Source organism: Vanellus vanellus (genome assembly GCF_965231255.1).
Source record: "Vanellus vanellus genome assembly, chromosome: 18".
NCBI classification, from domain to species: domain Eukaryota; kingdom Metazoa; phylum Chordata; class Aves; order Charadriiformes; family Charadriidae; genus Vanellus; species Vanellus vanellus.
Window position 1 is genome coordinate 2,294,152 of NC_138923.1, and position 140,370 is coordinate 2,434,521.

At 48.2% G+C, this 140,370-nt stretch overlaps 6 protein-coding genes across 6 annotated transcripts; 4 read left to right on the forward strand and 2 right to left on the reverse strand.

The window, feature by feature from the left end:
* Positions 1–4,856: 4,856 nt before the first annotated feature.
* Positions 4,857–51,109, forward strand: LOC309679424 (discoidin domain-containing receptor 2-like). Its single transcript, XM_082492734.1, has 17 exons — positions 4,857–4,942; positions 16,561–16,698; positions 21,419–21,521; positions 23,742–23,970; positions 27,813–27,960; positions 28,169–28,274; positions 30,961–31,147; positions 35,328–35,574; positions 36,585–36,677; positions 37,206–37,363; positions 37,601–37,796; positions 39,015–39,259; positions 41,885–42,006; positions 42,380–42,577; positions 45,873–46,107; positions 47,288–47,437; positions 48,653–51,109. The coding sequence occupies exons 2-17, from the start codon at positions 16,635–16,637 to the stop codon at positions 48,791–48,793; spliced, it is 2,622 nt and encodes an 873-aa protein (XP_082348860.1). The 5' UTR covers positions 4,857–4,942; positions 16,561–16,634; the 3' UTR covers positions 48,794–51,109.
* Positions 51,110–52,769: 1,660 nt separating this feature from the next.
* On the forward strand, positions 52,770–68,303 carry CIMIP2A (ciliary microtubule inner protein 2A; the record flags this gene model as incomplete). The annotated part of the gene is made up of 7 exons (XM_082492546.1): positions 52,770–52,825; positions 55,195–55,263; positions 56,386–56,579; positions 61,658–61,744; positions 63,452–63,546; positions 65,691–65,808; positions 68,194–68,303. The coding sequence occupies 7 exons, from the start codon at positions 52,770–52,772 to the stop codon at positions 68,280–68,282; spliced, it is 708 nt and encodes a 235-aa protein (XP_082348672.1). The 3' UTR covers positions 68,283–68,303.
* TUBB4B (tubulin beta 4B class IVb) lies at positions 68,270–70,501 on the reverse strand. The gene is made up of 4 exons (XM_082492744.1): positions 70,397–70,501; positions 70,166–70,274; positions 69,981–70,091; positions 68,270–69,482 (listed from the first exon to the last, which is right to left on the reverse strand). The coding sequence occupies exons 1-4, from the start codon at positions 70,451–70,453 to the stop codon at positions 68,422–68,424; spliced, it is 1,338 nt and encodes a 445-aa protein (XP_082348870.1). The 5' UTR covers positions 70,454–70,501; the 3' UTR covers positions 68,270–68,421.
* Positions 70,502–79,854: 9,353 nt separating this feature from the next.
* Positions 79,855–92,264, reverse strand: LOC309679450 (ectonucleoside triphosphate diphosphohydrolase 2-like; the record flags this gene model as incomplete). Its single annotated transcript, XM_082492767.1, has 9 exons — positions 79,855–80,710; positions 81,760–81,894; positions 82,862–82,957; positions 83,823–84,095; positions 85,116–85,343; positions 87,067–87,226; positions 88,002–88,152; positions 89,848–89,965; positions 92,151–92,264. 9 exons carry the CDS (start codon positions 92,262–92,264, stop codon positions 80,480–80,482), a joined length of 1,506 nt encoding a protein of 501 aa, XP_082348893.1. The 3' UTR covers positions 79,855–80,479.
* Positions 92,265–94,878: 2,614 nt separating this feature from the next.
* NELFB (negative elongation factor complex member B) lies at positions 94,879–107,201 on the forward strand. Its single transcript, XM_082492576.1, has 13 exons — positions 94,879–95,034; positions 95,256–95,419; positions 95,612–95,711; positions 96,393–96,623; positions 98,715–98,900; positions 100,072–100,184; positions 100,870–100,972; positions 101,953–102,048; positions 103,313–103,455; positions 104,404–104,510; positions 105,461–105,602; positions 106,358–106,466; positions 106,722–107,201. The coding sequence occupies exons 1-13, from the start codon at positions 94,933–94,935 to the stop codon at positions 106,857–106,859; spliced, it is 1,734 nt and encodes a 577-aa protein (XP_082348702.1). The 5' UTR covers positions 94,879–94,932; the 3' UTR covers positions 106,860–107,201.
* Positions 107,202–131,619: 24,418 nt separating this feature from the next.
* Positions 131,620–132,642, forward strand: LOC309679270 (P2Y purinoceptor 2-like; the record flags this gene model as incomplete). The annotated part of the gene is made up of 1 exon (XM_082492549.1): positions 131,620–132,642. One exon carries the CDS (start codon positions 131,620–131,622, stop codon positions 132,640–132,642), a length of 1,023 nt encoding a protein of 340 aa, XP_082348675.1.
* Positions 132,643–140,370: the final 7,728 nt, after the last annotated feature.

The following is a 140,370-nucleotide window of genomic DNA, read 5'->3' on the forward strand; positions in this document are numbered from 1 at the left end:
ACAAGATGGGGCAAATGGGAGGCTGCTGCTGTTTGGATCTTTCCTGGTAGTATTAAAGCTGTGAGTGAGATTTTGGGGGCTGGGGAGGAGTTGTTTTTCCTCTGTTGCAATCTTGCCAGCCATTCGGGTCCCTGGGTGAGGGAGCCGTGGTGGCAAAGTGGTGTTGAGGCCTCCTCTGCTCCTGTGTCCCAGGGGGACAGGGCTTTGCTGAGCAGCTGCCTGTGCACCCAGAAACAAGCAGCTTGGCTGAGCTGCAGAACTTTATCTGTTGGTGGCACGAGGCTGTATCTATCCCATGGCTGGAGCAGAGGTTGTGCTTGTTTTAGTGATTTAGGAAGTCACTGAGGGGCAAAGGAGACACTGTGCTGCTGTGATGTTTGCTCTCTTGAGGACTCTTGTCATCTCTCTTCAGATCAGGAGAGGCTTCCTAGGCATGGGGTGGGAGGTGTGTAGTGGAGTGTGAGGGCTCCCCTTGCACCCCATTGTCTCTTACGCTGTTTGGGGAGGGTCTGTCTCACAACAGGTGCGTGACATATGTCACTGCATGCCTTACTGTATTGTCTGAGCAGTCCTCCAGTACAGCTCCAGTCAGTACCTTGTATGTAAGGGTCAGTATTTCTTGGAGGATGTCAAACGTGCATCCCAAACTTGCTCTCCCTGCCGTGCCAAGCTCTGCCCTGCTTCTCTCTTTTCTCAGGTTTATGGTTGGAAGTGGATTTCTTTGCAGTGGAAGGATGATACAAGCAGAGCTAGGCTGGGCAGATGTTTCAGCTGGGGTAGGGTGGGAGCGAACATGCTCTCACACTACGGGTAAGGACAGAAGTGGGCTGTAGGGTGTAAACAGAGCACTTTTACAGCAGGCTTCTGTGTTGTATCAAAAGTTCCTGGAAAGGTGAAGGCGGGATCTGGCTTTCACAGCCTCTCACTGAAGGAGTAAAAGACCTGGAATGTGTACAGGTCCAGCCTCCTCAGTGGGCCTGTCCCATGCGCTTCAACTCCTTTGTCTGCTTAGCTGCAGACTGCTCAGGTGAGGTCCTGGTCCTGTCTGAGGCATTGGTGCTTACTGGGGTCACTGGGCCCTGCTGTGGCCTTGTTGGATAAAGGCATGTAGAGGTCCTGCCATAGCTGGGCTAGGTGGGTGACTGGAAGGCAAGGAGGATAAGGACCATGGAGCAAAGCTGCTGTAGAAGGATGGTGGTCTGGCAGTATCGCTGGAGCAGCCTGTTGTGCTGTTTGCTGCAGGAGGAGCCTGTCAGATAAAGCTTTTAGCTGGTATTCTAATTAATGTTTTCTTTATTCTGACTTGGATATATATTCCTATGTCACTGTTCATAGCTGTGGCAGCTCTCTGGCCCCAAGTCCCAGGTCTGGTGCATGACATTCATTTCTACAATGTGATTATGTAGCTTTTCTGCAAGAAATTTGTGCTCAGGACAGAGGAGGGATCTGCTCTGATGATCAAGGCCATCAGTCTCTCTTTAGCTGTTTGTCTGGTTGTCTTCACCTCAAAATCAACATGCTCATCGGTGTTTTGTTCATTTATTTCTCCCAGTGCCACCAGATCACTCAGGGGGTCTGGGACAGCAAAAGGCAACTTCCTGACTCTAGTGAAAATGGTTCACCAGATCATCACCCACAAATTTCAAATTTCTGCTTTGCTGCTCAGCATAGCACACTATTTTTAAACACTGGAAGGAAAAAAACCCTGCTTTTAGGCCTGTTGAAACACTTTCAAGGCATTATTTTCTATTTTGTGAGACCACCATCTCTTCTTAAAATGCTTTTGAAATATTTCTGGGATTCATGGTACCATATAGATGCCTTAAAAACAGCATTGGGGTAAACAAGCTTTTTTATCTATATGGAATTTAATATCTGCTAATGGGTCTTCATCTGTTAATTGGACTGATCTTTTCCGAAGCCAAACACAATCTATTGGAGAAACTATAAAAATGCTGGCCCTGGCCTGAGCTGGTTCTGCTCCCTCACTGTTTGGAAACCTGCTCACGCTGCAGAAAGCTGTTCTATGCAAAACCAAAACAGGGTCTGTTGATGTTATTTCTAGTCCTTTGAGAAGATGACTTACTGGTCACATGTGCTGCTATGAGGTCATTAGGAAGTCTCTCAAATACACAATTTGAGAACCGATGATGCGATTGCAGAACTATGCTCCCTCTGCGATGCGAGATGCAAAACTCTCTGAAGTACTTTAGTTTGTAATAGCTCTGAGTGGGATATGTTATTGTGCATATTTGGGCTCATTCCAGTGAAAAAAGGACTGTTTTCTTCTTTGCTTTATCCCTAGATTGATTAGTGAATGTATACCACGGGATCAAGTTACATTTCAGAGGGCATCCAGCAGAGACCCTGTTTCTGTGTTGAAACGCTGAAGGCAACAGTGAGTCTAACTGCAAGATCAGCAGTTTTCTAGCAGAGCTTTGTGCCTCCACAGCACAGTCCTTCCCCAAGAAAAGGAGCTCCTCAAATATGTTTGCGAGTTGGGCTGTTGCTCTTCCCGGTGCTGCAGGGGAACGGGGAGCTTTCTCTAGACCCTTGGTGTTGCTTCTGTGATGTGCGTCTGCTTTGATGCTTTTATTGACGTCCCCTCTGGACTCCCTGTTCCTGCATGTCCAGAGGTACTTTTTGCCATAAACTGCCCTGTGTCCTCCAGAGGGAATTGTTTTGGTCCCAGCTTACCCCAGGGGCCTGTATCCAACTTGGTCCTGGTGCACCATTACGTCAGCAGGGCAGGCATCATTATTTTGGCAGGAGAGTGCCTTGAATGTGTGTTACCCGAATCGGTAACACCCTCTTGGAGCGGGGCTTCCCAAGCAGGAAGGAGTTTCATGTCCTTCCACCCCTGCTGAACTGTTGGTTATGTGTTTCTGTCTGGAACCGTGTATGAGCCTTAGGGATTGTCCCATCCCTCTGAGCTGCTGAACACACTTAGGCATGGAAAAATTACCCAAGGGGGGGGGAGGGGGGAGTAAACAGTTTTCTGTACTTGGTACAGAGGTGGGTTGTGTAGCTGAGGTGGGGTAAGGAGGCAGGGAGGAAGATGGGAGGAAGGTGGCATGTGGCTGCATATGTGACCATGTCGTATAGCTCACAGCTGTATTTTCCAGTTGGGGCTTAGAGTGGGCACAGTGTAGTTCATGTCTGCTTCCTTTTTTTCTTTTGAATACCCCAAAATACCTGCTGCTTCTGTTGATGCTTTGCTGCGATACCTGCTTGAGGCCTGGTGTAGCATATGGGAGTCTTTGAAGAATGGGCTGAGTTGCTGCCATCCCTGCTTCTCAGCCTCCTGCTGTAGAGTCCCCGTGAGTGTCACTCCTGCACAACACCAGCATCCACTTCCCACCCCAGCACTGCTGTCACAGCCCTGCACTGCTGGCCCCAGGAAGACGCTTACCTCTGCCAGGGTGTCTGAACGGGACATGGCAGCATGGCCCTTGCCGAGCAGCTTCCTTGCAGGAGTCAGGCCGGCACCTGCATTTCCCAATGGGCAAGTCAGCAAAGTACTTCTGCTTTTCAGTCTCCTTCTGCTGTTGCGTTCCTTGCTGATGGTCACCTAACTGGGGCTTTATACTGGTGACCCCAGGTGATATTCCCCTCAGATCCCAGTGGTCTTGCCACCCAGGTGAGTGTGGCCCCAGCCTGCTGCAGGCTGCCACGCTCCAGGGCGCTGCAGCAGTGGCTTTGCAGCAGAGCCTGGCTGTGGGCAGGGTGGCAGGCGGTGCTGGAGGTGGAAGGGCTTTGCAGAGCCATGCAGCCAAAGAGAAGTTTTGCAGCCCCATGGCTGTGCCCTGTGGTGGTGCCTTACCAGCACGCATGGGTGATCTCCTCAGGATGCCCACGGCCTGCTGGCCCCTGTAGCCATGTCAGTGCCTCCTGTGGCTCCATCTGCTGCGGTCCTGTGTGTCCTGCCACCATGGAGCTTTAGCAATGTCACCTGCCTGTGAGGTGCCCACTGTCACCCTTTGTAACTATCTCCCCCCAGGTGCCACATTCTGCTATTGAGTTTTGTATTTTCTCTCGATTTCTGTATTTTTAAGTGAAAAGGAAATGAATGTGATGTTGCGCAGCTGTCTGACGGCTGCATTGGTGAATCTTCACTCCTGTGGGACCCCAACATGAGGAAAGCAATAGGGGTGAGCTGCTGTGATGAACGTGCATTGAGCCCTGTGGTCACTGCTGGGCTCTTCCTCTTCCAGGAAAAGCAAAAAGCAAAAGTCCAAATGCCTGGGAAGTGCCCTCAGTCTGCTTTTTGGTTGCAATAACCCTGTGGACTGGACTTGCTTAATAAATTACTAGTTCTGTCTTTGCTTTTTACCTTTCCCCCATGGATGAGACAGGCGGGTGAAGAATGAGTGTGAGCAGCACGGCGTGGCGATGCCCTTGCTGGGATTTTTCTTGTGAGCGCAGGCAGCTGTGTTAAACAAGAAGGTGGAAGCTAGCCCTGCGGAGCCGTGCCGGGGCCTGGCTTGCCCCTGGGACTACACGGGCTCTGCTTCCTGAGCAGGAGAGCTGCTTTATGTTGTGGTTTTACTAAATGAATTCAAAGCTTGGCCTTCCTCCAGGCGAAGTCTGGGCCAAATGCCAATGGAGCAGCCCCTGGGGAGAGCACTGGAGCAAGGAGGGGCCAACAGCAGGGAAGAGAGGAGGAATCCAAGAAGGCAGACTTGCCTAGAAAACAGCTCTGTTTCCATCTGCTCGGTCAGGAGTTGCTATAGGAACTGGGATGATAGAGGCAGGGCCATCTCCTGGGCCTGTCTGTGTGTGCGGAGGGAGGGAGGAGGGAGGAGTTACTCAAGTTTGAACATATCATGTGTGCTGGTGGAAAGTTGCAAGGAATGTTGAAACTACAGCCTGGCTCAACTTATGGAGTTCACAAGAGACATGGCAGTTGTTCTCTGTGCTCAGCAGGCCCCAGACAAGGCAGGTAGGGTCCTTCCAGCTTAACTTGGCTCTCAGCTTGCTATCAGTGCTCTCCTGTGTGTGTTTCTGTCGTTGGCTAAAGCACAAATGTGTTTGGAGACTTCCTGGAAATGGAGGGGGTTTGTAGAGGTGGCAGCGCTGGGAGGTGAAGGCTTTCCTTCCTGGGCTGGCAGGGAGGCGGTGGCTCTTTGCGCCCTGTTTTTCTTCCCATGGGGTTTACAGATCACGGGTGTTCCCACAGCATTGCATGCCCGGGGCCCTCTGGGACCCATGGGGTCTTTTGTTGGGTAGAAATGTGAAGCTGGATGATGTTCTCCCAGGCAAAAGTGGTTTCAGGGGCTGTGGTTCTCTGGGGAAAACCCATGGTGTTTGAGCTCTCAGACATGCTTGCCTGAAATGTTTCAGGGCTAGGGCTGAGTCAGATACACAGAAAGGGGACTGGCAGCAAGTTGCTTGTGGGCAGCGGGTAAGTGGGGGGGACATGGTCCAGTCCTCTGAGCCCCAGCAGATCCTGCCCCGCATGAGTTTTGTGGCTGCACGTCGCCTGCATTTGCTCATCTCTTTTCCCAAGGAGATGCCGACCTCCCCGGCCCCTCCTGATGCACCTACTGCAATTTTTGTCACTGTCAAACTTTCTCAGACTCACGTTTTAGCCTAAAACACAGGAGTATGACTATGCAGGAAGCTGCTTCTGAGAATCTTTGTTGTTAGGGTTAACCATGGGGCTCTCCAGGAGCAGCCCTTCCAAATAAAATCTGATTATTTCCCCAGTAAACCCATTTTTTCAGGTGCTGAGAACTTTCCAAAATAGCCGTGTTTCCACCAAAGCCTTCCAGGGTTGCTCACTGCTCCGCAGGTATTTATTTAATAGATTTGGCTGAAATTTCATCGCCCCTTTTTGTGTCACAGAAGGATAATTGCTGCTAAAAAAAAAAAAAAAAGTAGGTAGTGTTGTTTCTTTTTTTGAGAAACTGCACAATAAGCCGCCGAAAACTGAAACGTGATCTCTATACACAGAGGCGAAGCTTGCCAAACTGGATTAGATCACAGCCCACCTACTCAAGCACCCATCTTATCTCAGACTGCGGCTGCTTGGCATGTTGCACATGAAAGCCCAAGAGCTTGAATGCAGACAAATGTGGAATAACCTGCCTCTGTAGGAGATAGCTTTCTGGTCACATTAATTACTGGTTTGCTTATGCCTGGCTGGATGAAAATTTATATCCAGTGTACTCTTTCTTTTGCACTGGTAATGGAATCGCAGATGTTCTTATTATGTAGATCCACTTCCAATATTTTATTGAATTACTCCCACATTGCTCTGTGGCAATATGTCCCAGAGGCTTAATGCGCATGGTATGCGGTGGAATTTCATTTCCTCAGTTTTAATTTGTTGTTTTTTAATTTCAGTTCATTTTCAATATGGAAAAGAGGTAAATGGGGTCCTTTTTTTGGTCCGGGGGTCATTATTTTACATATTTCTTTTTTTCCCCCCTCATCTCTGTTTCTCTCCTCTTTGCCTCAAACAATGCCAGGATTTTCCTGCAGCTACCTGCCTTCTGTGTAATTGCTACATCTTGTTACTTGTCTGTGGGCTCCTGTTTTCTGGTCTGTCTTGAGAAAATTTGATCAGGATCGGCCATTCTGGCTTTCCATAGCTGTGAAATGCTGCTAGAGCTTTTTCAGTGTTCTTGTCTTTTCCTTTGTAAGCAAAACATTTGGTTTGATTGCTTGAAATACATTGTGGTAAGCAAAGATCTTCTCTGAACTATCTGTAGTCATGCCAGGTATTCTGCTGGAACATTTAGTTAATAGAAATTTCATCTCTGTACATGAGAAGTTAAATTTTATCATCTAGAGTTGTACTAGTAAATAGTAAACCCAGCAGAACATGGCTGGACCTGCCTGGAAATCCTTACTGGAGGCTTCAGGCTTGATGCAGCAATTTCAGCTTATCAGGAAGTCTTGCCACTCACTGCTCCCATCTTTGCCAGGCACTCCATAAATTAAACTTTGTGTAGTAAACCAAGTTTGCTCAAGCAGAATGTAACAGCTGTATGTACCCAGACTTAGCTTTCTTGGTTAGGTGCACCGATGTCATTCTGTTCAGCCTCTGAAGATGTGGTACCCACTGAGGACACAACCTGCTGTATCCCCTCGGGTTCAGGCCAGTGCTGTGGGAGGGCAGCAACACTTTCTGCTTGCTGCATTTTGGTATTTGGAGTTATTTCAATCTGTGGAATGCAGTAAGTGCTGATAATTTTTGTTTCTTTCTGATATTGGAAAAGCTTCTTCAAGTTTGCTGTCTCTTTGGAGGTGTGTGGTGTGACTTTTCACATTTATAAACATTTTTTTGGTAAGACTACAGGAGAGCCAGTAGTCTGGAGCGAAGGGCAAGGTCTGTGTGCCAGTGACAGGTGTACTGAATTTTTGTTTTATGAACACGAAGAGGCATTTTACAAAACTCATGAAACATCACTTTTGGTAGTATCAGCATTTCTTTGCTGGTTTGGTGGAAACTAGATGGCCAGCTACATTAATAGATGTTCCAAAATAGAGTTTCTGGTTTGATTTTCATTGAACCATCTCTTAGAATTTGGCTTCCACCATTGCAAAAACCAGCAGCTTCTCAGCTCGGTGCTGGGTTATAGGTGACTGTTTGCTTCTCTTCTGGTTTTGCACAGTCTGCCCCAGTAATCATGTTGTATCTTTTAAAAAGAGTCCACTAGGAGCAATTTGGGGGGGGGGGGGGGGGGGGGGGGGGGAGTTGTAGATAAGTAGCTGTTATTGTAAAGTAGGTATTTTGAAACATAGGCAATTAATAAGGAAAGCTAAAGATAACTGAAATAGCATAGCAAATACATCTCAGGGCAGTGAGAAATATTTTAATATCTGCATAACAAAATAAATTTCATCAATGGTGTTTATATTGTTGGGAAAGGTTAAAAGAACCAACTGATTGCTAATAACAATACTGAGAAGTAAAACATTTCCTGTGTTTGGGGAGAAGCTGGATGATGTACTCTCCTTTAAGAGGATATCGAAATACCTTCCATTGCACTGGTAATGAGGGAGGGTGTTAAACATGAGATAACATTTTTAAGTCTTTGAAACTTGAGCAAGATTGGAACCTGTTTGTTTAAAACAAATTGGCGAAGCAGATTTCTGAATCCTGGCTGCTGATGTGTAATAAATCTGGGAAGACCGAAGGAGTTCCAGAAGTTTGGGAAAACATAAGTGTTGTAGCAGTGTTTTAAAATAAAGTAGGAGCAGGTAACTGACAGGCAGTTGAGACTAACTCCATCCAGAGCAAGATCTGGGGAAGCTGGTGCATTTGTAAATCAATGTCAAATTAAAGAAAGAACGTGTCCAGTGATCCATGTGCTCTGATGGAAAGCAGATCACGTCCGAAAAGCCTTCAGATTGTGGTTTTTAATGAGATTCCTGTACCAGTTGCCAAAAGTAACTGCATTGACATCATATACCTGGATCCTGACTAAGTTCTCTGCTGTTGACCAAACACTGCTGCTCCCGAGAGGTAGAAGAGGCTCTGCTTTGGGAGCAGGAGTGTGTTGGGTCCCCAGGGCAGCTCCTGGGCAGAGCGGTGAAGGCAGGTCCCCCTTGCCCTGGGCAGGGTCTGATCTCTGGCATATTCTTTGTGCTCTACTTGGGTGCCTCACTGGTACCTGGTGGGCTCTGAGCTGAGAAACACCTTCCTGAGCAGTTTTGGTGGTATCTGGTCTTTATTTGCTGTTAGTGTAACCAATCCCTGCTCTCTCACTGTGTGAAGGTGGCATATCTCCGTTTCCATTTTGCTGATCCGTACTGTGTTGAATAAGTTGATTTAGAAAGTGCCACCTGATACTTCTTAAAAATAGTTACCAGTGGGAATGTGATCCATGCGGTCCCTAAACAGAGGGCCATGGAGTAGTGCTCCAGCCATGCTCTGGTGTCAGTACAGGACAAACTCAGTTATTCCTTAGGTTGCCCGTGAAGAAGCCAGTGGGAGTCATAGCAAAATCCAGCTAGAGCTGTCCTACTGTCTGGATGGAGCCTCAATCTCATTAGTGCTGACTTGAGAGAAAATATTAAGTAACTGAAATTTGGCATCATTGGAGGAGGCTGATGGAGCCAGGGTGGTTTTGCTGGGACAAGAGAAGGCTTTGGGATAACTAAGAGCGGATTGTCAAGACAGAAACAGGCTCTTTACTGAGGTGTGTGGCAGGAGGGTTGATGGTGATCATTGACTGAAAATAACAGGAGGGTCTGTTTTGGCATAAGGAGGGGTGAAGTTTTCCCTGGGTGGACAGTCAAGCAGTAGAAGAGATTGCCCAAAGAGGTGGGGGAGCCTCTGTCCTTGGAGCTTTTTAAGACCCAGCTGGACAAAGTCCTGTGCAGGCCGCTCTGAAATTGGTGCTAACCCTACTTTAAGCAGGAGGTGGGATTAGATGCTCTCCTGAGGACCTCCTCCAGCCCAAATAATTCTGCGTCTCGGTAACCTGATCTCCTTCTGAATGCAAGTTTGAGTACAGTTAAGTAAAAGGTTATGGTGGAGCCCCTTGAGAATGGGGAGGGAGGAAGGTGGTTTAGATGGAGTGCTCTTAATACTCCATCTGTCATCTCTGTGGTTAACATGTCATATATATGGTTGCTATGTGAGACTCTCGCAGTGGAAGATTGTAGGTCTTCAGAGGACTATTGCTAACTTGTAGTTATGTTTTAAGGATAGTTTAAAAAAAAAAGTAAGCAACCTCCTCAAAAAAAAAAAAAAAAAGCTGGAGAGAGATACCGGTGTAAGGACTCGGGTGAAAATGTCAGTGTGCCAGATGCTCTCTGGTGCCATTCTGCATGGGAAGGAAGCTCTGGTGAAGGGACAGTGACCACTGCTGCTTTTGGGCAAGGAGAAAGGAGGTTATTGGAACTTTTCATTTGTGGCACATCTTCTATTCTCCTGCCAGTTCTGTCATACAGAAACAGTGGGACTGGAGCCTGGAGGCTGCCCCTCAGTTGAGGGAACGTGTATTTTGGAGTGCACAAGGCGCTCCCTGCCCCTGCTGCTGCATTTACAGATCCCGGGGATGGTGTTTGTTCACGTCCCCTGTGGAGTCGCAGCATGCCTGGCAGCGCTGCCTGGGCTGTGGGAAGTACCTCCAGGTTCCTCAGTTGAGATAAGCAGGGAGTGCCCTCACCCTGGGGTGGGTGGGGAAGGGTAGCTGTGTTTTTGGACTGTTGAGCTAAGAACCACCCCTTGTTAGTATAAGGAATTGCATTTCCTTATCTTTGGCTTGGCCTTTCTAATGGTTTCTAATTTTGGCCTTGTTACTTTGATGGATTAAATTACATTTGTTCGTTTATCTATAAATCTGGTTGTGTGACAAAAGTGCTCTGTTCAGTGTCACAAACCAAGGATACCCCATTCCTGTGGGACTGGCCAACAGGCAATAGGGAAAATGTTGGAGGATTTGTGGGTCTCCAACTCCTTTGCAAAAACACCTGCAGCTCTCTCTGGGCTGTAGGTAAGGCACGCATTTCTTCATGCTTGGGTCCATGGGCTGAACGTTCTCCCAGTGTTAAATGGCTGTGTCATGGGTGACTGGAATGCTGTTTTTTTCCTAAAATCGAGCAAGAGTGAGGTGGCTCATGGAAAATGAAGTTCAAACCTGCCTCAGCAGTTCTGTCACCCACCCCTCAAGAGGGTGACCACAAAGTATACCCGGACCTTGATGTTCCTATTCTGCCACTGCCTCAGACCCAGATGTGTGGTGCCGCTTCCACACATTGTGGTTCCTTTCCTAGGCCCATGTGCTGTTTTTGTCTCTTGTGGTGACAGGTCTCCTAATGACACCTCAAATATCATGCTGGAGCCTATTCCTGTCTCACTTTTCCCATTGCTGTATCTTAGTTCTCACATACATCTTGATTAACCCAATCCTTTCACCTAACATCTGGTTGCTTATTTGTCCAGCCTTGTTGCTGCTCTGGATATCACCTTGTGGGGTCACTGTTCCTGCCTCATGTCCCCAACCACATTCTTAACATTGCCATGGGGTTTTGTTCTTTCTGACCATCTCTGGTGGTGCCTCTATCCAGGATCTCCTGTTGCAACCTCACGCTTCATGCTAGGATCTTGCTGGGCCTGCCCAGCTCTCCTGTTACTGTCCAGCATGTTGATTTTTGGCGTCACTGTTTGCACTTGGTTTGTCCAGGTGCCATGCAGAGACCTCTCTGCATGCTGCCTGGTTGGTTGAATCTAGGGATGACCAGAGAGACCATGCTCTGAGTTCACCTAAAGAAAAACTTGTTGCTGCCTTCTCGCAGGGCTCCTGCACATGTGGTATGGCTGTCCCGGTACTGGCCCCTTCCATTCACCCTCCAGCACCTCTGCTGGAGTGGGTGGCCGTCTTCTCAGGCCAGCAGCCTTGCTCTGCTTTTTCCAATCTTAGGGCAGTTGGTTTCATTAGGAGAGACTGCCTTTCCTTAAGAGATGAGTTGCAAAGGGAGACTCTTTGTTAATGGTAAATAGGAATGTATAGGGAGGAATTGACTGGGTCTTAAAAGCCCTCTTAAATTATCTTAATTATCTTATTTAATTATCTTAATTGATACCAGCAGCAAGAAGTATTTGAATTGTAAAATAAGCAAAACATTTTAAGAAGTGATCACAATCCTTTCTGCTAAGCGTTTTCATCAACAAATTCTGTTTGGTCCAAACTGGAGCTGCATGCGTTATAAGTGTGTACTCCAGAGGAACACTGCTGGGTTTGGGGTATCTCAGATTAATTCTGAGGCAAAGGGAAATGTTCCACCATCATTCTGGAGCCAGAAAAAATGGAAATCACACTTTCCAGCCTCTATTTCTTCAGGATTCAGATATTGTCCCAATTAGTAGCATTGCTGTTTCCTCCTTGAATTCTTTTAGGAATGCTAGGAGATACCGTCCAGTCCTCCTGACTGTTCCTGAACCTCTTCTGAGGATACTTTGATTTAGGATAGATCCTCTTGTAATATATACAGAGTGCATCGTACACACAGCTATGAGTCTTGATCGTGGCCGTGGCGTTTCTTGGCGCAGTCCTGTGCATCTGTAATGGGATTCCTGCAGCAAACGCTAAGGTCCCGCTCCGAGGTAATGATCTGTGAAGGAACCAGTTAAAACAAATGCCCATTTCAGTTGGGATCTAGAGAGGCTTGCAAACACGCCAGACCTCCATAATGGATCTCTGGAGGGAGGACAGTACCTGGAGGAGCTCCAAGTCCCACCTTCTTAGTGCACATCACTAAAGAATAGCTCCCTCCTGTGCCCACTGTGCTTTTGCTGTAGGCGCCCCGCGCTGCGCTGGGGACAGCGCTGGGTCACAGCGAGTTGTTTCTCCGCAGAGAGATGGATTGGCTTTTTAGACGTGGTATCTGCTGGGTATATTGGGAAAAACTGCCCTTTTTTGCATTTCTTAGTGACTTTTTCAGCAAGTAATTTTTTTTTTCCACTCTCACAATGATTGTAACAGGATTTTATTCTCCTGCAGCCAGCTGTTAGCAATTAGCAACTTGATCCATTCAGTCCCGAGAACAGAGTTTAACACTTTCTTGTCTCTGTGAGGATGTTGCTAATCCTGTTTTTGCTGGTTTAGGGCTTGTGCTGTAGTTTTGGCGCTTTCTGTGTATGTGTGGGCAGGTCAGGAAGAAAGGCGTGAATACAGCAAGGGACTCTAATGTGGCTGAAAGCTGCAAAGAGAAGTATCAAGTAGACTACCCCAAACAAATCATTTCCAAGCAGCTTGTACAGAGGCCTGTATTTAGTAGTATATTTCAGTGTGTTCCAGCAGTGGGAAGTGTGCAGTTTGGGAATCCAATCTACTACTAGCTGAGATTCAGACTCAGCAGAAATCAACATTGGTAGTTCTTCAAACAGCGGTTTCCGGCAGTTCAAGCTCCTGAGTGGAGCTGAGGCTCCTCTAAATTAAGAGGCAGAGGTGAAAAACACTCTTGGTGACCTTGCTCAAGAGAACAACAGCTGCTGTGGAGCACTAGAAGATGAGGAATGACACTGTTTGCTCCCTGTGTGCAGCACCTCTCTTGGGACTCCCAAATATGTGCTTTGGTGGTCCAGGACCTGGAGCAAAGTGTGGTGGGAAGAGCAAACCCAACACAGCCTGAATGCAGCTGCTGGAGTCCCTGCGTAGGGCTGAACCGCTGGAAATAATTTGTCACTGCCACATAGGTGAGAATTTGTCTTGCCAAACTGTGGCCACCTGGGAATGATGAGGCTAGTCCAGGCCAGCCATTTAGGTTCCCTTTGTTGTCCGTGGAGATAAACACATCCCAAGAGGATTCATCCTGCTCATCTTGGATACTCTTTAGGCAAGGGCCAAATTCAAAGCCAGCGTTTGTAGGCACAGAGCTGCAGACAGGTGAGCTCTAGAGCTAGCTCTGAAGGTTTCCTTGTCTTTACCAGAGGCCAGACTGGTCTCTATGGCCACACCTTCCAGTTTTGGCTTGCAGTTCCTCCCGTGCCACACCATTTTTTGCTTGCCCTGCTGAGCTCTGTATGCCCATCAAGTCCTGAGAAGCCCTTGGTTCACAGGGTGCTGGCTGCAGCAGGGTGGGACAGAAAACTGTGTGTCCCGGCCCTTACCTGTCGTCGAGCGCTGGTTGCTGGCTCAGTGGCAGGAGCTGGTGGGGTGCTGGGGCATCTCTGGGTGACTTTCCTTGTCCCCACCCCATTCTCTCTTCCCTCCTGTTGCCTTTTACATTCTGATGGCTGTATTCAAGCGGTTCAGTGATGTGACTGGCTATGCGGCAATACAATAGGTGTGATTTAGAACATGACCTGAGCTTTGCATAAAGCAAATGGGCACTTAAGTTGTGGTGTTTGGTCTGTACCTGGTCGAATGAGATAATGTTGCTGTTTGTGTTACACATCACATTATGTTGCTGTGACACTTGTGGCCGTTGTCATGACATGCTCGCACGTTGTTTTGAGAGGATGACAAACAGCACAACTACTTTTTTTTTGTCAAAGAGCAAAATCCTTATGCTTAAGACTCAGCTCAGTACTTTTCGCTCGGGGCAGTAGCTGATCCAGGACAGGCTGTGAGCTCTGTGCTGGTGACAGAGGGTGGGTGCTCCTCCATCCCTGTGCTCTGCTGCAGGCATCTGCCTGTGTGCTCTTCATCCTCCCTTGCTGGGCTTTGGGTTCAAATGGGAAGCCAAAGCATTTGAATGCTCACAGTGATGTCGGGAGTTGCTCTCATATTTATTTTGGTTTGCTTCAACAGTGGGCTCTCGTCCTCACCTAGCAATGTACAGTTGCTGTTTCAGTGCTCTCTGGCCACCCTTTCCCTTACCCCTGGCCTAGTTAGAGGGAAATCCAAGGGTGTTTTTTGGTGGGAGCTAGCCTGTGCCTTTACAGATGCCTGATCCTCTCTGGGAGAGGTCACCTGGGAGATGTCTCCAAGCTGCAGTTCTCCTACCAGGATCTCCTCAGCAACTTGCTGCTCTGTTCAGTGGCTGGTCCAGCATGGGGACCCAGGGAAAGGATCTTCTACCCAGATAGCACAAGCAATCTGGGCAGACAACTGGGTTGTGGTCAGGGCACCCCATATACCATCAAACAGCTCTGCTGTGTTTCCCATCACCACCTTCAAGAACATGGTTAAAGTTAAAGCCTTAACGTTCATGACACTTTCCTTTCTCGTGCCCTGTGGGAGGGTGATCTCCTCTTGTGCCAAGCTCTTCATGGGTCCCTTTGTGAGTCCTGCTTTGGGAGCCTCGAGGGCACCCTAGCAAATCACTTGCATAGATTGACAGGTCTATCTTCAAACTCTGCTGCAAAAATGTCTCTACAAAATCTCTCTCTGCTCCATGGTACTTGCAGTCTGTCATGGGATGGTGGGAATTGGTGTGTTTGCATCTGAGATCGCCTCCCTCCATTTAAGGGGGGAAAGATGACCTTGGATGTGCATGCAGCTTGAGAGTGCTTGCTCAAAACCTTTTTTCTGATTGCCAGACCCTCCTGCTGAGATATGGGCTGTCTTTTCTCTCCAGTGCTTTGCTTTTGCACGCTCACCACCCACGATGCCACAAAATCACAGAACCTTGTGGTCACCCTTCTCCCAGCCCTGGTTGGGGTGCTCACGTGGAGCACAAGAGGTGGCTGAAGCAGGAGGGGGCTTGGCAATTATAAGGTCTTTTTTGGGCTTGCTTGTATTGTTGCATGGCTGGGCACAGCATCCACCAATCATTAATTTCCCCTCCTGCATGAGCATTTGGCTCTTTTCCCAAGAAGGCCCTTAGTTCTTTTTCAGGCTCAGAGCCATCTTTTCTGACGGATTCTAGCAGGGACAATGGCCAGTAGCAAATCCTTAGGAAAGAGAATAAAAACAGGGCAAGCCTCAGTGATTCTAACCCTGATTTAGCTTCTCGGTGTCTGGCAATCTGCGGCTGGGGGATTTCCTGAGCCAAAGGTTTTACACCACAGATTTTTTAAATCCGAAGGTATCTTTGTTGTGAATATATCCAATTGTTTTGGTATCCAGGGCAACTCATGGCTGTGACTTGTGTAGTTTAATTATGTTGGGTGGAAAAAACACAGCCTTTTGTTACAAAGCTCTGAGTTAATGGCATCTGACACTTGGTCGTTCTTATAAGTGTGTATGCACTGGCATAGTGATGGTCCCTTTTTTTTTGTCCTCTCTTCCTTTACTGGCAAATCCTAATATTCAATTTTGCCTTTTTACTACCACTCTGAGGATTCTTGAGCAAACACCCTCTGGTCCTGGCAACTTTTAATTTATTGATTCTGTTTTCTTTTTGCCTGACGCTTTAATATGAGACTGAGCCTCTAACCTGCCTTCAGTAAAGCTGTCTTCTAGGATGGGAACCTCCTGAGGCTCGCTGTAGGGAATGTGGGCACAGAGAATTCACATAACTGCCGATACGACCTTGTGTTCCTTTAGGTGTTATCATGGCTTTCCATTGAAATTGCCAGTGTTTAAGCCCTTTGCTATTTTCCTTGTTTCCAAACAGGAAATTAAGTGCTTGCATGTGTGAGTGCACATGTTCTTTTGGCAGCAATGTGGACATGTAGGGAGAGATTATTTTTGCCTTGTTTTAGAAGTTTATCTTAAGGTTGTGTGACAAGTTCCAGAGTGCCCACTTGGCTACTTGGAATAGGCAGCTGGTACAGATAGAGGTGTGCATTGGGTGGATAAGCCCCATTGGGGGAGCCTGGCTGGACTGTCCAGGTTCATTGTAGATGCAGCTTCGAGACTTGTTAATATAATAAGGAAAGTGAAGAATCGATGGGGGAGAGATTACTTTGCACTGGACTTGTTTAAGAGCAGTTAAGAGAGCATGTTTGCACAGTAGTCATGGCAGCTGAGCTCCTAAAGGCTGAATTGTATTAATAGCTTTAGAGATGGTATAGGTAGTCAGGCAATCATTAGTTCTTCTCTAAGCCTCTGATCAGGTGATGGGTCAGAGTAGGGCTGAGGTCAAGACACTCTCAAAGGCATGGGAGATTGTCCAACCCATCACGAGGCAATGACAACACAGCAGGTCTGCAGCACAGAGAAGTCCTGTCTTTGGAGGACTCTCATCTTCTCTCTTTGCTTTGTCTTTCAGAAATGTAGATGGCAGCCACTGTCTTTGAAGGACTCGCACCCATCTGACCCTGCGCAGCACCTCCGATTGCTACCATGATCTTCTGCATGCTACTGTTGGCCACACTGCCTGAGCCATCTGGCACCGAAGTCAACCCTGGTAGGGAGCTGCCAGGCTGGGAGAGGACTCTATTCTCCCACCTTTCATATGTTCATTCTCAGCCTTTCTTTGCCCTCTCATGGTGAATCTTCATCTCATCGGAGAACACCAGATTTTTATTAAAAGTATTCTCTTGTTTTAGCTGATGAGGTCGTGCTCATACACGTGTCAAAATTTCTCAGGCTTTCAGGCAGCTCTCCACTGTCTGACCATCAGTACCCAGTGGTACCTCCAGAGGACCCAGTGTCTCTGAAGTACATGCCTGGGCCTGGCTGCTGTCCCAGAGGAGCTGCTGGAGACCAGCGCCCCTGGCAAACTGCAGCTGGAGCCTGGGCAGAGGGTCCCAGGCACCTACACTGGCACCACACGCCTGCATCCTTGCAACTGCATCCCACCCCAATTTTGTCATCATTTGCCTTTTGCAAACAGAGGCAGCACACAAAATCCCCCAGAGATCAGTATCTGAAAACAACATATAAGCATAACAAATGCATGTAAATGTAATCACTATCAGTCCCTGAATGTCCTCCTCTGGACTGCGTTCACCAGTTGTACTTGACAGCTGTACTGGAGTGAAACAATTCTGACAGTCCCAGGAGGGCACAGGCACATAGATATACTCCTTTCTCTGCCCACCCAGAAGGTCCATGCTCTCACCAGGCCTGTTTTGAACCCTGATGATCTCTTCATCACTTGACCATGTGGCCTGCAGGACAAACCTAGCTCTAGACTGGCTAAGAGATACTGTGCTCACTGTGGAAAGTAAATTTCTGGTTAGCAAAGCATAAGCCCCAGCTCTCCAGCCGGCAGGAGGGGTTCTAGAGAGAGAAGCATGGAACGAAAGGTGGAAAATCCCTACCCAGCACAGAGCTAGGATGGAGACAGGGATATGAGCCTATGAGTCCCTGTGGAGGGCATGACCTCTTATCCTACAGGATTTGGCAAGTTATAATCATGATGGAGATAAGTAAGATAATGGTCTGCAATATGTTGCAAAAATACCTGTAATTAGGTGGTTTGAGCTGGAGGCAGTGTGAAATAAATGAGTCTAATCCTTTTCCAGGTTGGCTGAAGGTGTGGTGAGGCAGCAGTGCTACCCTGAGGCCTTGGTTTGCCCTGCTGGGTCTGTCTCTGTTTGTTTGGAGCCCTTTGACTGTGTCTGGCTCTGACCCTCCTCCGACCTGTAGACATCTGCAGAGGCTTGAGGTGGTGCTGCAACCAGCCAGAAGTGGTGAGGCCTGTGGGGGAGCTCAGTGGGCACTCCTGGGCTCCCCATTACACAGCTATGCCCTGCACTGTCCTCCCCCAGCATATGTCCAACATTGAACTGCGGTTGCCATCTGGTTCTGATGTTCTAGTGGAAGAAGAGGGAAGAGAGCAGCTAGAGGGTCAGTGACACACAGATTCTTTTTGGTGGTGGTGAGCAGAGAGGTTAGCACACCTGAAGGTTCAGGAATAGCTCCCCCACCACGAGATCCTGGGAGGTGGGGTGGGCTCTGAGCACAGGGCTGTGGTCCCACCCTCCTGCAGTAATCTCTTCCACCAAGAAATAAGCATGTAGCTTTGCTCACACTTCTCAGTTCTGCCTGCGACTTCCTCAAGCAGCTTTGTGTTCTCAGCTCCCACAGCTGCCTCTCTGCCCAAGGGGCCATGCCCTATTGTTCCCACCAAGACTCCAGCACACCCATAGCCCAGCTGATGCTCCTCAGGCATGACCCTCCACAGGCTCTGATTATCTTCACCTGATCTGCTCCAGGAGTGGTCTGAAGCCCCTGCTGTATTGCCTTCTAAACCAAAGGGGCTGCTTTGTGGATGGTTTCAGACCTATGTAGGAAGGATCCTGTGGATTTGTTTTGCCTACCATCAGTTGTTTGACCTCACTAACAGGGGTGAGCTGTGACGGTTTTCTAAGCCTCAGTGTAGTCTGTCTGCGTGGCGTGTGTATGTGTGTCCCTGAGTGTGTAGTAAAGGGTCAGGGGTGTCTAAGCAGGAGTCCTGGTGGCACCTGAACAGAACCCAAGGATGGTTTTGCTCGAGAGGATGTGCATTTTGGTGATAGCCTTGTGCTGCTTGTTTTGGTGAGAGCCACAGCCACCCATGGAGTGCATCCCTCGATTCCAGGGCCACTTTGGCTTCCATCTGCCAGCCCTGGGTTTGTGCCCTATTGAGTTTTGTTCAGGATTGCAATAAGTCCTGGTCCCCCAGAGTCCTTCCCAACTAGCCGGCTCTCTGTCTGGCATTGCTGCAGGGTGTGCACTAGACCTTTAAATGAAGTGTGACCAGACAGGACTTCCACTGCAGAAACACAAAAAAACCACTTTCTGCTTTCAGATGACAACTCAACCCTTTTGGAAAATCTTCAGATATTTACCCATAGTTCAGCAACATACTAGCTTTCCAGCAGTAGATCGGATCGTACTGGTCTGTGGTGGGGCAGGTAGGAGTGAAGACAGTCAAGGCTGGTTCAGTTTACTAAACTTACTGTTCAGTATTGGAGCAGGATTAGAGCTCTAGGTTGGCTTTCAGCAACCACAATCATCATGATTGATCCCAGCCAGACACCAGTTGCCTCCTGGTGAATTCTTCTGTAAAGAGGCCTCTTAAGAAACCTCAGACATATGCATGAATGTTCTGGGTGAGAGCAGAGGCCCATGCAGCTTGCTCTGCTGACTCCAGCAGGGTCCCATTCCTGCAGATTGTGGAAGAGTGGACAGATGGGTAACCACGCAGCAGTGCTTTACCCCCGGTACGCTCTTGCCTCACTGCAGCCTGCTGTGTAGGAGCTTTCTGAGCTAGTGCTTGTGTGTTTGCCTGTGGCAGCTGTGAGTTTGTCTAGCTGATTTTTGAACCCATGTGAACCTTTGGCATTTGGAGTGTTTAAGAGATTAAGGATGTGTACATTTTTTTTTTTTTTGAACTCTGCTACCTGGTCTTTTGATGCCTCCTGGTTCTGGCATTTTGAGAGACAGTGAGTAATTGTTCAGGATATAAATGATCTTTGTTATACTTCACTTCCGTAATCTCTTGTAATGATGAGACTGCCGGTCTCTCCTTTTGCATCATCTGTGTTGCCTTCTCTGCCTTTTGATGGGAGAACAAAGGAGTAAGAGTTCTATTTCATATCTGACTGGCATCTGACCATGAATGCAGACAGTGCTGTAATGGTGTTTTCTAGTTTGTTTTGTATGTACTCCTGTAACTTGCTTTTTTCTATGTTAAATAATCTGGTATCATTGGCAAACACTGTCACTTCACTGCCTATCTCCTTTACAAGATTATTTAGGAATATATGCAACATCACGCATTCATTGAAACTGTGCCTGACAACAGCTGCAGCCAAACCCCGCAAACATTTCTACACTGAAATCTGTCAGGTAGTTGTTTGGCCTGCAGTTGTTTATTCTGTATGGTGGTAATAACAAGGTTTTATGCCTCTGTCTTTTCTTGTAGCCTCTGAACCCGGTGAACACTTTTATGCAGGTTTGGTACAGGGGTAGAAGTTCTGAGACAGAGACGTGAGGAAGGCACCCAAGGCAGTGTGCTGGCTGAGGGAGAGGCAGGCAGAACTGCTGGTAGGGCAGCAGGCAGCCTGGCAGTGAGGATGCCAACCGCCACGCATGCCACCCTGGAGTGACTGGAGCATGTGCTGGCACTTCCCTGTGTCACTGCAGACAGGGGAGGAGCTGGGGCTGTTGTGGTGGGGCTGCTGTGAGCTCAGAGGACAAAGACCAAAAATGTATAGTGGAGTCCATTTACTTTTTTTCTGGGACTATGTTTTTGTCTTTTAATTGTTTCATGATTTATTCCCATATAACTTTCTTTTTAATCTGCTGTTGATGTCAGTCTGACAAAAATATCTTGCTTGCCTGTTTTGAATACTAAGCCTTAATTAAGAGTTTGAGTTTTCTGAAACTTCTCTAATACTCCAAGACATGTTTAAAAACTTGTATCAGGGGAGAGAGCCGGGCCAGCTTGGATTTGTAAGCTACATCTGCACGGTCTTTGGTGTATTGAGCTTGTAGAGCTCTGTGGCTTGAGCCAGTTGGGTCTGTACTCCCTGGAGGTACCACGTTTGAGAGTCTTCTCCTGCCTGGAGAGAAATGCTTGCTTCGATTTAGGCTAGAGGCAGGGAACAGACCAGGATGGGGCAGTGTGGATGGTCAGGGGCTTGGGCTCAAATGTAAGCTCTAATCTGCAGTGACTTGACAGTGCAGATGTTTCCATAAGGTAGTCTAGTCATCTGTGATAGAAGCTGCTTAACTTCTCACTTGTTACTGGACTGGTGAAGATAACAATTGTTCCTATTTGAATACAAGTCAAGCATCCAGTTTATTCCAGGAGAAGAATAAAAACCTCTAACAAATGCTTCTTTTTTTATGTCACATCACTATTGATAAATAATTTTTCATTGTAAAATAGGTCCATGCAACCGGTAACACTAGCATGGTTTTGGATTTCCTGTTCTTAAAATGTTTCTTTGTAAAGTTTTTGGCTTGCCAGGACTCTGCTGAATGATACTAACTCTGAGTGTATTTCATTAATTATAGTTTCAGTTTATGGTAATTATGAAGTATTTTATCCTTTTTATTTGCATTCTCTATTTTATCATTACCATGTTTATTCCCTAGGCATGATAGCTTTTTAATTAAACTTGTCTGGCAATTTAAAAAGAATTGGTACTGATTTTTTTTTTTATACTTGCTTGTGTTCCCGTTTTCAGCTATATGCCGTTACCCTTTGGGTATGCATGAAGGGACGATACGAGATGAAGACATCACTGCTTCCAGCCAGTGGTATGATTCCACAGGACCCCAGTATGCACGGTAGGTTAATCTCTGGCAAAAAAATGTAATCCTTTTCTTCTAGATATCCAATATTGTGATTAAGGAACAAGTTTCTTCACCCTTAAAGAAGAACCTGTTTGCTTAGCTTGTTCACGGCTTACATATTAAATCTAATTAGTACATAGTGAAAGACCATGAGTCAGTGGTCATGGTCACAAGCTGTTATACAGGAAATTCTGATTCAATATTAAGAAAAAGAAAATCCTTTACTATGAGAGTGAAGTGGTGGGACAGGTACCCAGAGAGGTGGCGATGTCTCAGTGTTTGGAGATTTTCAGGACTTGGCTGTACAAAGCCTTGAGCAACACACTGTAGCTTTGGAGTTAGCCCTGCTGTGAGCAGGAGATTGGGCTAGAGAGTTCGAGAGGTTGCTTCCAACCCTCATCTTCCGCGAATAAATCTCTAATGGATTTGTGACTTACAGGTCAGCCAGGGACAGTGCCCCTGGGATTCTTGTAGAGTGCTTTAAACCAAATCAGAGGAAATCATTTACGAGGATGAACTTTTCAACAGCATCCTATTGAGGAAATGGGCTGTGTCCACTTTGACTCAAAAACCTGGAAACTGCAGAGTTAAGGAATTGTTAAAAAGCAGCTCAAGTATTTTCTTTCAGTGTCAAGCAGTACTGCAGTCTTTCGCATAAGTTTGGCTTTTCATTTTATTGTTGTTTCATTTCTCTCATAGCTACTAACAGATGATCTGCAAAATACTTATAAATGTAAGCTTCCTTAGAATTGTTTATAATGATGATATCAAACATTCCTGCAGTTTTGGTGCAAGTCAGATATTCATATCAGGTTAAGTATGATACTTACATTTTTATGATTAATTTGGGCAGTCCAAAATCATAATTCCCCTAGTTTTTGATTGGTTTTTTTCTTAGTCTGTGGTAGACCAAAGATGCTAAGTGTTGTGTGTTTTAATGGAATTTGAACAAGCCTGTGGGTCTGAAAGCTGCGAGACTTACTTTGTTCTCCGAGGTATGGCATATCTCCAGTTCTGCAAATACTTCAGGCATCACTTACCATCTGTTACCATCATCTCTTTGTCAGGGCAGCTGGATGTCCACAGGGTGAAGACGTGAAGGCACCCTCTAGCTGACCTCATTTTGTTAGAGGTCATAGTTGTCCTATGCAGATGTCTGTCCCTGTCATTTCACAGTCACCCTTCCTGCCTTTCTTATATCTTCTTTTACTTGTCACTTCAGCAGAAGAAAGTCTTGCACAAACAGCCGACCAACCTGAGATAAAAATCCCCTCTAGCTTGTGCCTTGACCTTCAGTGTCTTGTTCTAGGTACTGCCTTCCTTGATGCAGGGGGGTCAGCACTCACCGATCCCATCAGAGCCAGGATAGCTCTCCGAAAGACAAGGGCTCTTCAGAGGCTTGCTGGTTGATAAGAAATCCCTTTTACTAAAAAGCTCACATAGTCTTTTTGCCTGGATAAATTTGTCATATTTAAAACTCACCACCTTGTGGCTAGCACAGCTGGGCCACCAGAAGCCTAGGTAAGGCAGTGTTTCCTTTAGTGGCTCCACCTGCTGATTGCTCCAGCGCTCTGCTCGGCATGCAATCTCCAGAGAGAAAAGCATTAACTTTTGCAGTTGGTGCCGCAATGTTCAGCTTTAAAGCATAGACCTTCACATTATACGCCTAGCAGTCTCCTGCAGAAGCAACTCTGCTGAATGAAGGAGAGGTGAAGGGTGTGTTGAGATGACCCAGAATAATTTGTAGATGGGCAGAGCTTTTCTTTCTAAAAGGTATTTTTGAGATAGCTCCTCTTTGTGCTTGTTAGAGCTGGAGGAGGTGGTCAGGCTTTACTATACGGGGTTTAAGAGAAGTATGTGCTTTACCAGCAAGGTGCTAAAAAGCATGCAGTGTGTGATGCAACTGAGTAGCATAGTCGTTTCCAATCAACATGGAAGTCTCTGTCTGGGAAAGAAATTACTTCTAACAGTTAATGAAAGATATCTGAAACTGAGGGAGTTGTTCTGAACAGGGCAAAACTGGCTGCAGGACTCCGAGTCTCAATTGAACATCACCCCAGAGGGGAGATGTATTTGGTAGCCAGCTGTCAGGTCTCACTTGCTGATTTGATTTATTTCTGCCAGTTCTCAAAGTTTTGAGGTGTTCCCTCAGTTACTGGGAGGGCTGGGTCCTTGCAAGTGGCATTTTTTTAATGTGTGTTGTTTTCCCCTCAGGTTGCAAAGGGAAGAGGGGGATGGAGCCTGGTGCCCAGCTGGCTTGTTGCAGCCAAAAGATGTACAATTCCTTCAAATTGACCTGCACAAGCTCTTTTTCATCACCTTGATTGGGACTCAGGGACGGCATGCCCGTGCCACAGGCAAGGAATTTGCCCGTGCTTACCGCATTGACTATAGCCGCAATGGAGAGCGCTGGATCTCTTGGAAAGATCGTCAGGGCAGGAAGGTGAGTGTAGTAGGAATGGACTCACAGAGCACACAGAGGTCAAGTCATCGAGAACTAGACTGTAGAAGGCATGTCCTCTATGTACTGCCTAGTCCATTTACTTTATCCTGACTCTTCTGTCAGGCATTTGGTGTCCTTGGCCATAGCCCTGTGTTTGCTGTGATGTTGGACTGTTATTCCCCTGACTTGAACCCCTAAATCCCAGCCATTGCCATGATTGAAAACTGTGGTTCTTCACTACTTCTGTCCGTGTTCAAAACATCGTGTGAATGTCCCTCTACCAGCCAGAAACTTGCTTCTAAATTGGAAGCTGTGAAGCAGATGCCTGCTTTGTGATTTTTAAGAATGAAAAAAGGGAAGGGGTGGCTGGGAATGGAGATGAGTTTCTGGATGTCTTATAGTGGTGTTTAATGTAGGGAGCAATGAGGAGGGAAGGAGTTTAGACAGTAGGAAATGTGCTGAGCACACATGCTCAGAAGAGGCTTCCCCACTCACCACAGTTGTCTCCTGCTGTCTCCAGATTTGAGCACACACATCAGCCCTGGCTGTGCTCTGGTCATGTGCATAAGCCTTTATTAAACTTCCCCTGGGAAGGAGTCCCCTTCTCTCATCTGCAGCTCGTCTGACCTGATCACCCTGCCTCAGGCTGGCTTGTGGAGCCTGAAGACCTAAGCCAGACTGGAAAAGGTACTGGGTGTGGTGATGTTTTCTAGCACTGGGGGTGCTTTGGAAGTCACAGTGGGGTCTGTATTGCAGTGTGAAGTAATAGCTTCTAGTTTGTTAATGAATCATTTGCTCACTTAGACCTTTGATCAGCTATTTGGCCGTTACCATTATCTTGCCCATCCCTCACGTTTTGGTGTGTGCTACAAATGCTGTTTGCAGGATGGGGCAGGAAGTTTAAACTCCATGGGGCTAACTGTTCTTCATCGATACTTTCTTAGGTGAAGTCTGTCTGCATCAGAAGTTATATCAGAATTCAATTGGTTACACATCCATGAGCACCTACAAGATTTTTTTGTCTCCCATGCCAGTTCTATGCTGAGCAGTGTCCTTGGGCACTCAGGGCTGTGTTAGTGTCAGGTGTTACGGTTTAGTGAGGGTCAACTTTTGCAAGATCTCCCTCTTCAGCCATAATAAGGTAATGAGGATGTATTCAGCTGTGTATGATGCTATAATTCGAGCCATCCTCTATTCTGTATGTGTGGAAGTTCACATATATTCTGTCAGCGTGTGCACCTGTTCCCCATCGCATGAGACCAAAAAGTTTTCCTTTCTGGTATCCTTAGAGAAGATGGTTCTCCGCTCTTGCTGTTCTGGACATGACATACGTAAATAATGGGGTGCAATTCCTGCCCTTTCAGCTTCTCTGTAAAATGACCTTCCATAAAACCTGTTTTTTAAAATGTGTCACCAGTGTCCACTAGTGAATCCCAATTTTAAAAGCACTGCTGTCTGGTCAAATAATTTGGTAAAAACGTCCTGTAAAATCATTCAAGCCTTGAAATGAGGTGCAGATGGAGATGTAAGATCCTAATCTACTTATTTGTATGTGTTAGGAAGGCCTCTTCCAGTCCTGTGGTTGATAGATTCCCAGTCACTGAGATTTGAGTGTGACTGTGTGAGCCTATCTTGGCATGTCTGTGTCCAAGGAGATCACATGAATGGTTTCAGTTTGAAAAAAAAAAAAAAAAAACCAAAAAACAAAAAACAAAAAAAAAAACAAAAAAAAAACAAAAAAAAAAAACAACAACCCCAAAAAACAATTCCTTCACTGTGCTGTTAAGTTTCAGATCTCACAAGATGTTGCATCATCAGATATGTAGCACATGCTGCTCCTCACCAGGAAAGTCACCTCCAGCTCCGATTTGCTCAGTAAAGGCAAAGCGTGGTGTTGCTGTCCCCTAGGCTCTGACACCAGGTGTGGCTGGTGCTCTCCACTGGCACTAATACTGCATGGTGCAGCACTGGCGAGTCCTGGTCTCATCAACTTCTGGGACCAGCCACCTACAGTTGTTTGCCAGCAGCACCACTTCATTCCTGATGTTGTTCAGAATATTGATTGGCATCAGTAGTTGCTGGGACCGGAAGCTGGTGCTGAGTTTGTTCCACACACAGCTGATCCCTTTGGGTTTTTTGGCCCTGAGAAACCGAGTGTGCTCAGTAGCAGCAACCCCACCTTGTGGAGGTGCTATGCAAAGTGCATTTTCTCTTTTGCTTCTCTCAGATGTCCATACAGGACAGGCAAAAATGTCAGCTCTTCCAATACAGAGCTGGTGCAAAGGTACCTTTTTTTGAGGGGGATGGCTGAAGCTTTTTTCCTCTTACTCTGTCCATGTAGGACTATTTGGCTTGACATATCTGCCACCCCCAAGGTTCCCCAACAAATGGTCAGCTCCAGAAGATCTGTTCAACACCTGTATGAAGATGTGGGGTATTCTGTCTCATGTTGTCTCCTCTTGGGTTTTATGTCCTATCAGCAAGGTCTTGTGGAGGCAGCTTAGATGGCTTCCAGGTCTCCTATCTTAAGCCATCTGACAGCTGAAAGGGTTAATTGCTGTCATTTGGTTCCTGAAGTCAAGGATTATTTATGTCCTTACTTAATTGGAAGAAGTCATGGGTCTTTCTCCTAGGAAGTGGGATCTTAAGAGGCTGCAAGTTAGATGCCAGCTGAGAAGCTGAAGAGGACAAGGGAGCGAGCTTACTTTTTGGCTTTCCTTCTGTTTTCTTTGGTCAGCTCCTGGGACTGTGCACTTTTGTAGAGCTCTAGGAAACCATTTCACAGCTATCCTGGTGCAGTCTAGAAGATGTGACTGGCTCTTCTTCAGGGAGATGCAGTCTTCTGAGTGGCTTCCTTTTGTGGTACAATAAGATCTTTTACTTCTCAACAGACTCTCCAGCCACATTTGCTCTCTGGAGATCTTCCCTGCTGCCACAAAGAGGAAACCACCTTTCTGTTCCCTCATGGACCTCCCTCATCTTTTAAGTTCCCTGTACATCAACAATTGCAATCCACGTGGTCTTTTGAGTAACCTCAGTCTGTGATTCATCCTTCTCACCAGTAACGTCTTTGAACAGGAGCCCGCACCCTTATAATTCAGACTTTTGATATCAAAAGTGTTCTTACTCTGTTTTCATAGGTCCATATCCTTTCAAAAAAATCTTAGGCACTTTTGTCCACTGCTGGGGGATTGACAGCTTCAGCTGTTTCCACACACCAATGGTCAAAATAAGTAGTGGACTGTTCCCAGAACAGTGGTGAAGCTGAGGGGAGAGGGAGGGTGGAAGTCCCTGCCATATCGGACTGTATTTCAGCAGGATGGGGGTAACCATGGCAATGGTGAACACTTCAGTTCAAGAAATCTGCCTTGCAGCTGCTTGCACCTTCATCCCCCAAACACTGCAGCACCTCTGGAATTTTGTTGGCTCATAGAAAAAGGGCATCAGGACCCTCCACCAGATAACTAGTGATGAGGGGAAGTGCTCGGTTACCTGCTGTTACAGCATATGTGGAAACTCACTAGAAGAAAGAAGGTTACATACTAATTACCGGAGCTTTCTGCAACGTATAGTCCACATGTACGGTCATCTCCCACCTGCCTTTCTCCTCTCCCTCAGAATACTGCCTGGTATGGGTCTGCAGTGGACAGGAGGTGAAATGGCAGCGCCCTTCACCCTGTAAGCCATGTACCAGGTAGGAGGAAGGGAGCAGCAGCAGCTAATCCTCTGCAGGTACTGCATGGGAAAGCTCCCTACTCTCAAATGATAGGGTACAAGTACACCACTGTACAAATGAACAGCACAATCGGGAGAAGTTGCTGCTAAGGATCTCTCTTCTCCAGGTGATCCAAGGCAACATCGATACTTATGACGTGGTCTTGAAAGATCTTCGGCCTCCCATTATTGCACGTTTTATCCGGGTGATTCCTGTGACGGAGATGCCAATGACTGTCTGTATGAGGGTGGAGCTCTATGGCTGTGTCTGGTATGGTAAGTAGCAATTTCCATGCCTGTCACTGGAAAGTAGTCCTAAACAACGCTGACTGGGACTCATCTGCGTCCCCACGTATGCAGAGGGAATCCCAGGCCCACGGAACTGCTTCTGTTGGTCCACATCATAAATAAAAGGATCATATGGACAGAGATGATGGAAGGCTGCTGCTGCTGTATTTCTGAGGTATATGGCCTTCTCTTTTAGATGGTTTGGCATCCTATAGCATCCCTGAAGGAGGGACAATAGCGGCTCCTGGCTTCCCCATCGTTTATCTGAATGACTCGACCTATGATGGCTACCAGGAGCGCAGGTGGGAGAAGTCGTCCTGTTCTCTCTCGGTCACCGTGCAAATTATCTCTTCTTTCCTACTTACCTTGTCACTAGTATCTTGTATCCTAAACACTTCTTTGAGATCTAGTTCTCCAAAGCATCATAGCTTCATTATTCCAGGCCCTTCGACATGTTGTTAGTTGCTCTTTTAAAGGAGGGCATGGGCTCAGGATGCATCAGATTCATTTCCCCCAGCTGACAAAGGCTGGCAGGGAAGAAATATTTTTTTTTTTGTTTTGTTACTGGAAGTAGTTGTTGCTTCTCTTTAAAGAGAAGAGCGTGTCCTTATGCAGCTAAGTGCTGTCTTTGTTCATAGCTTCTGTCTTTACATGATGTGATGACACAGTTCTGATGTGTCTGCCTTAAAGCCCTCATTGCTCTTAGTCTGTAATTGTGACTGTATTCATTGCACTGGATTCTTTGTTGGTTCAGGTATAGCCTTAGATTATCATTGATACTGCAGATCATAAGGTGCCACTACTCTTCTGTTGCCCCGGATTGGAGTGGGAGAGCTGGCTGGACCTTTACCTGTGCCGTCCCAGTGTCCCTGGAACAGATGAAGGTCCTTCCCCTCTTCATTGCCTTTGTTGCTTCTGCAGTTCGATATCTGAAATGCATTGCCTAGCAGACTGCATCTTAAACTGTTGCAGGAGGTCTCCAGGGTAAACTGGGCATCCGACAAAGTGCGCAACACCTGAACTCTAGGCCTGCACTTGATACCTGTGAGCTTCTGGACAGATTTGAGATATTGTTTTTGAAAACAAAGCTCTGATGGACTTGAAACAACTTGGAAAACTGCATCACTCCCTGTGAGAAGCTCCAGGTCAGCAGAGGCACCACTGCCAATGTGCTATGAGAGGAAGGTGGCTGATTACTCACTGTAAAGATTTCTTGGGTATGATGCTTTTCCAATTTGGAGTAAAAAAGCCTGAAGTAACTGGATTTTGACATCTCATTACAAGGTCTGTTAATTTTTCATATCGCTGAGATTAGTTAGGTAAGGTGGCATGTTATTGACATTTTGAGGTGTCTCTGTTTTACCCAATAGTTGACTCTCATGGAAGAAGAGCTCATTAAGAGTCTGTATCTGAAATGTTAAATAACTGGCTGAACTTTCAGACATTTAGTGTGACCGCTTTCTTTGCTATAAATACAGATTTGAGTGTGTTTCAACAGCTTGAAACCTCAGACAAACCTGAGCATGGGTACCCTCTTGAGGCAGCATATCCCTGCCTGTGCAGGAATGTGCCTAATAAGTGATCTGACAGTGTCTCTCCAGTGACCCGGTGTCATCCATTGACTTAAGGTGCTTTTATTATATGTTCTGTTTCAGTTGTCATTCATTTCCTGAAAATTTTTACTGTTGCTTAGAGGTGATTTTTGTAAACTTATTTGTGTTCCGTCATGCTGGAGTTTAAAATAACGGGGTGGAAAGTACATTCTTCATGCTTGTAGGATGTTGCAAGATACTGGGTAACAGTGTCTTTATATGTTAATATCTGATGCTTTCAAGCTGCATTGATGTAGTAGGGATTGGATATTTAAAAAAAAAAAAGCTTTTATGTGCAGAAAGACATAGGTGTTACACTTGGCTGTTCAACCCTAGCTTAGGAAGTCGGGTCTGCTGGGGGAGTGTCGGGGAGCTAAAGATGTAGACACAAAACCCAAGGTGCTAAGCAAGGACTCTTTCAAGCTACTTAACCTCTAGGTCATGTGCCTGACTGGCCTGGAAGTGGGAGTCTGCGTCTTCCAGTTGTTAATCCTGTTTTGGAGTTCAAAGGCATGCATACCTGTGCAAATCCTAGTGACAGGGGAGCTCACCTGGAATGGACTTGCAGAGCTTCTGTGTGTGTAGTAGCAGCCCAGCCCAGGCTGCAACGACTGCCTGGATGCAGCTGAATGAAGCAGGTCCAGGGAACAAATTCTGGCACTAATACACCTGAACTGTTTGCACTTTCCCTGCTATAGGACAAGGGACAAGGCAGGGGTGGCTCCCAGAAGGCAGGTGAGTCAGGAGTGTGCCACATCTGGCATCTTCTACTCTGGGACAGTGCTGGAAAACTGCATAGTGGGCTCTGTGCTCTCAGATAGGAAATGGAATGAGACAGGGTCCTGGGCGAAGAGTCTGATCAGCCTTGGAAATGGAGCCAATAACGCTCCCCTCTTGCAGAGGGAGCAATGCCAAAACAATCCCAGACAGAACTGGCTGTGGCTGGGTGAGCTGCCCATGGTCTCGTTGCTCTTTCCTGCTTTTCTGTGCCTGCCTGCAAAACTTTCCTTACTGGTTCCCCCAGGACAGGATGGAGCAGCGTTCCTCCCATGCAGCTCCATGCTGCAATTAAAGCTTTTTGGAGAGCATACAGTGTCACGTTCTGTAGTCTCAGTTTTCGTTCTCAAGAGGCTCTGCTCATAGCTTGGCTTTGCTCTCAGTGCTTGATATCAATGGAAACACTTCTGCCTTTTCCCAAGCAGGGAAAGATTTTACAAGCCCAGCATGAAGAAAATAAAGGTGATGTTGCATAAGAACAGGGAATGAGTTCTTGTCCAGGATGGGTTAAGAGTAAATAAACTAATGTTTTCCTGGTACCAGTTGAAGGACCCATGTGCTTTCACATTTGAGCTCTCCTGGCTGGTGTTCTGCCTAACTGTTGGTTCTTTCTTGCTAGGCACTTGTACGGTGGTCTGGGCCAGCTGACGGACGGTGTGCTAGGACTGGATGATTTCACACAGAGCCACCAGTACCGTGTGTGGCCAGGCTATGACTATGTTGGCTGGAAGAATGAGAGCTTCGGCACAGGCTCTGTTGAAATGGAGTTCCAGTTTGACCGACCACGGAACTTCACCTCCATGAAGGTAGTCAGTGTTGTCCTTTTCCAGCAGCCTGGGGCTGGCTTTGGGTCTGGGTGCTTCCAGATTGCCCCTTTGCATCCTCTTCCCAAAGCAGGAGGATACAAGGTGCCTGACAGCAGAGTCCACTGTAGGCACAATTTGAGCAGGAGGCGTCCCAAGTTTGCCAATATAGAAAGATGAATCAGAGGAGCACTTGCCTCTCCAGAACTCATAGAATCACAGAATGGTTTGGGTTGGAAGGGACCTCAAAGATCACCTAGTTCCAACCTCCCTGCCCTGGGCAGGGACACCTCCCACTAGGCCAGGTTGCTCCAAGCCCCGTCCAACCTGGCCTTGAACACCTCCAGGGATGGGGCAGCCACAGCTTCTCTGGGCGACCTGCGCCAGGGGCTCACCACCCTCAGAGTGAAGAATTTCTTCCTAACGTCTAGTCTAAATCTCCCCTCTTCCAGTTTGAAGCCATTCCCCCTCATACTATCACTACATGTCCTTGTAAAAAGTCCCTCCCCAGCTTTCCTCTAGCCCCTTCAGATACTGGAAGGCCACAATAAGGTCTCCCTGGAGCCTTCTCTTCTCCAGGCTGAACCACCCCAACTCTCTCAGCCTGTCCTCACAGCAGAGGGGCTCCAGCCCTCTCATCTTTGTGACCTCCTCTGGACCCACTCCAACAGGTCTACGTCCTTCTGATGTTGAGGGCTCCAGAGGTGGACACAATATTCCAGGTGAGGTCTCATGAGAGCGGAGCAGAGGGGCAGAATCCCCTCCCTCACCCTGCTGGCCACGCTGCTGGGGATGCAGCCCAGGATGCTGTTGGCTTTCTGGACTGCCAGCACACGTCACCAGTTCATGGTGAACTTCTCCTCCACCAACACACCCACATCCTCAGGGCTGCTCTCAATCCATTCTTGACCCAGCCTGGATTTGTGCTTGGGATTGCCCCAGCCCCACATGCAGGACCCTGCACTTGGCCTTGTTGAACTTTGTGAGGTTTGCACGGGCCCGCTTCTCAGCCGGTCCAGGTCCCTCTGGATGGCATCCCTTCCCTCCAGCGTGTCACTCTCCTTTCAGTATTTGGCTTAAAGGAATAAAGAGCAGACACCCGAGGCAGTGGCTAGGCAGCTGAGATGGATTTAGGATGTAGGCTACTTACTGTCTGAGGGCTGCCTGACCCTTGAGGTGATAAAAGGAATGGGATTGTGCTTCCATTTTGACCAAAAATTTCTCTGGATGCCTCAATCTTTGCTTGTGCTGTGGGAAACTACTTAAACACACAGGAAAAGGACGAACTGAACTTTGAGTCTGTAGTAAACAGCAGAAGCTTTTAAAAAGGATTGGTGGCTTTTCTTGTAGAGATTTCAAATGAAGGAGAACCCACCACATCCTTAAGTAAATTGTTTTGGTGGTTACTTACCCTAGTTTTATTTTGTCTATTTTTAACTTGCAACCATTGGCTCTTAGCCTGCTTTTGCTGGCAAAAATAAAAGTTCTGCCTTCTCAGAAACTTTGCTGCTTCTACACTGTGATTAAGCCACTCTTAATTTTTGCTTCAGTAAACTGCGGGCTGAACTTCTCAATGCCCTCCCAGTGAGATCCAGGGTTGTTTCTGTAGCTATCTTCCAATCCTTTCTTTCTTTGCCAGTACTCTTTTGGAGGCATAGAGACTGGAACTGAATGCAGACTTTCCATTGAACTGCATAAAAGAATGGTACCACTTTCCTGCTTTTGGATGATTCTTCTTTGTTTGAGTCTTGTGATCATATTAGCCCTCCTAGCCAACAGATAGGGAGCCAGTGTTCGTTAAGACTTTGGTATCATGCTGAAAGTCAGTTTGAAGTTATTGGTGTCCCAGGTAAAAGTCCAGTGTAGAAAGCATTGCTTATATTTTGTTCCTGAGTTCACTACCCTGAAATGAGTCAGTCCTGAAAACTTCAGATTATTTTAGGAAACTTTGATTATTTTTTTCCCCACACTTCATTTATTTTATTGCTAGCGATTCTGCTGTCTCTTTCAGATCATTGAAAAAGGTAGCTAATAACCTTGAGCTAGGAATGCGTTCCTGCTAGAAAAATACCTACAGAAGAATGATTTGTGCCCTAAAATTTGTAAGATTTACTAGTTGACACTTTTTAATCAAAGTAATATAATTTGTGAGTTCGTACTATGCTGATCGGAGTCAGATGTTATAATGAGTAAATCAACTGCCTTATAAAAATATTGTAAATCATGTAAACAGCCATCCTGATCAACCAAACTCATAAGCTCATAACAATAGCTACTTCATCTAGTATTTCATTATAAAGCTGTATTGATTAGCATAAATTATTCTTCATTCTTTATTGAATGTTACTTGTTTCAGCTTTGCATTTATTTTGTACAGACTAGGTGGTTTGTAAATGCTTTTTTGTATCTTCATAGGTGTTAACTTTATTCCAGTTTTCTGAGCTTGCCTGGTATCCAATGAAGTATTAAAAATAAATGTTAGCAAATATTGCAACCGCACTGCAAATTACTTAAGCTTGCATATTATAAAATTGGACATTAGTAGGCGGTGTTTGGAATAGAAAGTGTCTCTGTAGCAATTCAAGATGTGAACATATCCAACTCTGGTCCAAATGTGGCCCAAATTGTATATTGCAGACTTCAGGCTTTCCTGCCTTGTTATGGATGACTATTTGTCCTTATTGAATAATGTTGTCTAAGCTTCATCTGTTCCTAATTATATACAAATACCCTTCTTTTGTCTTTTTACTGCTCATCGGGCCTGTCGTCCTCATTACTGCTTCACTGCTATTCACTGCAAGACCTCACAGAGGCCAAGCAATTAATAGGGTTCAAAGCTGCCCTTAGTTTGGAAACTGTTGTTGTCACAGTTGCTAATATTCTACCGTCATTAGGAAATAATTTCTGGAGTCACTAGGGAGAGTGAGACCACTATGGCTATGAAAATGGAGCAGACTGAGGGATACCGAAGAGTTTAAGGGTCACCTTATTCCTACTGGTTCCTGCTCACTGGCCGCAGTGCCCAAATACTGTGGGCTGGATCTTCAGGACTGTGTGGCAGAATTTAAACTGTTGTGTTGGTTTGTTTAAAGAGGCGTAGGGCAAGATTTGCATTGAAGAAAGACAGCGGAACAGCGTAAAGGATCTTTACAAGCCTTATCCCACTCTGTGGAGCCTGCTTCCTTGGAAGTGCTGGAGGCCTGGGAGAGCGCCAGGTGTTTGGTGTTGATGGATCTGCAGTGCCAAAAGCCAGGGAGACAGAGATGTCACTTTCATGCTGGGGCTTCTTGGTTTGGGCGCAACCCAAGAGCAGGAAGGGAGAAAGCTGCTACCAGCTCTTGGGAGGGTAAAACAAACCTAAATACAGAGGCGTGAGGTCAGCCTGAAAGCAGTTTGTGAACTGCTTAGTCTGAAGTGGACCGTGTAGAGCTGTAACTTGGAGATGAGAGAGGACGCCTTTGTTTTAGTGAGATGTTAGCTTGGCAGCGTAGTGATTAGCGATTGCACTTTAAAGTCCACCATCATTAGCTACACCAGTGGCGCTGTTGGAGCGAGGCCGACCTGATGATGTACTGAGCCATCAGGAGAGGCTGATGGATGCAGGCTTACGTGATGCTGTAAAGAAAACCTAGATCCTCAGTTGTCTTCAAGGAAGCACCCACAGCAGAAAAGCTGCTATGTGTCAGGGAGATATCTTCTTCAGCTCGCACATATTGGTCTCTCTTTTTTTTTTTTTTTTTTTTTTTTTTTTTTTTTTTTAAGAAATCAGCTTAGACTGCAGATGCTGAAGGCTTTCTAGAAGACACTACAGCCCATGTGTAGTTTTCTTTCCCCTTAGGATATATATTCAAGGACAATTGGTCTGTGAGGCTTTAGATTAGTACAGGGTTTGTTTGACTCATTTTTATATTGGCCTTTTGAAGGGCCCGCCCAAATTTGACCATTAATGTAGCTTTTGCAGGTGAAGTTAAGAGCTACTTCAGAATCACTTTTTGCACAAATGTTTTCGTTGTGCACTATGGCTGGATGAAGCTATACTGGAACAAGTCACTCATTCTGGGTTAGGAGTATTCATACAGGGAGATATCAGACATAGAAGATCTTCATGAACAGAAGATCCCTGAGGCTTGATTTAGGTTTCAGTAAGCCTTCCGTACGTCTGATCGATCTGTTTTCTTCCTAGGTGCATTGTAACAACATGTTTTCCAAGGGGGTGAAGATCTTCCAGAAGGTGGAGTGTCTGTTCAAACCACGCCTGATTGCAGACTGGGAATCTGAACCTGTTGGGGTGGCAACTGTCTTAGATGACAAAAACCCCAGCGCTAGGTTTGTGACTGTCCCCCTCAATCAGCGTGTAGGTAAAGCCATACTTTGCCGCTTCTACTTTGCTGACACCTGGATGATGATGAGTGAGATTTCCTTCCAGTCAGGTGAGTATTCCTCCGAGTCAAGCAGATCTGAGGAAGCATAGAGAGCAAAAGAGATGGTGTGGAGGCGCAGGACATGGGAATAACATGAGTGTAGGGCACTGTGGGGCTACACGATAGGAAAGAGGAGGTGGCAGAAGCACTGAGAGGGCTGGAAGGGCAATGCAAGTGCAAGAAGGTCCAGTCTACAGTGGATGCTTTTCAGGCTGATACTGATGCATGTGTGCAGAAGCACAACCAGCGCAACCAAAAATTGGACTATAGAGCATGTCGTCTTTTTGAGACAGCTGCATGCTGCTTATGGGCTTTATTTTTACTCCTCTTTACCAAGTATTTTGTTATGAATAATTGAAGTAATCTACAGACGATGATCAAGTTAGCAGATTATGGAAAAAAAAGAGGCTGACTTTTTTTTTTTTCTCTCAAGTTGTAATTGTGATGCAGACAGGGTCGTGAGGTGCTTTAAGAGGCTCCAGAAGGGAATGGACAGGGTCTTGGAGAAAACTGCCAGCACTGACAGTGGAATGATCTGGCTGTAGCTCCCTAGTCGAAGGTCCCTAATGAGCTACAGCGAGAGGATGTTCCTGGGGAAGGAGTGCTGTGATTGCAGCTTGCTGCTTACCTTGCTGACAGCAGCCCCTCCTGGCTTCCCTCCTTGTCACACATGGGACTTGGATGGCCCTGGGCTGGCTGACTGTTCTTACCATGCTAAAGTGGAAAAAAGAGCTCTAGCTGCAGCTCCCTCCATCTGGCTGAGCTCAGGGAAGGGTCCTGCATGCACTGTCGGTGTGCTGTGGTCAGGTGGTACACGCAGCGCAGTGGAGGTGCTCATACCTGTGGGTGTGCTGGGAGGTGCTGAGTGTGTCTCTTGCCGATGCTGTTCATGACCTGCTGCGTGCGTCTCAGCCTGGTACTGCTGCAGGAGGCAGGAGGGGTGGTTGGGATTGCGCTGACTTCTGGCAGGAGCAGGGAGGTTGTTGAACTGACACTTTCCCTTCTCTTCTTTTCCACAGACATGGAGAGCGTGAATCCTAATTTTGTTACGGTAGCCACAAGCACAACGGATCTCCTGGAAACAGAGTACAACGTTACTGAGGGGACCTGGGGTAAGGACTTGTATCTCTTAGCCATGCCCTTGGCTCAAGTGTCAGGGGATTTCACTGTAACATCCTAGTTAACCTGGCCTCTCTTCATTTCTGGAGATCTGGTGTATGTCCTGGTTATTGCCCTCACCCACAGAGCTGCATTTTACAGTGAACCTCTGAACCTCAGCTATTTCTTCTTCCCTCAGCTGTCCGAGGTCTGCCTCAGAGCAAGTGGGCTGAAGGCTTATGTGCAGCCAGTGAAACTCTGAAAACTGTCTGATCTATCATGGATCCATTGCAGGAATCTGTTCCAATGCTAAGAACAGTCTTTGATTGCAGAAGTCCCCTGCACAATTTTTAGCTACGAGCCTCCAAATTAAGAATTTCTGAGAGCAGAATGTGAACACAGCTAATGTTAATGCTCAGAAGGCTGCCTAAGGTCTTTTCTGTACCAGGGACATGTAGGAAGGGACATGGTGGAAGTTAGCCAGCACAGATAACCTATGCTTTGTTAACTCCAGATTCTTCTTCATACCTCTGTGATTGCAGAAACCACATCTTCTGTAACCAGCACCTGGATAGGAGAGAAAGCAGATGACTCCAATACCTCCATCCTTGTGGGCTGCCTTGTGGCTATTATTCTTCTGCTCCTGATGATTATAATCATTATTCTTTGGAAGCAGTATGTTCAAAAAAGGTTGGAAAAGGTAATACAATGGGGCTATTTTGCAGACACAAGTTCAATATTAAGTATTAACCCAAATGATCTTAAAGTGGAAAGCATAGGGTTTCCCCAGCTCCGTGGAGCAGCTAAAACTCTGTTCCCACAGCAGGGGAGGATGCCAGTCCTGTCCAAGATGTTACTGGAAATTGCTGCGGTTGCAGCCAATACATTACTTAACAACTGAGCATCGCCTCAGCATTTTTTTTCCTCTCTTTTGCAGGCCCCACGTCGAATCCTGGAGGAGGATGCCACAGTTCGCCTCTCCTTCTACAGCTACACCATTGCCAACAACCAGACGCAGATCCACCAGTCAAATCCCACCTATGAACGTGCTTTCCCACTGGATTTGGAATATCACCAGCCAGCTACGCTGCTCCAAAAGCTTCCAGAGCTTTCCCAAAGTGCAGAGGATTCAGGTAATGTAATCATCAGTCTCCAGAAGTTACGCGTTTATTCCTTTTTTTTTTTTTTTTTTTTTTTCCCTCAGATTTTAAAATATGCCACTTCTCAGTGTCTAAGGAAGCTTTTCTGACTCCTGTGCATTACAATACTAACCCAGGGTTCTAAGGCAATATTCTGGAGCTCTGAAACTTTTCAGCACTAACTTTGTCAGATGGAGTACCGGGCCCACTAGAGGGTGGTGGCCTTTTATTCTTCTCCTTGAAGACGGTGTTTATACATTAGACAGGTCATCGTTTAGGAGCTGGTTTTAGCAACCACACGTTGTTTGTCTCATCAGCCCCTCGGCAGTGGAGCCTACGGCACTCCTGGCCTGTCCAGACTGGCTGGTGAAGATGACCTTTAGCACCTCTTCCTGCAGCAAGGGCTCTTTGAAATTGCCTTAGAAAAAGCAGAGGGAAATGCAGCAGAATTGTCAGTGGTGCGCTGGCTTCCAGCCCCTGGGGAGCTTTTGGATGCATGCAAAAGGGAACGTTTCCAACAGCATTTTGTACTCAGTGATGGCAGTGCTGATTAGTGAATGAAAGGGCAGTGCTGCATTCCTCAAGCACTGACAAGTTGCTAAGATCCAGCATTATACTACGCAGGAAGATTGATTTGGATTGAGTCAGGATGTGAATTTGAAGCAGAGTAAATGTTCTGTGTAATTCTGACCATACAGGGAGTCAGAGTAACCCCATGACGTTTATGTGAATACGCTGTAAGAGGTAGTGTAGCATGCTAACAGCATACATGAAAAATGGAAATCTCAATAGTTCTTGTTGCAGAAGGGACTCCACAGCAAGTTTGTTGCTGACAACATCCCTGCGTCAGGTAAGGGAAAATTATCATATTTAGGATGAATCAGAAACAGGAAATCACTTCAGACTCATGCGTCCATGTCTGGGCAAGAACTTTAGCTCTCATAACTGCATAGAGCAGGCAGCTGTTTAACATGAATTCATGGGCATCTCACAAGTATTCTGGTGTCTGTGGAAGTGCAGCTTGTTCTGGTTTAAGACCTAGTTAAAACAAAGCAGAGTCTTCCATCTGGGTGTACCTTGGTACAAGGTAGTAGGCCTGCAGCTAGGCTAAATTCCCAGAGGTCTGCAAGATCGAGAGGAATGGAAGCCAGGCCATACTGGTTTTATGGGACTGAGTGTGTCTGAGTCCACCTGTCTTTGGTTTCCCCTTAGTATGCAGTGGGGACTATGCTGAGCCGGACCTGACCAAGTCCACTCCTCACCAAGGCTTTCAGAACAATGTTCCTCACTACGCCGAAACAGATATCGTCCACCTGCAAGGTGTGACCGGCAACAACATGTATGCAGTCCCAGCCCTCACTGTGGATTCACTTACCAAGAAGGACATCTCAGTGGGTGAATTCCCACGGCAGCAGTTACGACTCAAGGAGAAGCTGGGAGAGGGACAGTTCGGAGAGGTACAGCCATTCTCTTCCATGCTTCCTCCAACAGAAAGGAGATGCATGGCACAGTGAAACTTCTGAGCTGCCTCTCTGGCAGTGCTTCATATTTGGGGGCTGAGGGACCTGCATACAAGTATTTTATTTAATATGTGTCTTTGCTGTTGGGGAAAGCTGATGTCCCTTAGGATAGGCTTCAGAGAGCTCCATTCTCCACCTGTGAGGCTGCTAATGGTACCGCATGAGTCTTTCTCAACTGATGAGCTTGCAAACTACTTCTGTTTGTTGTCTATATCCCCATTTATGACCCTATGGAAAAGGCCTAGGGGTGGGAATTCAGACTCTTTCATGGTCATCCGTTGGTATCTCAAACATGCAGTAGCTGTCACCCACCTTAAGGCATCTGAGTTTGAAAACTATAGGAGTGACTCCAGCCAAGACAGATTGATTTTAGCTGTAAAAACAGCTTTCCCATTAACAAGTGGAGGTTCTGGTGGGACTCTGCACACTGGCCTAAGCAAAGACAGATGTTTCCCAAGCACTGTGGTGCCCTCACATATTCTCTAGCATTGCTGCTTGCTCAAGCCCCAGTTAGTGTCAGAAGCCTCAGGCAGCATGATACACACGTCTGTCATCTGCCAAGCTTTCTCTTTACTTCTTGTGCTGCTTTTGAGCTGTGAGTGTTTTCACCTTGTCTTTTCTTCTCCCCCTGCTTTGTTTCCACACCATCCCTATACTGAGCCGAGTCTTCCCCTCATCTGCTCCCACTCTGCAATTGTCTCTTTCCTTCCCAGCTTTTGCTCATTGACAGCCTTAAATTCTACCTGTCTGCTACATTTTGGCAAAGGACAACCCTTCACTGACATTTTCCTCAACTGTGATGAGCCCATTTTTATAGTTCCTCCCTTCTGACAGCATTCCTTCCTTACCCCAGCCCCTTCCCTGTCCCCCTCACTTTCTGGATCACTCAGTGTATTGGAAAAGTGCTGACATATCCTCGACCTCTTCACCTGGCTGTCTGTGCAGTCCTGTCTGCTGTTGCCTGGATTCTGCCCTGTCTTGGGCTGTGCTCCAAAAATGAAACAGAGAGGCTTTTTTCTCATTGTTTTGTTTCTGGTATCTCCTTCCCTCTTTTTCCTGTCCTAATAACTGTCAAAGCTTTCTCCTCCTCCTCCTTTGTGTTGTCAAAGAGCAGCAGCCAGGCTCTCCAGCTCCATTTTCCTTGGAGATTGATTCAGAGCCTGTTCCTTTCCTCACATCACAGGCCCTTTCCCTCGCTTTTGCAAACGTGCTGTATCACATTCTCCCTTCTCACCTCCTTAGTTTTTACCAAAGTGGTCATTATCATATGCTCTGCTCCACTTCTCTGGCTTAGTTTGCAGTCTTGATTCTAGCAACATGGCTCACTGCTTTTTTTTTTTTTTTTTTTTTTTCCACCTCTCCACTCAGACCTTCCTTCTCTTTCAAGCTTTTTTTCTTCCTTGCTCCTAACCATCCACTCCCTGGACTCAGTGACACATTACCTGTGCTTGTAATACATGCGCTTAGCACCACAGCTCTCTTTCCTATTCTTAATCTCATGGCTGTACTTTCACCACAGCAGATTTCATTCTCCATGTAACTGCAGCAGCATCCTTGTACCTTTGTTTCTCTTCTGTGGGTTTGTCCCATTTCTCTATGCTGTCTCTTCTTTCACCTCACCATGCTTATCACGTAAGTTCTTGTGCTTTCTTCGTATAAAATTCATTAAGATTCCATTACATTCCCCTCACTGCTCCAAGTCTTTGACTGACACATCCAGTCTGCTCCGCTCCTCCAGTCCTTTTTCCTGTCCCACACACTCGGGTCTGTGTGCTTTCCCCACCCCAGCATCTCTTGCCCAGTTCTCCAGCTGAATGTGTTCTGATAAATTCCTAAGCCAAATGTCTTCTCGCCCCCTTTCTTACACAACAGTATTTTTATGGCAGTAATTTTATGTCTTTATACATTCATTTACCTGAAGAAGCTTGGCATTCTGTGTACTCATCTGAGTATTCATCTCTGACTATATTCACAGGTGAGGTGTTCACATCACAGACTTTTGTCCTTTTTTATTTTTTCCCCTGGAATTGGAGAACTTTGGATAGCTATCTGTAACAGCTAGCTGCTCCTCAGTTCAGTTTGAGTGATGACTGAAGCCAGGCTGCAGGACAGTTCTGTACACGTATGGCTGGTGTGATGTGCTGTACATGCCAAACCTCTGCAGCCGTGCTGTTTGCATGCACGTGTAGAGTAAAACAGACAACTCCAGGCACAGTGGCCTTCCTGAACATCTCCAGTACTTTCTGGGGAGATCGGACTGCCCCGGTAATGTACTGCACCAATCTGCATGTGTGCAGGAAATTCAGTGCATTGGGGACCTATCAGGCTGCAATCCACATCCACTGCTACGTCATGGGCAATATATAATGTATGTACACATTTTGTGCAGGATCTAGGGCCAACCTATGGGCTATTTCTGATCAGAAGAGTCACCTTCATTAGATCATTCTCTTGGTCCTTCTGCCAGTGGTGACCAAACTGATGACCTCAATGTGACATTATTTCCCTCTGGCTTTTGGCCTGTGCTTACTCTCATAGTTGCCTCTGCCTTCTGCCCTGCAGGTGCACCTTTGTGAAGCCGATGGCCTGCTGGAATTCCTGGGAGTCTCGTCTACAGAATTCACTCACCAGCCAGTTCTCGTGGCAGTGAAAATGCTCAGATCAGATGTCAACAAAACAGCCAGGTAAGTGCATCTGCGATGCTGACCATCTGAGAAGGAAAGCAAATACCCTCCAAGCAACAGTTTCACATAGGTTAACCCTGGTGACTTCTGTAAGAGGGTGTTGTGTGTCTTTGGTGTATGTGTTTGTGTAAGGACCAGAACACAAGCAGAGAGTGGAGGACAGGAATAGATGCAACGTCAAACTGAAACACTGCATTAATCCTGTTTGCTGGGGAAGGGGTTAACATTGAACACAAGCACAGAACCAGCTTTCGAATCTGCTGTGTGCAGATGTGTAAATGTCTATGAACAGAGATTTTCTTACATGCTACTTCTGCTTTCCTTAGACAAAGGAATAATTTAGGATTTGAATGTGTGTTTTCTGTTTTACAAGAAATGATTTCCTGAAGGAGATCAAGATCATGTCACGGCTGAAGAACCCAAATATCATCCGGCTTCTGGGGGTGTGTGTGCGTGATGACCCACTGTGCATGATAACAGAGTACATGGAAAATGGAGACCTCAATCAGTTCCTGTCACAGAGGGAGATCTACAGCAAATTTGCCGTTTCAAACAATATTCCCTGCGTCAGGTAAGAGGAGCTGCCCTGTTTGGGACAAATCAGCAATACAGAGCTACCGGCTTAACCTGCTGTGCCTTCCAGATGGTGACCTTCCTCAAGCCTGACCGTTGCCACGGCACATGCTGTGGACACGAGTCCTACTTTGCGTGGGAGGTTGTTCTTGAGGCCTCTGGAGGTCTGTGTTCCTCTGAAGTGTCCCTGACTGTGGGATGTTCTGGTCACAGTGACCATCTTAAATGTATTGTTTACTGGGCTTGCCTCAAATATTTCACTAATATCAGAAGCCAGTTGCGTTACAGCAAGAATTTTGGGATGACAATCAAGAATGCCTCTTAGGCTTTTAAGAAGGTTCAGATGTTCTCTGGTCGTCTGAAAAATATTACATGAGGGGAGCTGAGTGTCGGAAAGATTTCATCAGCCAACAGAAGGAGAATATTTGGCAAAGAAAACCATTTTCTGTCAGTGGTGGCAGTCATCTCCCTCCTTTGTGGAACGATTAAATCTAACATAAAAGCATCTCTGCTATTGCAGAAATTCTTTCCTCAGAGGAGAGTTGTGTATAGGACTACCGTGTATTCTGCTCGATAAAGAAACCTGCTGTGATCAGAAATCACTGCATTGCTTAGCCTTTGGCATGTACCTCCCCAAAGGATTACATTTATCTATAGTTCAAGAAGGCAGGCAGGCAGAGCAAGTTCCATTGAAGGATGGGACAGGAGATGGCTAGGGCTCACCACCAGTGGTTCTGCCAGTGCCTGGTAGTGGTCAGGGTCCTGTCGGGGAGCATTAAATGGGCAGTCATGACACAGCAGGAACTGTAGGATGGGAGAGGGTTTGCATCTGAGAAGAAACATATTCCGGCACTCTCCAGTCTCCTGCCCTTTCTGCCTTTCTGAAACAGTTTTCACCTTTAGACTTGTGGCTTTTTTTCCTGGCCAGAGCCTCAATCTGTCCTTTCTTCTTTATCTCCTCCTCACTCCTCATCTGACTTCAGCACTGTCATTCCTTGTTCTTCCTTGGTTTCCATCGCTTGGCTCTACCTCTAGTTTTTCTTCTTCTCCAGCTGATCCATCAGCCTCTCCTTTTGTCCCTTCCAGCCCGATACAGTTTCACATTAAAGGAAGGCCAGTATGACTGGCTCAGATATCTGTCTATGTAAGAGTTGTTTACTGATAGTGAAACGAATCCCCCTGCTAAAGAGTGCAGTTTGTCTCTGCTGGTGCATGTGGGTGTGTGATTGATGGGGTAAGGTCCAGCCGTCCCACTCATCTCTCAAGCTCAATACTTGGCACACCAAATGCTGTGTCCTGGTACTGCGTCCAGTTCTGGGCTCCCCAGTTCAAGAAAGACAGGGATCTGCTGGAGAGGGTCCAGCAAAGGGCTACGCAGATGATTAGGGGATTAGAACAACTTTCATATGAGGAAAGGCTGAGGAACTTGGGTCTCTTTAGCCTAGAGAAAAGAAGAATGAGGGGGGAATCTTATTAATGCTTTCAAATACTTAAAGGGAGGGTGCCAGAGGGATGGGAGGAGTCTTTTTTCAGTGGTGCCCATTGATAGGACGAGGGGTAATGGGCACAAGCTTGAACATAGGAAGTTCCATCTTAACATGAGGAGGAACTTCTTCACTTTGAGGGTAGTGGTAGTGGAGCACTGGAACAGGCTGCCCTGAGAGGTTGTGGAGTCTCCCACTCTGGAGACATTCAAAACCCGCCTGGACGCTGTCCTGTGCAACCTGTTGTAGGTGACCCTGCTCTGGCAGGAGGGTTGGACTAGATGATCTCCAGAGGTCCCTTCCAACCCTGACTATTCTGTGATTCTGTGAAATGCAGTGACCAGCCCTTTCCCGCAGAGGGGTTACGCATATTGAAGTCCTTATGGCTCTTTGGTATTTGAAATGCATCTCCCTGCTGTTTCTGGCTATTTAGCAAATCATGAAGATGAGTCCACTGAGAGGTGTCTCCCATCCTGCCCGTCTGTGTGCAGAGCCGCACTCATCAAGCCCTGCAGAGCTTGCTGGGCAGGGGACCAAAAGATGCTGCTGGGAGCCTGCCAGGGTGCAGGTGGGACAGCAGAGACTGGGCTGCTTGAATGGGAAGAGCAACAGCCGCAGGGAGGGGGACAACTGCAGCTGAGCAGGGAGAAGGTAGGGTCTGGAGGCTATGCTCACTCCTATGTGAAGAGCCAACAATCAGGTTAACAAGGTACAAGGGGGTGGCAGAGTTCCTGATGTGCGGACACAACAGGTCCACCCAGCTCAGGAGAAACGTCAAGCCAACTGTGGGACTGGACCAAGTGTCCCCTAGCTGAGTTGTGGTGTGCACCATGCTGAAAGGCTGGGAGGGAGGTGGTGCCCAGACTCTCCTCCTGCCAGTGCTCTGGCAGGGGCTGCCTTTGAATCTCTGTAGCAGTAGCTTAGCTGTTGATTACAACAGACCGATTGGATATATTGGCATTAGATGCATTACATTTATTGTAGTTTAGATAACTTGGTAGTGCTTTTCTCATTGCCACCAGAACACAAAGAGGAGGAGACTAAGGCTTTCTTTTTCTTTATCAGAGAAATACTGTGAACAGTTAGATTTGTTGTGACAAACGCTTACTTGTGTGAAGCATTTGAGCGCACACGGTGGGAAACAAGCCGAGCATCACAGTAGTAGTGTGTGAGGAATGATGAAAGTCAGATGGTCCAAATTCTGTCTGTGCATCATGCAACTTTATTAATGTTATCTCCATTTTGCTAAGGGGGGAATTGAAATTATATTAGATGGAAAATGCATCTGTTTATATTTTCAGTAATGTTAACCATATTAAAAAAAAGGTAAGATCTCTTTAATGTTAAGTGACATACTTATATTAAAGTAAGCATGCAATAGTGACTGTGTGTGAAATACCAGGCTAAGCAGTTTTTTAGATAGGAGATTCTGAGATTGTACACCTTAATTTTTCATGTCTCTCTGCAAAAAGTTGGTGCTTTGATGCATAAACTCTTTGAAAATCTTGAGATTAACACTTGATACTAAAAAAAGAACCTAAGGGATGTCAAATTCTAAGGGTCCTGAATTTCAGGGACAGCTTGTCTGTTCTTGCTGAGTCAGCTCAGGAACTTGGCTCATCCTGTCAGGTCGGGGGGATAATGCCCTGAAACTAGACTGTTTAGTTTCACTGTTATGGCACAAAAGAAAATGATGGATCACTGTAGTACATCAAATACAAGGTCAAACAGTAGGAAATGTCAAGGAATAATTGAGTGTGGGGAACTCTGTTGATTCTTTTTTTTTCTTCTTGTTTTGTTTTAATGCAGCTACTCTAACCTGCTGTACATGGCCACCCAGATTGCCTCTGGAATGAAGTATTTAGCATCTCTGAATTTCGTGCACAGAGATCTGGCAACTCGCAACTGCCTGGTGGGGAACAACTACACCATCAAGATTGCGGACTTTGGTATGAGCAGGAATCTTTACAGTGGAGATTACTATCGTATCCAGGGAAGAGCCGTACTGCCCATACGTTGGATGGCCTGGGAAAGCATCCTGCTGGTAGGGACTGCACAAAGCCATTCTCTCTCCCTTCCTCTGATTTTTTTTTGTTGTTGTTGTTTTTTTACTGTCCCCCTGGAATGGTAACACTTGTATAATGGTCCTTATAGCATCAAAACATATGCTACAGCTGGCCCCAGGTGAGATGTCCATTAGGTTGCGTTGGACATAACTCAGATCCTGGAAAAGGAGCATGTCCTTGCAGATACACATCCAGTCTGGAGGCAGTTCCTTAATATTCAGCCCCATATTTCTTTCTCAGACTAGTTGATGAGATCACCTGGTTATACTTTCTTACAATAGCCTCTCCGAGTACCCAGAAAAAATTGTAATTACCTTTGCTATAAAGCCCTAAGCTTTTCTAAATTCACCCTATTTTCCTGGTTACAGCTGCATCTAAACTATTAATCACTCCCTTCTTCCTTGTGTGAACATCTGAACATTTACAGACTGCTTGGCTTGCCAGATGAGCCTGGGCAATCTGGGTCCTGGATGTTTTCTGTCTAAGTAGGCCCTCCAGCCCCCAATTGTTTTCTGTTATTTTCTGAGCGCTCTTTAGCTGCTTTTCACTTCTTCAGAAACACATTGTTCCAAACACAGCCAGTTTGGGCACACTTTTTGAAGACAGAAAACAGGGACAGCGAGCAGACTGTCACCAACTTCTTACATGTGCAAAAATCAAAATTATCTTGGCCTTTCTCTAAGAGTCTAGAGTCTGGTTTGCCTCTGCTTTCACCCCGAGGGCTTTGCTTCCTGTTCAAAGGCTTTTCTGTGCTGCAGCACTGTGTTTGGGGTGGAGGTAGGCAGCAGCTCTCTGCCTCCCTGCCACAGTCCATTTTCCTACTGCTGCAAATACAGACTTTCTCAGGAGGGACAGTAGTCTCTGGCTTTCTCTGAGACTTGCTCCCTGTTTCAAGAGGTTTCCCTGGTGAAAGTTGACCCTTCTTACAGCTGTCCTGGGGATCCCACAGACAGGCTGCTCCTGCCCCACAAAGCAGCAACGTCCTACCTCGGTCCCTTTGTGCATTGCTGAGAGCAAGTCACCTGCTTTGCTGTCTCTTTTTCCCAGGTACGAACTCTGCACCCTCGTGTTTCGCTGCAGGGAGTATAGACTGAGATGGGTTTTTGCTGAATGTGTGCTGTGAGCAACCTGGGCTTACTACGTCCTTTCTGTTCACAGGGCAAGTTCACCACAGCCAGTGATGTCTGGGCATTCGGGGTCACCCTCTGGGAGATGTTCATACTGTGTAAGGAGCAACCGTACAGCCTCCTCTCAGATGAGCAAGTCATTGAGAACACAGGAGAGTTCTTCCGGAGCCAGGGCAGGCAGGTAAGAAAGCAAACATGACCTCTCCTTCCTTCACTTGACCTGGTGACATCCAAGTGGATCTCTGTAGGGCCTTTCTATTGGCCTTACATCATCTGCAGAAGTCTCTGCTTCTATTGCTAATCTTTTCAAGCGTGTCCTGCCTGTCTTCCCCTTCCTCCAGACTCATTGCACCGGCTTTCCTTTCTTGGAGTCCCACTGGAAGAACCTCTTGTGCTTGTTCCTTATAAGCAACTTCTATTCCAATTTGCCTTTGATGCACAGTCCTCCTCAGCTTTTCTGGGCTCTCCTACAAAACCCTTCTGCTCTTTTCCTGTTGTCAGGTCTCTCTCCCACTAGCCTTTTCTTTGAAAGACGAGGAAGCGCGCACTAAGGTGGGGAAGGAGGAGTTGTCAGTGCCCAGGGGTTAGATACTCGCTGTAATATCTCCACGTAGGCCGAGGAGCCTTTGGCCATCTCTAGTTGCTGAAGGGCTTTTCTGCGTCATTGTCCTCTCTTCTGAACTCTCAGGCAGGACTGTGCACTCCACTGCAGCAACCTTCAGTAGATACCAGGGGTGATGCAGGACTATCCAGCACCTCTGTACTGAGGATCGCTGTACCCCAGTGGAGTGCCAGTTTGGTGCTAAAGGTGAATTTTGGCAGAACAGCAAACAAGTTAAAGGATTAAGGGGAATAAAATAATGGAAAGTTTTATTCACTGTCTCCCAAATACTAATGATTTGGTGAAGAGCCTAAAAGATGTATATTGAAATGAGAGGGGGGGGGAAATGCTGCCAAGCTGTGCTTTAGATAAGCTCTAAAAGGTCTTTTTTCTGTCTCTGCTAACAAGCTGTCACGATGCTTAGAAAGCCTCATGGGTTGTCTACGGTGAGTGAAAGTATTTGGATTTTACTGTGGTAAATTTGGTTTTGGTTTGTGTTTTGCTGTCACTTGGAAGATGAATCTTTCAGAAGCATTCATGTTTCCTGGGGGACAAAGGACTGTTTTGTGACCAGCTCATCAAACAAGTTGGCAAAGTGTCTGCGGTGCCATTTGAGATGGCATCAAAGCTCCATCCAGACTTTACTGCCAGATTCACGCTTAATGGGTTTCAAACATTGCATGATGGCCATGTCTTGTAAACCAAGAATGAAACTGTCCTTTTGGTTTTAACTTAGTAGAGGTTCAATTCTTTTATGAAAAGCCCACTGAAATAGCTGTATTTTCCTTTTTTCAGATCTATCTCTCCCAGACTCCTCTGTGTCCTAACCCTGTGTTTGACCTGATGCTGAAATGTTGGAGCAGGGATATAAAAGATCGTCCCACTTTTGACATGATTCACCACTTCCTGCTAGAACAAATGGAATCAAACATTTGACTCCAAGAGACAAACTGTTGAGACCAGAGTGACTTTGGTGTCTCTGCCTGTACCTCACGGGAAGATGGTCAGGCCACCTCGCTCTCCTCCCTTGACTGTTCCATATTTAAGTTGAGATGTCCATGGCAGCTGCTCATTCTATTGGCCATGGTCTGACACGCAGGACCAGAGGATCTCATTTGGTTGAAAAATCATCTCCTCTTCTGAATCATTTCCTGGGAATACTGTGAGAGGGGTTTTATTAGATACCCATACACCTTTGGGCAAAACGAATGAGTAAAACTGAGGGACTTGGAGCTCTCTGCTGGGTGGAATAGAAAACTACCAGCTGGTGAGAGCGCTACCACTCAAGAACAGATTTCTAGAAGTAAAGACTTCAGTCTTCTAAAACTATTCCATTAAATCAAATGGAAGTCTTGTGCACATTAGCGAGTGTTTCTGTATGCTCTTGCTACAGACAATATGAGTGAGAGACTAGAAATGCCTGGAGCTAGGGAATGGTTTAATGGACTTGAGAACTGATGGAGCTGGATTTAGCAACCCTTTGGAAGTAATGCTACCAGGGTCTACGGAGGACGCTGATAGAAGAGTCCAAGATCATGTTCTTTTTTCCTGTGGTTGTTAAGCACTGCTTTTGTTATATATGTGCGTTTTCCCCACACTGGATTTTTTTCTAGAAAAAAAAAAAAAATTGAAAATGAATGTTAAAGGTCATGGGAAGGTCACTACGGTAGAAGATCTTCTTTTGACCTACAAATTAAGGCTAGGGTAGGGAGTTTGTATTGAAAAGTAGCTGATACTGTACTACTGTCACTATGTAGATTTATTAGCCTAATGAACTTGTAGCCACAATGGACTGATGTGCAATTAATCCTGTATAAGTACCCATTAATATGAGATCTCTAAGTCAATGCTGTTACATGTGCAGAGGGAACTTAGATTTGGTGAAACTGTATGGCTGAGAGCAGAACCTGCTGTGTCACTTGTCATAGCTCATGCGAGAGGAAAAGGAGCAGAGTACGGGTCTTCCCCAGCACACGCCTGCACACACGCACTCCGGTACGTTTTTCTACCATCGGCGGTTCCTCCTCAGGTCTGCAGCAGGGTTGGTGCTGTCGGCCAGGCAGATGCACTTCAGCCCAGGCTCCTTTATTGCCGTGCTCCAATCTGGCATCAGGAGATGGGACTGGCATATCCCCTTAGCCTGGGTTTGTGTTTTATTTTGGATGCTCCCTGCACAACGCAAGACAATTTACTCATTGAACTTGGGGTTGTTTTTTGTTTGCCGTTTCACAAATGGCTCATTCTCTGGAGGGTTTTAGAGGGCTCTGAAATCCATTTGGAGAGAGTTAGAGAATTCAGCTCGTTTCTACAATAAATCCATTGTGGATTTACCAGGTGCCTGGGGAATACTCTGCTATTCCCTCTCTAATTGTTTATCAAGATATTTAGGACCAAATATTTCATAAGCTGGAAGAAGATGGAAGCTCCTTTAAACAGCATCCAGCATAGCATATATTTCCAGTAAAGATTATAAAGACAATTTTTATCTTAGCCACAAGCATAGCGTGAATGGCTGTCTGCTACGAGCCCTGCAAGAGGGCACTGCTGAGAGAGGGAATGCTGAAACAGTTATAATATGAGGATAATTGTTAGTTGAAAGAGAAAACCTGCTTCTGAACTGGTAGATGCCAAGCTGGAGCGTGGCATGGCTGTGTCTGCTCCCTGGGCAGAACAAACTCAGTTGTGAAGTTTCCCGGTTGCAGCTCACTTGATAGGATCATGCCCGGGTTGTCCTGCTGCAGACCCAGCGTGGGGTAGATGCGTAGGCGTCTCCATCTGAGCTGCTCCTCTGAGCCCCCTTTACCTGCTGAGGAGCCGGAGGGTCCAAGTCATCTCATCTCCCTGCACGGGCTACACGGGCTCAGGTGAATCTCACCCCCAAATAGGTTTTGGGTTTTTTTCTCCTGTGACTAGAGGGGCCCAGGGTGAGCTGCCGTTACATGTGTGTGCCGTCTGTCTGGAGCGGGGCGATGGGAGTCAAAGCCAGTGTGGTCCCTGCTGCAGCCTGTTGGGCACTGGTGGCTGGCAAACCACACATCGATGGTATTTTTGGAGTATTTCTGTCCTGTCCCAGAAAACGTACCCAAGTAATACACAGCCGTGTGCATGATCTCCCCTACTTCGGAGTTTAGAGATACCAGAGTGCTGTAACATCACCTGGATGGGCTTTGTACTTCTGTTATGTCAGGACATGCTGTTCCTCCGTTGACATGTTGACATACGAAGTTTCTCTCATATCAATAAATTCTAATGATAACCTTGACAAAAGTGAATCTCTACTCTTTTACCCAGGTGGCTGCACTGAGGACAGATATTTTGGTCTGATTATTCAGTAGCTCTTTGGTAAGCGTGTGACCCCCCTGGGTTTGGAAGGAGCAGCCACTGGCCGTTTAAAGGGATGAGCTGGAAATGCTGGGGGGATGCTGGTCTGAGCCCCCTTCGGCTGGTGGGACCTGCATCAGCCTGCGATCATTGCCTGGTGCCGTGAATACGGTGCTGTGTTTCAGTAAGCAATTTTTTATCTTCATATTAAACTCAGAAGATGATCTAGGCTGGGAGGAACCTTTGTAGGTCTCTTACAGATTGTCCACTGAAAGCTGAGCTAACTTCCAAGCTCCACTGGGGCGCTCTGGGCCTTGCCCATCTGGGCTCTGAAGATCTCAGAGGATGGATATGTCACCACCTCCCCTGACCCTGTCCCAGGGTTGTGCTGCTCCCATGGAGAAGTTTCTCCTTGTGTCCAGTGGGCCTTTCCCTTGTTGCATCTTGTCCATGTTTCCTCCTGGTCTTCCACTGCGCACCTCTGAGAAGAGCCGTCGTACGGCTCGCAGACCCATCCACCCTGCAGACTGGGGGTTGTTGGAGACGTCTGCCCCTGACCAGAGCTCAGGTAGTTGGGCAAACTCAAATATATTTCTAAAGGCTGGAAATTCCAGATCTCTCTAAGTGTTTAGGCACCGAGGGCAAGAGTCAAAGCAGCATTTTTATCTCCTCAGATACAATTTTGGGTGGTGTATAGGCAGCTAAACAGATGAGAAGAATCCTCAAATAGTCTGTGATTTCTGGTTAGTAGCTTTGAAACCTTAAAATTATTCTGCCAGCCGTGTAGCTGAGCTCTTCAAGGCCATAGAGGGACTTTGTCAGTGAACTGGGTTTGCTGCTGGTATTGTAGTTGGTAGAAACGATGCTGGTGCTGACAGATGCAGTGGTCTTTGACCTGAGGACATACTGGCCACTGTGGCTGTTCAGTAAACAGGAGACTCATGTTCTGGGATTGCCTTCAGCTGGGGCAGGGTGAGACCCACCACACATGAGACACCATGACCATACAATTTTGGGAATGGGAACAGCATTTATCCTGCATGAAGCAAGGCAGTGAAGGATCGCATCCCCAAACAGACTGGGGGGGCAACGAGGAGCAGGGAGAGGAGGGCTGAGCCTTCCACCTCAGCACAGTGAATCCGTGAACCTCTGCCTTGAGGTTTCCTCAACAGAAAGGTGTTCACATGGGCCGGTGTGTGCAGACAGTGCTGTCCTGGCCGTGCGCATGTGGCACCAGCGACAGGGGCACGCAAAGCCAGGCTCTCCCCAGTTGTGCGTGTGAATGTGAACTGCACTGTGAATGTGTATTTGTGCTGAGGCCGCTTACGAGGAACATCTGGGGCGACTGTCCCAAGGGCTACGAGCCTTCAGGAAACCTGACAAATGCTATAAAATCTCTGCGCTCATCCAAAATTTCCAGGTGGGGGAAAAAAAGACGAGTCCAGAAAAACCTGACAAGCTGTGTTCTGCAGCTGGAAGTGCTGTCGGGTACTGACATCGCTCCCAGCAGCATCACAGAGGTTTCCTGGGCAACTGCATCGAACTGCATCTCCTTCCTCCCACGCCTTCCACCAAGCGCTGCCGCATTGCCATGGCAGCCCCGAAGGAGAATAGCCTCTTCCCGCCCGATCCCTACTATGTCCCTGGGTAAGTTCTGAAGTTCATCCAAAACGTCTGTTCATTTCCAATGCAAATAGCTCCGGTTGGGAGCGTGTAGTATTTATGATTCATGATATTTTTGGGTTTTCTTAAAGACGCTATTAAATATTCCATGTAACAGTGCTCTGAAGGAGATGGGGCTCCAGGACAAGAAGCACCACCTTGTAACAGGGTATAATTAAAGACCATGCCCTTGTGCATTGAGGGTAAAGTCAAACTTTTTCTCCCCCCCCCCCCCCCCCCCCCCCCCCCCCCTTTTTTTTTATTTAAGCTGCCAAATGTTCCCAGGGCTGCTGTGCGGGGTTTGGCTTCCAAACTGCCATAACTTTTGCATTGAGGATGTTTGAAGATCTCCTTTGAATAAATAGTTGCCTACACATGGTACGTTCTTGTCAAACAGCTTGGAGCGCAGTGCTGCCTCCTGGGCCCCAGCTCTTTGAAGAAGTCAGTGGCTCTGTGGGTGCTGGTGATCGAGGTGATATGTAGTTACATTTTAATTTTTTTTTCCAAAGTGTTTTTTTTTTTTCCAACATCCTCCTCTAAAGGCTTGGAAAGAGGTAAGGAGTTATTGGTTAAAAGGTAAGACACGAGGGGCAGAAATAAGTGGATAGGCTTTGTGGTGAAGTAGAGGAGTTGTGCGGGGGTTGTCCTGGTGACATGTGCTGGGAGACATGGTCCATGAGACGTGTCAATGGGCTGGGAAGGGCTGGATGGCCACCAAGGGGAAACAAGCTCCTATTTGTACCAAATCACTTGGATTTGTCCAGTCTGAGGCAAACTCCAAAAGGCATCAGGACGATCTCCCAGGGCGGAGGGGCTGGTGACAGACCGGGCTGCAAACCTCAGCACAGGGAGGTTTGCAGGAGCAGCATGGCCGTGGGTGCAGCACAGGTCTGGGCAGGCAGATCTGCCACTGCAGGTGAAGGGTGGAGCGTGCTTCCTTCCTTAACGATCCTCCTGCGGTGACGATCATGTCTGTCCTTTCCCATTAGAGCAGCGTGCAGGATTTTTCCATTACTGATTTCTGCATCTTCCAAACTTACATAAGCTCTGGGGTTGGGGGTTCTTAACACGTTTTTACATCGCTGTGGTTGTCTGAACGATGTGATGTGTTACTCCGTGCACGCTGTCACCCTGTCAAAGCTGTGCACTGACGGCGGCTTGGGAAAGACAAGTAACAGGGAGAAAGCTGTGGCTGGGCTTGCACTTCCAGAAGCCTCAAAACCTTCCCTTGCTCGCTCCTGCCTGCAGAAAACTTCACCCAGAACCAGCTTCAAGCCCTAATACCAACACAGCCGCTGGGGCTGCTCCTCTCCGTGGTGGTGCTTTGGCCACTGAAGGCAGGAGGAGGAGGAACCAAATCCTGCTGCTGCATTTTGCAGGGCCCTGCAGGCTCGTAGCATCACCCCAAGCCCCCGAGGAAGCCCCTGTGGGTGGTGAGGGGGCTGCTTTGCATCTGGTTTGGGTGGCTGAGCGCGAGGAAGAGCTGCCCGAAGGGCATCACCGGAGCCCAGGTTCTGTCTGCCGGCAGACAGAGCACCCGGAGCTGCGGTGCCGGCAGGAGGAGGAAGATGCCATGTCACAGCTGTCCAGTGTGCCGTGCCGGTGAACCCGCGAACACAGTGAGGGCATCACAACTGGTCGCCGTCACTCGGGTCGGGCAATGGTCAGGGCCAGGACTTTGAAAACGCCACCGCGGTGCTCAAGAGCATTGGGAAGCCAAACCTGTTGTGTGGGATGGTTTGGGAAGGACTTAGCACACAGAGAAGGGGTAAATCCGTGAACCCCAGGCACAGCCCTGCCTGCCCCATCCTGGCTTGGCGGAGCTGGGAAGGGCACGGAGCTGAGCCCGGGGCCAAGGCTTTCCCTGGCGCTCAGGAAGGCTGAGCAGGTTTGGGTGACACAGTCTGGGGAGTGGCGATGGAAGAGATAGGGCTGAGTAAGAGGAAAAGTGAAATGGGGCTCAGCCTTGGGAAAGCAGGTTGCTCGCTGCCCACCAAGGAGGTTTGAGATCAGCGGCTTCAGCGTGAACTACAGAAACGGGGGATCCCTCTGGTTTCTTAAGCAAAACACCAAGCAGGAGAAGGTGGAACAGCCCCGCTGAGACCAGTCTCTTCTCCAAGCGCCACGGCTTTTACCGGCAGCACTTGTAACTTGCCCTGTGGCAGGTCCCTGCTCCATAAACCCAGACTGACTCGCCCGAGCTCCTCGGATTACCTCGCTTTCAATTGCTTATGAATTGAATCCTTTCTCAGCCCTACCATTATTTTGTTCATGATCAAAACCCCTCTGGCCATCCTGTAATTATTCAGGCTGTGTCATTTGTGCTCTTGCTGAGCTTTATCGTCCCGGCGTAGCTTCTCTGTGTTGCAAGACTCATTGAAAATCAATGGGGACGAGCCACCGAGCTCCTCCGGCAGCTGCTGGTGAGAGATCCTGCATGCAAAGTGGGAAAACTTGCCAAGCGTAAATGCACGGCTCTACTCGCTGTTGTTTAAAGTATTTGGAAGGGAAAGTACTTACTCATCATCTTATGATCCTCATGCATCATCCGGCTTTATCCCCAGATACGCAGTGGGATCATTGACTGAGTATTTCTGTCTGTGCGTTGTAACTGGCAGCTCTACCTTTCTTCTTCAGCGGTGGAATAACATCACCATTAGGAAATATAATACTGGGAATAGCTGAAGTTTCTGATCTGTACTGGTGGACCTGGGAGTGGAGCCAGACTCCAGCACCTGCCCTGTGCTGCCAGAAAGTCAAACTGCCTGTCCCAGGCCAAGGGGGTGGAGAAGCAGCGTGTCCCTACACACACCATCAGAAGGTCCCAAAAAAATCGAGTGATGTTTGTTACTGGGGCTGAGCAGCCGCCTGCTCGCCCGTGTGAGCCCGGTCCCGCTCCTCGCTGCAAGGGTACGGAGCAGAGAGGGTTGGAGGGTACAAACAAGCAATCTTTCTGATTTTTTTGAGTTTCAATATTGAATAAGGGACACTGAGAAATTCCCAGTAACTCCCTGTGTTTTAGAACAGAGAGAGGGATCGGAGAACTTAAAACGGAGGCATGTTTAACCAGAGATAGTATTTTAACTGGGGGGCTGTTGATGTCGGCACTGACGAAGCGACCGCGGCCTGCGCTGTGCTCCCACCACGAGCTTTCCCATCCGCAGGTGCTGCTTCAGCCACGCTCCGTGGCCTCGTCCCGTAGTCGTATGTGAACCGAAGCATGAGCCTGTGTGTATGCACACTTGTAAATCTACGAGCCAGTTTTCATGCCTACGTGTAAAAACATGCATGTGCAAACACACACCTGCCGAGCTTCACGCGTAACCACCCGCGCTGTCTCGGTGCTCCCCTCGCGCCGCTGCTCCAGCAGCATGGCGGCGTTGGCGCTCCCAGGCACATCCCTGTGCAATCACCTCCCCTGGGCACGGGTACTCCCGGCCCCGTGTGCTCCCACCCGTGGCCCTTCCGGCGTACAACAGCTATCCTGCCAGTGGACACCTTCCAGCGCCATCTCAGTAACTGCTCTTTTTTGGTTTCCTCCTCAGCTATGAGGGCTTCATCCCTCAGTACAACTATCAGTTTGGAGAGACCTTTGGCAAAACCACTTACCGGCTGCTGACAGACCCTGAGGTTAGGAAGAGCCCTCGCCCTTTGCTGGCACCGCTGCACAAGCAGAAGTTCATTGAGGACTTCAGCGGGACGAAGCACAGTGTCCAGCATTATCTCCCTGGGCGTCCAGGTGAGCAGGGGACTTGTCCCTTTGCCACAAGAGGCTCTGCTAATGAGCACGGGGTCAGTCACGAGCAGTGGGGTCTGTGCCCATCCTCGAGAGGCTCCTGGGGTGAAATGGGACGTTTTCTGCAGAGTGACCGTAGCTCTGGTGTAGGAGCGCGGACACCCGGAGAGCAGCACCCATGGGGAGCTGGAGCACTCAGCCTCCGCTGATGAGCGCGGGGCTCCTCGCGTTGGTGTCTGAGAGAGTTTTAGTTTTAGTTCCCAGGTTATCTTCACTTAGATGAGGATAAATGATTTTATGGGATGTTATGGACTCAGTCCTCAATTCCTCCACATTCCTGTTGTGGTTTAACCCTGGCTGGCAACTCCCCCCAGCGGAGTCGGGGGAGGCAATTGAAAGGGTAAAAGTGAGAAAACTCATGGGTTGAGATAAAGGCAGTTTAATAACAGAAATATAATAATAATGATAGTAATAAAAAGAAAAATGACAAAAAGAGAGAAATGGACGGGGCTTGGAGCAACCTGGGCTGGTGGGAGGTGTCCTTGCTCAGGGCAGGGGGTGGAACTGGATGATCTTCAAGGTCCCTTCTGACCCAAACCATTCTATGAAATAAACCCCAAGACAGACAAGCGATGCAAATGAAAACAGTTATTCACTACCAACTGACAGACACCCAGCCAGTCCCCGAGCAGCAGCCCCTCCACCAACCTCCCCTCCCCTCCCCCCCCCAGTTTTATCGCTGAGCACACACTATAGGATGGTCTGAAATATCCCTTTGGGCAGTTGGGGTCGGTTGTCCCGGCTGTGTCCCCTCCCACCTTATGGTGCACCCCCGGCCCTCGCTGGTGGGGCGACGTGAGGGGCAGAAAAGGCCTCGACTCTCTGTAAGTGCTGCTCAACAGTGACCAAAACATTATCAACGCTGTTTCCAGCACAAATCCAAAACACAGCCCCGTACCAACTACTGTGAAGAAAATCAACTCTATCCCAGCCAAAACCAGCACAATTCCACAGGGCAAATTCTGTCTCTCTGGGGAAGGTCAGCTCTGCCCCCTCCAGCCCTTTCCCAGCTGACCCGCCTGGTGCAGAGCTGGTTGTGCTCAGAGCTCTCACCCGCAGCTTGTGGTTCATTTTGTGTCCTGCTGCTCCTTCCTCAGCTCAGCAGAAGGGCTCTTCTGCCCTTCCCACCATCCTCATTTCTGCTAGCAGGCCCCATCTCCTCCATCAGACACTGCAACGTGCTCATGTTGATTCCCAACACTGGGAATTTGCAGGAATCTCCTACCAAGCCCCAGCCTTCCCAGGCACAGTGCCTGGTCCTGGTTGAACAGACTCAAATGAGGCCACAGCAGCAGCCGCACCATGACCCCATACCAACCCTCTCCTTTGGACACTCCGTTGCCATGTACCATATCACGTGTCTAAGCCGTAGCTGTTGTGGACGCTCTGTTCAGTGGGAGCGAGTCCTGCCCTGGCTGAACGCAGGGGTTACGTGCCTGGGCGGGATCTGGGTCTTCATTTCTCTGGGGACAGCCACACCAAAGCGACACTTTCCTATTTCATGCTGGGAATTCACGCTGTGTAGCTTCTTGCAAACTTTTGGCCTTTCTGTTCATCCTAGCCCTGTTTTCCAGAATCCAGGTCTTCACTGCACAAGTGGTGTTTACAGGCTTCATTCCTGGACATTTAAATTTGCATTTCCTTGGACTAAAATGTAGTTTGGATGGACCCAACCAACTAGTTGACCTAGTTGTGCTCTCTCATTATCCCGTCCTTGTTCTTGCGCTCTCCTCACCAACCTTTACGTCACCTGCCAACGTTTGCAGCTGGGAGCTCACGTTTGCTGCTCGTTGGTGAAATGCTGAAGAACATGGCCACAGGGAGCAGAACCTTGCCGTGCTGGTAATGCTTCATCAGAGTTGTCGAGCTGTCAGTGAGCGATTCCTTAAACCCTTCGCTGCGAACTTCATTAGTACTGCCTGGCATCCTTCTGCGTATTTTACATGGTGGAGATCAAAGAGCTCATGGCAGTTTTGGATCTCTGTGGTTGCCTTTAGCAAACTGAGTCTGAAGACTTTTTCTCAAGGTCTGTTTTTGATAGAGGCTTGTTGACAGGCGCCAAGTGTGTCGCTGTTTTCAATCAGTTGAATCCCATGTTGTGTTTCTCCTGGAAGTGTGGTCAGGCTCTGTTGGTTGGGGATATCACCCAGGGTTATGCTGGATCTCCAGGGGTGGCATTGAAGGGGTTATGGCAGAGGCCAAGCGTGCAGGTGCCTGCTCCCCAGGAACCTGGGCTGAAAACACATGGATATTTACTCAAATCAAATGCACAGTGCTCTCCTGGCTTTTAATTTAGTGCCTTACTCTGCAACCTTTCTGAATCAATAAGTTTGCAAAACTCAGGGTCATAAAAAAAGAGCTCATATGGATTTCTCAAGGGTATAACTTCAGTTTTTCTTTTCCTTTGGTTTGTGGGATAAAAAGAAAAAAGCAGATGCAATATTTTCATTAATAATGAAGGAAATATTAAGCCAAACCTGCTTTAAAATTTGCACGCTGGATTGAAAAATCCCTTTCATCAAGGATTTATCTCTATTTTCTTGCTAGCCTGGACAACACTTGATAATTCCATTACACAGAGTATATATATTTTACAAAGATATAAACAGTATATATACTTTAAATACAATTATAAGCAGACTGCAAACCTAAATGCCCATCAGAAATTTCATGCTCTTGCAGAAAGGGGTGAATTTTGCTCCGTGCTGTCTGAGCCGGGACAGGTAGTCATTCCCCGGCACTCTCTGCAGATGGAGCCTTCGCTGGAAGACGGTGTCTCATCTGTGGGGCTTTGCACTGCGACACAGAGGTTGGGGGAAGGCAGTAATGACCGGAGGGCTGAACAAAACCAGAACGAATTTGGGTTGTTTAAAAAAGCTAAGACTGGCATAGCAACAGTTTTCCAGTAAGGAGAAGGTTGTTGTGGGGCATCGGAGTGGTCGTTCTCCGTAACCACGGAGGAGGGAGATGTTGGCCTCACTGCTGGTGCAGAGCACGAGGCAGCGCCTGGGTGGGAGGTGTCGCGGGGGACCGGGGCAGCCTGGGGAGCCACGTCACGGGATGTTTTTCAGGGAAAGTCAGACAAAAGTTGCCAAGCTCGGCTCTCCCTGCGGAGTCTTGAGATGCAGGACTCCATCCTTGGTTCACAACAGACGTATTTAGCATACACTGGACGTAAGATAATTTCTTTTCCAGCCAGTGTTACAGCAGACCCTTTCCTTGACGAGCAGCGACGGAGCCAGTGCGCAAATTCCTGGTTGGATGCGGGGGGCTGTGGTGTCTGCCTTTGGGGTGTGCTGATGCAGCCACGTAGAGAAAAGGATATGGGGAGGGTTTTTTCCCCTTAGTCTTTATAGCTTGCCTGATGGTATTTTACAGCCGACACGTTGCTTAGAATAAGTTTTAAGTTACTGAACTTACATTTGTGCAGTTTTTCTGCACAGGCTGGTTGATGGGATGGGGCTGATGGCACTGGCAGAATGGGCTCACAGCCCGAGGGATGCTGGTGACCTCCAGGCCCTTCTCCTTCGCTCCAGAGGAGTGCGTAGGGGCTGAGGTCCAGTGTGATGGAAATCCTTCATCCTCATTTGGCCACTCCTTTCCCATAACTCAGTGTCTGTCCCACAGGGTACTTTCCCTGTGAGAAGTCTGGGGCTGCGACAAGCTCTCCTGAACCACTTCTTGGGCCAAAACTGCCCCCGCCGGGGCCAGCAGAGGAAGAGCTGACAATGATGCACATGGACCCCATACCCCAAGGCCACCTTGGCGAGTACGTCCCGAGGACACGACTGCCTCAGGGGTACCCACGGAGGATTTCATGCCATCCTGCGTCTGAGGAGCGAGAATGGCACTTGCCTGAGCTAACCCCGGCCTGCGGACAGGGGAAAAGGTGCGGACCTGGCCAGTTCAGCGGTGCCTTGGCAGGGAGCAAACCGGTACGTGGTTTTGGGTGGAAAAGATGCATGGTAAGGGATGCTGCTGCGGAGGGATGGGGGTTTGGGGACTGGTGGGCATAGAGGGGATCTCAGTCCATGGGTGTGAAGAGGGAATTTCGTACAGGTGTGGATGGCAAGGACAGAAAGTTTAGTGTTGTGTAGAGGAATATCAAATACACAAACGTTTCTAGCAGTGGCAAATCCACCACATCTCCAGGAAATTGTTGTAATCATTAATTACTTTTCCTAATCAAAAAGGCTTAACTTCTTATTTGGGTGAGTTTTAGCTTCCAATCCCAGTCACTACATCTTGTGTTACGCTGTGCTACGCAGCCAGGCCTGTGTTTCCTTCGGGTGAACTGGCGGTCCTGCTGCTGCCACTCTCCTCCTCCTCCTTCTCCTCCTTCAACTTCTTCTCCTCTTCCTCCTCCTCCTCCTCCCGAAAGGAGCGCACTCCCGGCACCTTTGGTTACGTGCTGGGGCTCTGACCCCTTAACCACTCCCACCTGAACTTCTCACCATCGTTATCCCTCGTTCAAGCATGAGCACTGGGATTTCCCTATGGATCTGGGTGCTGCTTTACAGGGCACAGCCAGTACCGCTCAGGACAGACGTGTCTGAGCCCCTTCTTTCTTCTGGAGCCAGAGGCAGCGTTTGTCGCGTCACAGCCAGCCGGGGCCCTGTAAATCCCCTGAAGGCAGAGATTAGAGATTTGACGTATCGAGTCAAAAGCTGGCTTGGATATAAATCCCAAGAAGGGGCATTCCTGCTCCTTGCTCTGAGAAGCAGATTTGCGAAGCAGCTCAGCGCCCCAAGCTCCCCTTGTTCTCCCTGGGGATTTTGCAAAACCCCTGCGTACAGAGAGCTCGCCCAATAATTTGACTTTACCAGAAATTCTTGGAGTAAAGCCTTAGTGTAAAATTCATAGTGTAAAGCCAGGAAGAAACAGAAATGGCATTTGCCATTCCCAGGCTCTGGCAGCGATTTATGCAATGGAGCCAAAGGAAGAAGAGGGTTTTACTGGTGTTTTATTGTATTTCTGCTTTTATTTTGAGCCTGTAAAAATGGAAGGTGTGACTCTGCCAGGAGTGGCTGAAACCGCAGATGTGGAGCAAGACAATCGGTTACCAAAACTGGATATACCAAATGTCATCCAACAGAAAGTCATTCCAGGTAAAGGAGAGGGAGGTCATGTGCAGCACAAGTCCACCTCAGAAGAAATCGCCTCATCCCTCTTCCCCTGGGGAAATCTCAGAGACGTTGGCCAGTCGCTCCAGCTCGCTTGAACACTTTGGGATGGAAAATGCCCCCGCTCCTCTCCGTGCAAGGGTATTTCTTTGGGATACTGTCACCTCCCTGGATCTCACCCTGAGGGACACATGCCCGTGGTGGAAGGGATGCAGGAGCCACCTCAGGTCCCCACAGCTGTGGGGCCAAGCTAGAACATGCTGCAGAAAGCGAGGCGAGCTGGGTCGTGGGCTCTGCACCAACGCCAGCAGCTTGATGGGTATCTGTTACCGCTGAGGTGGTTATTTCTCTCCAAGAAATAAGATGCTTTTCTGAATCATCAAATCATACAATCATAGAATGGTTTAGGTTGGAAGGGACCTTGAAGATCATCGAGTTCCAACCCCCCTGCCCTGGGCAGGGACACCTCCCACCAGCCCAGGTCACCCAAGGCCACGTCCAGCCTGGCCCTGAACACCTCCAGGGATGGGGCCTCAACAGCCTCTCTGGGCAACCTGTCCCAGTACCGCACCACCCTCAGAGGGGAAAACTTCTTCCTAATGTTCAATCTGAACCTGCCCTCTTCCAGTTTAAATCCATTCCCCCTTGTCCTGTCGCTATGTGCCCGAGTAAAAAGTCCCTCCCCAGCTCTCCTGTAGGCCCCCTTTAGGAACTGCAATAAGGCTGCAGTAAGATTTCCCCGGAGCCTTCTCTTCTCCAGGCTGAACAGCCCCAACTCTTTCAGCCTCTCCTCATAGGAGAGGTGCTCCAGCCCTCGGATCATCCTCATGGCTCTCCTCTGGACATGCTCTGGCAAGTCCGTGTCTGTCTTTTGTTGGGGACTCCAGAGCTGGATGCAGTACTCCAGGTGGGGTCTCACAAGAGTGGAGCAGAGAATCAACACACAGTGATGTATTGCCCCATCATAAATGTATAAAACTCTGTCTTACAAGGAGTTACACGCTGTAACTTCTCCGCTTGCTCTGGAAGACCGTTCCTCTGCAAGGAGGAGAACTAGGAAGGGGATGCCCTGAAGTGGCCCCTAAAGGGTACGGCGCCAGCGGGAGGGACGCTTCGCTCTGCAGCCGACCACAGTGAATACAGGGGCTGCACGTCAAAATGTTTCAGGTGGAGTGAAAGAGCATCGATGTTTTAGGATGCAGAAGACAAATTTCTCTCTCTCCGAGGCACTGCTTTGGAAAGAGAAAGGAGAAAGGAGATCTGGCTGCTTTTAGGTTGTACCTCTACATTTTATGTGGTTCAAGCCTTTATTCAGTTTCTGTCTTATAATTGGTGAAAATTTGTTGGCTGGGCAGGAAATGAGGAAGAAAGGTTGGGCACCCAGGTGTTAGCCCCTGAAACTGGAAGAGAACGACAGAGCTGTTGGTGTAAAGAAAGGACTATAAGAAAATGAAATGTTCCTTCTATACCTCATGGAGACCAACAAAGCAGCCCGTTGAGTTTTCCTTGGGAATCATAAAAAAAAAAAAACTCTTTCAGAAAAGGTACTTCACATGCAAGAGTTAATTTTACAATTTCAATGGATGAATTTTTCCTTCCTGTACTCTGCCAAGGTTTTATATTTATCCCAGTCTCTTCCAGACCGGTTGATCCTTATACGATATGTATGTTCTCTCTTGTCTTCATCCAAAGGGTACGCTGGATTCATCCCCCGCCTCACCTGGATTCATGGCGTGAACTATGTCCAGGGTGTGAAGGAAGCCATGAACGAATTTGAACGACATCAGGTAGATTATATCCGCAAATATTATTTCAAGAATATAATGTTGCTGTTGATTCATCTGCAACACCAAAAGCAGTTTCATTTACAGTAGCAGTATTAGAACCGGGGTTATAAGTACAAGCGAAATAAAATGCTATTAGGTAACATGTTGAAAAAATCATGAGCAATTAAATTCTGTAACTTGTTTCCTTGGGACATTAAGGGAGGATAAATGAGTTCATAAAAGGATTAAGCAAATCTATTGAGGGTTGGTTCAAGAGTGGCTATTAAAAATGTTGCTCTGAGTGCAGAAACACAGGAAGCAGCTATCTGCACTTCCCCTGCGCAATACATCTTCTCTACCTGGACGGCAGTGCTGGATGGCTTCCCGGGCTGCTTGGGTGGATATTTCTCCCTTATAATTGGTTATAAGGCTTTTTTCCTTTACTAATGTAATTTGTCTTAAAGGGATCTAGATCCTCTTCTCCTCCTTTTGGGAAGGATGCAGAAATATCCCTACTGAAAGAATATTTCATCCCCTTGCTTGTAAGGTCCTCCCCATATAGTGCCACATCATCCTCCTACACCAGAAAATGAGATCCCTCCCTCAGTAGTTCACAGTTTGCGTTCAAAGCTACACGTTTCTTCCTGCTGCCAGGATGGAGCGAGACCCCCGGGATGCAGCTGTCTCGCCAGTCCGGCATTGGGGAAGGCTGATCAGCCCTGTGAAATCAGGGTACAACATTTCCAGCCCTTTCCGGTCACCGGGATTCACTCGGTGCCTTTATCCCAGAGCGTATGGGTCTGATGTAGAGAAAAGTCCAAGACTGAGGATCCCCAGCTCAGAGAAACTCAGCTGGGAAGAAATGACTCAGCGGGAGAGCAGCAGGGCTGACAGTGCTCACGGCAGCCTGATGCTTTGCCTGAAATGTATTTCCCTGTGCCGGCTTCCCTATCCTTCCTTCTGCCGTTAATAGGAATTGAAACAAAGCAAAGAGAACAAAAAAACCTGGCATTATTGAACATAAATGTGCTGTTTGCAAAGCCTTTCTGCCCCTGACATCTTAAGTAATGTCTGCCATGCAGTACATCAGTGAGGGAGGAGGTGTTTCTCCATCACAGGATTCAGCGGAAGCCGGGCTCGCAGGGGTTGGCTGTGGCACATCAGGCACTGGAGGAATATAAGCTAAAAAAAAAAAATAATAATATCACACCACATTTCTATCTAAGATGGCTTCTGACTTCAAGCCACTAATCTTCTGCCCTAAATCTCTGTTGCCCTAGGTTACGCACTGGGACGTGCTATGGCTCATTGCTTGCTGTCTGCAGCAGGCAAAATAACGCAATCCTCTCGCTTCAGTGCTGCGCTTGAGGGACTGCAGCCACTGTTCCATCCCCCGTCACAAAAGGGGTCGATGGTCCCTGTGGTTTGCTGGGCTCCATGAACCCCGTCCCTTCTCCACCGAGCAGGGTGTGCGCCGAGGAGGGTGGTGCAGCTTTAGCATAGACCTTTTGGGGTTTTGTCGCTGCAGAGACATGGGGAATTGGAATATCCACCCTCCAGCACAGCCCCTTCGCTGGGTCTGACCTCGGAGGGCAGGGACAGATCCAGGAGAAGATTTACACTCTCCCTTCAGTTAACGCTCCCTAAGCCTTCCTGTTCCTCCGAGCCTGGGAATTACTGGCTAATCACCACAGTGGGACTCATGGAAAAACAAAACCAGGTGAAGGGGTCAAACCAAAACACAGATGTGCAGGGTCAGAGCACAGCCGAGGCACAGACCCAGCTCCAGCAGACACTGCCGGCCCATGGCGTATCACACGCAGGAGCACAGGGCGCCTGGGACTTGCGGCTGATGCCCGGAGGTGAGGAAGGCAGGAACACAGCCCAGGCTGTAGAGATGCCGCTGCCACCACCGGGCCAGGAGCTGCTCTGTGCCCCCATGGTCCGAGCGAGCAGAGGCTGCCACCAGCACCCGTTGGGAGAAAAACCTACCAAGTGGAAAAAGGGAAGAGGCAATGTAGTTCCTAATTAGAAGAAAGCAGAATTGGAAAGAGAGTTGCTTTACATTGGCTTAAATATTGCCTTTAATGCAGAGTCAAAGCACATGACTTGGGTAACAACCATATGGTTTAAAATGAACCATACTTTTTTTGTTTGTTTTCCAGTTTTTGCAGAGAAACCCAATTTGCAGCTTTGGCAAGAGATTTCCCCAAACGTACTGGCCTAACCACAGGATTTACACCAGCGCTGGACTGATCCCTTCCTACACGGGCTTCGTACCAGGTAAGTTTATCAGCTGAGTGAAAATGAGAGTCACTTATACTAATTACTGTCACTAAGTAGTGCTGTTATTAGCTGTGGTGTGGTGGTAGTGAACAGTTACTGAAATGTTCCATGCGGATAGTCGAATTTTTCCCAGTCTGAGCCCAGGTGCTGGAGCTGTGCCATCCCCTGCCTTCCCGCAGGACAGCCCATCTTCTAGCCTGGGCTTGTGTAGAACGTCCCTCTGGTTTGCAGCCACCGACCCCCTGCTAAAGCAGAGGGGGGGTCAGTAACAGTTACACAGCTGCGTTGCAATTCCTTCATCGGGAAAGTGATTCTGTTCTAAAAAGTCTGATAAAAAGCAAAAGGTAGATGATGCTGAGGGGTTGAGAAAGCACAAAAAAAACAGGTAATGGTATTAGCCATCCAGCCAGGTGGCGGCCACCCCATAGCGTCTGCCTCATCCTTGTCAGTTATCTGTGCTGCCTAAAAGGAGAGGGCTGAAGAAAGTCACTTTGTGTATGTTAAGGGGAAGCTCTGCCCATGAAGAACATGAAAGTATTAAGCTAAAATGTCAACAGATCGGCAATTTATATTGGTATCTTTGGCCACAGCCAAGTCCACAGCTCAGTAGCATGGACTGGGACAGCATGGAGATAAGCTAGAAAGAACCAAACTCACAGCTTGCACTTAATGCGATAAAGAGGAGGAAAATGGTGGAAGACACAAAATGTGACAGAAATTAAAGAGTGGGGGAATAACTATCCTGGCAGGGTTGGACAGTAGCTGAGATTGTGTCTGTTGAGGGGAGAAAGTGGAGGCAGTGAATGTGGTTCCAGCAAGACTCGTACTGGGGGCATGGGAAAGCCGAGTTTAACACACAGCGGGGTGTCGGGAGCTTGAGGGACAGTCTAAGGGAAAGGATGGAAGTGTCTCACGTGCTGATGGTAAAAGGTGAGGCCGAACAGGTCTTCTGGTCAAAGATGAAGAAAAATAGGTTTGTTTCGGCCTCCATCACCACGCTCCTGCTCTGGGGCAGATGACAGGCGCAGCAGCTGCCATCCCCACTGCACTCTACTCACTTGTCCCCTTCCTTTGCCCAGCAGCTTGGGCTGTCCCACGGCAAAGCCCTCGCTGCTGCAGGTGCCCGTCCCCGCTCTGGTCACACGCCACCCGGCTGCAGCCTGCAAGCTCAAGCACCCTGGGGAAGGGCTGTGATGAACCTCAGGGTAAACTGGACTCTGGTGTTAACACTTTGTCTGCGTGTCCCGTCCTCCCCCCACAAGCCTGTGGAGTGAGCAGCCCGAGCCCTTCGGGGAGGGCGGCTAACATAGCTCTGCCCCACAAGGTGCCGGGGGGGGACAATGCTGTCCTGCCTGCGGCAACTGGCAGGCCAGGGGACACACCAGCTTCGGTGTAAAAAGGAGGGAGAAAAAACCCACCCTAAAATGAAGGACAAAAATCAACTGCTTCAAGTGTTACCTCATGCTTTAAAATTCCGTTGCCATCCTTTCACCTATGGAAGCATTCCCCTATGTGGGTTCGAAACTTGTCACCTGTTCCTGTGGACAGACTGATTTGCGCCCCAGGAGCCACCACATTCAGCGCAATCTTAACTGCTCCAACTGATTTGACTCTGGAAGGAGAAACTTATTTTTAAAAATGACAGAAAAAATTAACACCAAATCAGGTATCATCAAGAACACTGAACAGTTTCTCCAGCAGGAAAGGAGCCTGGAGCCCCTGTCCAGCTATTCAGTGACAGGTTTGTCACTGAGGTAACACAATGTTAACTGTTTCCACAGTAAAAATAATACAGGGTTTTCATGAAACAAAAGTGTAATTTGGTATCGGGTGTTCAGCTCACTTCAGAAGTGGAGAAATTGCAGTAACTCGTGATTGATTTTGACTTAAAACTGCTACAAACTGATTTTAAAAAAGTGACTGCTGCAAGGCTATGTATACAGGAGCCCTTCAGTGTCACTTGCCATCACAGCTGTCCCCAAGGCTCCTGTGACAGGCCAGGGCTACCCGCTGGGTTTGCGTGGCTGCAGTGGCCCAGGCTGCTGGGACACGCTATTGCTCAGACACCTACACATCACCCTGGCCAGGAGAGCCGCTCAGCCCCCCAGAGCTGGGCCTGTAACCGGAGGCCACATGCAGGTACCTAAATTTAGCTGCAGCTTTGGAGCTGAATTCCACCCTCCCCTCCTGCCAACACCCGCCATTACAAAGCCATAACAGAGTATTTCTTCAATTACCACACCACCAGGAGCAAGTAGGACTGTCACCGTGTCCAGTGACACAAGCAACAGTTGGTTACTTTGTAAGAAGGCAGGGAGGGAAGCGTGGCTGCCTTGGGGAAGGTGGCAGGGCTCATGCCAAGTGTGTATTTTTCTTTTCCAGAACTCCGACCCACCTACGCGCTCACTTTTGGAAACAGCACCCGAAAAGCTTACCAAAAGGAACAAAGGAGACGAGCTTGTGCACTGTGAAAAATGCTTTAATGGTGCCTGTACAGCATTTGAAGTGATTTTGAGACAGGAAGAGGAACACAACACAGACAGAGAAGTTTTGAATGAAAGAGTTCATACAGCTTTAAACAAAATTTACAGGTGTTCATCTGCATAGCTTTTACTCTGCCTCTTCCTCAGCCTCCTCCTCAAACTCCCCCTCCTCCTCAGCTGTAGCATCCTGGTACTGCTGATACTCAGACACCAGGTCATTCATGTTGCTCTCAGCCTCTGTGAACTCCATCTCATCCATGCCCTCGCCAGTGTACCAGTGCAGGAAAGCCTTTCGGCGGAACATGGCTGTGAACTGCTCAGAAATGCGTTTGAACAGCTCCTGGATGGCTGTGCTGTTACCAATGAAGGTGGCAGACATTTTCAGGCCACGAGGTGGAATGTCACAGACCGCTGTTTTAACGTTATTAGGAATCCATTCAACAAAATAGCTGCTATTTTTGTTCTGAACATTCAGCATTTGCTCATCGACCTCTTTCATTGACATACGGCCTCTAAATACAGCAGCTACAGTAAGATAGCGGCCATGACGTGGGTCACACGCAGCCATCATGTTCTTTGCATCGAACATCTGCTGTGTTAGCTCTGGCACAGTTAAAGCACGGTACTGCTGGCTCCCACGGCTTGTGAGCGGGGCAAAACCAGGCATGAAAAAGTGCAAACGGGGAAAGGGAACCATGTTCACTGCCAGCTTCCGCAGGTCAGCATTAAGCTGGCCTGGGAATCGCAGGCAGGTGGTAACACCGCTCATGGTTGCTGACACTAAATGGTTCAGATCACCGTACGTTGGAGTAGTTAACTTCAGTGTTCTGAAGCATATGTCGTAGAGGGCTTCGTTATCAATACAGTATGTTTCATCTGTGTTCTCCACAAGCTGATGCACAGAGAGTGTGGCATTGTAGGGCTCTACTACAGTATCTGATACTTTAGGGGAGGGTACAACACTGAAAGTATTCATAATTCGGTCTGGGTACTCTTCACGAATTTTGCTGATGAGGAGGGTACCCATGCCAGAGCCTGTACCACCACCAAGAGAGTGAGTAAGCTGAAAGCCCTGGAGACAATCACAGCTTTCTGCCTCCTTTCTTACAACATCTAACACGGAATCAACTAATTCAGCACCTTCCGTATAATGGCCCTTTGCCCAGTTGTTTCCTGCTCCGCTCTGACCTGGAAGAGAGCCATTTTCGTGTTAGATTACGGTTGCTGCTTCCTGCTTATTGCTTGCAAGCAAAGCTTAGGAGCATCAGGCTGCAGAGAAATCCCACAAAAGCTTTCATTTTATCGAGCACAGAGCCATGGTTTCACCAAGCACCTCTGACACGGCTCGGCAAATACACGGAAAACACTCATTATCAGTGACACAGCAGCCATGTAATTTCTCTTGGTATTATGGAGGAGGTAATGAGAATCGGAAGAGCAACGACCTCTTGTGATTTCTCAGACCCGCTCTCCCAGCGGCTGCCATCGTTCCCCGTCCGCAGATCCCCGCTATTTCATGCCCGTCATGAAGCGCCGGGATTAACCCCCCTCCCGGGGCCACGCTCGCCTCCGGAGCATGTGCGGCGGTGCAGCCCGCAGTGCAGCGGCCCGGCCCTGCCCTGCCCTGCCCACCCCACCCCGAGCCTGTTACACGGCAGGTCCCTCCCCCGCTCCCGGCGCACTCACCGAACACGAAGTTGTCTGGCCTGAATATCTGGCCGAAGGGCCCGGAGCGCACCGAGTCCATGGTGCCGGGCTCCAGGTCCACCAGGACGGCGCGGGGCACGTACTTGCCACCTGCAAAACAGGGAGAGGCTGCGACGGCGGCGGGGGCGGCGCGGGGAGGGGGCGGACGGCGCGGCGGGCCCTACCTGTGGCCTCGTTGTAGTAGACGTTAATGCGCTCCAGCTGCAGGTCGCTGTCTCCGTGGTAGGTCCCGGTTGGGTCGATGCCATGCTCGTCGCTGATCACCTCCCAGAACTGCCGGAGAAAATCGCGTCAGGGGCGGCTGGGCCGGGCCGGGCCGGGCCGGGCATGCCCCCCCCTCCTCCTCCCACCCATCGCCCATTCCCCTCCCGCCGCCCCCTGCCCACCGCCCAGACCTTGGCCCCAATCTGGTTGCCGCACTGCCCGGCCTGCAGGTGCACGATCTCCCTCATGATGGCGGCAGCACAGCTCACTCCCAGCCCACGCCACTCTTTCCCCAACCGACACTGAACCTGTGAGGCAACCGCCAAGGCTTATATAGCAGCGGAATGCGCGCGCAGCCTTCTTTTGCCCGCCCAGGCGGCCATCCACAGCAGCTATTGGCTAGTCATAACGAGGCTCCACAAATAAGGCAATGTGGTTGGCTACAGTGCTGTCATTCAAATCAATGGCTCCTCTTTGCTCCGCCTATCTGTCTGTTGATTTTACTGTTAGGCAACCGGGGCCCACGAATGCCCGCCCTACTCCCTCAGACCACTCCCGATTGGCTTAATTGAATGATTGATGTCGGGCATGATTGGCTGCCGGCCTCAGGGATGAGCTAACGTCATTCGATTGGGTGAGAACGAAGTGTCCTGGTAACCGTCGCAATGACTCCGCAGCAGGCGCTGGGCGGTGGCTCGCGCAGCCGCCTATTCCCGAAGCCATGTGCGCATTTTGCGCAGCGTAGGCGGCGGCTCCTCCTTACTGCGGGAGAGGGGGAGGGCGGTTTCCGGGGAAACCCGGCCGGGCCGTTTCCACCGCCGGTCCCGAGCCCCCCGTCTCTTGCCTCCGCTCCTCCGGGCGGGCCTTCCTCGCCCGTCCCTGCCGCCACCCCATTCCCCCGCCCTCCGTTGGCCCCAGGGCGCTGCGGCGGCACGGCTGTGGGGGCAGGGAGCCGGTCTGCGCAGGCGCGGGCTGCGGTGCCTTTCTAGCACTTTCTGGCGCGCGGCCGCCGGAGGCGGCGGGGCCGGGCGGCCGTTGCTATGGCAACGGCGCTCGGCGGCGGGAAGGGCCCGGGCCAGGGCAGGGCTTACGAGGGGCTCGGGGGGGTCCTGTTCTCTGCCTCGGGGAGACTGTGGGGGGCTCGGGGGTGGCCGGGGGGAGCCGTTTCGTGGCGGCTCCTTTGCGGGAAGGGGCCTGTCCTGCCAAGGGAGCGTTTGGTGAGGTGGTGTCCTATCCAGGGCCTCGAGGTGTGTGGCTGGCTCAGTGCTATGTTCAGTGACACCTCTGTCGTGAGGCAGCCAAGCATCCCAGGCTGGGTAAACATCTCTCTCGCTTACCTTTTCTCTGTCTCGTTCTGCTGTACTGTTCACTTTCCACCATTCAACTTTGTTAGCACATTCTTGCATAGACAGTTCATCTGTTGGTTGCGGCTTCTACTGGGCATACTTAGATTGTTGGTTTAGCAGATCCTTTTTATGATTCTACATATTTATTAGGATGCCAGCAAGGTCTACAAGTCTTAGCACCTCTTCTTGTTTCATACTATAGCTAAGACTTGAAAGAGACTCCTAATTGAGTTCTCCAAACCTAGCTAGTCTCAAACTACTGCCTTGTTGTGGCACAAACACAAACAGAGCACATCGGGCCAGCACTCTGTGTCATTCTGGCGTTCTTATAAGACAGAGGTACTTTATGGCTTCTCTACGTACATACCATCATAACATGGGCAACGATAATCCAACTGCTTCTGTGACTGGGTCAGGTGAAGAGGTGGGCAAGAGAAGAATAGCCCTGTGAAAACTGCTGCAGATCAGATAGCCTCTGGTAGTCAGCTTAATACAAAGGTTATGGTGATTGATATTTCTGGCACGTAAACAACATATTCCCCCAGAGACGATGGAAGTAGCCGAGGAGCACCGGGAGCAGCCCCAGAGCATCAGGAGTGACTGCTGAGGACCCTGGGCAGCTCCAGGAGGCCCTGGGAGAGACCTTCATCAGCCCCAGAGGTGCCCAGGCACAACTAGGAAGACACACATATGGCTCGTCCTCCACATTCAAAGTCAGAATGCAGGAGGTTTGTGCAGTTTACTTCAAGATAGCTGAGTAATGCAAAGGCATTAGGGTACAGATTTATCCCACCTAATTATAGACATTGATTTGAATAGCTAGCTCTGGGCTGTGTTCACACCAGAGTCAGTGGAAAGGGGTGGCTCTGCCCACTCAAGCTCTGAACAGCCCTCTGATGACACCTTCCTGTTCTCTGTAAAGGTGTTTGAGGTGACCAAATCCAAAATCTCAGTATGATTTAAGTTTCAAAGGCAGCTGGGATGAATCCAGATCAGACTTGCTTAAGATTTTGTGCGAGGCTGTAGCAATCAGTAAAGACAGCTTTTCCTCCAGGATATGATGTCATCTCTTCTGAGTAACACAAAAAAATGGATACTGTCTTGTTTCTGATTGAAAAGATGGAATGTAGTCTAGTCTTGCCTGTGTTTTGCTGTCTAGGAAAATACAGTCAGCGTAAATTCTCATCAAGGTGTACTCAGAACAGCGTTAGCAAGCTTCTGTGTTCATGAAGCCCTAGAAAACCATCCCGAAAATGGAGCAGGGGGAGCCAGGCTAGTAGGAGGTTTGCTGGTACAAGTGCTGCTGCGTTTAACGCAGATACAGGGTTTGGGGTTTTTTTCAGCCAGGGCCAGAAAGGAAAGGACTGTGGATCAGTGGCAAAGATATATTTCCCTACTTTGAAATTATGAGCCTTTGTAGCTGGTGCTTCTCACAGCTGGTCCTTCAGCCCGCACTGCCTTTAATGTTTGGGAAGCTGTTTGGTAACATGTAGAGTGAGAAATGGTTGCCACCCCCAGCATTCCCAGTGGCACCAAAAAGTGGAAATACTCTGCTCAGTTAAAACTTCCGATATCTATCTCCAAAATACTATCGGGATCACACCCAACAGAGCAGGGGACGGTACCCTATGTGGTGGCTAAAACTTTGCACCTGTGATTGAGCTTCCAGAGGCTTCCCTGGGAGGTTCAACCACCTAAAGATCTGTGGGTTAGGAGGCATTTGAAATTATTCATGCAACATTTATTTTTGCTAATTCTATCCAGTCAGCTAGTACTTCTGTTCTTAGCTACATGCAGATCCACAGGAAATGACAATTCTATTTTAAATATTTTTGCATTTTTTAAGTTAAAGTAAAATGCCAGTACTTCTAAGCTCTCTGTGAGGAGGAACACAGCCAAGCTGCCAGGAATCTCCATGGAGAGCTGCCGGAGCTGCCGACCATCTTAGCCCTGTGACTTCTAATGCTGTGGCAGCCCAGCAACCTAATTAACGCGTACCAGAAGGTGAGCTGGCAAGGAATGAGGCAGGTTTCTGCCAGAACCTTGTCTCACACGAAGCATTCCTTCAAAGGCAAACCATCTGTACAAAACACCAACAATTGGGCAAATTCTGGGAGAAAAAAAAAAATGCACATTCCATGGTCCTGCCTGAGCAAAATGCTTAAGTGCATTTCTATTGTCATCAGTTTAGTGGGCAGCCTGCACAGAGGCGCTGCTGCAGATTCCTGGGATGGGCGCGGGGGGCAGTTGGAAAGCAATTGGGATAGCAGGGAAGGGAACAGCTGGAGCAAGGTGGGGAGGTACACTGCTCCCACATCATGTTTTCATTGAAGACATCTGTTTTATCTGGTATTTAATTTCTTTGAAAGCTCTCCTCAAACCCCACTGCAAGTGATGAGCAAGGAGGTTTCACCTCATTTCAATGCTTCTAAATTTCCCATCTGTAAGTTTGCTGTATTGATTAATGGCTGTAACAGGGATGCTAGAAAACATTAGGGTCTGCTATTACGCGGCCGAAGTCCTTGGGTGTAATCCAAAGGCAGACATAGTAGTGAAGCTAAAAGTAAGTTGGAAATTGCTTTTCTCTTTTGTTCAACTACGTACTAGTTATTTTTTAACTTTTTATTGCAATTGTTTTGGGGTTTTGGTGGTTTTTTTTTAACTATCTATTGCTTCCAGCATGGAAACAGATTTTACTGTGAATACAATTGGTTTGAGCAGAGTGGGAAGATACTTCTTTAACTTTTGAATATTGCATTCCCCTTTTACTGAATCAGTGTTCTTTGTGTGCTATGGGGTATATAGAGACGATCCCTCCCCTCGGCAGGCAGACAACAGCTATAATTCCTTGATGCTTAACCAGCAAGATAGCAGTCTGTGTCTCTGAAATAGCATCCTAGTCTAAACTGAGCCTAGTACCTGGGGCTGGGATGATGCTGGGGCTGGCAGGAGCCCAAACAGAAATCACAGAACTAATTCTGTTTATGTAGGTAACAATCTGAAGCCCTGAGTTCAAGAGAGGGACACTGCAGGACGAATGTGGGTGGAAGCCTGCCTCCAGAACTGAAAAGCTTTTGGTGTTGGGGTCGTTCCAGGTTTATGGTAACAATGAAGTATGACCTGGGTATGTGCAGACCTTTTGTGATTCTAGTCTTTCTGATTGTTACTTCTAAGGATAAACAATACTTTGTTTTCTAGAAATTATTGCTCCAGAGAGATTGAAGTTATTGTCGGCGAGGGGCTTCTTCCAGAAACTGGTGAGAGGTGCAGTTGTGGGGTTCCTGCTTGAGAGAAACAGGAACAGCTGAATGGGATCAAGCCACAGGTCCATCCAGGCCAGTATCTTATCTCTAATGATCCGCAGCAGTTGCCAAAGCACTGGCCAAACATAAGCGGATGTGGCAGGTGATTCAGGCAATTCTTTAGCCACAAGCAGGTAGCTGTTTGTTTAATAGCCCCAATAGATTAGTATGAATTTATCTAATCACCTTTTGCAGCCATGTAAACTTTTGGCATAAACAACCTCCTGTCACGATGATTCCCTTGGTTTAACCACAAGCTGTGTGGAAGAAAAGCTCATTCTATTTGTTTTGATGATTTCCACTGGGCTCCTCAGTTCAGAACACGGCCATGAGCCTGTCATTTCAAAGCTTGCACTTAAGAGACTGTTAAGCGTTGTCAGTGCTTACCATGAAACAGAAGGTAATACTAAACCAGCTTTTACTTGATGTAAGTAAGGTTCAGCATTGACAGTTTACATCTCCTTCATGTTTTAAACCAGTGAACTCTGAACACTGTTCCCATAAAGTTTCCCTAATTCAGTTCCACAGTTCCACTGTTGTACGTTGTCCAGTGATAAGCCCTATTGGTATTGCCTTCTTTCACTCAGGAGATGTATTTCTCTGACGATTTTCCACCAAGAAGCGGTGACTAATTCAATCATGAGGTGCGCATATGGTGACACCCCCTGCTGTGAATAAAAATAAGCTTTCCTTCACACAAAAGTTGATTTTGTCATTCCTCTCTCTTTCTCAAAACTCCTCTTCTTCATTCCCAGTGTAGTCCTCTTCCTATTAGGGATTATGCTTTCTCCCTCTTGTTTCCAAAAAAAGCCTTCATCCATACTCCATGCCAGCGCCCACCTCCCTGCATAGAGGTCTTCCGCTAATGCCACAGCTTCTTAAATCACTGATTACAGCTGCTTTCACATCCCACACATAGAGAGCTTCCATACTACAGTGTGTCTTTCATTTGTGTCCACATCAGGAGTCCCCTTGACAAGTTTCCAGACAAGCCTGCTTGCTAATTTATTTGATTTGTGGTGGGACCAGCTACTAGCTGTGTTGGAGGTTTCCTTAAGGCGCTGTCCTGCCAGCCTCCCTCTTGTGACTAATCCCTGTCATTACACACTCAGGGCAGCACCAGCTTACGCTCTGTGTTTATCTGACTTGAACAGGGGATCTAAAAGCAGCCTACTGCAAGAAGGCCTGGAGTATCGCATGGTGGAAACCAGTCAAAGACACCTCGTCTGCCTGGTCTCCACTGTGATGTTTGCACTTGGAAAACATCAAAACGCTTTGACTTGCCTGGGTTTGATGGCATTGTGAAAGGACTTTTATATTGAGAGCTGCGGCAAAAATTGGGGGTTTACTGATCCCAGTATTCATTCGGGCTTGTTCTTCTGATAGCATTTCCATCTACTTCAGTGTGTTCTGAATTAGCTCTTGAAGTAGGAGTGACAGTCCATGAGATAGGATGTAAACATCATATGGCTTCCTACTTCTCTGAAAGATATTCGGATACGTGATCATAGACATGATATAAGAACAAAATAAAAATGTACAGATTGATCTCTAAATTCAGCTATCCTAAAAGGCATTCCTCTATGTTCTGCTGGATTTGCACCACTAGTGGTTGTGGATTTCAAGTTATTTCGTTATTGTAGCAGCCCCAAACAACTGAAATGAGTGCAAGTGCCTGGTGCTGTACATTGTTTCTACACTTGCTACTCCAGAAGGCTTCCCTTAACCGCTGAACTGAGTATCTCCACAGGCAGGACAGTGTCTCAAAGAGGGGAGGAGTTACAATCACTGCATTACTAATGGGAAGCTGGAGCTTGGAGCTCGGCCGTGTGACAAGTTTTGCAAAGTCCTTGAAGCACGCGTGACCTTCTCACGACTTGCCAAGGTAAGGTAGGCAGTCTGTGACAGCACCTGGTAGAGAGTCCATGTCTGTGAAATCCCAGTGAACTAATTAATCCATAAGCATCCTGTGAAGTACCTGTATCTCAAAAAGCAGCACTGATCTACAGCCCTGCCTCGGGTACAGCCAAGTATCGAGGGGGAAATTAGGACTTGGCTTAGGTCTCTCTCCTCGAACTGCAGGGAGCCTGGGTGCGTCAGAATGGGAAGAAACAAACAACTCTGGTCCTGTGGCGGTGAACTTTGTACTGCAGAATGGGACTGCAGGTAGTAAACTGTTATTTCTCTCAATTTTCCTGGGAATTCATTGGTAGAATCCAGATGGGATGTACTGGTTGGGAATCCATGATGCTTTGGAAATGGTATAAACTGGAAGAAAGACAGGAGCTAATATACTCCTACAAACATGCTGAAATGTAATTTAGGCCACTCTAGTCAGCAGCAGGTCATTTAACCTATTGTATTTCTGGAACTAAAATAGAGAAAGTGTCTCTGGTGTCAATTTTTATATCTAATACTTTTGATTTCCTTCTTACTGATACTTGCTGACAGCAGCACTACTGCAATTACATGTGAGCAGACATTATCTGCCAGAGGAGCTCTCGCATGGTTCAGCCTGAGTGAGAAGCGAGGCAGATATGCATAAACATAAAGAACTTATGGACAGTTAGAAAATCCTCATTGTTAATCATTTCCACAATTGCATTGTAACCAAAGGGCTGCAAGCATCTTCGTTTCAAAGCGAGTGAGTTAATCTAGAATCTCCTTTTAAGTAGATTTCTGCTGTCCAGGTAATCTGGGGATTAATTGTGCAAACTTATGTACAGCTGACATGAAGGAATTGCTTCTATAGGGAAGTGGCAGAAAGGAATATGTTATTTTTATTAGTTTCCATTCTTCCCATAGGTTCCTGATTTTGTTATTTTTTGCCATTTTTTATTTTAAAATACCAATCTAGCTCATCACCTAGTAAATACATCTATAAGTGTTTCTTTTTCTGCCAGATAGAAAGAGAATGACACACACTGTCAATGCTGCCCGTTCCAAGCCCCGTTCACTAGGTGACCTGAGCTGCTGGGGGTTCCGTCTTGGCATGGGCGGCACAGTCCTTCTATGAGAACACACACGCCTGCCCCTGCCTGCCCCACGCCCTGCATGCAGGAGAGGACAGCAGTGGCAGTATTTGGAGTGGATCTGCTGCCTGCTGTGTGTGGACCACAGGGGGAAGAACTTCAGCCATCGAAATGTCTCACTGTGCCTTTGATGAGAACAGAAGCTTTTAGCTCAAGAGTTTAGGATCTGCTGTAAATCAAGTGGTTGTGAGTTGTCTTCACATCGCAGAGCGGTGGCTCAAGTGTCACAGATTTAATGGGGCAAGTTAGGCGATCTGTATGTGCCATCACTCAATACAGCTGAGTGGCAAATGTGACACAAAAGTAAAGTGTCAGGAGGACATCCTCAGTTTCTTGCCTAATTGCTCACTTACTATCTGCAAGGAAGTACCAAAGCTTCTAAAGAAGACCTTGGGGAAGTTCCAGACAATGTCCTTTTCTCTTGGACCCTGTGATCTAGTATTAAAGATCAAGAAGGTGTAATGACCTTGTCCAGGCCAGAACACCTGAACTCCTGGGGCTCCTGGCATCTCACTGGCTTATTTCCATTTATGACAGTGGTAAGATTCTTCTTTGGGCAGGTTGCAGCCAGGAATCCCACAGTTCTCCTACGTGCCGACGGGTCTGTTTAACAGCTGTTAAACTGTTGTTTAACAATTGCATTTCCAGATGCAGTAGGAATGAAGTCTCAGGAATTTCCTTGATATCACTAACTCCCTGATAACCTCTTTTTTTTTTTTTTTTTTCTTCTATGCAGGCTTGCCTGAGTCCCTCCTACCTTCTTCAGATGGTTTGAGCAAAGAACACATCAAAGATGCAGGCATGTCTCTCATCAACTAAATACCAGCAGCCAGGTTATCTGAAGTCATTTTCTGCCTGCCTGCCACTGGGAAGAAAGTGCCTTCAGGGGTTCTCATTGTGTACCCCGAAAGTACAGAGCATAACAGCTCTTGAGTAAACAGAGGCAAAATCAGCATCCCCCATCCTCCTCACTGAAACACTCTGTATTCACAATAGAACCCCCGCTTTGATCTCTTGCCAAGAATAACACAGACAGTCTATTAAAACATCTTTAATAACATGATATAATTAAAAATATCGAACGTGCAACTCAAAGAAATGAATATGAAGCTTGTTTAAATCTGTTTCCACACCCCTCCAAACTTGACTGACAGGTTCCAAACCTTCATTAATTGGCCCAAAAATTTATGAATACCCCATATTATGGGGATGGGTGAGTGTCCTATATATTACCTGGGAGCACAAGTAATTATTAATCAGATTTGAAAGGATTTGGGTGCCATGGTAGCTTTAAAAATCCTGCAAGGCACATCAGTGCATCTGTGAACATTTAAATGTGTTTAAAGTGGTCTGAAATAAGTAGGAGACACTCGTCCCTTGGGCTTTTAACAGCCTGTGTGTTTAAGTCTCTGAAGCAATCCGAGAAGTGAGCTCTAAATGCTTTAGTCAAAGGACAGCGTTAGTCTGAATCCACCCCTTTTCCTCACAATAACACAGGGAATTTGTACAGCACCTCATCTTTTAGACAAGCAGAGCAGAGCAGACCAGAGGAGCTGGAACGGCTGCCAAGCCCCAGAGGAATCCTGAGTATTGGATTATAAAGTAACTCTGGTCACAGTCTAATATGAGAGCCATTGGACTGACAATTAGGAAAGCTTCTGTTCCCGGGTCTGCTTTTGTCTAAAGGACAGTATTAGATGAGAGACTTCACTTTCAGAGTCAGCGAGACAAGCGGTTCCGTGCAAATGAATGAACTGGTGAACTCCAGCCCAGCATGCACACAATTTTAGTAGATGTGAAATGAAATGTGTTAATTTAAGTCCAGGTTAAAGAGTTTAAATTTGCGATTTTAAGCCTGTATTGCCATGACTCAGCTGAGAGACAGGAACTCAGCTGCACCTCTGTGCCCTTTGTTTCTCCTTTGATGCTCTGCACGTTTTGTAGAGACCAAGACCAAAACCCACTGCTTTTGAAGGATTCTCGGTCAGCAGGAGCATTTGCTGGAAGGGACACATGGATATTGTCACTGAGGTGGAACAACAGACAGATCAGTAGTAGCAGGCAGAAAATACCTGCTTTATTCCCTAGAACACGGAAGGAAGTTGGCTGTTATATTCTGATTATATTTTAATGCTGTTCCAGTCATCACTCGTGCCAATACTGCAGATATCGTCTCTCTCCTGGGCACAGAAGAGGACAGAACACCTTTTTCAGACATCACCTCTCCTGGTTAGACAGGATTATTCAATATTAACTTTACAGTAGCTCAGGGCCTGCCTGCTCAGAGGCATCATTTAATTAGGTTGACATGAGTAATCTTAGCTGCAGCCCAAGCAAGACCTGTGGAGGCTGTTCTCATCTGGACATTTGAACGTTTGCTTGCCATGCACCAGGAATCACAGGCTTCCTGCAGAGCAGGATCCCGTGTCTCAAAGTACAGTAGTGCAAGTGCTAGCAGGTTGAAATAAGGCAATGAGGCTGTAGGAGTCCTGCAGGAAAATCACTTGCATCCTCCAGTGACTTACAGCTGTGTGATTTCTGTAAGTACCCTATTAACTGCCCTCTGGCAAGGGTATCGACTCCCAGAATAACTGTCAGTTGTCATCAAAAACACTGCTGTTCCTGTTACTGAGGCTGTTTTCCTTGACCATCACTCGGTATGAGATGCGCATGAACGAGCCAGTGAGCAGCATGACAAAGAGGATAAGGAGCAAAGACCAGACCCCTGGTTCAATCCCCTTGAGGAAGCTTGGGCTGCCCTGGGGGATGGTGTTGGTCAGATTCAGCAGGTACCCAAGAGTCCAGCCAGATGATGTATCACCCATCTATTGAAATAAAAAGGAGGAGCAGTCAGAAGAGGAGGACACATCTGGACCCCAGCTGTGCTTCTGTGCACAGACCCAAGGCCTCATATACATTATTTGAGGCTGATTCAAGGATTAGGCTTGAAATGAGGAGCTCTCCCACTCTTCAGTGCCCTGAATGCACTAATAGGCCTTAATTGCCCTGACCAGTCTCACCTGGTACTTCCACCCACCCCCTCTGCCCATGGGCCTGGGAGCTCCATTTAAGCCCTGGCCTGGGCAGCTAGCTCTTCCCTGAGCTGTGCTGTAGGTGTGTGCTGTTCCTTCTCTTGCTTGCTGACTGGTTCTCCTGGATGGGTCTCATATCTACGTTGTGGGTAGTTCTGTCTCTGGCCCTATTGTCTGGTTGAACCTCAGACCTATGTTGTAGGTAGCTTGTTTCTGGCTTTCTAGAGTGGGCTCCCTGGATGGACCCTGGACCTACGTGGTTGCTTTGGTCTGATCATCACCACGCGGCTGACTGAACTGCTGTCACTGATGTGGCTCTGCTCAGTGGGACCATGCCTTTGCTGGTGAGTGGAGAAGAGGTCTGGGAATAGGCTTTCTTTTATTTTGTGAAAGGGAGGACTTGAATCAAATCCTCCTTTCCTCAGGGGCTCCAGCTCCTGAGGCAATTTCACACTTTATAAGCCATTTATAAACCCTCACTAGTACAAAGGTGATTGCAAAGAGGTAGGGCGGTATCTTTTGACTCAGGAAATATTATCAGCAGTTTGTCCTTAGCATTAGGTGGTGAGCAAGCCATACTTTCTTCCTTGTTGGGCATAGACTTTTAAAGACAATAATTGCTTTAGATAAGGTTTTGACCCATCTATTTTTCAGTGGCGACAAGTGTAATCCCTAGCTCTCTGACACTGGTTTTCTTGCTTATGACAGTTGTGAATTTATTTTGCAAAAACATCTTGCTGGAGAAAACTAGCTGGTTAGGGCTTGTAGGAGTGGAGACAGGCTGGCTTTACTGAAACCAACTCTCCCTTGTAATTGGAAATACCGTGCTGTAGGTAACTGACCTTCTTCTGGAACGCAGTCCAAACAGACCCGGCAAAGTCAAAGGTGTATCCCTTTGTACTGAGATGAAAGATGAAGGCAGACACAGTACAGTAATCAGCAAGCGTATCCAGGCTTGTTTGGAACTCCTTGACCAGCTGGTGTCATTTCCAGAAGAGGGGGGGGGGGGGGGGGGGATAAAAGCAGTAGATATTTAGTAGCTGAATTCCAGGCCTGCTATAACCTCTCCTTTCCTGCTCTGGGACTGACTGTGGGACTGGAGGAGGGGGTTGTGTCCTGTGCAGACTGAAACCATGTTTCCTGCACCTACTGGGCTGTGGTCTGGGAACCAGTGTCTTCTCTTAGCACGTTTGTCCCCACCTTATTTAAGACCAGGCAGCTCCAAGCACAGGAGGACTGGCAGCCAGGTCTCCTACAGTTGCCTTGCAGGTGAACTGCTTGATGTGATTCTCTGCTCTCTAATTAGGTTGAGCTAATGCTGCAGGCTTTCTCTCAATAGGAACACTAACAAGATCTTTCTTCTCTATCCAGAAGAGAAGGCTTTAGGAAACTGCTTATGGGCTTTGCTACCCCATTAGCAAACACTAGAAATTGTCCAGTTTGAATGTTACTGTTGATGCTCGGTCAGTGTAGGTGCAAATGAGGGTGACCTCATAAGCCATCAACTGATGGAAAGAACTTAGAAATTCCCCCTGGGTTGGTCTCCGTGGGCCCAGGTGAAATGGGAAAGCCCCCGGAGTCTGAGCAGATGTGTTCCTTGCACTGAAGGAGAGGAGGATAATAGGAAGACCAAGGTGATGTACAGGAGGAAGTAGACAGCCTTCCTGTTTACTCCTTAATATGCAATAAATGGTACTTGTGGCTTTTCATTTAATTAAGTCCAGGTGTTACCAGCAGCAGCTGGGATTTGAGAGGAAGAAAAATAAGTGTAGCTGATTTCCTCATAGTAAAAAATAAAATTAAAAAAAAAAAAACCAGGCAAATCCAAGTTTTCCCCTGAGGGAGACAGTAACTTCTGGCTCTGTCAGTCTGAGCCATGTGGGCTTATACAACAGACTGTTCCTTGCTTCCCACTCTCCCTGCACACTAAGTTATTCCAGTTACCTCTTTGATGGACATTCCACAAAGCCTGTTGACTGCCTGGCCCAAGTCAGAACAGGGTACAGTTTCTCTCATGAAGTCCACGGCCTCAGAAATCACCTACAACAGCAGCAGAAGTAACCATCAGGTTGGAGACTGTGCTCTGCATCCTTGCATTGCATACAGTGCCTATGGGACAGCGAGTGGCGGTAGCTGTGGGCACATTGTGGGGTGCCCTTTCTGTGTGCTTGTGGTGGTGGTTACAGGGCCTCCGATGGGCACAAGGAAGATGAGGGGTATCTGTTACTGTCTGGAGGTGGAAACCAGACTGTTTCTACCTTGCATGCAGCAGCCTTTCCGGCCCTGCCTGGATAAGTAGGCAGGGCCTTCTGCTGCTTGGGACCATGTCCATGGGAGGCTCAGGAGCAGGGAGCTGGGGAGGTTTCTGTAATTCCTCCCTCTGAAACGCACTCAGTTTTTCCTTGGATCCTGAGCTGGTCCTGGCTTAACAACTCAATGACTTTGGACACTAGGTTCAGGGTCTCAGATATAAGCATGCTTGTGGTGGTGCATGCCCAGATGTTTGCTAAGGGCAGAGGATCTTCAGCTTCACCACAGACTTTGTTTGGGAAGACCTGCTCAAAACACAGCTCCCGATTGCCCTATCCTTGCTGGCTCGCATGAGCTCCTTTACGGCACTGTGGAGCCCCACAGTTTGTCTCTCAAGCAGGTATTGCTGAGATGTGGACGAAGAAAGCCCTACTGCAGTCAGTGGTGGGAAGCTGGGGTCCATGTTTGAACAGCTTTGTGTCAATGAGGGGGAGAGGGCAGGGCACAGGTGTGCAACATTAGCCAAAGCACTAGCCCTCTTGGCTAGCAGAGGGCACAGCATGGCTGTTCCCACTGTATTTATTAATGACCAAACTGGTCCCATTTGATGGGTTCTCCATACCAGATGCCTACCCCAGTGTAAATGAGAACCCACCAGAAACCTGGTCTGGAGGGGCTTGAAAACACTGCTGAGGGAGTGCTTGAGGAAGCTGCAGGAAGAGGAAGAGTTGAGCAGGCTTTGCATGAGTCTCATGCAGGCGGTGGGATTGCTGGAGCCGGTGATGTTGAAGACCTCCTCAGGGCCAGGGATGTCCGATGTGTCATCACTGACAGCACAAGGCCCACCATGCACCGATTGCCACTGCACTTCCCGGGAGTAGCTGAGGGGCCAGCAGGGATTAGACACAGTTTTAGCACTTCTCTGATCCTGGAGAGGCAGAATAAACCAGACAGTAAGAGAGGACATTGTCATCCCAGGGCTTCACAAAGGAAGACAAAAGGTAACACAGTGAAGAACAGTTTTCTTCTGGCACCACACTGTTGTAATTGAGCAGGCAGGCTGCAAAAGGTTTGCCAAATCTTATCACAGTTAGTCAACTGCAAGACTAGGGCAGCAGCCTTACCTGCTCTCCCTTAGACCAGAAATAAAATGTCAATGAATCCCGTACTCTTTCTGGTTGCAAGACAGAGGCTGTTCTGGTCTGCCTTCCAAATGGCTCAGCCCCTCAAGAATCAGTGTTTCTCATCTCTTGGAATTCCCCAATATAACTGTGGCAAAGTGTGTCTCCATGTGGGACATTCAGGTCACAAATAAGGGGAGGTGTGGTTTATAGGGAGGCAAGTGGATGGGCAGCGAGTAGTTTATTTCTGAAATATTCAGTTTTGGTGGAGACCAAAATGATTGTGAGTTTGCATCAGATCCTGCCACCTCTCCCCTAACGTGAAACAAAGTTTGGAAGAACCAAAACACCTACGTTTTCAAAATGAAATATTGTTCTTTTAAAGACTACTTCAGGGTTTAAGACAGCAAAGGACACAAATAACCCAAATGAAAGGTCCCAGTTGGTTCCCGGGTGCTGCTGTTTAGGCTTCCCTTCTCAGATGGAGGAGCAGTTCAGAGGAACCAAGGGAAGTCTTTGCTTCTCTCTACCCTGAAGGGGATCTTAGCACCTCTGGAGAGCAATTTTGTGCTTGTGTGTATAAAGTAAGGAGCCAGATAGAGCCTGCAAGTAGGAAACTCTTGCATGGGTGCCTGCGTGTCTGCTTGGAGGGCATTGATTTGGGTATAGAGAGTATGTTTTGCAAATGCACTAGGCTTTTTTAGATATATGCAGATGCCCTCTATTAAATACAGTGACATTTTGGCCATTAGCAGCTACGCCTTGTGCAACTGTCAGTTACTGATGTATCCAAGAACCTTGCAAATGCCCTTCTGGCAGATACTCACTTGAATGAGCATAGAGAGCAGCCTGCTGCGGAGCTGGTCCGTGCCATGGCAGGGGCAGTGATGAGTGTACACGTTGTGTGTCTGCCCATACAGCTCCAGCTTCACTCCCTCTTTTGGTGCCTGGTCCCCTCCTTCCACTTTGGAAGTGAGCTGTGCTGAGGTTCTTCCCATAGACAGCACTCCTGCCATCCCCTTCCCGGACGGGACCAACTGTCCTCGCCAGTCGTACTGACCCAAAAAGAACCAGAGAGGTCAGTTAAGACTTCTATATCTGGGTCACAGACAGATGCAAGCATTATTGCACAGAGAGAGAAAGCAGCTTTCTGGTGCAGTGCATCCCAACTTTTTTTCTTGCCCCCCACAGGACATAAGGATGCTGAACCGGTGGCTTTGGAGGGAACAGAGGAGCCATTGTACAAGTACATCTGTGCAGAGAGCCTCCCACAGCCAGCAAGAGCAAGCAGGGCTCACCCCCCTGGATGGCTGTTCAAGGCACTGGTCTTGGCAGGTAGGAGCAGGGGAGAGAGGAGAGGGTAGTGGTGGTGGGGAATGGGAGGGAGGTTTCCAGGTGGGCAGATATGGGTTTCAAGTTCTGCCTTGATGCTAAAGGGATCCTCCTGTCAGAAGAACCCTGTGGTTTCATCTCCTGCAGCCTTACAGAACTGATTTTGGAAATGCTGAAGTTAGCAGTACAGGCAGGAAAGCTTACGTGGGTGTAAGCACTCTATCCCTGGCTGGGGAAAGCTGTGTTGCTGCCAGCACGGCTAACAATTCCCTAACCAGTGGACACTTGCTGCCGGCTATCAGAACTGCCTTTCACTTCCCTGCTGTGGAATAACTCAGCTGCTGCTGTCTGACCCACCTTTCTCTTGCACTTGGAGTCCTTCTTGAGACCCTTTGGCTTGAGAAGCCATGGGTAGAGGAAGGAAACCTAAATGTATTTTTGTTTAGCAAGTGCCTTCTGAATACAGACCAGGCCCCTGTGCTGGGGACACCCAGCTATACTCTCACTAGCATCATAATGAGAGGAAAATTGATGGGCTTTTGCTTTGGCAGCGAAAGACTCTGCTTCTCTGTCCACCATCCACAGCATGGCCCGGGGGACAGCTGGACTCCAGTGGCAATCATAGAATCAGTGAGGTTGGAAGGGACCTTTAAGATCATCAAGTCCAACCATTAACCTACCCTGATAAAAACACCACCACTCCTAAACCATGTCCCTAAGCACCTCATCTACCCTTTTCTTAAACACCTCCAGGGATGGTGAATCCACCACCTCTCTGGGCAGCTTATTCCAATGTTTAATAACCCTTTCAGTGAAAAAATGCTTCCTAATATCCAATCTAAACCTGCCCTGACATAACTTGAACCCGTTTCCTCTCGTCCTATCACTTGTCGCCAGGGAGAAGAGGTCAGCTCCCATCTCTCTAAAACCTCCTTTCAGGTAGTTGTAGAGGGTGATAAGGTCTCCCCTCAGCCTCCTCTTCTCCAGGCTAAACAACCCCAGATCCCTCAGTCGTTCCTCATAAGTGTTGCACAGACATAGCAGCAACACCTGTTTTACAGTGGCGCTGAGCTAGAGCTGTGGGGACTCAGGGCAGTGGAGATCTTGTTGACACCCCAGGGCCAGGCTATGTAAGGTTATCTACAGGAGCATCCCAGAGGTGCTGTCCAGAAAGCCTCACATCTGTTAGGGCAACTGCATGGACATGTCCAGGAGAGGCTATATTGGAGGTTTGGTCCCTCAGTCTAGTTCTAACCACCTTGCACTATGTCCCCCAGAACTGATGTTGGATATAACCTGCCCTCTCTAAAAGACAACAGAAGGTGTCCTTAAGCATTTTTTGAAGTACAGGGCTTTAACGATCCCTCCACATGTCTCTGTGGCTGTTTGTTAATGGGAGTTAGGCTTCACTCAGCTCTGTACTCCCCAGGCACAATTGTCCTTTACCTTGAAGAAGCTCTCCAGAACATAATTAACAGCAACCCAATTGAATGCCTCTTTGTGTGGACTGGACAGGATTTGTGCCCCTTGAAAGTCAAAGGGGGATGACTTCAGGGCCACAGTCAGGGCTGCAAGGAGACCACCAGTGAGGGTGGGATGGGTGAGGCTAAACAGAAAAGAAAAAGAAAGCACAATTGTTGTTACAGGACCTTGCCAGGAGCAGCCTGCAGTGGGGGCATAGCTGCAGGGCTTGCTGCTGTGCTCCCCACTTCGGGTAGCAGCACAAAGACACAATGACAATCCCACTCCTGCTGCTGCTTCCCTCTCCCCTTGCATGACACTGGGGACAAGAACAGCAGAGGGATAATTTGAGCAGTTGTGCCACCATTCAAGAATTTGGGAGTTCAGTACCCTCTGCCACTGAGGGATCCTGTGGCCTTGCCCCACTGATCTGCCCCCCTCCAGATCATACTTTTCCCCTGTGTCTAAAAGGAGATAAAGGTTCTAGTAATGAGGTGACTGAGAACAGGGTCCATAAAAGTGTGTATGATAAGGTAGATCTTGCCACCACTGTTCCCAACCTGCTGACACGAAGCACCTCAGCACACCCATATGGGTTTTCATGTAAACTGAAAACACTTCAGCTTCCAGAGTGACAGATGTTTTCCCAAGCACTAACTGTGAAGTCCTAATTGTGAAGGAGACTTCAAGCAGACTGGTAGCAGTAGCAAGACTGTCATCCTCATGGCTGCTTGGGGGGACAGTATGGAGACACAGCCATGCTGTACTCCCCTCGAGTGTGTGGGGACCTGAAGGAGGTTTACCTGACTAGCAGCTTAGGGATGAAACACACTGCAGGGCAGACAAGGTGAGATGCATTTACAGAATGATCCGCATGACGTGTGCTGATCTCTGGGTGTGTGTTTGCAACATTCACTCACTTCAGCTGCCTCAGGCTGGCGGTTGCTCCCAGGTAGAGGGGGGTTTGGCTGTGCTGCTCTGCTGGGATCTCTTCCTGGGCCCGGCTCAAACATTGCTCCAAGCTCTTCCGTACTTTCTGAGGAGAATCTGAGGAGCTGGAGATTCCCAGACCTGAGGGCCAGGGTAAAGAATTAAATTTTCTAAGGAAAGACATGGGAGAAGTGTGAGAGCTGTTAGCCAAGACGTTGCTGGCCTGGGGCACGGTTGAAGACAGGACCTGTCACAAGCAGAATGAAGGAGTTCCTCCAGGCAGCCATCCTGCTAAAATATGGTACAGGGACCCAAACAGCACATGCATGTAAATCCCGAATAGCATGAAAAGAACCCTAGCTCTGCTGCTGAGACATCCTGTAAATGACCATGTTATTAGCCACATGACTGCTGCAACAGCTGAGGCTGTCTCAGCCTACAGAGGAAGACATGTGGCTTTAGCCGCTGTAAAAGATAAAAAGACACACTGCCATGCAGTTAGAGCCGAAGCTGATGAGTCAGCTTTCTCCACTTCCTCTTGTGTTGGTGGAGGTGGCTTCCGAGCCCTGTGCCTGCAAGCAAGACGCCTCTGCTCCAGAGGAAGCTGGTGCTGTGCAGAGAGAAGCTGTGTGCAAGCCTTGACTCATCTGTCCAGCAAGATTCAACGGGGTTTGAAATGCTGGGTTTGAACTACTACTCAGAGAGAGCCTCATTTCCCCATCCTCTGGCCCACTTGCCTTCCTGGCTGCGTGACTCCCTCACCATGTGCTTTGCTCTCCTGCGCCCTGTGTAGGGCTGAGCTGCAGCTTTCCTACGGCCACTCAAAGCCTGTGACCAGACTGCCATGCAGAAAAGGATGAGTACTCACATCTAGGAGAGAGACCTGCCTGGACCTCTTGCTGCTGCTGACACAGTGTTACAGCAGCAGGTTCAAATAAGTCTTTAAGCACTGAGCTACAGTTGCTGGTTTTAACCCAGCCAGTGAATGTGGTGGCAGTGAAGGGACACATGCCAAGTTTCAGGGAGCCGTTATTGCATTTTCTGTATGTGGTTTGTATTGCTTACAGTCTGCAAGGGCACAAACCCTCTTCCCTGCTGCTTGTGCAGATGCCCTCCCACAGCACACTGCTACTGAGAGTTCAGGGTTTCCCTGCATCCTGCTATAATCAGGCTTCAACATCAAAGCAAGATTGAGAGATAGGGGAGGAAAACCCCCAGTGTTAATGCATGAAACCCTTTCAGCTGGCTTTGGCAGGGCCAAACCGATTCAAACTAGTGAGGAAGATCCAAATATTCTCCAAAACATGACAACTAAAACCAAACTGAACTCATGCTTGTGCTGCCCATACTTGCATATGGGGTTGGAGTCTTTGCACCTCTGTTGTCCTGGAGCTGCACCACTTAGTGCCTAGAGCACAGTCAGGAGGAGGCAGAAGATACCAGGAGTCATCCTGCAGCCAGATTTGTCTCTGTCGCTGTTTACTGTCTCACCTGGGCGAGAAGCTTAGCAACCTTGGCTCTGCCACCGATCCATGTGGATGTCAGGACCAGCCCCAGCCCCTCTGTGTGCTTCCCTGTCTGCAGCAGGGAAAAAAAAAAAAACCAAACCTGTCACATGCTACTGCTGAGTGCTCTGATGTGCAGCTATGTATGGCTGGTCGAGAAGACCCATGCTGAAAATAAGCAGCCCGTGTTTCATGGTCAGCACTATTTCAGTGTACAGCTAGATGGTACAGCAGCTGAGGAAATTGCAGCAATGGTCCATGCACAGATCTCTGGTTTCCATCCATTCCATGCCAGTCCCACCGACCACCGAGCATGAATCGGGCACCTTACCTTGCACAGGACAGGAGCTACATTCCCTGATCACCCCGGTCTTGTTTGCCTTGGTGGTGGTCCACTGGTAGATGAACAGGATGGTGCGGGATGGGCCAGCATCCAGAACAATGCCATACTGGAAAACCCCCAAAACATTCTAGATGAACACCACTGAGTGCATGCTGCTTTGTTATTGTAGGGTTACTCAGCATTAGGTAGGTATTCTGGGTAACCCATGGGCCTGCACTGCAGTATTTGAGTTAGCTTTTTCCATTCAGGGAAAGGGTGAAGCCAGAAGATGATGTGGATTTTCAGGGAACCATCTGCATTCTTGAATATGCATGAGGAGCAGCAGGAGTGGAGAACCACCCAGAAATAAGTCACACCCACAGTGGCATGCTCTGTAGCTGTTCCTGAAACCAGGCAGAGGGCTTCTACTGAGAGCTGAGCCACCTGGAGCTCAGGAAAAACAGGTCCTAAAGCAGTGGGAGATGGCACTATACAGGCTCTCGACTGATTCTGGGACTCAAACTGCTGCTGGATTGGTTTGCTGAAGAGATAAGGGTTTCATGCAGGAATTGGAGGGCTGTGGCTTGTTCCTGCTTCTGAGGAACCCGAGACTCCCACATCTGCTTGATGCCCCACTGCAGAGGTGGTGTGACACAGGCTGGGTTTGCCCAGATGCGTGCCAGACCTGTGGGACCAGCCAGCACGTACACTGTCCAGTGCAGCAGCCCTGAGGAGCCTGAGGTTACGTCTTGGCAGAAACAGCAGCAGCAAACATGAGATTTCTCAACACCTTGTCCACAGCCAGTTCTCCTATTGCCTTGCGGTGAGGCCGAGGGCTTTCTTAGTCTCTTTGCAGGCCAGCATCTGGTCTATTCGCTGCTGGCCAAGCCTTGCTGAGCTGCCCCTCATATGTGAGGTTAGGAAATGAGAGGCTGCCGGGGTACCCTGCAACACAGCTCTGTGGCTGTTTTGGACGTCCCCACACTCAAAATAACCCTGGTGCTAGCCTAGGGTCTCCTCCTCTCCCCCCTAAGACATGACCCCAAACTGAGACATCCCCTACACAGATGGGAAAGAAACTCATGAGATCTGGTAGTGCATGGTCTAAGCTGTTTCTTTCACAGAAATAGTTGTAGTTGTGATCAAGTGGGATGAGAAAGCTCCCAAGAGGTTGATGTTAACACCATCAGAAGGGTTTTAGCATGAGACAGAGCCGGGCTGCAGCCTCTCTTGGCCGTCCCAGCTGCACCAAACACAACGCCCAGGCCAGGAGTTGGTGAGGCTGGAGCTGGAGCAGAAATGCGGAAGGAGGATGAAACTCCCTGCCCAAGCCTGCTGGCATCCTCCCACAGCAGTGACAGCTTGTATTTCTCGCAAGGACGTGTTGGCTGCCGCAGAAGAGGAAGAAATAAATGGTATTGGTGGAGAAACCTGGATTTTCTTCCTCCTTCACAAAAAGAGAGGGTGCTGCTGGGAGCGCAAGGGAGGAGAAGGGATCACCACATTTCTGCCCCAGCTCAACACCAGGGAAGGGCAGAGCATGGAGCAATAAGGTGTTTTTTTAATCCAATTTTGTTTCCAAGAGGAGCATGGAGGAGGGGTAGGTAGTATCTCTAAACACGCAGGTTAACCTACTTCTGTTTGATTACGCCATAGCGTGCCACTGATCTCACCTCTGCATCAAGAGGCAGAGCGGATGGGCATTAACCCCCCCAGTCATGGGGCAGATCTGACCCTGCTGCCTAGAGCAGGTTGGCTTTTCGGTTAAAATCAAGAGAGGACAGAAGAGGAGAAGGCACGGAAGATAATTTGTTGGGTTGTTTTTTTTTTTAAGACAGAAGCAGCAGTTCAGGGCCAAATTCCTCCTTGCTTTCAAGAGGGACATAGCTCTTTCCCCCCCATTGACGCCACTGGTCCCCTGCCACTCTGGGGTAGCTCCTGACATGGGCTGCCTCTCCTCAGCCTGTGGTGAGCATCTCTGCTGGGTGCTATCCAGCCTGTATTTCCCTGACTAGCCAAAGGGGTTGGCTTGTTTTTGGTTTGAAAAGCTACAGCATGTTGAAGGATGCAAACCCATCCTCACAGTTTGTCACCTCCTCAGTTTGTTGTTTCAGGCTAGTAACTAAGTCAGTGGTACAATGAATGTAAAAAGCAACAAAACACACCAGGTTTTAGTTTAAATGCCCAGCTTGCACAAGGAAACAGGCAGGTTCTCCTTCAGAAGCAGCCCCACAGATGAGGAGAAGGTCCTCTGCTTATTGCCCCGCTTGACCCCCGGCTTGGCTGCCCCTTGGGCAGGTGGATGCCCTTACCTTGGTCCTGGGAGGAGTGACGGGCACATCTTTAGTGGAGACACAAAGGAGCACGATGCCCGTCAGTCCCGCTACGATCACCAGCCAGGGGGGAAGGAGTTCACGCCAAGACATGAAGTGCTTTGTCCTTTCACAAAGAGTCAAAAGAGGAAGCAGCGGAGCAGCAAACTGACAGCGGCTGCTTTTTATAACCTTTTAAAAGAGGAGAAAGGCGGGGCCGGGGCCAGGCTCTGACTTCAGCCCAGCCCCAAGCCACAGGGAGCGCGTGGGCCAAGCTGCGATGCGTCAGGCAGTTTTCCTTTCCATGGCTCCACTCAATACATAAAATGATGGCTTTGTGCCCATTCCAGTGCTAGCTTTGCAAAGGCATCGGTGCAACCTCGAAACTGCCCCAGGCGATGGGGGTTGAGGTAAACAGAAATGTGGGGTGAACTCAGCTGTGTAATAAGCAGAAAGCAGGCAAAACTCATCCATTTGGTATTCTGCGCCTGGCAGTGCTAGCTGCCAAAATTAGAAGCGGGGAAACTCCTTCTTGCTGGGTTAACTTTATATCTGAGGGCTCCAGGGTGGACCTGGGTGCTTCCCCATAAACACATGTTCATGGGGTTGGGGCAGAGTGTGGACTCTGCCCGGTTCCTTCAGACGGCTCTTGCCTCCATGTTCACTCTCGGGTGGCACCTGGGACAGGAAGACATCTGCACATTTGGATTTCCACCCGCAGGAGACTCTGGCTGGTTTGGTCTTTGCTGTGGGGGGGAAAAGGTAGGGGCTGCTCAGGTCTTTTGCCCCCAGAACGCCTGTGTAGGTGCCTGTACACCCCTTCCCGACAGCCTCCCCATGAAAAAGAACCAACCCCCAGACTTTACAAAATGCATGTCCACTTTCTCCTCTCTGGTGCCACAAAGACACATCCCTAGAACCAGAGTTTCTGAAGAAAACTGTTAGTCCCAAGGGAGGTGCTTCTTTCAGGTTGTCCCCATCTGTTTCCCAGTGACGGGGTCTAGGAATACAAGTGCAACTTCTTTAAAGAAATATTTTGGTTTGTGTGAGCTGGACTATTTATTGGCAAGGCCATCTTGTCCCCACCAGAGGACTTCACCAGCCAGGCCTCTGCAGAGCTAAAGGAATGACACTTTTTGGTCTTGCAGGGGTATTTGTAGGCACATCTCTCTGTCTTAGAGTTGTTTTAAGCAAAGTGCCAGAATTTCCTCATCTTCCTGAAGAGTTTAGATTCCATTCAATTTTGCTGGTCAGGAACTAGAATGTGACTGTAGATGTCCTGTAGTGACAGGACAAGGGGCAGTGGTTTTAAACTGAAAGAGGGTAGTTTTAGATTGGACATGAGGAAGAAATGTCTTAGGATGAGAGTGGTGAGACCCTGGAACAGGTTACCTAGAGAAGTTGTAGGTGCTCCATCATTGGAAGTGTTCAAGGCCAGATTGGACAGGGCTTGAAGCAACCTGGTCTAGTGCAAGTTGTCCCTGCCCATGGCGGGGGGTTGGACTAGATGATCTCCAAAGGTTCCTTCCAACCTGAACTGTTCTGTGATTCTTTGTTTTGCTTACACTTGGGCTGACAGTGCTCTACTTTGCAAAGGGGACAGGGATTAAATTGCCAGAGTGCTGACAGCCCTCCTTGCCCCTGCTATCATGTCTGCCCCGGGGCACAGGCAGGCTTTCATGTGCTTTGTTAGGAAGGATTTGTGCAGCATTCAGTCTGCTGCAGTGCTGCGAACAAAACAGGTGCCCCAGGCATCCTCCTGGCTCAAAGAAATGCTGCACGTGGGATGGGTGGAGTGGCTGCTTGCACTGTGGTGGTTGGCTGATTGCTCATGCCCATGGGCTGGTCACGGTAGTTTATACCAATATCGTGATATATCATCAGCGCCTAAGGATATCCAGCAGCTACCGAGGAGCTGCCATACCCTGCCATGGTCAGGCCTTCCCTACTTCGCTCCACCGGCAGTGGTGTGCACCTCGAAGCGTGCAGGGATGGCTTTTGCAGCTGGGACGGGGAGAGGGGGAATCACGGACCTGAGGGCAGCTCGTGGCTGGGAACAGTGGAGCACATCCGTTCTGTCCTCTGGATATCAGGGTTCACCGGGGTCTGTCCACAGACCCAAGTGGTTTGGGGGGCTTTAAATCACATAGGTTTTGCCTTGGTAGTTATACGAACTGGTGGGCAGGCGCCAAAGGGGTTTCTGCGACGGGTTGGACAGACGCAGCTCTATACAATCCTGGCGCCTGGCTGCAGGTCTCACGAAGGACAAATTAGGATTTCCCCCCCCCTCTGTAGCAGCTATCCTGAAAGTATGGACCTGTCGAGGTCGCAGTGTGAAAGGGGAAAGGCCACTTCTCCTTTGTGAGGCTGTTTTTGGTTGCGTTTCTCGTTTTCATCGTTGTCTGCCCGGGATCAACCCAGAATCTGTGGCCGCCCTGCAGCGAGGGGGGGACGCCTCACATCCGCAGGACCCCGACATTTGTTGCCGCGCTCCCGTGATGGCGATGGTCGCAGCAGCGTGCCCAGCCTCGGGGCCTGCGGCCTGGCCGCCTCCCCCAGCGCTCAGCCGGCGGCCTGGGCGGATGCTGCGGCCCCGGTGCCGGCGGGGAGCGCGGGCACTCCTCGACGGAACCTTTGTGCGGCGGAGCGGGTTCCGCGGGGCGGGGAGGAGCGGCGGACCGCGCTGAGGGGGGACCCGAGAGCGGGGCGGCCCGCCGAGCCAAGCGGCGCCGGCGGGGAAGCAGTGGCGGGAGCGGGCTCGGCGGGGCCCGGGCAGGCCGCCATGTACGCGGGGCTGCAGGAGCTGGGGGTGGCCAACGGCGAGGACCTGAAGGAGACGCTGACCAACTGTACGGAGCCGCTGAAGGCCATCGAGCAGTTCCAGGTGGGGCGGGTCGGCGTGGAGATGCCCAGCGCCCATGGCGGGGGCCGGGGCTGTGGGGTGGGAGAGAGCACGAGAAGGCCCCAGGCGGGGTCCACTTTGTGGTATTTTCCTCTTTTTATATTGTAACCAGCGTGTCTTTAGCAGTCCCTGCTGTGGGTTGGTGGCTGGCGGAGCCGGCTAACCCCCCCACCCGCGTCCCTGTCCGGTGTTTGTGTTGGCAGACGGAAAATGGAGTGCTGCTGCCCTCCCTGCAGTCGGCCCTGCCCTTCCTGGACCTGCACGGCACCCCCCGGCTGGAGTTCCACCAGTCGGTGTTCGACGAGCTGAGGGAGAAGCTGCTGGAGAGGGTCTCTGCCATCGCTTTGGAAGGGAAAGTTGAGGAGAGGTTTGTCAGCGGTCTTGTTGGTTATTTGGAGTGGGCTGGGAATTTTGTGTGAAAATCAGTTACAGTGGGTGAGTGAGTTGTGCGAAGGAGAGAGAAGTTCCTGGGGGATCAAGTTCCAGCAGCTCTGAGATGAGCCGCTTTGGTCCTTTACTGTAACGTGGTACTTAGTCTCTTGCTCTTCCATGTTTTCAGATACAAGAAGCTGGAAGATCTCCTAGAAAAGAGCTTTTCCCTGGTCAAGATGCCTTCCATACAGCCTGTGGTAATGTGTGTCATGAAGCACTTGCCCAAGGTAAAACCGCTCCACCGGTTGGGCTGTTCCGTTACATCTCTGCTGTGTAGCTTCTCTTAGCTGTGCTGTTGGTTGGGCTGCATGCTCTGTCTGCAGACCTTCTGCAAGGTAGTTGTTTAGTGTTAGGAACTGACTGAAGGTTTACTACATTCTTGTGTCTGGTATTGACTTTGTAGACTAATTCAAAAAGCATTTTACATTTTCATAATCAGCTGAAACTATTTCCCTATTTTATTCAGTTTATTCAGCTTCCTAAAAGTAGTCAAGTTCACTGATAGATGAATTTTTCCACAGCTGATTTAAAAATCTATAACAAATGGAAAATAAGATTTGAAGAATGCAACCATGAGTAGACACGAGCGAGATGTGGATTTATGAAACAAAAATCTCTAGGAGTATCTTATTAAAAGAACCATATTGTACTTAAAGTAATGGATTCAAAACTGCTACTAGAACTTATAAGTTACTGAGTTTTGAAACATCACCGCAAATCTTAGCATCATAGGTTTAAAAGAAGTGTTGAGTGTCTTAGGACTGGCTTACTGTTACAGAAATAGTTGTGTAAATTACCAGACTGCCTGAGATCATGATTTAGATGTATTCTGTAGTGAGCTACTTATTACTTGGACAGTCAGGCAGGTAAGCTGCTTTGCATTTTGGTAACCACTCTGTTGATCATAGGTCCCTGAAAAGAAGCTGAAGTTAGTAATGGCCGATAAGGATTTGTATAAAGCATGTGCAGTGGAGGTGAAGCGCCAGATTTGGCAGGATAACCAGGCTCTGTTTGGTGATGAGGTATCTCCACTGCTGAAGCAGTATATCCTGGAGAAAGAAAATATTCTCTTCAGCAATGATATTTCTGTCTTGCACAATTTCTTCAGTCCGTCTCCCAAAACAAGGCGTCAAGGAGAGGTAAGGACAAGGAAACATTTTACAACATGTTTGTGAATGGAATTCATCAGCTTTCAGTCAACCTCGACAAATAACAGTGTCCATTTCACCCACCTAACTTCACTACTGACGTTGTTTGGCTAGACAAAGTATTTGCAAGAAATACCAGGCTGTTTTCTCCCACAAATCTTGATGAAAACAGCAGGAATTATTTTAATAGTTACTCAGTGCTGTGTAGTAATTGATTAATATTCTAAACTGTTTATGAGCTTTTAAATAAATAGTAAGGCCAATTTTTTTCCTTCATTGCTCAGTCTGGCTTTGATACCCCTCAGCTGTTCTGAAGGATGAGCAGCTCTATCAAATCAGTTTGAATATCTTAAATTTCTTTTTTTGGAACTTTTTTTTTAGCAGGACATAGTCCAAGAAAAACGTCTTTTTTTTAAGCTTTGCTGTTTGGTTGTTTTGTGGTTTTTTTTTTTAAAGATGGAAGTTGTAGCTAAGGTGGCATTTGGAAAAGTTGCTCTTTGAGTAGGGTTACATGAGATGGCTGAGTGGGTCCAACACTCAGCCACAGGAAGGACAGGTGCTGCTCCTCCCCTCCCTCCCTGTAGCTCTGGTGATTATCTGACCTTTCCATGAGCTGATTCAGGTCAGTAATTGCTACAGAAACTCTAGCAAATAAAACCAGCCAGTAGTTTTCCAAGACAGTGAGTTGGATCTGCTCAAAGAAATCAGCTGGCACCAAAGCCATCACAAGCAGGTGGGCTGGGTCTCACAGGCAGGTTTGATGTGGGAGGGAGCAGTGGCATAGGGGTTAGGAGGAGTGGCTCTCTCCTCTTCTTGGCAACAGCAAGCCATTGCACTGGTTCAGCTGTAATGTGTTGCTTTACCTCAGGGTGCTTTTGCTCCAAAAGGGAAATACCAGAGTTTCTGTAAGGACCTTGCTATCAAGAATGCTAAGGAGCTGCAGTGATAAGGCAGTATAAAGCTTTTATTTCAGAGAGGACAGTACATCTGTTACATGGAGGGGTTGGTTTGGGTCAGTTTTGCTTTCAAAAAAGCTGCACCATCTGGTGCAGTTTACTTCAGGTTTACATTGCAGACTTGTAGTGTAACCCTGGCTGGCAACTGAGCACCACACATCCGCTTGCTCATCCCCCCTGGTGAGACAGGGGGAGAATCAGAAGGGTAAAAGGAAGAAATGCATAGGTAGAGATAAAAACAGTTTAATAATTAAAGAGAAATGGAAAAAAAAAAGGAAGGAAAAAAACAACAAAGAGAGAGGAAAATAAAACCCAAGAGAAACAAGTGATGCAAATGAAAACAATTGCTCACCACCAACAAACCAATGGCCAGCCAGTCCCTGAGCAGCAGCCCTTCCGCCAACCTCCAGTTGTATTGCTGAGCGTGACGTCATATGGTCTGGAATATCCCTTTGAGTTGGTCTTGGCTGTCCCAGCTGTGTCCTCTCCCAGCTTATTGTGCACCCCCAGCCTACTCGCTGGTGGGGCAATATGAGGAGCAGAAAAGGCCTTGACTCTCTGTAAGCACTGCTCAGCAGTGACTAAACCATCCCTGTAACTAAACCATCCCTGTGTTATCAACACTGTTTTCAGCACAAATCCAAAACATAGCCCCATGCAAGCTACTGTGAAGAAAATTAACTCTGTCCCAGCTAAACCCAGTTGAAGCCTCACCTTCATTCTCATGCCTGTGGCCTAAAGGTAGATAAAAATACAAAAAGGCTTCCAAAGAAAAGCGACTTTTGTTCATGTTACAATAATTGTAAATTATATTCCTCAATAAAAGGTACTGCTTCTTACCTGTTTCACATAGCTGAGCACCTTATTATACAAATGCTTCAATTTCTGTTTGCAAGAGACCTTTTTGTTGACATTATTCTTTCATTGTGGCTATGAAATTTTTTGGTGAATATCTTTTGAACAAACGCTCTTGGAAATCTTGGTATAAATAGTTCCTTTTCAGGAACTCATGTCAATGCGGATGTTTCAATCTTGATAAATCATGCAAAAGAATTAATTTACATCGTGTGTGTGTGAAATAACAATCTCTTGGTACTAGTACACATGTTTTCCTCTTTGAGTTTAGGTGGTTCAGAAGCTGACCCAGATGATTGGGAAGAACGTGAAGCTCTATGATATGGTGTTGCAGTTTCTGAGAACATTGTTCCTTCGGACAAGGAATGTTCATTACTGCACGCTACGGGCAGAGCTCCTGATGTCACTGCATGACCTGGAAATCAGTGAAATCTGCACCGTTGACCCCTGTCATAAGGTATTAATCATGTTGGACAGATAGGAGAATTTTCTGTTTCACCCACTCCTGTGCGTACCTGCTGCCCTGCAGGACTTCAGCCCAGAGAAGATGACTCCTCTCTGTGAAGAGAGTTCAGACCTTGAATCCAAAAGTCATCTTATATTCGTTGGAACCTCAGGTGAAAATTTCATCTTGGTTAACCAGCAGCTTGCTCTCATTTCATAACCCATAAATCATTCAAATTTATGGTACTTGTTCAGTGTTAAAAACAACATCTAATCTGACCTATGTAGATGCTGCAAAAAATAATCAAAAACATTAGCTGGTCCTTTGTCTGTGGTCAGTATCACTCTGATCTAGGACAAAGCTTTTCTTCTTAAGTAATGTTGCTAAGTTTTATGTGTGTTCAGCTTATAGGGAATATGACATAGAGTGATGATGTTACTACATGTTTTCTAATGTCTTCTGATCAAGACTCCCCAAATCAGTGACTGAATAAAAAAGGGCAATTCTTGTTCAAGTTGCAGATCATTTTGCCACTGCAAAATGCAGTGATTGCTGCAAGGAAAGGAAACCACAGTGAAAGCATTTCAGAAAATTCAGCAAGTTGTTCTTTTTTGACAGCTGAAATGTTGAGGGAAAATATATATTGTTTTCTGAAAGGGGAAAAAAGCCCTTAATCTTAGGTCAGATAAAACATTCCAGTTATCTGTCTTTCCATTTTGATAATACAGCTCTAAAGCAGAAGCACCTCCACTGCTAATATCTCCTACTCAGAGGGTGAGAGTGGTATTGCAATGGCTAAAATATCCGTATTATTATTGCTAAATGATGATGCTGCTTTGTCAGCCTCCTACTTGTGTAAATCTATGTTCATCGGGTGTGCTGGGCAGCGATACATTTTATACATGCCTCTTCCTTAATTGCCAAGGAACGCCTTTCTTGGAAGGGGAGAAAGTGACAGCAGGTTAACTTACATTGGTATCTCTGACCTCCTTTTGGAATATTTGTATGTCTGACCTCCTCTGTATTTGTGACCAGCTTGCTACCATACCTAAGTATATTAATAAAATGTATTAATTCCAGATATTTGGAGGTCATTCAAGCCTGTTTTCTCTGACAGTGTGTATTTTATTGCTGGTTTACCGAGTTGCTGTGCTTCATAAAGTTTTGTCCTTTTTTCTAACAGTTCACCTGGTGCCTTGATGCTTGCATTCGAGAAAAGTTTGTGGACAACAAGAGAGCTCGGGAATTGCAAGGATTCCTGGATGGAGTGAAGAAAGGACAAGAACAAGTCTTGGGGTAAGGCACTTGGGCTGTTTATTGAGAAACTGAAAATGGGCTCCTGGTAGTCACAACATCTGACAGGTATTGTAGGTGTTAATTCTTCCCTAGGGCCAGCTGACAGCCAGAAGCTGTTCTGTGCCGTCAACTCCAGTACGTTCATGAGCATTGATGCACTAGGGCATAGCCAGGCATGTTCTGGTTACCTGGCTTGTGCTGCTTAAGTTACTGCCCTTGAGTCTGCCCTGTGGCCTGGTAACTGACTGTGGGAGATGTCCTGCTTGATTTCAGTGCAGAAGACCTTTAGTAATTGTTTCAGAGAACGTGCTCTTTCAAGTCAAAGAAATAACATTTGTGGTGTTTTTACAAGGCAGGAGAAGGTTCATCAGGTGGACACCTGGAGATAACAAAAGACAGAAATTCAGGTTTTCCATTATCATAGTAAAGGTACTGTTGCAGTACTTGCCCTGTGTCTACCTCTCTTCTTAAATTCAGCAGTGTGTGTGTGTGTGTTTATAAAAAAAATAGTGTACACATGCACACAATGCTTTGATGTTACATCTGATAGTTGACAGGATTACAACAAAGAATAGGCTCAAACATCTCACTGCAGTGAAAGACACTGGTATCCTACAGCTGGATATGGAACTGTATGGTAGGGTTGTTTGTTATGTGTGGTGTGTATTTGATTTTTGCTTCTCAGGGACTTATCGATGATCTTGTGTGATCCCTTTGCCATTAACACCTTAGCCTTGAGTACCATAAGGCACCTGCAAGACCTGGTTGGGCAGGACACCTTACCCAGGGTGAGTGTCACAGTTTATGTACTTAATCTGAACTGTAGTCTTAATTGAACATATAGCATTCATCAACAAAAGGCTGGCCCTGTAGAATTAGTACAATTAAGTTCTCAAATGCACGTGTGAATTGAAATAAGAGAAACATGATACTACCTATCCATTTGTAGCACATACCTTATGCATACCAATGCAGGAGCATTGTATGGATACAGGCATTTTGGAGCTCTCTGAATTGACAAACAATTCTCTGCGTGGCTCACTGTCCAAACAGCTATGCATATATAGAATATGTGTCTCCTTGCTTTGTCCTTCCATCAGTTTGCCTAACACCAGCAGCCTTTTTTCCCTGCCACAGTAAATGAGATGGATCAGTTTACACTGTTCTGGTCTGTTGACTGTGGTATAATACAGTTCCTGCAAGTAGCGTCTGCAAAAAGTGCTTAAAGGTTAAAGGAGGGTAGCCTTACAGGTGTCTGAACAGTGTGAGGCATTTGCTGGTTTTATCCCCGAGTTACTCAATCCAACAATAAAATTCAACAACTTCCTCATGACAGTTTAGAACTGAAAATTGTGTTGGTTTCAGGGCACAATATAAACAAAAAAACATTGTCATTCTTACACATACTTTCTCTTTCTTACTTCTATTGAGATGACTTGATTTGTCCTGTCACACGTTATATTTCAGTGTACTAATTTGGCTGGACACGTTTAACAAATGATGTCGTGACCAGAATGGCTGCATACTTCTTGGCGCATTATAAAATGTTACGTAAAACCACAAACTCTCAGGTGTGTCTGTTATTTGATTACCATTTGAAGAATCAGTTGTCAATTAAATCAGAGAATTGAATGCGTCTAGCAGTCTTTGGTAAAGCTGCTAATCCAGGAGAGCTTTGAATGTAAACAACTGCATCCAAATAAATGTCTATATGTGCAACTTGTGGAAGATCAAAATAGCTGTTTTTCTCCTCCCTTTAAAATTCAAGGAAAGCCCCGATCTGCTGCTGCTCCTGAGGATGCTGTCTTTGGGGCAGGGGGCCTGGGACATGATTGACAGTCAAGTCTTCAAGGAACCAAAAATGGTGAGTCATTTTGATGTTTAGAATTTAACACATTTAATTAAACAAATTGAGACTTGCTTATTATTTTATTGTGTCCCTGATTTAACATTCATTCTGCATACATCTCATCATAGCTTTCTTAGAAAAATCGTGTAAGTGATCACAGAGCAGCAGCTCAAGTGGACATGCTGTAAGCTTCGTTTACCTGCTTTTTTATTTACGTGAATGCCTGGCCCTTACTGTTTTAAAATCAAACTGTACCTCTGTTAAATTCTGTGCTGTTTACTCATTGTTCCTGGGAACTTCTACACAACCGACAAGTTTGTAAAACACATCTTGTATGAGGAAAGCAGGATTTCAGAGGCTGGTCTGAAACTCATGTAACAGTGCAGCAGCTTTTCATTGACATGAAAAATGTTTTTCCCTTCCGGGTATCTGTTGTAGCGATTTTGTTTAGTGCCACATTCAGCTACAATCTTTCCATGCTTTGGAGGTACTTTGTGCAGTATTATAGGCAGCCCTAGCGTAGTTTGGGAGCAGATTATGTTCAGCTGATGGCAGGAAGGCTAACCATGCTGTTGCACAGCGGGACTGTTTCTCAAGAGAGATTTGCTGTTTCTGTTCTGAACTATAAAGCAGCAAATGTCTACCTAGGGGGACATTTGAAATCTCCAAAATATATATTACTGGCTGATCGCATGTTTATATTTAATACAGGAAGGGTGTGCATTAATACTCAGATTGTAACAGTGAGGGTGACTGAAACTCCAAGAGTAGCGCTGTGATTTGACTTGCAGAGGTGCTGTCATGAATCTCTTAGAAACTGTGAATATTTTTCCTAAAGGGAATCTCCAAATCTTTATTTAAAAACTGTTTTGTGACTGCTACAAGCTGTAACTGCCCACTCTGTGAATCTGATACAACATAGGTTGATTTGCCTTGTGCAAGGAGGTGCTCTTTATTGTTGCTATTCTAGCTATGCATTGGTCCCTGTCAGTAAAGGGAACGAATAAAATAATTTGTAATTCTTGATAAAGGCAGTTTGGTACCATCCTTAAAATTCAGTGCTTGCAGCGGTATTGAAAAAGGTCTCTCAAAAGAAATGCTACGTAATTGTCAAAAGAAAGGATTTGAGCGGGGAATGTTTCTGTAGATGAGGTGAAGTACAGTTTTCCTAATTATCAGTGGAATGTGCGGATTGTTACGGCACTCTAAGACCATTAGGTGGCATGAACTGATTGATGAAAGTGTTTTTCTTTTCCCTCTGTTCTTCCATTCCTTTAAGGAAGCTGAGTTGATCACAAAGTTCTTGCCTATGCTGATGTCCTTTGTGGTGGATGACCACACGTTCAATGTAGATCAGAAACTCCCCTCAGAGGAGAAGGGACCAATTCCCTACCCCAGCACCATTCCTGAAGCTTTCACCAAGTACGTAATCTGCCTTACTGACTTTGTACATATAGTCTTGTTACCAAAGCAAGACATCGAGGAGCCAGCCAACACTGACAGGAAAAAATACTGTATGTCATAGAGCGAAGACTTTTTGGGGGTAAGATTTAGTCCCAGTTGATCAAGCCTGAACTTTTCCTTTAGCAGAACAGGTTTCCACCGTGATTCCTCAAATATTATTTTATGTAGATAAATCTTATTGCCTGTAATGATCATTCTTTTAGTAGATTGAATATGAAAATATATGGTATTACTGCTTTCAAATATGCTGCTTGTGTAGCTTCCCAAGCAGTGAATTATGAGGGTTTGAGTGATATTTGGGTGCACCTGGACGAGTGCCCTTGCTTGGTTCTGAAGAACGCTGTTGTAAATCATGAAATTGGCATTTTTGTCACACAGACACTCATTCTCTGTTGATAACCTGTCACTTCAAGAACTTCAAATAGATAAATAAAACCTCTGTGTGCTCTGTTGCATTCAGATGTTGCACTAATTTCCAGCACAGTTCTTATCTGTGTGCCAGAATCTGGAGTACTGTATCCCGGTGACAGTGTTGATACTTGGCCTTTAGGAAACTAAAACAAAACAGAATTGGACTTTGTATCATCTATGAGTATTTGGGCTTCTTCTAAACCCAATTTTTTAATAGCACTTTTACAGTTATTACTATTATAAATGTTCACAATCAAATCCAACTATTTGATTGTAAGACAGCATAATCTTTGCTGGGTGGTAAATTTTTCTGGACCATGGTAGTGAGCATAGTGATGATCATCATACTCAGTCACTAAGTAGCTGCTCTTCAGTGGTTTTGAGGTTACCCACTGCTGTAACTGCTTGATTGCTATCCAACAATATTTTAAACTGTCTTAAAAAAAAAAAAATCAGTTTTAACTTGATTAAGAAACTTTGCTTCTGCCATAACAGATTCTTGCAGGAGAACAGAATAGCTTGTGAGATTGGGCTGTATTACATCCTTCACATCACTAAACAGAGGAACAAGAATGCTTTCCTTAGGCTCCTGCCAGCACTAGGTAAGTTTTTGTCTTGTCTCTATTTGGTAGCTGTTTGCCTTGTGCTGGGCACCCAGGAGGCAAGTAAATCTGGAGTGAGAGTGATTTCAGAGTCAAAGACGTAATGTTCTGCCTCTGGCTTTTCTGGTGGCTTAGTTGTAGGGCCCCACAGAAGTGTTTGGTTTTGTCTCCTATTAGGATACTTTTCTGCTGATCTGAGAATTTAGGGATAGTGGCTGAGGGTCAATAGTTTCTCAGATCAAAGGCTGGATTAACAATGAGATTAGTTTTGAAGTGTTTGGAATGAATCTGAATGATAAAAGAGCAGATGGCTTAATTCTGCCAATGCTCGTAGTAATTGCAGGTGGCCAGAAATTCTTGAGACTTGGCTTTGTGTGGTGAAAAAAACCTGTAACAAAACAAGACTGAACACAGCCTTAAATTCTTCCCTGGGATTACTTTCTTCACTGACTTCTCTGGGGTAAGTTGCAGGAGAGCTCTGAAGCAATCTTAGGAATTGCAGCTCCCAGTAATGGTGGTGGGGGTTCACTTTTCACTCCCTAACCCCAGATCTGGTGTTCTTTGAACCCTTTGCTGAGCTGTCAGCTCATTCACATGGGTGAGTTTTCCATTGCTAAGTGGTTTGTATCTGCTCACTACGGGGTCTGATGAGTGCAAGGAGGTGGATGTGGCCATGAGCCACATGGTGGAGAAGGATAGTAGGGGACTTTGTGATTTTGGTAGGAGAGTACTCTGTGACTTCAGTCTTGGTGGAGACATGGGTTTTCTTTATGTTCTTCTCACCCCTCTGCTCCTAATCTTTTATGTCTGAAAGATCAAAAAGACCTGCCTGGGCTACCTGTTTTAAAAGGAAATCTCACTGCCAAGTTTTCAGCGGGAACATCTGCTGTGTAGTCAGGTTTTGGCACATCCTCGTTGGTCTCAGTCTCTTTCCTTTTCATGTTGTATAGTTGAGACCTTCAGTGACTTGGCCTTCAGTGATATTTTTCTGCATCTGCTTACTGGTAACCTCACGCTGCTGGGTGATGAATTTTCACTTGAGGAGTTCTGCACCAGTCTCTTTGATGGCTTCTTTCTCACTGCCTGCTCAAGGTAAATCTGATTTTCCTCAGGGAAACCTGAGAGAGGTTATACTGCTTTGAACTATACTTTAGTAGTTCAGCAAACTCTTCACGTGTAGTGGAAATATTAGCCTGGTGCTGATTTTGTGATCAAGCTTTTATCAGCAAAATTTTTAAGTTTTGATTATGAATTATTACTTAAACTTTAATTCATTATTCATAAGTTGAAGTTGCGAAAGATGATATCCTTTGTGTTTTGCAGTAGCTGTGAATATGAAGAGTTAACTTCAGCTCTAAACACAGAAAATCCGTTTGTATCTGTTAATTCTGTTAAGTCAGTGTGGTTCAAGTGCTGGCCTGCAGACCAGGTCTAACCTCCTGAAGGCTTCCCCAAAAGTGACTAGAACTGCTGTGCTGGTGCTGCTACCACTTCCTCCATACGTACAAAAGAACAAACATCCTCCTGCATGTGCATATGGCCTGTCCAACAGAAACCAGCTGCTGCTACATGCTACAGTCTCTGCTTAAAATCTCCCCCCTTCCTTCCTCATAGTTGCTACAGTTAGTCCACTCCTGTTGAATAATTACATGAATTGCTTGAAAGTCTAAGGCAGGGTTAGCGCTTTGTAGCACACAGGCTACAATTCTCGGGTGTTTTGGAAAATTATAACAAAGCTGCCAGTTTGCAGGTGTGTGAATTATTCCAATACTGTTACTGTAGCTTTCTTGTTCTCAAGATGGTGTTTGTTTATATCAGTTACTCTGCTTTAAAATTGCTTTTTGCAGAAAGGAGAATGTACATAGACATGTGCTAAGACTGCTGCTTCATCTGCATCACAAAGTGGCGCCTGCCAAATTAGAGTCTCTCCAGAAGGCTTTGGAACCCACCAAGCAGGTAAGAAGGGAAGCATGAGAAAGGGAAAATTAATTGCAAATGAAATCAGCTGCCTTTCCAGACGTTGCTTAATGGAACATGAGCTCTGCTTTCCAAGTGTACCAAGTTGTGTCTTAATTACCTTGTAACTTCCGCTTTCTGTGTTGGTTTGTGTTAAAACACACAAGGTAATTGCATGCTTAGTGTTCTAGCTAGTAGCAGCTAGAATGAAGTATGACTCTTCTGTTTTTCCCCTCCCTAATTCTCATTCTGCAGAGTGGGGAAGCTGTGAAGGAGCTTTATAACCAACTCACAGAGAAACTGGAGCTTCGCAAGCCAAGTCCAGCCGAAGTGACTGAGACTCCTTCCATGGAACTGCCCTTGCCCACTGTGCCCACACCAGCCTCACGCTGAGCTATGTCTGCAGTGCCAGAGTGAGACAGGAGGAGAACTAACCTAGTGCTCTGCAGCATGAAGACACTACTGCCTTTCAAGTGTCCCTGCCTACAGGGTGGAAACAAAAAAAAGCCACTGAAGCTCTTTCAGGAAACACTGCAGTTTACCCAAGTCTCACTAGCTCTTGCTGGTTAGAAAACTCCGTATGCAGTGCATTGCAAAGGTTTACTTTTCTTAAAGATAGCTGAGTTTCTTCTTGTAGATCAATTTCAAATCTGACTGTACTTTTTTTTTTTTTTTTTTTTTTCAAAAAGGAAATGTCTGTTTTTAAGCTTGGCATCTTGTATTTTTAAACTTGAAAGAACTGATCAATGAGTGTTTATCTGCATTACGGTTGAGCAGGTAGAGTGAAGTCCTGCAGGCTAACCTTAGCTTTCTTCAGCCTTTAGTTTGCTCCTCTGGGTCTTTGGAGAAGATGCTTAACAGAAGGAAATGTCAGAGGAGATAAGCTCCACTGATACAATTTCCCATTTGAGGTTCTTGTTCTTTTGGTACATGGTAAGGCGTGCTGCATTAGTCAGAGGTGTCCACCACTGTCACTAGACCAAGAAGCAGTCAATAGCCATCTTCTCAGCTAGGCTCTTACAAAGAAAGCCAGAAATTGAATCATTCTCTCCCCTTTTCTCCCCATTTTTCTCCAAAGGAGTGGCTTGAAATGAGTCCTGGAGCCAGTGAAAAAAAACAAAACTAGCATATTTCCCGATGACAATAGGGTTTGAGTGTAGGTGGAATGAAATTCTGTCTTTGAAAAAAACCTGTTCTTCATGGCTCATTTGTGTAGCTCTCTGTACTGTTACAGTTAATTCCTGTTCTGCTTTTATTGCTGCCTCAGGTAGAGTGTACAGGAAGATGGACATTGGGACAAGAATGAATTGTGTGAGTTTACAATGGACTTCACACTGATTTTAGCAGGTACCATGTGCCTGGAAAGAATGTTGCCAGTCCCCTGTAAGCAGGAAGCTGCCTACCTGAATTACTCTGATCACAGAATAATTCTGGTAGAAAGGCACTTCTGAGGGTCTGTGGTCCACCCCTGAGTCAGAGCAGGACCAGCCTAGGTGAGGTTGCTCAAGAGCAGGATGATTTATTTGCCTTTGAGTTTCATGAGGTTTCCGCCAGGCCGTTTCTCCAGCCTATTGCAAGGTCCCTCCGAACAGCAGCCCTGCCCCGTGTTCCGGCCATGCCGGCAACCTGGTATCCTTTACAAACTTGCTGAGGGCGTGTTCTGTCCTCAGGTTGTAAATAGAGACATTAAACAATATTAGCCCCGTTAATGACCCCTGAGGAATGCTGTCGGTAATGGGCTGCCAGTTGGACTTTGTGCTGTTGATCACAACCCTCTGAGCCTGGTGTCCTGCCAGTTTTCCATGCGGCTATCTGAACTCTATCAAAACAATTTGGCTATATGGATCCTTTAGATGGTTGTGCCAAAAGTTGTTTAAAGTCAAGGTAAGCTACCTGCTGCACTCCCCCTGTCCACCAAGCCAGGCTTCTCTTCGTAGAAGGTTATTGGGTTTGTCAGGCACAATTAACCCTAGGAATTTGCCCATCCATGCCGGATGTGCCCTGTCACTTTCTTGTCCGTCATGTTTCTGGATATGACGGTTTGATTTATTTTTTTTTTTTTTCCCCCCATCACCCCTTGTTTCCTGGAACTTGAGCACTCCCATTGCCAAGTGATGCTGATGACACTTTTCCATTTCCTGAGGCTGTGTTGGGGGGGAGGGAAGAGAAAGAAACAGAGACTAGTTAAGTAGAGGTGGAAATCCCTCCCCAAAGCTGCTGACTCCCTCTGCCTGGTTTTCTTCCTTCTGAGTTCTTGAGTGCTGCATGAGGAAAGTGAGTGTCGCCTCTCTTCATCACCTTGGTGCTTTATTTCTCCTTTTATGCAGGGACTTGTCTGTATCTTGTGGGAGAACTGGGAAGGTGGGTTATGTTTGTGTATGAGACAAGGGCACTGTCCTCTTGTTCACGCTGCCTTTGTGCCCCTTAACTCCTGGGTCAGTATTGCCTTTGGCAGGCTCGCGGCAGTTCTGGCGTCGGACTTGTTGGAAATGGGAACTGGGTATAACAGTCAGGTCTTTCTTGCTTAGTTTTGTTTTTAAACCATTTACACTGTCATGGTAACTTCCACAAAATAACATCCCACGCTGCTGGCGAACCTTTCGCAATGAACCTACCTCAGGCCCATGCTCTGCTTAGACTTTAAGGTTATTTTAGGTTTGTGTTGGGGATTCTGTCTGTCACTGAAGGTTTCCCTTATACTGTGTGCTCACCTGGGACTCTCCTGTAGCACAAACTTTTAACCCAGGCTGAGTGTGTGATTTACTACTTGGTAGAAAGACATCTTGTGTTTCAGCCTGTACCCACAGTACTGAGATATGCGCTGGTGGTTTTCTCCAGGTTTTTAGATCCACAAAGAAATTGAGTCCCAAAGCACAAACTGGCCGTTACCTGTGCTGGTGGCCGCTTCGGCTGAGGAGGGGAAATCTGGGCAGCGGAGAGTGGGAGCGGCAGCCAGTCCGTGCTTTCCTGGCCTGCCTTCTGCACAAAGATGTGATGAGGAGACGCTTGCCAGAAAACACTGGGTTTGTAGTGAACATCTTGGTCTGTTTCCATTCCTTGAGATGAGAATGGTTTCACTCCAGTGCCAGCAATTACACAGACTCCTGTTGTATGTGTAAGCCTGTGTACAGCCTGCAGCAGGAGCTGGCTGCAGTGCATGCAGGATGCTCACTCACTTACGCCTGCTCCAGGGCCGGGACATCCCTGGGTTCTGCTCTAGGATTCCCGCTTGGAGTGGCTCGCTCTCTTCTGCTGTGTTGGACGGTGCAGTCCTGCAGCACACTGACCAGGTGAAGCACAGCTGGGATGTGTAAGAGAATTTTTTTTTATTTTTTTTTTTAAATCTTTTTTTTATGGTGTCTCTGTCTGTAGCCCTGTGTAAGTGACACCAGCCAAGGTGCTGTGCAGTGTGCGCTGCCGGGGGGGCACCACCAACAGCTCTGCCTGTCCTCCTGCTGCTGCTTGAAATCCCTCCCTGGCCTCACTCCCTGTTTACACTTGTGTCACAGTTTGTCTTTACAACAGGGGGGTGATACCTGTGATAGGAAAAAATGTGTATTCTCTCCAAACCTGCCGTGCCTGACTGGGGAGTGAATTTTTACAATGAATTCTAATTAGCTTGAGCAATCTGGTCCTCTGTGTGCTTTTCCTGAGAGATCAGAGTAACTCATAGCCCAGAGAGGTTCTTCAGGCTTTTTGGATGGTTAACATTTAACTGAAATTTTACATTGAGCTGTGAAACAAACAATTTGGACTGAGCTAGGTTAGAAGGTTGATAGAGCACTGTAACTGCAGTGGTTGATACAAGTATCCGGTTCCTGAGGCCTGTGCTAGTAGAGGAACCGGGTCTTATATAAAATTAGAGAAACAGATTATTACTATAGTGAAATACTATTTTCTGCCAAAGTACCTGACACCCAAAGCATGCCTAGCATCATTTCAAAACACAGCCCGATTCCACTTGACATAATGATTTGATGTAGGATGGCTCTGTGAACCGAGATAAAAGGAGACCAAACAAATCTCCTTGGCCAGAAAGAATACAAAGACCCCCTGAATACACCACAGCTATTGTGAGTCCTCTCTATTTTGCCAGGAACTGTTAGGTTTTTAGGTGATTCCCAGCCTTCTCTCTATGAAACAGGGTAAAGGAAACCTGCCATAGGTTTAGCTTTGAAGATAAATGAGTTACTTAATGTGCAGTGCTGAAGGCAGGAGCATTTTTGGTTCAGGAGTCTGGTTTCAGTTCACCGTGCTGGTCTGCGGCGTCTGCTCTTTTGGGAGCGTGACACTGGAGACTTCCTTGGTGCGTGAGAACATCAGTTCCCAAAGAAGGGTGATGGGTTGGGCTGAAATGCCAGCTCCAGGATATTGGGGATTTATTATTTTGACTCTCTTGCAAGCACTTTAAGGAAGGAGACAGCTGAAATCCCGAGGAAATATTTTTTTCCCAACTTCTGTGCATTTAACTGCAGTCCCAAGCAGTAGGATTTCTTAACCAACAGAGCGAAGAAGGGTGTTAGTCTAACATCAGAAATGGCTGTGACTTAGGCATTGAATCGAAAGAGACCAGGTATGAGGGAGACTTCAGAGGTTTCTCTCCAAGATCAAAAGAGGGTTCCAGCAGTGAGTACAGCGTGGGGAAGTCACAGAACACATCCTGCACAAGATGGGTTTGATTCCTTGGCTGACCTGAAGCGGCCGGGTTCAGGAACATGCATCACCTCCATGTTTGGTCTGTCTTCTTGCAGAGGTGAACACAAAACTGGGCTTGTCCTGAACTTCACCCTGTGGTCCCCACGCATCTGGCTCTGGAGCACAGGTCCCAGCAGGCCAACTGGAGTCTGCTCTGCTGGGGTGGGTGAATCCATCACATTTCAATCCCCTCTTGTTCTTCTCATAGAATCAGAGAATGGTTTGGGTTGGAAGGGACCTTCAAGGATCCTCTAGTTCCATCCCCCGCCCTGGGCAGGGACACCTCCCCCCAGCCCAGGTTGCTCCAAGCCCTGTCCAACCTGGCCTTGAACACCTCCAGGGACGGGGCAGCCACTGCTGCTCTGGGCAGCCTGCACCAGTGTCTCGCCACCCTCGCAGTAAAGAATTCTTTTAATTTCATGTCTGAACCTTCTGTGCTGCCACAAATAAAGTTCAATTTTTGGCCAAAGCAAGGAGCGGGGCATCAGGCTTACAAGTGACTGGCCCTCCTCTCCTTCCTAAAAGCACTCCGGAGCAGCAGAGGTGGGTTCCCGCAGGGAGGCTCTGTGCTGCCCTGCATGCTGTCCCAGCACATTCCTGACCAGTAGCGCTTCAGGGAATGGGTCTGAGAATACATCGAAGTGCGCCTGGTTAGAAAAGTTACTGACAAATATAAAAACCACAGCACTTCCGTTGTCAAACCTTTAAAGCTTCAAAATATAAATTGTCAGTTTTTTTAATCTTATAACTTCAGCAGCCACCGTACTGCAGACAAGCATCTATGCTGTTTTCCCATGGTGTGTCCTTCGTTATGTCCTCTGCCGTACCTGTTCACTGGACAGTTGAAGGAGGACTGCTGGTCCTGAGGGCTTTCCTGGGAAGGGGCAGAGGTTGTCAGTCCCAGACGGTTGGCTACTGGGGCGTGCGGTGGAAGCAGGTAGGTGCGTTGTCCTGGCCTGATGAGACTTCTGCTGTGGACAAGTGCAAAACTGCATGGTAGGTATTAGTTCCCAATGTGGACCTTCATCTGGTGTGCGTAGGAGGTCAAAGCAGGGTATGATGTGACCATCTCCCTGGTTGTTCTGGGCTGTTGGGGGATCCTGACCATCCTGGCTTTGTCTGCGGTTCAGCAAGTCAATTCCTGCTCCCCTGGAGCTCCCTGAGGCTGGGGTGTCACCTCTGTGGTTTACTGCTGGTTTTGGGGGAAGGGCATGTCTTTTCACTTGGCAGCCTTTCACAGAGCAGCACTAGCTTCTGACCTGGTGCATCAGCTCAGACGTGTTGTGAGATGTGCTTGTCCTTGAAAAGTCTTCCTGCAGCTCAGCAGTGGTGTTGCTCAGTGGAATTCTCTGGGAGGAAAGCAATGAGGAGCAGTGGGACAGCAGCACACTCCTGGCCTGCAGAGCCACGCCACAACCTGGCAGGCAGAAAGAAGACACTGGCGGGTTTCTTACTGGTGCTGTTGCAGTGCCTTGGTGACATCTACCCAGGTCCTCCTTGGCTGCAACATGCTTTTTTACCTTAAAAAAAAAAAAAAGGAAAAAGTATTTTAGTACTTCCCTAGTACTTAGGCGCCTGCTTTCCCACTGAGATCCATCCAATTAAGGCATTCAAACATCGGACTTTGATAAGAGACCATGTTCACCCAGTGCCTTCAGGAGAAGTCTCAAAGACTTCTAAAGGGGGCCTACAGGAGAGTTGAGGAAGGACTTTTAACAGGGGCATGGAGTGATAGGATGAGGGGAAATGGCTTCAGACTGGAAGAGGGGAGATTTAGATGAGATATCAGGAAGAAATGTTTCCCTGTGCGGGCGGTGAGCCCCTGGCGCAGGGTGCCGCGAGAAGCTGTGGCTGCCCCATCCCTGGAGGTGTTCAAGGCCGGGTTGGATGGGGCTGGGAGCAACCTGGGCTGGGGGGAGGTGTCCCTGCCCATGGCAGGGGGGTGGCACTGGATGATCTTCAAGGTCCCTTCCAACCAAACCATTCTGTGATTCTATGATTTAGGCATTTTATCTCATGCCTCCTTTTCTCTGAAGCAGTGGGAGGACAACAAGGGAACTGGGGAGCTTGGCAGGTAAGGTATAGCTACTGTTACGAGAGAGTGTTCAGAAGTCTTTCTTTTGGGGAACCCTTCGGTTGTGCTGTGGCCTCAGTAGGATTATTAGGGGTGCAGTGAGAAACTCCATTGCACCAATTTCCACCCAGAAAAGGAAGCTTCTTGTTCAAAAAGAGGTCTGGATTCTGACTCCTGTGCTGCTCTGGATTAAACCTAAATAGGTGGAAAAGAATAGCCATGAAATCATCTGCCTGGAGACCACTGGTTGCCAACTTCTGGTTTCCAACCCATTGATGCTATTTCCCAAATAGTCCCACAAAAGCCACAGCTGGGACCCTTGTAAGGGCGGGCTGTGCTGGGCTCTGACTTAATAAGAGGTGGGGATCCAGCAATTGGAAGGCATTGTCATGCATCTTCATGAGTCTGAATGCTCAAAAGCATCTGATTGTTGGCAGAACACCCCGTTCTCCTCAGTGCTGTGGGCAGTGGATCCATTGGAAAAGTGGTCCGGAACAATGGGTTGCGGTGCAGATGGCTGGAGGGGAGATGAATGTTTAAAAGGAGCGTCTAACAATGTCTGGAGCAGATGCTGCACAGCAGAAAACTGAATTATCGCTCTCCAAGATACTTTTCTGTGGAGCTGCTATATGGTACAGGCTTTACAGTCACCTTTAGGTTAATTCTGAGGAGTTGTTTGGTGGGAGACGTGGTATGTGATTTTCCCTGTATGCGAATCCTCTTATCCAGCTTGCTCAGGATGAATGTCGCCTTTGATTTTGGAAGAGTTGTATCTGGCCCAGAAAATGAAGTGACATGAAAAATCTTGTTGATTCCTTTATCAGAATAGTTCAGCCACGTGAGGATGGAGAACAACACAGGTTTTGCCTGTAGGTGTATATGAAGGTACCTGCAGCTGCTCTAAATGCTGGTTTAGATCTGTGTACACTGGGGCCGTGTCTCGGTCAGAGGGAGGTGGTGCTGGGAGGTGACCAGTGGCAGAGCTGTGCGGGGCAGGAGCTGTGCCGCAGCCCGTGCCCGGCTGCTCTGGGTCTCTCCCAGAAGCAGGAGACTACAGGGCCATGTAGAGAGTTTCTGGCCTTTCATGCATTTTTGATGGATGACACACAGATGCTGCTTTATGTTTTCTTTTGTACAGCGGTACGAAGTCTGTCCTGGCATACAAATGCCATTGTTAATACAGCTGTCTCTCTGGAGAGATGTCTTGATGGAGCAGCTTTTCAGGAGGAGTAAGTATTTCTGCAATTATTGTTGAAGCTCCAATAGATCCCACTGTGACCACAGTACATTCTGTATTCTCCAGCTTGCTTTCTCACCTTAATTTCCCCATCAGGCTGTTATGTTAATAAGGGCTGAGCCCAGCAGAGCTCGTGGACTGGTCCAAGCTCCGTCCCCATGGCTCTGGACCCACAGACATGCTGTGAGCATCTTTGCCAGCACTGTCCCTCCCCAGAACCAGGCTCAGCATTATAAATAAGGGGCAAGTCAGCTTCTCTGAGCTTCAGGTGGGTGTAAAACAGGGATTGAGGGCAGCTCCACACAAATTCAGGTCACTCTCGGTGTTGAGGACACATCAGCTGGGTTTCAGCTCTATGGTTGCTCCAGACTTTGTCATTCATGGACATCCTCTGCGTTCACTGCTTTTTCCCAGGTCCTCTCTTCTCTGCTTCTTGCCCTGGGGCACCTGGCACTTACTGCCATCATCTTCAGCTCTTCTCTGCTGCTGTCTCCTCCTTGTGTCATCCCGGCAGAGCGGGCAGTGCGAATGGCAGGGAACTTTCCTGTCTGGGTGAGGGCAGGTGCCTTAACCCTTTCCTCCAGCCGGGGTCCCAAGGGAGGCCGACACTCGGTGCTTTCGTGCCCAGGGTGGCAGGACATTCGGCCATGCCCTGCGTTGGTGGCTTGGCTGGGCAGAGAGAGGGGTTAGGGACCTGGGGCTTACACATGTTGTGAGTAGCTTCTACCTGCCTATTGTCAATCTCGCGTGCTGGGAATTCGCTTACGAACTGCAGACAGTTTTGTACTGGGTTTATATGTCAGCCCCGAATAATAAGATTTTTCTGGCAGGAGACCCTGATGTTGGAAATGCTTTTGCTTTCTGGGGGAGTCGGGTTTAAACCCGGCTAATACCATCCTCGGCAGTGCAAGAAGGGCCACCAGTGAATAGAGGAGTGTCCATTAGCATGCAGAGCCCCTACTAAAGATAAGGAGGTCAGTCCAGCTTGAAGAATAACTTCACAGAAAGCAACTAAACCATCTCTGTGGGTGGATTTTGGCCTGCTGGACCTGCACGGGGAGTTTGATGGGGAGGACAAAGCTGAACAACTGCGTGCAGCACAACCACCTTCCCTTTCTTGTGAAACAGCTGCACAAGGGGCACAGGTATCTGACCTGAGCTCACAGACTGCTACCCTGAGCTGAGTCCGCGTTGCTGCTTCTCCAGGTTAGTAGGGCTGATCAGCTCAGGAAAGAGGAAGAGCAGCAGTATTGGGCCACAGCTTCTCCGTCTCCCCTTGTTAAAGGCAGCAGCCCAGAAGTGAGTATCGGTGTCTCTTGCTCTCCTTCTTCTCCAGGTCCTGCGAATGTCAGTTCTATGCCAAGGAAGGAAGGAAGATAATTCCTGTGACCATCCATCCAGCTTGAGTCAGACTAAACCCTTGCTGGTTCCTGTGCCGTTGTCATAGAAAGGAAGTCCAGAACTCGGGGGACTAGTCGTAGTAGTAGTAGTTTTTAATATTATTTTTTCCCCTCAGGCTGGCATCAGTTTGCTGTGCCAAAGCTGTGTTGGCTGATCAGGGTTAACAGAATTAAAAAGCGGTGAAGTGTTTATAAAATCCTTGTGATGAGTCATTAGCAATCTGATACAAAGCAATCTGATGATTAAGAGTGCAAGTTTCATATTGCCACTACTTCAACCACATTTGTAGGTAGAAGCAATTAAAAATCCTCAGAAGAAATATGTCTCAGAGCATCTGCTCTTTGTCTTTTATTAACTGTTGACTCGTTTGAGGCTGTGGAAGGTGCTGACAGACTCTGCAGTACCTCTTTTTCTTTTTGACTCTGAAAATCCATTTTCCTGTCCGCTGTGAAGGCTGAGATCTGCTCTCTTCTGGCTCTGTTGGCAGTTGTATTTCTGCTTTCCCCTCTGGTTCCAGATCTGTTTGACTTCTGAGCTTAGGAAGGAGACACTGCACGTGAATGAGAGGAAAGAGAGAGAGATGCGTCTTCAGGAGGATTTTATTCCCCTGAATTGCACATGAAGCCTTGTTTGAGATGTCAGAGTCGCTGGGCCAGCATCAGTACTGACTTGTGAAACGAATCCTGGGTAGCAACAGCAAAACATCTGGTCCAGTAGGTCATAGACAGTTACCAACCCACAGCCTCCTCCAAATGAGCACCGTGGTCTCTGTTTAATCTCTAGTGAATAATCATATAATTACAGATGCCTTTTTACAAGCATGTTCCTTGAAGAGCAGCACAGAATCTGTTTTCCATCTCACCTGTCCTGGCAGGATGGCATTCATGGGCTGTGGCTGAGGACAAGCGTGTATGGAGATGGAGGGAGCACCCCTGCAGCTAACAGGGTCCTGCTTGGGGTATATGAAGACACCAGACCCTGGGACCTCAGATCCACCTTTACCAGCGCTATATCGAGGTGGAGGTACTTCCATGTGCAGCTGATTGTGGCCTCACTGCTACCTCTGGGGGATCACTGTAGCTTCTGAATGCCACAGGAATTTTGGACCATGACCCCATGGCCTCCTGTAGGAGCTGCTCAGCCCGATCTTTCAGTTTGGCCTGTGTGTGGGAGGTTTGATGTTTCCAGTCCTTGACTATCCTGTTAGCTGGAGGAATCCCTGCAGCCTTTGGGCCCCATACAGGGGGAATGCAGATCACTGTCTTTTCAGTGAAGCTCAGAATTTCCTTCTGAAAAGCCAATAATTGCAACAAGTCAAACACACAGTTTAGGTCAACCCTGTTTCACTGTAACAAAACAATTATTGCTGCATTTCTGTGATGCAGGTTGGGGATTGTGTGAGTGCCGGGTCAGTGGTGAGCCTTAGGAAGGGTGGGTTTTCCAGTTTGTCAGTCGGTTACACCATCTTCCAAGTGGAAGAATGGTGCAACGGGTGCTTCCAAGGCTTCAGTGTTGCAGTGTGCCCTTGGGGCTGCAATGAATATAAATACTAACTGGCACCAAAGACCTCTGTTTTTTAAAATCTCTTTGGCAGTAAAGAGAACGAGATTGTCATCTGATAAAGAGGGAAATAGGCCCCGAGTAGCAGAATGACATAGTCCCGTTCCTCAGTGCCTTTGCTCCAACAATACATAGCACAAAAGAATGGGAACGCTGCAGCAGTCAGTCAGGCTTGCGAGGAGTGAAGGGCTCAGTGAATACTTGAGTATTCTGGGTTTTTCTTCCAGCCCAACTAGCTGGACTGAGTGCCTTGAGCAAAGGAGCTTGGCCTCATTTCCACCCTGGCTTCACAAAGGAATTGCAAACCTGCACATGCTGCTGCTTCCACTGCTTCAGAATGAGATTTTATCAGAGCATCAGTGGCTCAGCTATGTCGTCGTTCCTTTTACAACTGCTTAAACTGTGAGTTGAAAGAGTTGTCCTCTGCATGGATTGCTGCCCCACCAAAACTGGGGCACCCCAGACCCTGCTTATCATTTCCTTCTGTTCTTCAGAGCCTGCCTGAGTTCCAGGCTCTCTGATTTCATCTCAGGTCCTGCTTCCCTCTCACTTCACGCTTGGGGAACTTTTTTTCCGTGCCGCTTCTTTCACACAGTCTTCATCCATATTTGACCTACTTGTCATTTTTGTAGAAACCGCAGGAGAGAGAGAGATGATGTATCTGAGGACTGCTGGCTCTTAATTAAAACCATTTGCAGAATAATGGATAACTCGAGAAGCAGATCAAGGCTCTGGTCTGCAGGTAGGTCTGTTTCAGCATGCAGATGCTTATGTTACATGGTAGTCTTGTACCCATGTTTTATTGGCATATCTGTCCTGTACTGATGACTATCAAAGTATGCAACAGCCCAGTTAATATTTGCTCCAAACCCTTAGGAGTCCTCAGTGAGTTTTCTAACTGTTTCTTGATGCTACTCGGACGTCACTTGCACAAATTGGAGGACTTGTGCAGGTTCTTCCACTCCCACCAAACCTCTTGAGGACAACCCTGAATCTCTGCCCATGGGCTGAATTTGCACACCAGTGTGGATTTGGGGGCAGAAGGGCAACACCCGCAGCTTTGTGAGGGGGGTCTCAGGGCGCCCTGCTACTGTGGGGGGGTCCTGTACCCCCATACCCTGCGGCCGCCAGAGGGGCCCTTCAGCACCACGGCTAGCTCCCGCCCCGCCCTCCCAAATTGGGCTTTCATCCCTCTAAAATCAGCCTTTCCAGTTCCGTTTTTGAATCATTTGTCAAAGAACTTACAGCTTGTCACTATCACTGAGCTGTTTGGAAACCAACTGCCGCACCGGAGCTGTTGGCTCTGGCAATAACTCGCGGGTTATTGGCTTTTCTACCTTATCTAGCACTGAGCGTGAATTGCTGGAATTTTTGACAAAAAAATTGTGTGTTAAAGTTCAGATAACTTTTTAAAGGTTAAGAAGATTTTCAGACCTAGGTGATGTTTGTTTGAGTATTGAGGATGGTAAAAGAGCGGAGGCAATCTGCAGTCTGTTGGGATTTTAAAAGGAGCATTAGTCAGGCGAGCCGTAATGTTCAGCAACAAGCAGATTTTTCTAAATGCTTTTGTATTCATGAGATGGAGCACCTAATACAAAAATATGAGTAAGTTGTAATGAATTATCCTGCCACTCTTACCCAGTAATTCCTCTCTTTGATTTTGTGTAAAAAGCTGCTCTCCTCTGAACAAAGGAGTCACGTTGTCTTTACTCATTAAAAATTGCATATGTATAAAATATCAGTGTTGTCTTTAGTCTAAAATCCCTCACTACGTATGACTTGTACCATACATCAGAGCCCATCTCCCGCAGCCTGGCAACTGTCTCTGTTGCTATAGGAACGGCTCCGCTATCCTTTCATGGAGAACCTCAAGTATTCCCATTTTCGTAGCTGCTAGAACACCTCCAGTCCTTGCTTGTTTCATTCACTCACTCACTCCCATCCATGAGATTGTCTCCTCCCAATTTAGAGTGACTCAGCACTTCTGGACTCATACTTGAAAGAACATTAGTTAGCTGAGGGAAAGTCACGCAGTACTTTGAGGTGCACATTTGACTGGGACGCCGATACTGCCATTGGGGGTATTTAATATGCAGATGTACTGTGTAATTAGCATCCCCTAAGGTGCATTAAATTTGTACTTAATAGAAAACTATCAAAATCCCTGCCTTCTGCACACTTATCTGTAGCTATATACGCAAGGGCAAAAGTTTCTGCGAAACATCTAACCTCAAGTGTTAAACCCGCAGGTAACGTAGCCTGTGTTAGCTGAGAAGAAGCTTCCTCATGGTAAGTTTATTGTGAGAATTGTGTATTATGTGGCCGTCATTCCTGCCCCTGAAGAATTGCACTGACCGGCCCTGAAGCCCACTCCGTGTTAGAGAGCGAGCCCGGCGGTCCGAGTGCTTATGTAGGAGCTGTGGAGTTGAAGATGATGAGGGTGATTGTAATTACCCTTCGTCTGGGCCTCCTTTTCTGCACGGAATTGGCACAGCTCCATGAAGCAAAGGTACGTTGTTCAATCTGCCCTTCTTGCTTCTAGATGATCCTGACAATTAAATAGTGGCTGAGGGCTTATTGTTTTGCTTATGGAAAGATTTCACTGGAATAACAACGTGAATTTTGAGTAAGGCGGTCTTAGAAACACATTTGGGGGGGGCATTTTTTTTTTGTTTGATTTATACAAGTGCCTAAACAAGACCAGGTTATGTTTTTATCCCGCTAGAAATACCAGGCACGTGTACCACATCGTGTCCTGGGGCTTTCCATGGAAGGGAGAGGCCGAGGGGATCTGGTGTCACAACCAGATCCTGTGCTGCCAAAGAGCAAGATCCTACGCTGCGCAACAGAGAGAGGTCCCGGGGTTGGGAGAGCGGCCGCGGTGCGGAGAGGGCTGGAAGCTGCGGCACCAGGCTTTTCCTCCACATCAGGTACCCCAGCAGAGCTTTACCACTGGGAAAGCAGCAGCTGAAGATTTAGACAAGGAATAATAACGAGGAGAACACAATAAGAGTGTGAGAAAAGTGAGCAGAAGAAATGATTTCTCAGCTGCAAAATACTCGGTAACACTCCCAATCAACATTGGCTCAGTGCAGCCCAAAATCCTGAGGCACTGGGAAGAGACAGCTCAGAGATTCCCTAGTCATTGACTGGGGTTTTTTAATTTATTCTTTGCAGCCAGACAGTGCTCCCATTGCCGGCTTACGGGCACAGCAGCCAACTCTCCCCCCCCCCCCCTCCCAGCCGCCAATCTAAGGGGCGCTGCCGAAGCGGGGCTGCTCCTGCGATAAAAGTGTAGGAAGCTCATGGCTGCAGAGTAATGCAGACAAAGCATGAGTGAGAGGGAGACAAAAGGGATGGAGTCCCAGATGATGTGATCCACCCCGTTAAAGGAAACGTCCGTAGCCTCCGCAGCTGTGTTTATGCTGCTTCACACAATAGGCACCAGCCTCTCATCCCCCCGGGAGATTTTTACAGCATTAATTCACTCTGCACAAAACCCAGCCTGCGAGGATCCTCTTCAGCAGCGACCTTTCCATCCCTCCAGCTCCCCCCGTTCCCCAGAGCCCTGCCCGCAGGAGCTGCACCCCTCCGGCTGACCCCCCGCTGCTCTCCATCAAATGTCACCTGTACCCAATGAAGCAGACCCCGAAGTGCCACGAATGGATCCCAGGATTCTTATTTTCCTTCTCTACGTGATGATCCTTCATGAGCTGGTGAGTGGCTGGATGGAGTATCAGAAGCAGATAGCCAAGCCGAAGAAGCAGGCGGGTCCAGTTTGGTCTTCGAGGTGAGTTAATGCCTAATATGTTTCCAAAAAGTGAATAGCTCAGGTGTGTTTTGAGGGGGAAGATTGCCTTTTGTCTACGTACATCGGTCCTCATAGATGTGTGCGTGTGTGTATCATCTGTTGTGTATTAATGCACAGAGGTAGGATTAAGGTCTGTTAATCTTTTGATCCTGTATTGTCTGAACATAGTGTGCGTTTGACACATGCACGGATAAATATGCCCGCGATTTGGGTTTGGGGTTTTTTTTTTTGGTGGAAATGTGCTGTAACTCAGCATATTTCCTGTGACTCAGGTTCCCAATCAACATACCTGGAAGAGAAAAATGTGGGTAGCACAAGGAGCGACGCTTCATGCATGATATTCATCAATGAGGCACAAACCTCTAGGGACTCTTTGCAATCGGAGTATTTCATGTTAAATCACGAGCGTGCATGTCACTATCTCGCCGTCTCCTCCCACTCTCTGGGCTGTGCCCACTACACTAATCCCTTCCTTGTTTTCTGCCCAACAACAAAAATGAGCCGTAGAAATAAGGACGTAAGAGAAAAACGCAGCGTGACCTTAAAATTCAGATTCGTTTCTGCAAACGTTGTTCGTGTATTGTTCACTTGTTATAATGTTTGGGGTAATCACGGTCTTAATATTGCTGTGGTCTTATAATGAAAGATATTTTGACAGCTATCCATCGGCTGCGTGGTTAGAGACTCGCGCCCCGGGACCCAAAATTCACCTCCTGCCAGATCTCAGGCAACGGCACGCCAACACTTCGTAGCTTTGGACCTAAAAAGATGCCTGTGACCCAGTTTGCTCTGGGGCTGACAGCTGCAGCACGAGTGTGCAGAGCTTATAGCTCACTCCTTATCCTAATCCTCCGACGGGCAGCGATCCCAGCCACAATTACAGCCCCGCCGTGCTCGGTGCTGCACGGAGACACCCCAAAGGTGTCCCCAAGAGAGAGCAGCGCCGCAAAGATGCGTGCACAGCTTGCTGAACATCAGTAGCCAGCAGGTACCGGGCTCTTCATTCAGGGATCAATTCTCTGGCCGAATTTCCAGACCAGCAAAGCCGGACTGCACCTTGCGCTCTCCATTTGTACGAGTAAAATGATTTGCACTGGGAAGGCAGCCATGGGTGGGGACGGCTCCAGCGCAGAAATAGCTTGAAAGCGATGGGCCTGGCTGGATTATAATTGAGGTTAGAGGCAGATTTCCTCCCTGTCTTCGAGGAGGAGTGTGGGGAGGCATTGGACAATAACTTGCAGTGAGGTCTGAGGTACCCTGACACTAGCAAAAGGATGCAATGAAGAAAACCTAATGGAATAATTTTATTTACTAGAGGCCACCAAATAACTTGCATTAAGCAGCCAGGATAATGTCATAGGACCATTTTTTTTGTCCATTTTTTTGTTTGTTTGTTTGTTTGTTTTTAAGAGAACCTAAGGGAATTAGGTATCCCACCAAAACCAAACATCAGGATGGGGCTGCTGTCTAACCCAGCCTCATCTGGGGAGGTGGGAGCAAGCCGGGTGATCTGTGCAGGGCGCTGCACCCTGGGGGCATCCCAGCCATCTCCATCTGAGCCTGACACACAGCCCACCCTGCCCGCTGTCACAGCAGGCTCTGCCAGCCCGTCCCTCCCGCTCCTGCTGCTCCTCTAGCTGACTCCAGCCAGTTTGGGAAAGCAGAGCCACCAGGTCTGCGTGTGTCACACACATCGTTCGCAGATTGCACCATAAACAGGTGAAGCTCTGTGGCCCAGAGAACTGGAAAATTACAGGATGAACTGGGATCCTCTTAGCGGAATGAAGATTGTCCTGCGTGGACACCCTGATTCTAGTGTATCCTGGGCTCATATCCCCCGCTGCGATAATGCTGAACCTTTCTTGAGTGATGAGCCCTCGAGACCAGGTTTCCCAGTGCTCAGAGAGCACAGCTGGAACCAGATGTTCGTCCTCCAGTATGGGCTTGGACTTCAAAAATGCCCAGAAATGGTTGCCACATCTGTAGCCGGGTTCTCCACAGAATTCCAGCCATGGCTCAGCAGCACAAGAAGGCTTCCTCATGCCTCGCAGTAGGTCAGGAGCACCACAGCACAAAGCTAGCTCAAAAGTGAGGTCCACACCAGCTGATTTAACGCTGGACCAGGAGCCATCCGTCCTTGCCAGGCCAGCCTGAGAATCACCTGTCCTCTCGCAGCTGATACGGCACCAGCGTGAGAGCATAAAGCAAGCTGCAGTATCGGCTTTGATTTAATTGAGAGACAGTGACTGCACGCCCACACCTGCACCAGATGGAACGTACGGATCTGGGGCACCCAGCCGAGCTCAGCCCCAGTGTCAGCGGCGGTGGAGTGTGATGGCTGCTCCTACCGCGCAGGCAGCCGTCGAGCCACCCCTCGCTGCCGGGTACCATCTCGAGCGAGGAGGAAAGCGAGCGAAGGGACTGGTGCCATCTGACATCCCAGGAGTATTGATTTAGGAAGGATTTGCAGATATTGCCAAGGAAGACACCCAAAACCTTCCCATAAGAACTTAAACCTGAGATAAGAGCAAGGCAGACCTCCTTGAGAAAGATGGATGTAAGGCCACGCTGCTTCCCAGCACGGCCTGGAACTGGGCCAGCGTGTAGAGGTGAAGCTTCATCTCCTGCCACGGGGCCTGAGCTGCCACCTCCCCAGCCCTGTTAAAAGTAATTAACTTGAAAACCAATCAGTTATAAAGCAGCAAGCTATTTAGAACATGACAGAGCTGTCTCTTGAGTGTAGCCTCAGCACAGGCAGGGCTTTCAGGGCTCTTCCTCCTTTTGTGGATGTTGAATAGTAACAAGCTCTGTTGTAAAGCAGTTTTTTCTCACATTCACAGCTTTTCCCCAGCTCTGTCTTCCTCCGCTCCTGGAGTGGCTGGCGGCTCCCCCACTCCCTGCCTCCATTCATCAGCCGCTTCTGGTGTCCCACGTCACTTCTGCTCTCCGCTCGCCTTTCCTCACTGTGCCCCTCCACCGCTTACGGGCACAGAGGGAAATGATATCTGGATGATTTTTATTGACAAAGCCACTGGGGATGACAGGAGGAACATCTCTGAGCAGGGTCTAGAAAGAGGAGAGGTCTCTAATCGCCAGCCCTGGAGATCACCACTGCACTGCCCTGTTTGCAGGGATGGGGAGGGGATGTGCTTCACCCCGTATGAATTTCACTGCAAATTCCTACAGACACCATTGTGCCCAACATCACCCTCTGCACTGGCAGGAGAACATGAATGTGCACTGCACCAGTCTTTTGCAGTCTTTGCAAAAGCTAGATATAAAATCGGGTAGTGAAGGTTTTAGCCAGGAGGAAGAAAGAAAAGGCTGGGACACAGCAACTAGGAAGAGTGGAAATGCCCAGGGCAAGTGGGCCTGAGCATTAAGCCATCCCTGAAGAGCCCTGAGTGAACACAGCCCCACTGCTCCCGCAGCCGAGCCAGCTCTGCTAGGCTGTCCCATGTGTCTCTGCATGTGGCATGGTCGGTTCGTGGTGTGGTTGGTTCACACCCTGGATAACCCCCAAGAGAACATGGACCGTAACAAGGGTGGGAAAAGCCCCAGGAAGCATGAGGTGTGCATGCTGTTGGGTTTAGTGGTTTTAAGGAAAACTGCTCAAAGGTAGTTGAAGTTTTGAAGACCCAAGGGGCTTGGTTACAGTGACCCACCTGGCGAGAAGGGACGGTCCTCAGGGCTCTGACAGGCTGTTTATAGGGTTCTGAGCTCATATTTGTGCACTTGTAGTTCAGCAGCTGTTTCCAAGACCTCTGGTAGCTGGGACAGAGAGTGTCCCCATCACCGCTTCAGGTGCATAGGAGAGGCTCACCCCTGGGTCTCTGCAGTCCAGGCTCCCGAGCACCAGCGTCTGCAGCAGGATCCAGCACTGACCCGTCTTTTGGTGGCAGCCGTGGTGAACCCTGTTCTGCTGACCAAAATTCCCTGTCCTTGTAGGAGCCTCCGCTAGGTGCAGGAGATGTGCCCTGGCTCTGACCCACACCAGTAACAATGTCTCACTTTGTTCCTCACTAGCAACACCACCAGATCAAACCACTCCAGCTTCTCCAGGCCTCTGGTCCACTCGGTGCGCAGGGAGAGGTACAGGGACTGGAGGAAACCAGGGCGGATCATCCGGAAAGCATGAAGATGCGTCTGTTGGGGAGCGTGGGGAGAGATTACGGAGCCAGAGGCAGTCATCCCTCATGAGATCTGCACCGACTTACCACCTCACAGCAGCAGTGGCATCCTCCAGGCACCATGATCGATCTGCAACCTGCAGCTTTCTCCTTTGCACTGAGCCTGGCACGACCGAGAAGGAACAAGCCCCTTTCCCCTGGGAACCTGTCCCTGGAACCTCAGCCAGCAGCAGGATCACTGGAGGTGGGATGAGGCTTTTGCCACCAACGAAGTGACTTTTCTTTCTTCCCAAAGGGTTAAGTAGACAGAGAGTAGATTTCTTGGGGGAAGAATGAGATTTTCTCTTGTATGGGCAACCCTGGGAAGCCTCTAAATGGTTTCAGTCTCCCCTCCTTCCACCCAAGGGCTGCATGGCTGGTAAGCGGCATTTCCCAAAGTGGCTGGAAAATCTTTGGTGTCCAGTTTGTCACTGTTCCCAGGAGAACTTCCCTCCACTGGGGCACCCAGGAGTCACGACACTTTGGAAATGCTGGCGCCCCGCTAAGTCTCATTCACAGGGAGTCTGTAAATTTTTTTTCTGCTTTTCTTCACCCTTGTTAAATGAGTTAATCTGGGGTGGAAGGGGAAAGCGCCCTGAACCAGTGACTCAGAGTTATGCCACCAAATGCAATTTACTGCAATGACCTTGTAATTAGATTTCTTTGGAGCGTTCCCAGCAGTCGAGGCAAATATAAGAGTGACTTTCCAATGAGCAGATAGATGGGAAAGGAATACAATATTGCTCTTTCATTAGAGTCTGTGGTTTAGGCATAAAATTAGATTTTAGAGGCAAAAGTCAGTTGTCACGTCTTGTCGCCCCTCGTAGCAGCTGTATGCAGGGTGGGAATTGCTGAGCGCTGGAGGGATTCTGACACTGAGCTCCTAACAGCAAATGTCCATGGCCAAACTGCCCGCCTTATTTGCTGAACATAATGTTTGGCTCAAACGCAGCCTGTTTTTCTCGTTGCCAACCATTTATAAACCTGACTCAGTCTCACAGACGCATTATCCAGAAGCAGATAGGGAAGGGAGTCGGAATAGATTATGCATTCATTACCCAGAAGTAGCCACCAGACACATTTGCACATTTGTCTGCTGCTCAGTTGTTTGCAAATTGTTGCTGTCAGTTGACGCTGTGTTTGCTCAGTCACCCACGGCAGGAGTCACCTGGCCCAAGGCAGAGCTCTGCACCTGAGCTGGGCATCCAGAGCCCTGTGCTGTGAAGAAGGGCACATGAGGGGCTGCGATTCGTCTCCTCTGAAGTTAAACATCAAAAGAAAGCGGGCTGAACCCTGCTGTTGAAGTGCCCAATCCTCCCTGCCAGGCAGGAGGGGATAAGGAGCTCAGATGTAGACCTCTACCGTTAGGCGAGGTGAAGTTCATGCCTTGTGTTCGGATAGTTTTGAAAAAGGAGACAGGAGTAGCAATTAATGCTTTCTGCACATTTCAAAGCATAAACTCTCTGCAAAGGTGTGCCTCAGCTCTGTGACGCTGTGGCTATTTCCCGAGCCGTCCCCTGCCTATCCCAATACATGCAGGTACCTCCACAGGTAACAGAGCAACGAATGGAGAAGGTGTCAGGAGGAAAAATATTCAGAAAGTATTTCTGGGTGGTGGGGGACTGCTTACAAGGGGCGTGCAGCTGGATGTTCTCCCTGTTCTTCTGCTAGAGTGTGTGTGAATTTGCTGGGAGCACTTGCTATGCAAAAAGTGCTTAAATTAATGACTGAAGTGGTGCAGGATAGGACTGGCCTCACTGCACAAGCTGGGCTCAATGGGACAGACGGACCTGAATGGGGCAGGCAGATGTCCTGACTGCTGCACCCTTAAGGAACGGTGAAGGGATGGGAATGCCTTGCTCTGCTCATCACATGCTGGATTTATTCCTGTAAATATCATCATGTTTACTTCCAATAAACTCTTTTATATATGCGGTGTTTGGATTGTGTCCATTCTCATTCAGGCCTTGCACCTCACTCTACTGGTTTTGGCTTTCCCAGCCTGGGAGCCAGCAAAGGTGATGGCTGGAAGCCACCCTAGAGGGACAGCTGGGGGTGTGAGGGGTGATCCAGTATGGCTAAAAGTATCTTTGATGCTGACTTTATTGCAAAAATATTTGTTCTCTTGTCCTTTATGCAGAGGAACACGTGGCTGCAAACCAGAGTCTTGTCTTGGGTGGTTGTAGGCTTTGCTTTGGTTTTTTGCAAATATTCAAGTTGCTCTGCAGCTCTGTTGGAGAATGTCCTGCCCAAGAAACACACCTCGTGGTGGGAGCCGATGAGGGCGGAGACCTTGGGATCCACCAATCTTCAGTGGTGTGCACCCCCAGAGACCCGAGGGAGCGATGCAACCCAACGGCCTGAGTCTGGACCCCCATGAGGGCTCACCTTCAAGTTGGTATTTGCACAATTATCTGGGTTGACTGAAGGTCCAGGCTAAAAAGGGTGGCCAGCTTGTGTCTGTCTGCTGAGGTAACGTAAGTCCCCTGGGGAGGTTGGGTCTGAGTCTGCACTCCCACCCCGCTGTTACCCCGTAGCACCCTTGGACACACATTTACGGCCTGTGCAGGGGAGGCGGGTGACTCCTCAGTGAGGAAGTGCTGTGCCATTCCATCACAATACACAAGAAATGACTGAACAGGAACTCCCGAGAAGACACCCCATGCAGTCTAGCCAGCGACATCTCCAACGCAAAACCAGCACAGCACTGAAATGAACACAGCACTTACTGTAAGCCCCCGCCGCAACCCCTCGCTTCTTCCTGAGAGCTGCACGGTGCGATGGAAGAAAGTCACCTTGTGTGGCTTCAGATCGCGTTAGATGAAGTCCTGGGGTGGGAGGTTGCGGGGGCTGTTGTCTCTCTCTAAATAGACTCCGTGGGATGGAGGGCTGGATGCTAAACCACACTTTTCTTAGAAACTTCCCTTTTGGCTTGAAATGGTTCCAAGAAGTTTCCGTCCCTTCCACGGTGAGCCAGTGGAAGCCCTGATCACCCTGGTGCTGGCTGCTAGCGGGAACGTTCAGGGAGGTTTTAAAGCATCAAGTTTTGACGATCTATGGAGTAACTTTCTTGCAGGGACTGCTTCCATCTGGTCCCAAAGAGATCATTGGGATCGAAACATCAGGATTTCACCCTATGGGCTTCTAATCTCAGCTATGGATGTTGTCCTGCCTTAGGAAGCAAAGGGTTTGTTCAAGTTAGAGCTGGAGGCAGTGAGTTTTTCAAGTTGGGCTTGGACCAGAAGACTGATGGAGCCAACAAACCAGAGATCATTTTCTGAGTATCTCAGCAAAGCCCTTTGGGGATTTTCTTTTGCTTGGGAAAGAAGAAGGAAGACAGTTTCAGAAATTCACATTTTCTGACCTACAGTGTGATGCCTCTTTGGAATATTTGGTGCGACTCAGGGGCGCACCTCTCCATCCAGATCTTATGAGCCCACCAAATCTGCAGCTTTTACTGAGCCAAAAGAGTGAACAGCACCCCAAATATGCTGGATTTAAATGCTGCAGTCTTGGCCTGGCTCCAACCAGAGAGCTGAACCTCCCTTTTTGGTGTAAAATTCTGCCTTTGAGGTTACAGCTACTCACACTTATTAGTGTCTGCAGTTCCTGGAAACCCCGACCGACTGCCCAGCTCACCCCACGTGGCCCCACCGCCGCAGTTGCCGACCTGCCGGCACTCCCCCAGCAGTTTGGGAGAGCGGTGTCACCTCAGCCCTGCTGAGCTCTGCACCCCTCGATGCCTCTGCCGCGGCTGGACCCCGCTCCTCGCCGCTCGGTGGAGTCGAGCTGCGTGCTGTTCATCCAGCCATCGCTTCACCTGCATCCTCGACTTGCAGGGACTGTGCTCCACTCACTGCCATCTCCTAGACCTTCCACCGGTGAGAGCAACCCCAGAGGCTTTTGGAGGCTTTTGGAGGATTTTGAGAAAAAGCAAGCTGTTCCCATACATCAGCTGCTGCTTTTCCTGTCTGCAGTTCTCTGAGCGGCTGCAGTTTCACTACCGAGATCTCCTTTCCGCTGAACAACCTGGGGGTCACTGGAGCCTCTTCCTGCCCATCAGTTCTTCTCCTCTCGGCGAGTCTGAGGGAGCTCAGGTGCTTCTGCTGCTCTGCCACCAGCTGCACTGCGGACTGACCCTCGCGGGAGGACCAGGTAAGTCTCCCCTGTGGCTGCGTACGATGTTTTATTCATATTCTGTTTTAACAGGAATCAGTTTCTGAAGGCCAAACTCTCCATGGGTGTAATCCCATGCAATGCTGCTGGTTTCACAAGGGCTGAAACAGGTGAGGGTTTGTGTTTTTTTACATAAAGAGTGAGCAAAATCCCTGTAGCGCTCAGAGACACAGGGCTGGATGCTGGTCCTGATTCCTCCCCTTTACATCCAGATTAGCTCTAATTCTACTGCTGTTTTCCAGGTAAGTGTGTGGCTAATGGCTTTTGTGAGTCACCTTCAATTTAAGTGAAAATTAACTCTTTTTCTGCTTTGCCTTAAGTTAAAGCAGATTTCAGATTTTTGAGTAATTCTTGGGTGTTTTCTTCTCACTGCTGAAAATTTCTCCTCTCACTCGGAGTACAGAACCTCTGCCTCTTTCATTAAGAAATTATTGCATATATTAAAAACTTGCTTTTTACGCAGTGGGCATCAAATCCGGGCCACGGCAATGCTCATGACCTTGTGGATTTTTGTCACCCTGAGAGCTGAGCTGGTCATTGTCACCGCAGAGGTTCTGCTTTGGGTGGAAAAGAGAGGATCCATATGTCATCAGCGTGGCTGCTGCTCTCTGCAACAGGATGGGATTTCTGGAGCTTTGTGGCTGCTGTTGCCAGAAAACAGCAACAAAACATTATTAAGAAGTCCTTAATTCAGAAAGATTTGCTTTGGGGGAAAAATAGTGAAAGATAGAGGAAAGCAAAAAGTTAACGGCTGCAATAGGCTGTATTTGAAGTTGCTGTCTTTAGCTGATGGCTTAGCAGATGCTAATCAGCATTCCCCGACGCCCTGAGTTAGTCTCCCAGTTTTACCAAAACGGGAGTTAAAGGCTAGATTAAAGAAATGACACCCTGAAGTGGCCCTGAGCATTTTGGGGAGATGCTGGGAGGGGAGTGGTCACACCCCAAAGGCAGAGTGAGCAATGACCAGTACAAGAGCCAGGGTGTAAATCCAAGTGCTTAAACATAATCCAAAGTGTCTGATTTCAGAATCATATGGATGTGAGGCTCCCAAATGGGCAGGGAAATGTTTTACCACTGGTGAGACACCAATGAGCTTAAAAGCTGTGTCCCAGTAAGGGACAGGCTCGGTGCCTGCCCAGCAGAGCTGCCGTGACGGTCTCACTCCTCGCCCCACTGCCACTCCTGCTAACAGGAGCCTGGCACAATTTTGTGTCACCCTATGGTTACGTTTGTGCTCACTGGAAAGAGAAGCTTTGAAGGATGCTGTGGCCCCAAACAGTCAACCAGCTGCTGCTGCCGCTGGCAATGGAGAGGTGCCTAAAGGGCATGAGCTGGCGTGGGTGGAGGGAGCATCATCAGGCACCTGCCCTGCAGTCCTCACTCCCGGAGAGAGACCCAACTCATGCAGCAGAGATGCTCCCATCACCAGGCTGTGAATAAAAAGCAGCACCTTGTACCCAACTGGGTGTCCTGCCTGGTGGGACAGTGGGAGAAGTTTGGATGCGGCAGCCAAGCAAGGAGGGTGGAGGGTGCACGGGGGCTGCTCTGCCTGCAGGGCTGGGAAGTCGGGCAGTGGGAGAGGGAGTAGGTCGGTGAGCCACTTGCCAACTGCACTGCAACAAACCTGTCTGAAATAATTGCAGTGTGGATGATGGTGGGATCTCACTGGAGATTTTAAATGCAGAGTCTTTTGGAGCCAAGCAGTAACAGCATCACCTGTTTCGTCTTCCCCCATCAGCAGCTAGTGTTGGTGAACAATTAAGTTCCTTTGTAGCCCTTTCACTTTCCTTTGCAGCGCAATAACAGAAAGTCAAGCTGAGCATGGCAGGTTTGCATCTGGTTCCCATGAGGCCATATGTTTGCATGTGAAAAGCGCAATTTGGCCCCTTGCACCTGCCAGGGCTTCTCCTGGGGAGGCCGGGATAAACAGTGGTCAACTTTTGGGCACAGACCTTCAGGATCAGGGATCATTTAAAAATCTGCCTGTGCTGGTTCAGCCACTGTTGCCTCTGATCCAGCTGAGGCTTAAGATGGTGAGCTTGGGTGGTTTCACTGCTTTCTCTTTTCCACCCCACCCCTTGCAGGAGGGTTCTCCTAAGTCCTTGGAGCCTCTGGCCTCCCTCACCTTCATGAACACCAGCGTGGACTGCATGCCCCAGGGGCTGCACCCCACCATCCCTGCCCTGGGGACCCTTCTCCTGCTGGGCTGCATCCTGCTGAACGGCATGAGCTTCTGGGTGTTCTGCTTCCGCATCAAGCAGTGGGATTCAGGCACAATTCTGCAATTCAGTCTGGTCCTGGGAGATGTCCTGATCATCCCTGTTGCCCCACTCAGGATTTCCTACCTCAGCCTCGGCAACCAGTGGCCATTTGGGGAGTTTCTCTGCCAGTTGGAAGTCTTCCTGCACAGCATGCACGTGTACAGCAGCATCTATTTCCTCACACTCATCTGCATTCACCGGTACTTTGTTGTTGTACGATACAAGAGCAAGTCTGTCTGGAAGAAACCGAGCTTCTTGAGAAAGCTGTCCTTGTTCGTCTGGCTCATCCTCTTTGTCCAAGGGCTGCCTTTCTTCTTCCTCCTCAAGACTTCAGTTATTGATGGCTCAGCAAAATGCCTAAATATTCATCAGTCTGAGTTGTCCTCTGTTTACTACTTCTACAATACTGTTTTGGTTGTGATCTCTTTCTTCCTGCCCTTTGCCATTTCCATGACTTGCGGAGCTCTGCTGGGAGCTGCCATTGCTAAAGCGGCAAAGAAAAGCTCCAGGGGCAAAAAGATGAAAAGCAAGTCTCTGCAGATGATAACAGTGTCTCTGGTGATTTTTGCCATCTGCTTTGGTCCCTTGCATATCTGCAGGACCATTGGCGTCATTGTGAAGTACTACGGCATGTCTTGCAAGCTCTTGCACCAAGTAGAAGTTGCCTACTACATCAGCTGGGTGTTCACCATGGCAAACACCTGTCTGGATCCCCTGATTTATGTGTTTGCTAACGACAAGTTTAGGAGGAGCTTTGCTGACTCCTTTCACAAACGTTGGGGCACCAAGTGACTGCGAAATGTCCAGGAGCCACCCCAGACCTTCCTGGAGAATCCCGTGGGGTGACTGCTGACGATCCAGATCCCGAGCTTCCTCCTCCTCCTGTTCTGTCCCAAGTCCCCACAGCTACCGGTGGCAGTGCTGCAGGAGTTTCAGGGTTTCTGTGTGTCCCTCCAGTGTTATGGGGACGTGTTCCTGCAGGCAGGGACCCCCTGAGCCCTAGACACTGCCAGCACCCCGGGTGGCTGCGTCTCCCAAATGTGGGCTTCTTTACACTGCTGAAGTGGCCAAACCCCATTGGTGCAAGGGGGAAGCAGGAGGAGAATTTACACCTAAAGTCATAAATCATTAGAAAGGCCAGTGAAAACTGCCATGAATTTCCTGCCCATCAATATTTTGTGTTTTTTCTTTTCCATCAGGAGCAGGGTCTGTGCAAGCGCTGAGGCGAAGAGTGGGCGGGTCTGAGCCCAGCACAGGGGAAAATATCCCACGTCCAGGCACCTGGTTGTCCCTTGGCCACCCAGAAGTCAGCATCTCGCCAGCCCTGGAGGCAATCCCCACCTGAGTGCCGTTGTGATGGGACCAGACACACTTTTACCCATCAGTCGGCTCTTTCCAGATGAATGTAAAAGGTGACAAATGTTGAGTCATGGATGAGCAGCACAGGAGGGAGATGCATGGATGGGGAAAGGTGCTCCATCATTCTGGTAGGAAACACGAATTTAGTCTGTTGGAAAGTCCTGAGAAACAGGAGTCTAGCCTCATCCCCAGAAACTTTGGTTTGAAAGCCTGCAAGCAGCTACCTCCATCCCACCCTTGGTGGCAGGTAGGGAAGAACAAGGCCTCTTAGAAGGGTATGGGTGGAGGATGCAGAAACCTGGAGACTAAATTCGAAGCCTGTGCCCATTTTGTTTTGGCATGTTGCCTGGTTTGCATGAAGTTGAACGTGAGACCCCTGCCTCCTGCCTGCTCCCATTCAACCCTCCCTTTACCTTTGTGGCGGGGAACCAGCCTGGTCGTCTTCTCCTTCCTCCACTGCCCTATGGAGATGAGTGCCTGAGCACTGGGAGCCTGACGGCCCTGGGAAAAGCAGCTTCTCTTTTCAGGTGCTGGAGAGTGGCCGCTCTCTGCTGCTTGGGGAGGGAGTGGAAGATACTAAGCTGGGGACAAACCTGGTGAGCTGGGTTGACTGAGGTGGAGGAATTGTGGGAGGCAGTGTTTCTTGGGCTGGCCAGGGTTTCTACAGATCGGAAATACAGTATAACTTTAAAAAAAAATATAATTTTTTGGAGTGGAGAGGGGGTCCCATAACCCTGTGTTTCACACTGGAGGACGCAAGGGGGCAGTGCTGGGGGCACTGGTTTCATGAGCTTCAAACTGGAGTTTCACAATGGAACGTGAAGTGCACTAATGACATTACAGAGCCGTAATGTCGTTCCCTTCAGCGTTGTGTGCTCCAGCCCTTCCCCTGACACCATCCACCTCTGTGCGAGCAAGACCCAGCCAGGCAGAGCGGTGCTGGGTACGTACCGGTCACCTTTGAGCAAGTTTTCGTGTTGTTATAGTGCTGCCAAATGTGGGCAGCAGAGCCAGTCCTGGAGCCAGGGGCCAGAGAGAGGAGATGTTCTTCTAGTTAAGGCAACAACCTGGAAGTTCAGGGTTTATTTTCAGGCTTCACTTTAAACTTACTCCATGAGCACGACACAGGATCCATGTTTTGCTCCTCCATCTCTCAGATCGGTCTAGATTGCCTTTTCTGTCCTGCCTCTTTCAACTGAAAACCTACGGTTACAGACAGTAGCTGTGATTTGCCTTTTTTGTCACCAAAGCCGGGCACAGAGATCTTGGGTTTTGTCTGGGTTTTCTGGAGAATGCTGTAATATGTGCTGCCAATGTGTTTATCCTAGAAACCGGTATCAAGGGCAGGGTAGAAGAGACAGAGACGTGTTTTCTAACTTGGTTTTTCTCTACTAATTAATTCTTGGACTAATCCCCACCCACCTGCCTCAGCAGGGGTTCCTGCAAAGCTTAATGGAATTTGCGTCTATAACGCACCTTGCGAGCTCAGAGGAAAGGTGGTGTTCCCTGCTGTTCGTAACACACTTGATGGATAAATCCTGTTGCAAAACCCAGGCAGGCTGCAGAGCCCTGTCTCATGGAGGCACGTGGGTGGCAGCAAACAGCAGCTTGGTTTCGGGCTCTTGCTTAGAGGAGGAAATACTTTTGTGTTATTGATTTGATGCATAAATAAGGGGACATTTGTCTATGTCTGTGGAGAAGGTGGTTGTCCCTGTCCTCAATCACAGCATTTGTCAATGTGCCCAGCAAAAAAGATGAAGCCTTGTGTTTCAAACCCCGGGTGAGCAAGTGATGGGGAGGAACTGAATGGGGATAATCCCTTTTTATTCCACCAGGGAGCATAACTCTAATGATTTTGGTGCTAAACACTTCTCCAGGTCACCCTCCTATTCTTAACTAACTTCCAGTTAGTAATTCACTCACGACAACCAGCTTTAAAACCCACAGTTGTTCAGGCAACTACAGATATGGAAAATAATCAGGAACTAAAACATATCTACAGTCCTGCAAGCGACTACGTCTCATCCTACATTTAAACCCCCAAACCTACCCTAAGCACCACCACAAATCCTGTTGTCTTTCCTTGGTTTCAGCAGTTCCTGTGTATTTAGTAACTCCAGTAAAGTCATCCCATTCCAGACATGTTTGATTTGAAGAAACTTTTGGGACTATGGTCCCTATTCACTTGCTATGAGGAAAATGATTTTAAGGTTTTAATATTTTAAAGTGATTTTCTTATGCCTTTCTGAGATAAATGTGTGTTTATAAGGAGCATGACCATACCATTACTTAGTTAAATACAGATTATTGCCGCTCAATAGCTGCATCTTTACTGGATCTGGCCCCTCACCCTGAAGGAACAAGACAAGGGGTCTGGCCAAAGATCCAGTCCACATGGCAAACACTGGCAAAGCTGGTTCCTAGCTTTGAGCAAAGATGAAGATCCTGATGGCTTCAGATGATGGACCTCCGCCACTTTCAGGTTTCCAGATCTTGACACCATCTTTTCCAACTTGATTTAAACAGACGTTGGTTCCCCCCAGCCTCAAGGCCTGGTTCACCCCTGAAACGCAGCCAAGGGCTGAGATCAGAAAATGGGGATCAACCAGCTCTCCATAGCTGGGCAGAAGGGGAGAGGGAAGCCTGAGCCCAGCAGGAACATGACAGGCTATGGCCGGCGGTGAACAACTCATGTCCAGTATAGTTTACATGTGGGAATTGCTGCCCCAGGCTGACTGATCCTTCACCCACCCAAGGAGGTGGATTTGTGTCACCCATTCTGTGCAAACCGGCGCGTGTGAGCACCGTGGAGGTTGCTGACACTCTCATAGGGCCACGATGTGAGATCCCTTTTATTAAAAATGCACAGAAGCAGCTTGTGATATCTATTAATATTCCCTAGATAGAGATTTTTTTGAGGCAGGGAAGAGCCATCAGCTCCTCACTCACCGTGCACGTGGCAGAGCTTTAATGGGACAGACTGTAAAGGGCTTGGTTACTGGCTGCGCTTTTGTGAATGGCAGTGACCGAGGGAACAGGACTTATAATCCTATTATAGGTCTCCTATATCCTCCTGACTATTTGGAGAATGGCTGTTGGTGGTGCTGTGATGGATCTAAACTGGGCTTGGACTGGGAGCCTGCTGCGGCAGGGCTGTGGGAGCACGTGCGGTGTCCCTTCGGTGACTTGAGTCCTTGCGCTCACAAGTGAGAGGCAAATAAGCAAAAGTCTGACTTGAGTGTTGCAGCTGGTTTTCTGTAGAGAATGATGATCTTCTGGAAAAGCTCTGGTGAACCCAGGCCCAGAAAACCACCATGGCACCAAGTCCCCCTGTATGACCTGGTAATATGGAGGTCCTGATCCCACATTGATCCACTAGCTTTTATTTTAGATTTTGGTATTTAAGGTCGCCAAGCAGCACAGCAAAGGTGGTACTGGGAGAGAGAAGCTCGTTAAAAGACTATAAACCATGGAAATGTCTTGGAGTGCAGGCAGCTGGTGCATTTCCATGGTGTGGCTGGGTTCAACCTTTGGATTAAGCGAGTGGTTTCTTCCCAGAAGACACCAAACCCAAACCATGTGTCAGGCTTGGCAAAGTACAACGGCACTCCGTTGAGGTTTGCGCTTTGTAGTTTTGCGCTGTATGATTGTCCTGGTTTGTGCGTCACAGGACTAATGTCTCTTCTAATACTTGGGAAGACGGCACTTTTAGAAGACTCTAGTATCTGAATTGGTGAAAATATTGACTTTACAGCCAGCTATGGTGTGTGGGTTTCAAGGTCTTGGTGTTTTCGAGCTCACCAGGTGCAGGGATGAGGAGCGAGATGCGGACACTTGACCCAAGCTGCCAACAGCGCTATTTTGTACCATGAAAGTCACATTCGCTATAAATTAGAAATCTTGCTGAGTTCTCTCTCTCCCTTGATGGCTGCCATACTGAGAACTCCTTGCCTCGGTGCCGGAGCCCTGAGCCCTTCCCTTCCTTCTGAAGCCGCAGTGTTCACAGTGTCCCATATTTGATGTCACTGCTGGGAGTGCACAGCTTCCCACTGATATAATTGGCTGAGTATAATCTTTGCATATTCTGTATTGGTATCAGGATCAATATTGGTTCTTTGGTGCTATTAATGTTAGTTATCTAGTTTTATTCTATTAAATCTGTTTATATTTCAGCCCCCTGGTTTCCTCGTTTGTTTTTTTTTTTTCCTGATTCCTCTTCCCAGCTGGGAAGGGGTCATCGGGTGAGAGAATAATTGTCTAAATGACAATGCATCCTGGGTTTCTCAAACTGTAGCAATGGTGCATTGCATTGAGGTTTGCCTCGTATGGGCTGCAGCACACAGCGCATGCGGGAGCAGAGGTGGTCTAAACAGGTCCTAACGCCAAGGCTAGAGAGCCACCCTTAAATGTTTCAGAAGTAAGCTTTCACTTTGGGTGCAAACACTTCATTCTGCAGATTCCCTGGTATTCCCACAACCCTTCCTCCACCAGGGAAATATCAGCCTATTTGCATATTAAAAAAGATGCTGGATGATGAACCGCTGAGAGGCTTTCTTATGAGGTCAGAACACTTCTGAGCATTGCCAGCCCATGGGAGGAAGGAGTCCCTGGGTCTGGCTGGCTGCAGCCTTAGGGCTGGGGAAAGCCCACAGCTTTGCTGTGCTGCGCAGGGCTGAGAACCTGTTTCATCCATCGCATTAGGATGCTGGCAGCACCAATCTGGTGTGTGGGCAGCCCGCACTGACAAAGCCTGCTTGCCCTGCAGGAACAACGGCCACTTATGCACATTTTTAGCTGGTGACTTACAAAGGCTCTTCCTGTTTATAAGATGATAAAACCTAACCGCAAGCTGGATGAACATGACATGTCAAAGCTCACCTCATCCCCCTCTGATGGAATTTACAGGATGCTGCCTTTACTTGGTGCTATTGTGAAAGCTTTATTCGTCTTCCACAAGTGGTTGACACGGGAAGGGAGATCTAGAGGTCATCGAAGCCCCCGCCACTGGTCAGAGAGGGTCACCAAGAGCTAAAGGTCCAGGATCGTGTCCTGGGCAATGGACCATGTCCGTTGGTGCAGCCACTCTGCCACCAGATGGAACTTGTAGGCTTGAGGAGGTGTTACAGTCAACATGCAGCTAGCGTGGCCCAAGGTAATGGATCATGTCCATCGCTCCAGCCGCTCTCCCACCCGGGGGACCCCGTAGGCCTTTGGGCCCAGCGGAGCTGGGAGGAAAAGAGGGGCTGAGCACCCAGAAAATGGGGAGAAAGCAGCTCGGGTGGGGGTAACAATGTCTTTATTTGGTGTTAGACTGGATTTTTGAGGACCGAGCAGAGCCCTCTGGTGCCCGGGGGTGTCGGTACCTTTCCCCGCTGTTGGCCCGTCCCTCCTTTCACCCTCTGTCGGGGCCTTCATCTAGCATGGGCGGCGCGGTGCCTTCTTGGCGGGTGCGGCAGGGTCCTGGCAGCTGCCCGCCTTCCTCTTGAGAGGGCGCCGGGGCCCCCGACGTGAGCGGCCCCTGCCCTGGCTGGCAGCAGAGGCAGCGGTCGAGGTGCCCGGGAGCGCCTCTGCCTCGGCTGCGGCAGCGCTGCTGGAGGGGGCTGGTCGGGGCGCAGGAGTCCCACCCCGGGAGGCCGCGGGGCTGGTGCTGGCCTCAGGGCTGAGCTCCCGTTGCCCTTGGTAGGCCACAGAGTTGGAGCTGGCCCCGGAGCAGCACACCTGTCCCCCTCGGATGGTTCCCTGGCTGCTGCTGCTGACCAGGCAGATCTCCTGTCCCTCCTGGAAGCCAGCGGAGCTGGTTCTGGCCACCACATCGCCCTCCTTTCTCTCCTGGTAGGCAGCCCAGCTTATGCCGGCCCCGGGGCCGCGCTCCTGCTGCCAGCTGAAGACAGCAGCGCTGGTGGGGACTGTCTCGGGACTTTCCTCCGACCTCCTGGCAGCACGGATCACATCCTGGATCAGGATCTGGTGGGCTGGCCTCATCAGCTGCTCGGCGGTGAAATTGATGAATCCTTGCACGAAGACTCTTGTGCAGACTCCCATGCTGGCCTGCAGCACCTTGACCAGGTTGTCTTCGTGCAGTCCGTAGACGGGCAGGGCGTTCAGGATCATCTCCACCAGCATGAGCGCCAGGGGAGGCTCGTCCTCAAAGATGCGCCCCAGCTCCTGACGCAGCCAGGGCCGCAGGAGCCGGGGCAGATGGGGGTGGTCCCTGAACAGCCCCCCCCAGACCGTGGGGTGAAGGCCGCCCACCAGCTCTGCATCCCAGTTCCACAGTTGCTGTACCCGGGATGCTTTTGGTGAAAGCCCCTTCTCTTGGGTGCTGCCCAATGATGCCGCAGTTGGTCTGGCGGCGGCGTCTTCAAGAGGGTGCCCCTGCAGCAAGTGCCAGATGGTAGCCACCCTCCTCCTGCAGACGAGGCACTCGGCCTTGGTCTGTCCCCCCCGCTGGACACAGCTGTAGCAGAAGCGGTGGCCACACGGCACGGGACAGGTTGTGTTGTCCCAGTTCCCATGGCACAAGGGGCAGCGGTCCTGTGAGCCTGTGGCCATGCTCAGCGGGCGCTGCAGTGGTCCGGGGAGAGCTGTTGTGGACAGACGCCTCCTCCTGTCCAAGGGGGCAGCGGCGGGTGTCCCGCTAGAAGAGGAAGAGAGGCCACGGTCAGTGCCTGGCCCAGGGAGGGGTGGGAGAGAAGCCCAGGTCCCTCGAGAAGGAAAGCCGCCCCCCTCCCCAGGGTGAAGTTTCCCCGCACAGCTCACCTCTGCTGCGGCGATCGCTCCTCCTGGCTGCCCCGGCTGCCTGAGCCAGGCAGGGCTGGGACAAACCTGCAGTGGGTGTGGGGACGGGCACGGGGAGCTGCAGCCACCAGCTCCCAGCGCACCAGCCCAGCACCGAGACAAAGTCTCTCTCCGCGCTCCAACCTCGCCAAAACACTCAGCTGCAACGCGCAGGCATGAGCCGGCCGGCAGAGGCTGGGATCCCGAATATAAGCAGTGAGGCGGTGATGTCACAAGGCATCACCGCATGATGTCACAGTGCGTTGCCGGGGGATGTCACCATGGGCCGACATTACCCGCGGCGCTCTCCCCAGTCCCGGCACAGGCCTCAGGGCTCACTGCACCGTCACTGCCCCCTCCGGCCCCCACATCTTCTGTCGTGGG

What these genes read in the sequence shown, in the direction of transcription:
- LOC309679424 (XM_082492734.1), top strand. Translation starts at nt 16,635, where the DNA reads ATGATCTTCTGCATGCTACTGTTGGCCACACTGCCTGAGCCATCTGGC. An exon ending in CTATGGCTGTGTCTGGTATG is followed by an intron (nt 27,961 to 28,168) that starts GTAAGTAGCAAT and finishes CTTCTCTTTTAG; the next exon opens with ATGGTTTGGCATCCTATAGC. An exon ending in AACAATATTCCCTGCGTCAG is followed by an intron (nt 42,578 to 45,872) that starts GTAAGAGGAGCT and finishes GTTTTAATGCAG; the next exon opens with CTACTCTAACCTGCTGTACA.
- NELFB (XM_082492576.1), top strand. Translation starts at nt 94,933, where the DNA reads ATGTACGCGGGGCTGCAGGAGCTGGGGGTGGCCAACGGCGAGGACCTG. An exon ending in TAGGCTCCTGCCAGCACTAG is followed by an intron (nt 104,511 to 105,460) that starts GTAAGTTTTTGT and finishes CATGTTGTATAG; the next exon opens with TTGAGACCTTCAGTGACTTG. An exon ending in TTTCTCACTGCCTGCTCAAG is followed by an intron (nt 105,603 to 106,357) that starts GTAAATCTGATT and finishes TGCTTTTTGCAG; the next exon opens with AAAGGAGAATGTACATAGAC.
- TUBB4B (XM_082492744.1), bottom strand. Translation starts at nt 70,453, where the DNA reads ATGAGGGAGATCGTGCACCTGCAGGCCGGGCAGTGCGGCAACCAGATT. An exon ending in GCAACCAGATTGGGGCCAAG is followed by an intron (nt 70,275 to 70,396) that starts GTCTGGGCGGTG and finishes TTTCTCCGGCAG; the next exon opens with TTCTGGGAGGTGATCAGCGA. An exon ending in CTACTACAACGAGGCCACAG is followed by an intron (nt 70,092 to 70,165) that starts GTAGGGCCCGCC and finishes CCTGTTTTGCAG; the next exon opens with GTGGCAAGTACGTGCCCCGC.